This window comes from Pangasianodon hypophthalmus, chromosome 22, assembly GCF_027358585.1.
Source record: "Pangasianodon hypophthalmus isolate fPanHyp1 chromosome 22, fPanHyp1.pri, whole genome shotgun sequence".
Taxonomy (NCBI): Eukaryota; Metazoa; Chordata; class Actinopteri; order Siluriformes; family Pangasiidae; genus Pangasianodon; species Pangasianodon hypophthalmus.
This window is the reverse complement of record NC_069731.1, coordinates 12,687,311-12,825,827: the sequence shown is the minus strand read 5'-3', so window position 1 is coordinate 12,825,827 and position 138,517 is coordinate 12,687,311. Positions and strand designations below refer to the sequence as shown.

Below are 138,517 nucleotides of genomic sequence, written 5' to 3'. Positions count from 1 at the left end.
AAGCTGAATGTTCTTGTATTCATGCTTTGACAAAATCAATTTTGGGCCATGGAGAAATGTTCATTAACAGGAAGGATTGAAATTAGAGCAGGCGTGCTTCTTAAGCGCGAGGCCCGACACACTGAACCCGGCGATCTATCTTCCTTTAGTGTATATCTGTCGTGCTTGTATGAGGGAGGAAGCAGCAACCTTTAAGAATCAATCTCCATTCCATCTACTGTCACTCTGCCTCAACCTCCCCCCAACCCCCCTCCCGAGATCGACTGCTGGTAAATACAACAATAATTCAATGTCAAAGGCTAAGATTTATCTTCATTTGCATGTTGCTCATTGGAGAATATATTATTCTGCCTAAACGAAAAACAAAGAGGCAGCAACAAATGTCTTTGCAATGCATGGCATATGTGGGAGTGCTTTTTTTATCAAGACACAAGATCAGCTTTTTCTTTTTCTCATTTACAGCTATTTTAAATTGCACTGTTTTTTTTGTCTCTAGCTGTAAATCCTTTTTTGTTCTTCCTTTTTTTTTTAATAAAGACAACAATAAAGTCTATTCCTAACACTGATCTAAGCAGAACACTGTCTGACGACCTAGGCAATAAAAAAATAAAGCTACTTCCTGGGGAGTAAGTGTGCTCATTCTGCCCTTGTTTTCATTCTTAAAAACCCATTTCCTCATCCTCTTGACTTTCTGCATTTTTATGCACAAAGCCTCACTGAACTTAGCCAAGCTGTGATAAACCTCCCATCATCTCGCTGAAAATATTTGTATAATATCAGTGATTGAGGAGACAAGGAAGTCTGGGAAGGAATAAAATGCATTAGGGTAATGTTTTTATGCCTTTACATGACACGTTAATGAAATACAGCAGGGCCTATACCACTCAGGAGCTGCTTTCACATTACAGAGAAATTAATAGCTCAAGTCAGCACTCAACATCACAGCTTACGGGTTGCAGTTCAAATCCCATACCCTTGGACGTCGCTTCCTTTTCTTCCTTCTCTCACCCCCTGTGGCCATACCCTGGGGATTTGTGTCATGGCATTGAGTTTCATTAACATTATTAAATTCAACAGGCTAATGCAAACATGTCAAAGGGTTAGCACACGAGATGAATGCCAGGGATTGTGTTCTTCATGTTTGATAATGAATATAGTGGGAGAAGCTTAGGTGATTGTCCTGAGGGCTGGGATATATAGCAAGGGATATAATGAGATAAGAAAACAAGCTTTCTACAAGGCAGATTGGTTCTTCTATAGAGGGTCGCTGACATTACTGACAAAGAGTGGACAAATGAGCATCAGGTTGTGGGATGACAGCAGCAGGTGACTCATCCTGGTCTTGTTTTTCATAAACAACATTCCCTAGCATTTCTGATGAAGGAAAGAGACTACAGGTGAACATGATAATTAAAAACAAGCACAAAAAAAAACACAACAATGAATACTGATTAATTTTACAATACAATTTACAGGTACATTAATGAACAACAATTAATAAAGTAGTAAACATTGTTAAACTGTTAAGTAATAAGTCTAACCATTAATTAATGATAGTGCACTTAACTGACATTATATTTGTATTATTAATCATGTTTCAGCATTAATAAGAAATGAACTAATATTATGCAGGTGACATGTAGCTGTAGCAGGGAACATTGCTGCCTTATAGCTGTAGGTCACACATTTCTGTCTGTGTGGTGTTTCACATGTTTTCCCATGCATGTTTTCCCATGCATGGGAAAACATGTGAAACACCACACAGGTTCCCCAAATTCCTCCCAAAAACATGCCAGTAGGGGGATTGGCAGCACTAAAAATTACCCCTAGGTGTTAATGAGTGTGTGTGCATGGTGCACTGTGATCAACTGCATTACTTAATAGTTAAAAAATAAGTCAGTTAACAATTAACTAATGATAGTAAAGATTTTCATCACAACAAACAATGTGATGCATTAATTAATATGACTGGAGCAAAATTGAAATAGTAAGAACTAAGCCCTACCTAACAATGTATTGTTATCTAAGATACTTATATTATATATAACTGTATTTGGTAATGAAATTCTTGATTTATTATTATTCCTATCAAATACTTCTTAATATGTAATTAACTTAATTAACTAATGTTTATTATTATAATAGGTAATAATTATTCATGTACTCTTATTGTAAAGTTTCAGTTAATTGCTGATATTCTTACCCAATTTTTTGTTTTTAAACTATTGTGTATTTTTTATTTGGATTATGTTACAATTAAAATGTTTATTCGAGTGTGAAAATACTCTTCAGAGAAGAGATTCACAGTTAACATTTACTGCTTAATCCTGAAAACACCATGATTTTTTTCCAGTATAAAATGTTTCAGTATAAAATATGTTATAATGACATATGTTATAATGATACATAAATTATAAATCATGTATCAGGAAACAGGATTTTCAGGATTTTCTGCCAAGTGGGCAGCCATCTTTAAATTTGTGTGTACAAAAAGAGTGAAATAATCATATTCCTGAGTTTTGAGTTTTGAATTTTTTAGTACTATCTAAAAAGTACAAAAAAGTTTTAGTACAATGTAAGATATGCACAAGTCCAAATTTTGAAAATACAAATAAATGCAACAAAAAAGTTGGAAAAGCCAGAAATGTGAAAAATATATAAATACAGTTATGCTTGGCTGGGGTGGAAAGGTTGGTCTACTGATAAAGACAAAATGTAAAAGTGTTTTTTGAATAAATAATGATATAGGGAATATAAGTCACATGTGTCAGTTGTATATCTAGACATATACCTAACACCTAAACGTAAACATGGCTGCAGAGGACGCTCATGTGCTGTTTGGTGGATGATGAAACAAAAGTTTTTCTTAATTAAATTAATGAAAATACCCTGGCCAGGATAAAGTGATAACTGAAGATTGATGAATGAATATTAAACATCAAACATCAGTGGCATTCTTTTCTTTCGATACATAGGTGAAAACAGCTATGCACTTTGGGTATTGTAGTCTTTTCTGCCTAATCATTTTATGTCACCTTTTTGCATGAGCATATTTCATGGAACCACTGATTCATTTGCATTTCCTTCTGCCAACTTTTTGGGAATTTGTTTAAAACTGCAAAATATTTGAAAGGAAACCCAGCTCATGACTCCTTTGAGATTCCACATGCTCCCACTCCGTTCTGCTCTAAATTGCATGTGTTTCCAGCTACTCTGCCATAAAGCAGTGGGAACCTTATCTTTAAAAATAGAAAGCCTATTCACAAGCTCCACAAGGGCACAGACCTGTGCCGCCCCACGACGCCACACGCAGTCAATCACTAGCAGCCTGCTGAAGGCTCTCTTTATTATGTGCATATCTTTCATATCCCAGGGAGCTTGTTATAGGCCAGGCCCAAGCCCATGTAATGGCATGCGTGACAGGCACCTCGACAGCTTAAAGAGCCTTTACGAAGCGTCCCCGTTTTTATGCACTCCTCCTCGCGCCACTGGAAGACTGACAGTTGACCTTATCAGAACTCTGCAGAGGAAATTTACAGCGCCGACCTTCTGAAGTGTACATTTAAACACCCCCTTTTACTCTGCTGAGTTGGGTATGAGATTGGACTCTCTGCTTTGGAGATACTGCAGAATGGAGCATGGCATCCATCTCACTGGTATATTGATAGTATGTTATCTTTATGAAATATGACACTGGAGCCAAGAGTAAATATCAAACCTGTTCATATCTCATCTTGCCGAGTATTCTACAAGATGTAAGACACACGCACAGTAGAAGATGACATATATGCAACAAGCATGCGTGTGTGGCTTACACAGTGGTATCAGCCATACAGCTGCATGAATGATGATTAAAGAGTATGCTACATCAGAGGCAAAAGGAAATTACTAAATGCCCATGTGCAGGTCTTGCACAATGCCAAGTCGAATAGTTTGCTACTGTAGAGGCTACATTGTGTAATTTACCTTGACACCAGCCTCAGAAAACTCCTCTCATGTGATGTCAGTGGTGAGCAATGTCTCTAAAAATAAGCACACTTCTTTAATAACAGTCCGTGAACCTAGGAAAGATGATCCTGACTAAATAAACATGTGGTAATTCTGTATTCTGTGCTTCCAGTCTCCATCTTGTGTGGAAAAAGCCCAGATTTATTTTCACAGCTGTCTTTTATTTAGTTAGCTGGAGGAGACTTAGCTGCAGGATTAGATATTAGCTTTTGCATTAAGTTGTCTATGCTCCAGAGAGCAGCAGTGACATCAGACAGGAAGGACAGGAGCAGGTGAACATTCAGTCATTGACTGATTGATTGATTGATTGATTGATTGATTCATTCATTCATTCATCTTCAGTAACCACTTCATGCTAGTCAGAGTCATGGTGGATCCAGAGCCTATCCCATGAACACTGGATGTGAGGTGGGACTACACCCCAGATGGGATGCTTGTCCATCGCAGGTCACCATGCATGCACACACCAACACATTTATTCACACCTAGGGCAATTTGCTAATCCAATTAGCATAGCCAGTGAACCTACTGCCATGTTTTTAGGAGGTGGGAGGACACCGGAGAACATGAACATGAGACTCCTTGCAGACATTAACCTGAGCTCAGGTCTGAGCTGGGGCTCTGAGGTGACAACGCTATCCACTCATCATGACTGCTGGTGCCATGCTGGTGTTGCTTAACAGCTTGTTAAACAAAAAAAAGTCATTATCTATCTCAGTTAGAGGCTGGTGAGATCTCCACAATCATATCTCTCGCTTCTGCTTCCCCTACAATGACAAGCTACTATCAATTTAATTTCTATTTCCAATTTTCCATTTTTCTTTTCAAGAGTAGAGGCTCTCCAATGAAGAAAACCAAGAAGAATCAAAAACCAAGAAGGCCTCAGAGCATGTCAGTGTGTTATAGTCTATCCATACATCCCCTACTCTGATATTCTTTCAGCATATATCATAGCGTTTTATTAATGATAACATTCTTCAGATCTTATCCCCAACAGATAAATTTGCTTTCAGATAAATTTGTATTTCCCTATGCTATAAGTAAAAAGTGTGTCTTTCCTTACGCTATCAGTCAATATTTGCAAAGATCATAAATGGTATTACCTGATTTTAAGATTGGCAAGCAATAACAAAGAGAGCACTATATTAGCTATAACCTCTTCTGACAGCAAGACAGTGATGATATTGATTGAGTGATGATACATAATTTCATCAGATACACAAGGAATGGCTTAGATTATTATAGTTTCAGATTTATATTTGGTCGCATTTATTGTTCCATGTTTACTGCATTGTAAGAGAGCCTAAAAGCACGCTTTCAGTCTTACTCTGACAGTTGTGTTGTTTGGGGAGAAAGTAATAAAATGAGTGTTGTAATACGATTCAGCTGTCTATACTAAAGGGTTAACCAAGGCAGAAAAACCAAAACACTCACAAATCCCTTTATCTGTTTTGATTGGATCATAGGTTTACTGTCCAAATGTAATGAAAATCCACCAATGAGTAAAAGGTTGTGTGGACTGTGGTGTAGAGATGAAACGCCTGTCTTCAGCAGAGTGAAAGAAAACATTAAACAGCTACTATAACAGAACGAAACATGTGCACTAGGGATGTAACTGAATATGAATAAATTATTCTGAATGCACAGATAATTTGTTCTGAACAGATACAAATACAGTTATTAATAGGAGGTTCTCAACTCTTTTTTCCTGCCGGTACAAACAAAAATAATAACTATACTGTATACATCTCTAGTTGAGACCAGTTATGAACTCGAGTGATGTATCTGAGGTTGAGGAACTGTCAGAGTGATGATTCACACACCATGCTGATAGTGCTGGCGTTTCTACTTCTGGATTTCTTTTTAAGTGTTTGCCAGTGTTTCCAGGGAGTGGGAAATGAGTGTGTGTGTGTGTGTGTGTGTGTGTGTGGCCTTGTGATAGGGTTCATATTTACTGAAATAATAATAATAATAATAATAATAATAATAATAATAACCTTCAGTTTTAAACCACACTTTGGGTGAAAATTTGAATACATACAGTAGAGATGTAACCAAATTCATAGATATTGTTTGGATTGAACAGATAACCCATCCTTAACACATATGGATACAGATATGAATAGTAGGTGGAGTATTTGTGGTTTTTTTTCTTTCTTTTTTTAGAAACCTTGCCGAAAAGCTTCAGAATACATGTTTACCCCGCAGGGCGAAACAAAAAAGTTGCATGAGTGCAAGGTTTTTACTTTAATGTTTTACTTTAAAAGATAGCTTGAAGAAGCTCATAGGGAGGGTCGCTAGATTCAATCAAAATTCCCATCCCAACTACATCTCAAAAACCACAACAAAAACACTTGAGACTAGCCAAAAATCTTCAGACATAGGAAAAGGTAGATGCATTTTCCTTCTTTTTCTCAGTCCTTTCGTGGGACACATGTAAACAGTAGTGCATATTTCTGATTTGCAGTATATATAATATATAAGGCCAAAAGTATGTCACCTGACCATAACACCCATATGCGCCCATTCCAAAACCAAGGGCATTAACACATAGTTGGTCCACCCATAAGACATAAGTGAGGTTGAGCACTGAGATCAAGTGAGAAGGCCTGGTGTCCAATCAGTGTTCCAATTCATTCTAAAGGTGTTCAGTGGGGTTGAAGTCAGGTCTCGGGCCACTTGAATTCTTCCACACCAACCTTGGCACACTTTGTCTTTATGAACCTCGTTTTCTGCACAGGGGCATTGTCATGCTGGAACATATTTGGGCCCTTTAGTTCCAGTGAAGGGAAATCTTACTGCTACAGCATTCAAAGACACTCTAGACAATTGTGTGCTTACAACGTTGTAGCAACAGTTTGGGGAAGGCCCACTTATGGGTGTGATGGTCAGGTGACCACATACTTTTGGCCATATAACGTATTATACTCAGAACCTGGCAACCCTGTTTGCAGAACTTATAAAAAGACCAAAAAAACACATTTCTACCATGTTTCTGTACAAAGAAAAGAAACATAATTTCATATTTTGAGCCGCAGCTCCATGTAGCTCACACAGACCACATGCTGTGCAGAGAGCTGCATATCGCTGTGGGGCCCTACACAAAAATTTAATTAATTTTATTTTATTCATTAATTTTTAAAAAATTAACTTGTATGTTTATTGCAAGTGTTTTCAGTCATTCTTAAAAGACCATTTTCCATGATTATTTAAAGAAAATCTTCAAAAATCATACAACCATTATAATGAAAATGCTGCTTAAAGACCCCATTTTGCCTAGAAGAAGCACTGCATCACAGCTTTATAAAAGATTCTGAAAATAAAATAAACTCAAAAGATAAAATACTATTGGTGGCTATTGTTGTCAACTGTAAATAAAAGTTTCTTGATTTGGAAAAGATTTCATTTTTTGAAAGAATTTGTTGTTCCCAGTTACCAGGGCATAATGTCAGGGTAAAAAAAAAAATAAAAAGTCCAGTATAGGCCACACCCACTTCCAGTTCAAAGCCAAATATGAAAACATTTTCAGCATGACACAAATATGGATTATGGAACTGAGTTCCACCACCAATATATGGATATTTGGAACGATAAAAAATATTATTTTCAAATGTGCACTGCTTGTTTTTTCTTCAGCGGCATTCTAGAAAGAATTCATGGGATTGAAAGCATTATTTAAGAATATGGAATTTTTATCACCTTCATACCTATACACACAGGATATGGATTTTTCTTGTTTCACAGCTATGATCATTAGCTCCAAATTCCACATTCAAACTGCACGCCAGATTTAAACACACATCCATCTGGCTAAATGGGAAAAAGATTACATCCTGCACTCTTTTCCTCTCGCTCTGTGAATGGATTCGCTCTACTTGCCAACACAAGGACATTACAAGACATGATAAATCTAGTTCAAAAATATACTGAATCCTCATTCATTAGTGGTTTTCGTCATTATTACAATGAATAACATTTTTAACAGACTTTTTGTCAGATTAATGATTCAAATTATTCATTGTGAACAGGCATGGCAAAAGCATAGGGCAATGCAAGTCATCCTCTCAATTTATTTCAAATTTCCAAAAATATGGAAAATGGCCCTGGCACCGGTGGCTTGTGTGAGGAAATACTGAAAAATGTATTACACATCTGGAAGGCTTGTTCTTCTTTCTAGGACATGTGACCTGGGTTATCAGTCATCATAATGCAATGATCATAACAAAAAGCGTCCCAGAGAAAACATATAGTCCATCCATAGTGGAGTGGACAAAGTGGAGTACACTGTTCATCTTTTCTCCAATAAACCTTGTTCACTTACATACAAGTTCATACTAGCCTACATGCTAGACTTTGCTAGATTCAAGGTGACCTGTTTGTAGGGCAAGCCAAATACAAGCTAAACTTAATTTCTGTAATAACATCACTCCATTCAGACGTCAGCGACCTTCAATTGGTGAGGGTAAAAAAAATCAGGGATTTGTATGATATGCCCTTGACTCTTCTCATGGATGCACATATAAAGAAAAGCTCAGCTTGCAGGTTACTTCAAAATAACTATAAGTTTCTGAGACATTGGATGTTTAAACAAATTCAAATTTTATTGGTCACATACACAACCACGCACAGTACGACATGCTTTTTTTTAACTGTCTGTGACATAAAAATAGAATGTACATAAACCAGAATTTACTTCTATACAGATAGGAAAGGAAAACAGTGGCCTAACATATAGAACTTTATTATTCTGTAACTTCGAATACTGTTTGGCTTTATCTGGTTTCACATTAATCAAAAATCTCATAATAAATGAACAGTAAACAAGATTCTTTTTAGTATAATTATGTAAATAAAGAGACCACATAATGTGAGAAGACCACATTATGTTCATATAAACATTTCAATATTTCAGTATTTTATTTTTATGTATTCTAATTAAGAACATTAAGAACTCATTTACAGTGAGTGAGCAAGAGAAACTGTTCATAACTGTTCAGGATATTTTACCTTTAATTTCAAATTTTAAACAACTGACAATGCAACTCTATTGGGTCCCTGGAGGACTAGTGGTTAGGCCACAGTGCTCTCCCCGCTGTAGCCCGTGTTCGATTCCCGGCCAAGGAGCCAACCCCAGCCACTAGGGTTGATTGAAAATTGAGGAGGGTTGCGTCAGGAAGGGCATCTGGCAGGAAAAAAGTGTACCAAATCAAATACGTGGACCAATGATCTGCTGTGGCATTCCCTAACAGGAACAGCAGAAAAGGAACAACAACAATTAAACTATATTAAATATATTAAAAATGCATTTCTGTGCAACCACACACACCCCTAGATACAAGCAGATATTTCAACTTAACGCACATGAAAACATCTGGATATACCAGAACTAACATGCATATGAGGTAGCTCTGTAATAAAAATTACAATATCAAAAGCCATTATGGCCTTGCAATTTTGAAATGCATGAATTATCAGTCCGGGTAACTATTTCTTTCACTTATAAGTGGTCTTGGACCACTCTTACGAGGATTTTAATTAATGCACTCACAATTGCTTTACACCACTCTCTGTCATGAATTCTGTCCAAATAGCACAATATTCTTTCTATGAGCTGTAAGGTTATACACGTTCAGATTTCTTTCTTTTCTGTACATGGAAAAGATCTTAATTTTTTCTAGATCAAAGCAGACTGTAAACTGCTCTTCCATTCACTCTTCCTTTCTACACAGAATGTGTGACCGATGAGATGCATGAAACTCCTTGCCTTGCTTTAATGCAGTTTCATAAACCTCACTACTATCTGACTTTCTGACCCAGAAGCTAATGTTCCATTTTGTAGTGAATATGTGGCAGTATTGTGACTTTTTTTTTCCACAGGAATTACATGCTTCTCTCTCCCCCATCTTTCTCAGGCATGCCAGTAGTGGCATAATTTTTCATGTGCACATAAAATTAGGGGTATGCATTCTCAGTGGTCGCTGTGATATGATCATATTACTGTTCTAGTCTAGACAATAGTAGTCCATAAAACATTTCTCCCTCAGTTTCTTGTAGAACGACTGAATTTACATGATGTGTGGCAGTTTTTGGCACTACTGACAGATTTGGGTGTCATATTCGCTTTGGATGCTCTGACATGTGCTTTCAATTCCTAATGCAGTTTTGCAAATTCCCATGAAAACTGATTGAATGGTGTGTGCTTTTTTCAGCTGAGATGTTCTCCATTGTTCATGTGCATTTTATTAGCATTTCAAAATGGGCTTTCCTCCTACATTATTTAGCGTGACATAAGTGGTGGTAATTTTATGATCAAGTTTATTTTTTTCTGTTGCATATTAGATGTTTTTTGTTCCAAACACATCTGTAATTGTTTTTTGTCTGTCATTCTACCATTATAATACAAAAAAAAATAAAGAACGGGGTCAGTGAGTCAGATATGATTGTAAACAGGTATGAGTGGTTAGTCATGTGGTTGGTCATGTGGTTCATTTTGTGCACATGCCGGTTGACAGTAAATCATTGGAAATGTTGTTTGCCTTCAGTCAACAGGGAGCTTTTCTTGGGTCATCACCTGGTTTGTAGAGCAGAGCAATTAAGTCAACATGTGTCAAATTTCAAGATGAGTGATGGATTTAATACATCATGTGTTGGGACCCAGTATCACTTCTCATGCGATAGAGTCCAAGATAGTTCTGAGGTCCTTCATTTTTACTCTTTTTACTTGGCCATTGGCTTGGGGATGATATCCTGAGGTAAGGCTTATTGAAACTCGTAATTTATTCATAAATGATATGGCATGAGCTAAGGGTCTCTGTTTCATACAATGTCTGAAGGCAAGTTGACATGCATGGGAAATGAATAGTATGGATGACTTGAGTCGTGACACTGTGGAGACAAGCATGAATAATTGTCTGATTTATCAGACATCTCAGTACATTTTTGATCATAAAGGTTTTACTTAAATGTTTGATAAGTTATTCAATACATGCTTACTATTTAAAAATAAGTACTTACTGTATTCACACTGAATGAATGAATGAATCAAATATAATCAAATAAATTTGTTCCAATATTTTACTGTTGACCTTTTGAGGAATAATGAAGCAAATGTTTGTAGATAGAGCCTTTACACATTTAGCCATATCACAAATCAAGCTTTCTATGTGTCAAATTATACAATACAATTCTGTACTGATCTCAGTACAAACTATTTTTTGTCTGTAAACTATAAAGTTTCCCTTCTGACATCCCCTTAATAAATTTGTAATAAGTAACTACAGTGATGTAGTAATTATGAAATCTTTACACCAGTGAAGAACTCTTTTTTTTGAAGAACTCAGAAAGTGGGGGCTAGTTGGCTTGCTAGGCTTTAATAAAGTTCCATTAAGTCTTAAATGCAGTCTTATGGAAGTGAGCCAAGCTGTGAGAGAGGGTGTAGCTATCCTTGCTGCTTCAGATTTAACGAGAGGATGGAGCTTCAGTAGGGGTCAGCTCATTAACTCCTTTTCTAGCCCATTAAGCCTGATTGGAAAAAAAACTGACAGCAATTAGAGGGTTGAGCAAGGAGCATTGCTAGCACTGAAACAAGAATTCACACTGTGATTCCATCTTCGCTTGGCTTTAATTAACAACAAGGTAGAGCATGAGGGCTGAAATGGCAATATATCCACAACAATCTGCTGACAGAAAGCGGAAAGAAGATGGGAGTTGGCCTTGAATGGATGAAAGGTGGTGCAACCCAGGACACATAACTATTAAAGCACAAGTTTGCAACCCGGATGTAGAGCTTGAGGCTGTCAGACCACTGATATTTTCACATGCCATCGTTTTGATCTTATATGTCCCACCCTGTGTTGATGTGGCTGCTACAATGGAGCAGATTCATTCTGTGGTTAGCTAACTAACAATGCATTCTGTGTAATTTTTTTTCTGGCAATTTCAATCACGTATCTGTCTCCTCCATACTCACACATTTTTCTTCTTATTTAGATTATAACACCAGAAATGAAATGACACTGGACTTATTATATTCTAATTTTAAAGAGGCATACAAGTCTGCTGCTCTTAGACCATTGGGTAGATCAGTCCACACTGTGGTGCATCTCTTCCAGTATACATCCATAGTTCCCAGCTTGCTGTCAGCACCAGGACTGTGAGGATATAGACAAAGGAGGTTTAGGAGGTTCTTTTGGATGGCCTGTAGGACACAGACTGGAGCACGTTGTGCATTAGATGGGTCAGATAGTGATGCACTTTGTATCAATAAGCCATTGTATCACAGACTACATGAACCTTTGTGTGGGAAACACAACTTCCACAGACGGTTCATTGTTTTCCCAATAACAAACAATGGATCAAATAGGTAAAGTTAGAGCTCAGAAAGCAACTTTGTGAAGGGAAAAACCAATACAGGGACAAGCTAGAGCCAAAGCTTCAACAAAATAATGTGAAAGAGTTGTGAAGTTGAATGAGTTCCATCACTGGGTACAAACATGCTGAAAGCAGATGGTAGAGGGGAACCTGGACAGGGCCAATAAGCCAAATATGTATGTGTCACATGCAGACTATATTTTTTAGCCATCAGGATGTGCAGACAGTAAGGAGGTGGATGTCCATGGGTTATGCTCCATTATAATTTTTAAAAGGGATTTTGTGATTCAGAGAGCTTTAAGGTTTCTTTTGCCTCTAGCATTTTTTCTGACAATGAATGCTCTCAGTCTTTTTTGTGCTTGTGTGGCCATTGTGTTAGGGGCTTATGTGTAGCATGCCTTTCTGATTTTGTGATATTTAGACATCATAGCCCTGGAACAACTGAACTGGCATCTGCAGGGAATCTTCAAAATCTCTCTTTCATCTTAGGGCCCCAAGCCTTATCTGGCTGAACACACACACACTTCCCCATCCCTGGATATTGCAGGATTAGAACTCTTAGGTTTATTGCAACCCTTTGCTGTCCATTAGGAAACTGGAAACAGCTAACATTTTTAGATGGTCAGTGTGGACTGTGGTTAAATAGATTTTCAGTGCTCTGGTTATGACAGGCCTTGTTCTCTATGTTGAGGCTTAGAGCCAGCAGAGATCTTATGTTAACACCTACTGCAGATGGAATGACGTGATTCCACCTGTGCACAACCTAAAAGAATACTGCACACAGAAGCCTTCAACAAACACTGTTGTGCATCTCAAGGCAAGTTGATCTCATACATTTATTTCTAACATGCATCTTTATAGTTTCACGTGAAACATAGTTAACAGGTATCATTGCCATCATCATGCCAGCGATACGTTCATTCACCTTCAGTAACTGTTTTATCCTGGTCATGATGTTTTATCCTGGTCACCGTGGATGCAGAGTCTATCCAGGAACAATGGATACAAGGTGGAAATACCCCCTGGATAGGACACCAGTCCATCACTGGGAACCACGCATACACTCATTTACACGCTCATTCACATATACCCATTCACACCTAGAGGCAATTTATAGTAGCCATTTATAGTAACCTACCAACCTGTTTTTAGAAAGTGTGAGGAAACCAGAGAATATTCATTAATATTCAACTACCCACTTAGATCATACTCTCTCATTGCGTCAATGTTACACTAAGCTAACATTGATGTTAATGCACTGGCCTCAGTGGACAGTGGAACTTGTCAAGAGGCTGGGGAGGCTATTCAAGGATGAAACTGATTTCCTGTTGCTCAGCCATTAGTTGTTGAACGCAGCTGTTGTGATATTTCTGTCATTTAGCACTCCGTTCAATTTCCTGTGCTTTTTGGTCAGCAGGGCACAGTTCATCTCTGTCAGGACAACAAAGCCTACAGTAAAGAGTTATTTGAAGTCAGTCATAGGGCTGGGTGTTCAAGTCTCAGGTTTATGGTGTACCTCTCCATAATTAATCTGGTGTGTTACGGCACAAACGATACTGCCACAGATGAATAAGCACCAAAAACAGCTCCAACCACCACAATGACAACAAATGCATAGGGACTTGCCTGAAGTACATATGATTGGAATCAGCATTAGAGTCCACAGCCAGCAGTCCATCTAGGGATAATGCCACAACTTGCCGTGCCGGAGGGGAGACACTTAAGACACAGGTCAGATCCAATGAGACAAATCTTCTAGCTGGATGGTAAAATGATTACCATCTGAAGCTGCTCTTTATCTGTAAGTCTGCCTTGCTCTCCATGGATCCACGAGCAATTTTGAGCACGCTTACAGCCCTTCACTTTTTCACCTGCAATTAATAATAATTCCTTTATGAAGTGAATTGCCCAGTTAAACTAACCACTTTCTATCCCTCTGAACTACATTCACAGACAATGGATAAACTGACTCAACTCCTGTAGCAACATGTCACATGAGGCGGGATATCTGCCTGAAGTAGGCGCTGACATGTAAAAAATATCTCAGAATGATGGGGTGGCCATCTAGGCTAGCGAATATATCCAGGTAAAGACAATCTTGACAATTTTCACCTCAACCTTGACCAAAATGAACTGTTATATCTACCAGGAAACTTCCCTATGCTGGATCTATCAATAACCATTGGCACCCTTACAATCTATCCAGCTCATCAAGGTAAGAGTCTCAGTGTGATTTCAGATGACAGACCTAACTTCTATTATCCCTTGACTACTGTAACTCTCTTTTTGTTGGTCTCCCTTCATAATGATCCTCAACAGAGCATTAGGAATGCCTGGTTCATACCCTGGCGAAGTTAATTCATGTGATGCCCTACTTAGGTCATTCCACAGCCTTCTGGTTGCAGGAAGAATCAAATTCAAAACCCATGGGTTGGCATTTCTGATACACTATGGCCAAAGGTTTTTGGACACCTGACTATCACGCCCATATGTGCTTTTTGAACACCTCATTCCAGATTTAGTCCTGGGGGTCCTTTGCTGTAAAAATAGCCTCCACTCTTCTGGGAGGGCAGTCTACTAGATTTTGGAACATTTGTGCCCATTCAGCCACATGATCATTAGTAAGGTCAGGCACTGATGTCGGGTGAGGAGGCCTGGCGTGTAGTCAGCATTCCAGTTCATCCCAACGGTGTTCAGTGGAGTTGAGGTCAGGGCTCTGTGCAGGTCATTTGAGCTCTTTCACAGCAGCCTTGTCTTCATGGTCCTCACTTTGTGGACTGGGGCATCGTCATGCTGGAACAAGTTTGGACTTTCCTTAGTTCCAGTGAAGGAAAACTGTAAAGGTACAGCATACAAAGACAATTGTGTGCATCCAACTTTGTGGCAACAGTTGGCCAACATATGGGTGTGATGGTCAAGTATCCACAAACCTTTGGCCATATAGTGTATCAAAGGGCTTGGCATCACATTTTCTATGCAGCAGCAGTCCTTTTCTGCTCATCACTGAAGAAAAGCATCTCAGAACATGTTGAACCTTGTGGTAGAAGGGCTACAAGAGCAGAAGACCATCAAGTTCCACTACTGTCAGCCAAGAACTGGAATCTGAGGCTACAGTGGGCACAGGTTCACTGAAACTGGACAGCTGAAAATTGGAAAAATGTCACTTGGTCATTTTCCATTTTTTTCTTTGTCAAGGCTCTTTTTGACCTTATCAGTGGTGAAAAATGTGAAACATGATGTGAAAATGTTATGTATGAGTTGCATACAAACCTAAACAAACATTTTAAGCACTGTACACACAGCAACACACAAAGTGCATTTCTCCCCCTCATACATATACATTTGAGAGAAGATCACACAAACAATGCATGGAGAAATGGGAAATGTGACTAGATATTTTGGTCAATGTACTACAATTCCCAGGGCCCAGCTTTATGGGAATTACAGGTGTAAATTAACTCCATGTGTGTTCCTCTGGGCTGTGTAGGCATTATTACCAAGTTAGTTGTTTTAACTAAAGAATTAGGCTACTTTTATACTAGTTATGACAAACACCTGGCCATCACACCCATATGTGCTTTTTGAACATCCCATTCTAGATATAGTCCCCTCTTTGCTGTTATAATAACCTCCACTCTTCTGGGAAGATTTTGGAGCATGACTGTAGGATTTGTGTTCATTCAGCCACAAGAGCATCAGTGAGCTCAGGCCCACATACGAGTTTGATGGTCAGGTGTCCACAACCTTTTGGCCATATAATGTATGTAATAGCACAGGACTATTTTAGGACCTTGGTTAAAGAATTATTCATGGAAACTATGTCTTTTGATACTGTTTGTCAAGTGGGCTGATTTTGCCACACATCTGGAAGAATGAAATACAGTTTAATTCTACATTTTATGCATAGTAACTTTTTCTGTACACAGCTGTCTTTTCATTAAAACCAATTATCAATTGGCATATCAGGCATATTTATGCCTCCCACACTTTTTACTTGTTTTGACACTTTATTTAATAAGAATCTAATTTATTACCACTTTATCTTCATTACTGAACATTGCCTCTTCATTCCCAAGATTTCTGACTAATATAGTCTGACTCCAGGGTGCAGCATAGATACAATTTTACAATTTTAGATACAATTTTAACCTAAAAGCATGTAAGAAAAAAGCACCAATGGCTTTATCACATTTCACATTTCTAACCAATTTATTATAGATTGCTAGATTATGACAAATAAGGTTTCTAAGTAATGAAAGAATTTGTATTTATTTTAAGCCACTTCAGGCCAGTGCACATTTCATAGAGGGCTTTCAACAGAATGAAAAAAAAAACTATATGCAGTTTTTTGCTATTTTTTTGTTGTTGGCAACTGAAACTGAGGGTCCTTTTTTCATTTTAGTTCACCCTCTTATCCACTATTCATGCCAAATGAAGCCAGCTGAAATTTACAAATATGCTTGATTTGCTATAATAGGAACCAACATCTAATTTGGGCATAGTTAGTTCAGAATTAGAGCTCCTCCATCACTACACTCTGATTGGGCATATTGTCTCTTTTCATCCTCGAGACAAGGCCGGTGGAATTGGCCACCATTGACTGCGTGGCTGTGTAGATGCCGTGTGCGATTATAGTATATTAGGTACATTTCCATTTGTTTGTTTATGCTGCTTGTGAGTTTAAGGGTAAGAGGCTGTCCTCCTCCCTTCAGAATTATTGTAATCGGAGCATTTCAATGGCTTATGAGAAGACATATTTTTCTTCATCTACACACATATACACAGAAGACACACATACATGTAAACACATGGGTGACAGATAGCTCCTCCACATGATTATATAAACATATAGGCTACAGAACATATGCACAAACACTTCCTGTGAAGTAGCAAAAAAGGCCAGCTCTGTGTACGAGACGAACATATATATAGCTAGCTCACTTACAGTACCTGTAGCACAAAGCCATTTTTTCTGGCAAGCACATTAAGCAGACGTCTTCTTATGCTTCTGCATTTGTAACATGGAAGTGTGAAAAATGTTTTTATGCACAAATATTAATTCAGAGCAATTCAGTGTTTACATTTACAGTAGCAAACACATTGCTTATAAAAGGCCATTCAGAGCAGGTGTGTCAAACGCGCACACACGCACACACACACACACACACACACACACACACACACACATACACACACACAGGGCCACATCAGCATTTGTGAGCCTCTGAAGGGCCATAAACTAGTGTTATTCATTTTTAAAGTTTGATTATTATTATCTAATCTATCAAATACAATTCCATAATTAACTATCCAAACAACAAATAAATAAAATGTCATGTTTTTATATTACCAACATGTTATATTATCTGAAACATTTTCAGTGGAAATGTTATGAACAGTAGCTTGTGTACTGAATGATTAAAATAACAGATCCGTGCCATTACCGCTCATACTGCTGTCTTGCTTCCGCTCAAAATCAAGTGCATCACACTTCTCAGCTGAATTGTACAGATCTTGTGGTGATTTTATTTAGTATATTTGCAGAATGTGAGTGGTCACTGTGCTACAGGACTGCTGAGTAATAGTGTATTATGGGCCATTTCAATATTACTTTTTGAAGGTTGTGTCAGCCAAATTGAAATGAGGCAGTGGCTTTTCTTGGCATGTGGTCCTTGAGTTTGATGCATGTGCTTTAGAGCTTCTTACCATTAGTTGCTCTTCTTCCTGGCCTTACAAAAGCAAATCTTTTATAATGTTGCTGAAATCCATATCTCTAACCATGTCACATTGCAGGTGCACGCACATCAGGTGGCCGAGTCTCTCCTTCCGTTAGTAGAATAGTATGCGATTTGGTAAAATTAAAGGCAGTTTAGAAAAGGAGCGCTCTCCTGACACATCGGGAACAGGTAGGGCTATATCCACTTTTGGAAAAATATTTTGCAGACCACTTGAAATTATTTAAAACTCTTATGTGCAGAAAGAAGATGAGTGTCAGTATGTAGACACTGCATGGTTCTTTGAATCAAACAGCACTAACCGTGTTTGTTCTTGCCAAGTCACACATTCCTACTTCATTACACTATAACTAGACTACTTCTAAGTTGTCAATCATGCAGCTAAAATGAATGCCAGCCACCCAGGGGCCCCATCTGAGCTCAGGCCCTAGATCTTCAGCCCCACCTAGCCTTACTTATAATCAGGGTCTGCTAACATCAGATGTTATATATTGTTTTGGTGAGTGAGCAAAATCAAAGCAGATCAATACACATTCAATATAATCAGCATGTTTATATCCTGAAAATCGACTGGTTAATGGCAACCATCTGGGATGCCTGTTAGTAGCAAAAAAATAAAAAGAAAAAAGAAAAAAAAAAGAACATGCAGAACATGCAGAACAGTAGTTCTAAAGGCTCCGGAAAAGAAAAGACAATGGCTATGTTTACATGCACATCAAATTCCATTTAAGGTCTATATTCGAGTTGCAGCCATATTCCCAATACGATGTTTATATGCATACAGGCATCGGAATATTCCTGTATACATGGTTGTTGTAAGAATGCCTGAGTTGCCATTCCTAAATACCTAGCCTACAGCTAAGCATCTGTTAGTACCCACAATTCCTTGCAGACTGAGCATTCCATACATCTCCTTTCAGTGGATTTTCGGAATAAGGTGTTTACATGCAACAAATTTCAGATTAAAACAGGCATATTCCATTCCAGGTGTTGGAATTGGAATTTGGGGAGTCTGAATATTGTCTTAATCTGAATCAGGCAATCAGATTGCGGCGTTTACATGACTCAATACTAATTCGAATATTGCCAAATTCCGATTAATATCGGAATGTTGATGCGCATGTAAACGTAGCCAATGTCAACAGCAATGAGAAGGCCTCATTAAATTAGCCCCACTATGGATCATATTAAGCCACAAAGACCATGTTCTTGCACTCCCTCTGAGAAAGAGCAAATGACATGAAAAAGACTCTGTGTACCCCTGGTTGTGCCTAGTGAGCTAAATCATATTAATTACAACCAATTGGCAGGCAGACCGACAGCAGGTGCTTCCAGGGTTGTGGGTAATTGCATGACTGCACCAGGAAAGTGCTGGCACCTGGGAAGTCTTGACTACAGAGCCAGCCGTGGATGTGTATTTCCATTCTCCTATCCTCTTCCCACCAGATGTTCCACCCAGTAATGGGTCCATAGTGAGCAATCATAGGTGAGAATCACAGTGCTGTTGTAATTGCTGTCAGCAATTCATCATTTGAAATCTAATGTTTCCTGAATTTCACTTGAGTTGTCTCCCCGGTGCAATTTCAGAACATTTTCAGTAATCCTTTTCTAGGTTGAGCTACGAAGGACGCATACTTCTCTATCATGAAAGCCCATTTATGTACAGTAATGGAGCTAAGATTGGCTCATGACTTTTAAGAACATGTGGCTGTGAATTAACATTCAGATGCTGTGAAGTTGTGCTACTGTTTAACAGCATAATATTTATTCATTCATTTTCTTTAATTTAATTCAATTCAATTTTATTTAACAAATTAATTTTATTTATTTAACAATCTCTCTCTCTGTCTCTCTCTCTCTCTCTCTCTCTCTGTCGAGCTACACATGCTACTCCTGAGATACCAGTGATCCTGACCCCTTCTGCTCTCCAGACCTGCCTGATCCATCCTGATGCCCTGCTTCTGGGGGTGGCCCCATATGGACAGCCTGAAGATCATTGGGATCGCTGGGGATGGTGTCGCTTGGGGGCTGTGGAGATGGCTTGGGGATTTCATTTGGGGAGTTGTACTGTGATGGCTTGGGACTGCGATTGCTGTGGTGGCTTTGGGACTGCGGTTGCAGCGAGCAGTTCTGCACTCAGGTCTGCATCAGTGGACAGTGGATAGGTTCAACAAACCGGACTTCATGTGAAAACTGTATTGAATTTACTGGTTGCACAATTCCACTATTTGTCCATGTAGTACACAGTTATAGAAGTAATTATTTATAATAGCACTATCCGTTATCACCCAGATGAGGATGGGTTCCCTTTTGAGTCTGGTTCCTCTCAGGGTTTCTTCCTCATATCGTCTCAGGGAGTTTTTCCTCGCCACCGTCGCCTCTGGTTTGCTCATTAGGGATAAATTCACACATTTCCAATTTATTAAATTGAATGTATTTATTTCTGTAAAGCTGCTTTGTGACAATGTCCATTGTTAAAAGCGCTATACAGATAAAATTGAATTGAATTTACCATCCCTCTGTTAGTGTTGTAGATCCTGTCACGCATGCTTTAAAGATGTAACTGAATATGAATAGGCCTACATGTCTATCAACAGTGGTTTGCTCACATAGCCTGACCAAAACACTGCCTTACTGATCTCTAAAATAAAAATGGGATCATACCAAAAATCATACCATATTTCCATTACAGACCTGCCACTCCATGCAGCATATGCAGGCCATGTGCTGTATGCAGAGCAGCATATCTCTGCTTCTTGTCGTTCTTCTTTGTTATTAAATGAAAACCATACAACCATTATTATGAAATGTTGCTGAAAGGATCCCATTTTGACTAGCAGCAGCACTGCATCCTAGCTTCGTCGTCAATTCTCATAGCATTTACAGACAACTTTTCTGATCTTTCTGAAATGTAATTTACCCAATAACCCAATTAAATCTGATAAATATCATTAGTTCCCTTATTAATTCCCTGTGGGGATTTAAAGACACTGATTTGAAGACAACATAGATCTGAAAAAAACACACAAACAAAATAAAACCATGGTTCTGAAGGTATGAGATCTCATCCCACAATAAAAAGTGATTTGGTCTGTGAAAGAGTATTGGAGCAAAAAAAAAAGAATGTCTAGTGCCTTAGGTCCAGTTGCAATAGCAATATCTAATCTGTAAACCACTTTGGTTTGGAAAGGTTATGGTCAAAAGGTTATCCTTGTTTGACATGAAACATGAAATTAACGTTTTGGTTTTGTGAGCACAAATTGTAGTTTTTGGATCGTGACAAGACCACATGCTGTACAGACCTGCAGCAAGACCCACATGTTGCCATGACAATGACTTTTGTGTGTGCCAAACATGCAGAGCAACATATGGTTAGCTTGTGATTATGTGTGTGAGTACATGTGTAATGTGTTTTTGAGGTGAGGTGACTTAAGAGGTCAGCAGCAAAATGTTGTGCACCAAACTAAAATGGTGTTGCATTAGCATATCATAGAACAAAGACAATAACATACTGCAATATAATGCAAACGTGTGAATCCATGAAGAATGAAGCTACAGAAAGCAAAGCACAGCATCTTTTATTTGAAATTGCTAAGTGGTTCTGAATTTGGGCAGACATTCTCCTCAAATAAATTATTCAGCATAGAGGAGAGGTGGTGGTCAAAATATTCACACAGGACCCAAAGTGAAAGGAGTGTCAAAACCTTGTGAAAACACCATGAGAAAGATGCCCTGCCTGATAGCCACTCAACCGAATACTTCCTTATTTTATTATTTTATTGTTGTCAAAAGATCAATCATTTTAATGTCTATTTAAGTGATTGATGACTACTTCCACACTGGGATTACTGCATGGACTGGATGCACAGGAATAGCTGTATAACTGTCATGGATCATGTCTGGATCATGATCATATAGGCATTTCATGAAGAATTCATTTTGTAAAAAAAAAAATTTATTCATATAAGAAAACATAAACCACCCTGAGGTCAGTGGTTTAGCCCGAGCACTCATGTCAAATATTTTCAGTGTTTGGAGAACAGGACATTCCCTGTCACTATGAATAAGTTATATAACTCATACAGAGACTGGTAACAGCCTCCTTTCAGACCCCCGGGCGGAAGCTGCAGCCAGTGACAGTGAACTAACCCTGAACTCAGCATGAACCCTAACACCCACACACTTTCCAAAAGCTTGCCTGTCAGCATCATTAGCATTAGTGCAAGGTGAACTCGAGGAAATTTTTACCTTACCTGCTCACTTTTCTTTAGCACTGTCTGCATTTCTCTCATTCATTTACACTCATTTTCATTAAAACTCTCACTCACTCTCTTACTCACAAGCTTTACCAATCACTTACCTTTTAAATTGCCATTTGTGTTTCAGCCTGGGAAAACCATTCACACAGTCAAATTTGCACATTTTCTACTATATACAGCACTACAGGAAAAAAAAAATACAGACTTCTGTTTCCTATTTCTCTATTTCATGTGTTTCAACCAGAGGTAAAGTTATAGCATTTAAAAATCAGTAAAAAGGGAGAAAATTGCATTTCAAGGTTCCATTCCAATTCTGATGAAAGATGACCCATCTACCTCTACGTTTTCAACCTAACTGACTTATGAAAAAGCATTATTGTGATTTTTTAAAAAGAATTATAACTTTATAATCACTTTGCTTATCGGCTTCCTTCACATCACACTCTGTCTCATCACCTGAGGTAAAACTCACTCATGGCATTTAAGCATGAGCCTCATCATCATCTCTTCATTCAACTGAGCATGCTATCATCTGTGCTGAAATAATCAGTGATTCATTTAATGAGTTCTATTCTGTTCACTACATTTCTTATTAATCTCTTTTTAATGTCTTATTATTACACATTTTAAAACTGTATCTGTATCAGAGAACTAAGTGCTGTTCTCTTTTTTGATGATTTTTTGATGGTGCAGGAGAATCGCAGACATTTTGACAGCCAGTATCTGAATGCAAAGTGAATCAATTAGGCTTATGTCCATTTTGCTCCGTCTCTTAGCTATCCAACAATATTTGCTTTCTTAAAATGGAGATATCAAAGTATATTATTGGCATAAAAACTCTTTTTTTCCCCCAAAAGCTGTCATTTTTGGCACTTTTCCAGAATGTAGTTTGAGCAACATCTGACACATTTTTTCCAGACCGCCTCACATATTTACACATTGTTTCTCAATGTCTCATCTACTCAACTTACTCACTACCCTACCTACCCACACACTGCCCACCACTTTATCTCACTTGCCCACACGCTCATATTCATCTGCTCACATGATCACCCTCGTCCACACACCTACGCTTTCGTTATTCTGTCTTTAAATTTCCATGTCTGCCTTTTTACTGCCTTAGTACTGATTTCTACTTAGTCATATTCTCTACATTAGTGGTTTTCAAACGTTTTAGACCATGCACCTCCCCTGATCAGAGCAAAACCTCCTAATGCCACCTATAATTAATCTCACGGGAATACACACACAAAACACTTGTACACAGTAGGCGCATGTGTGTGGAGAGGAGTGAGAGGGGTGAGCATGTTTAGCTGAATAAAACCATGCAATGCGAGGGATGAGGGCAGTGATCTTCAAATGAAACTCTGGCTCAGCATCCAAGAAGTCTTTCTAACAAAGAGTAAGTCAGTATGTAGTAGCAAAGGGCAATAAATGCTGCACAACCTTTAATTAGAGGCCTGGGTATTCACTCTGTCTTGGGATCCAGAAGTTCAACAATGACGTTCATTTAAATTGACATCAACGTCTCATCAGATGCTAACTCGAACAACTTCTCCTGTTCAGCACACATCCTCAGGCATTCCTATGATTTCAAGAAGAAATAGGTTCCTGGTCCACTTTACTGTAGTCTCAACTAGAAAATACTCTGAGAACTGTTCTTCCAATGACAAAAGGTATACAACAGTCATGACAAACAGGAGCATCATGTTTCAAACCATAAGTTTTAATGGTTTTCCAATGTTAGAATACCACAGATATCATTGATTATCCTGGATTTTATTAACAAAAACGTGAACAAAATTGTAAAATGTGTTCCTTCAGTTAAGGCCATGCAGTATACTCTTTGATCAGTATTATTTTTCTAATTTACTGCATAGTGTTTAAGGTTAAATATTTAAACTCGGTGGAGATACAAGATATAAGACATACTGATGATGTTTTGATAATGGTTAATCCACTAGCATTTATGCATCAAGCCTTATATAACATGCAGTCCACAGCTTTTGCCTGAGCGGGCATGTCTAAGAGTGCTGCTTTAATAATCCCACTGAATTAGCATGAATCATCATCTCTTAGCAGTGTATGGTGAAGTGTTTGAGAGGGTGAGGAATAATTCCTGCAAAAGCATAACACTCTCTCACTTTCTTTCTGAAAATCTGATTCAGAATAGCTATCTAAATGCTAAACACAGAGTCCTCTGGAGGAAAGAACAAAGTCCTGCTCACATCGATGTAAGGGAAGAAAAATGCTAATTGTTTTATAAATGAATACTCTGGTGTGGCAAAGTGCACACTGAATTGTAATTGCATTGTCAGTAACATACTGTACATTAACTTCAGTCTTCATGTGGTCAGGACTTCATGCCTCAGCAGGTTAGTATTAATCTTTTGTATAGCACAAAGGACACTTTCCTCAAAACATTTTTTACTACATACAAATGTGTCAAAATCAGACAGATGTTTTTTTTACATCTTTTTGGAATTTACATAATTTGGGAACCTCTACATAATTCATTGTTGTATTATTTATTACTTAGCTCATGCTACAGACTTATTGAATCTACATCCAGTCTGTCTTCATATTCTATTTAATCCTCATCCTGTGGGTTTACTTTATTGATCTGCACTTGCCTGTTGCTCTGTAAAAAAACAGGTTGTATGACATCAACAACAATAAGACTGCTGGAGAGATAGGAAAGCTAATGGTCTGTTGTTGAAAGTGATGTGTTTTGCATTCATTTGTCATGTCTACGCCGGAATCGGCATCGAACTACAGTTCCCAGAACACAGCACGGCCTACAAACATGTTCAGATGTTCACCGGATTACTGATTGTGCACTCCTGGTTACAATCACAACCATTCTCACAGTATATAAGTACTAATAGTTCACACTCACCTTGTGACATCATTCTGGTGCTAAAGCATTTGAACATACATGATGAAGGACTGGATTGCTCAGAGGCAATATGATGTCTTTACAATAAACCTAAAAATTTTTTAGACATAACTGCCATCTATGGTCCTGTGCATCATCAGTTTCAGTTATTTTTGTCTTGCCATCTGGATTCCCCAGTACAGTTATAAGACAATTTCCTGAAAATTTTTGGTGCCTTTTCTAGGCATTCTCTTCCAAGCCCTTATTTGCCAATAATAATATCAAAAAAAAGAAAGAAAGACAGAAAAAAATACAGAAAAAAACCTCAGGAGCTTCCTCATGAAATTCTGAAGTTACTTTCATGATCTGCAATTCCTATGTTCTCTCAGACTAAGACAAATGTTGCTAAGGAAATATGAAATCTTTATTTAGTTAAATGTTAGCTGTATTTAAACAATGTCTACAGCAGCTGCTACACCAGATTATTACCATATTTTTGTTGTTAAAGGGATCAGATCAAAAATCAGATAATTATGGGTGGTCCTGGTGTGATGTGACTTTGAATAGAGAATTCAGTGCTTTAGTGAAAAACAAAAGCTACATTGCGATACTGGCTTGCAAAAGTATTCAACCCCACCCCAGAATTAATCAGATCTGTCTGAATAACATGATAAATACATTTATTCTTCCTGTCAGTGTTTGTACTGCAAACTCATGTTCTCCTGCAGTGACTTTTCAAAGTCAAAGTTAATTATTGGTCAGCAAGTATTTAAAAGAAAATCAAAAAAGTGAAAAATGCTATTTGCATAAGTATTCAACCCCCTCCCCCCCAGGTTGTAGAAGCTCCAAATGAAAGACATTGTCTTAACAAGGACACAACTGACTTATAAATGGCCTTCACCTGTGAAATATTAAAAGAGCTCTCATTTTCTGAACAAAACCAATTCAATTAAACTATCACTGAGCCTGAAGGAAAAGAGTAAAATAAAAGACTAAGGAGCATTCAAAGGGAGTTATAATTAAGGTAATAGAATTTCAATTTCAACATAGGAATATTTCATTTTCAACTTAGGAATAGGGTGTAACATTATATCTAAGAGGTTGAACATCACAGTAAGCACTGTTAGATCAATAGAGAGGAAGTGGAAGTTGCATCACTGCACTGGCCAAGCACTACTTAGATAAGGCATGAGAGGAGGGAAGGCATGACAAGGCATACCTAGACAATGGTTAAGGAAGCCCCAGTGATGCCAACAGTCACTCTGAAGGAGATACAGAGTACAGTGGCTAAGACTGAAGTGAAGGTGCACAAGACATTTCAAGAGCTCTGCATAATTGAGGACTGTATGCGAGGGTAACTAGAATGCAACCATTGTTCAAGAAGAGCCATATGAAAACATGAGAGTGACTCAGTGAAGATTTTTTTCCGGTGTGATGAAGATTGAGATACTGTATTTGGGCTCAATGTCTGGTGCAAACCTGACGCAGGCCGTAACGTGAATATCATCATCCCTCCAGTGAAATATGGTGATGGCAGAATCATGAGCTGAGGATGCTTTTCATCCTTAGAATCTGGGCCTCTTTTCAAAATTGAAGGGAGAATCAATGGAGCAAAATATAGAGGGGTATTACAAGAGAACCTGCTTCAGTCTGCTAAATAAATAAAAACTTAAAGCTTGGGAGAAATTTCTCCTTTCAGTAGGACAATGGTCCCAAACACAAGGCCAAAGCAATGCAGGAGTGATTGCAAATCCAAAAAGGTGAATGTTCTATAGTGGCCAAGTTAAAGTCCAGATCTAAATCCCACTGAGAATCTGGGGCACTGTTTGAAAATTGCAGTCAACAAACAACTTCCGAATCAACGTAAGAAACAGGAGCAAATATGCCAGGAAGAATGGGCAAAAATTGCTCCCAAACAGTGTGCAAAGCTGGTAGGAACTTACCCCAGTAGATTTAAAACTCTTATGTTCACTTAGATAAAATTGCAAAATTAAAAAAGGTTTTAGGAAGCAAAGTTCTTGTGTTTTTTTCTATTTATTGCACACACTAACTGTTACTTAGCATATTAACTAGCAAGCAGTTAGCTAGCTACTACTAGGTAGGCTACAGCAGTGCACTCTTATGGCATCTTTTCAAGAAACGCTTGTTTATAGTGCAATATCTGTCACTTTCCAAAAATATATCTTTTTGTTAGAATGAAAGAGAAATAGTCTTTTACCAAATATTACCTAATGTTATAACCATTAGACAGATGGCAAACGTGGCCAAACAATGCACCTAAGAGTAAGTGAGTATGAGTTATGAGGTGACAATGAGGTAATTTAAGGTCGTTCTTCATCATCACATGTGGAAATTGTTAATGGTTTTAACAGCAGTGTTGTAATGGAAGAAAATGTAAACTATTTCTTGTTGCCTGTCCCACGATACTGAAAGTGAAACCTAATTTTTTTGAGTAATAATTACAAAGTAAAAACAAAGACATGGTGACAGCTAATTAGTAAAGTCCAACCATGTTTATTGAAACCAAACTTCTAAGTCAGCTGAATCACGTTTTTATATAATCATAGAAAATAGAACAGAAACTGAGACACCAGCACACTTTTAAAATTTTATTAAAATTTCATGTTGTTAGTCAGTGTCAGGCAGCAGAAACGGCAGCAATGCTTTAGTGAAAAACTGGCGAATAAATCTTAAACATTAAGCTAGATTATGGTCACAAAACAGGAAAGGGTCAGGTGATATACAAACAGACTAAACCAGGCAAGGCATGAGAAGCAAAAACCAGAAACCAGATCAAAAACTGGAATACCAACACATGGGATATAAGGCATGATAACATCAGGTAAGAATATGCTCCTAAACAAAGAAGATGGCAAAATATGAAGCTTTTAATGCTCTTAACAACAAATCGTTGGTCAGGAAATTAACAAAAATTAAACAAATAGATAAAGTAACTTAGTATGGGATATCTTTTCTCTTTGATTTCTTTAAATGTTTAAGCTTTGTGGGTAAACTTGTGGACAGATTTTTTACAGAAAGAAGAGTCAGCGTTGTTCCATTCAATGATTCAATGTTTCCTGGTTAGTTTGTGTTTAATGTGAAACCAAGTCTTCTCTGTAGGGTTCGAATCTTGACTCTGACCAGGCCAAAATATGAGCCTGATGGATTTGTTCTCAAGACACTTTTTGGTGGTCTTTGCAGTGTGGGCAGGAGCAGTGTCTTGTTGAAAAATAACATCTGAACGTTTCTCTTTAGAAAACAACTTTCCAATTGTGGGAAGCAAGCCTTTCTGCAGTATTGTCCTGTACGCCAAAGCATTCATTGACTTTTCACAGTGAAGCAGCTCACCAGTAGCAGCAGCTGAAAAGGCTGCCCACACCATGACACCTCTTCCTCCATGCTTAATTGTGATAGACATACATTCACCATTGTATTTCTCACCAGATCTTTGAAGACACCTCTCTGGTGCATCACCAACTCAAATCACGCAACTCAAATTGTGATTCATCACTCCACACAACTCTGCTGAACCACTCTGAATCAAACTTTCCATATTCTGTCATATTCTGTTAAAAACTTCACGCTGTCTCTTTGATGTTTTTCTAAGACCGCAATGGCTTTTTAACACATCTTCTAGACACAAAACCTGAATTAGATAACCATTAGATAGACATTTTGGGCTTGTAGGCCGCGAAGCAGGATCGGAGTTGTGGTTCTTTGCTGATAGGCTGCACTTTGCTCTTAAATGATTAACATGGTTGGAAGTAACAGGGTTGAGTTTTTTTTTTATTTTTTTTTTTTTATCATAGGCTTATTAAATACACAAAATGTATTTAAATAGCATCAGTGCTAATGGCAAGAAGACATTAAGGACACTAAGGACTTCTAATTACTTAAAATTATTTTTTCCATTAATAATTTACTTTCAATCTATAATTAGATAACAGGTTTTTTAATTAGGTAACTTTGTAATCTCAAAGTGACTTCATAAGTCAATATAGCAAAATCTTAACAAAAAAAAAAAACAACGGAATGAGCGAACTTACTTTTCTTCTTCCTGTGATCTTTAGGAAATTCAGATGATAAAGCTTTGTGTTGAACATGTGCCTTGTGGAATATCCCAAATATTTCATAGGGCTGAATGTTTTCAAGTAACAGCGTTGAGTGAATGTTGTAAGATTTTGATGTATTTTAATGATTATGTTTCAAGGTAAAGTTAACTATAGCATTCTGGGACAGACAAAAATGCTGCTTTGTAAGTGCTGTAGATTGGTTTGTTAATGTTTAAAGTTTATCTAAAACAAGTAAATAGTTTGTGAAGGACATTTTAACTATGTTTAAAATGCCTTTTACTTTCACTTTACATACATATTTATAAATGTAATATAAGGTTGATAGAAATGGTACCCCAATCATTGAGTCTCCGTACATTTGTAGGGAAGCCTAGAAGGGAAAGGCAGTGGTAGCACAGTGGTTAAGATGTTGGACTACTGTTTGTAAGGTTGTGAGTTTAAATCCCAGCACTTCCATACAGCTACTGCTGGGCCCTTGAGCAAGACCCTTAACTACTCAGTTGTATAAATGAGATAAATTGAAGTCGCCCTGGGTAAGGGCATTTACCAAATGCCTGAAATGTATAATGTAATGAAAAAAGTTCAAATGTGTTCCTGAGTTAAATGTCCACGTCAATCACTTTTTTTCTGCTTTATGTAGCAAACATGGAAAAGCCCTCAAAATTCTCCCTCCCCACTTTTTTTCCACTACAGAATGCTAACATTGGAAAAAAAATGTAATTGTCTAATGAGCTAATTGTCAAGCTGATCTGTACCAACAATTGTGTTCCATTTTTGGCTCATTTAGCTTGTGCTAAGTTTAAACTGAACAGGTACAGAAACTATGTTCATACTGCTGGAAAGTCACCCATTTCCTGTAGAAGGCCACCCACCTCAGTTGTCAGTGTGGTTTTGCACTTCAGCTCTGAGACACTTCAATAAGACGAAGGCAGCTTTGTGTGTGTGGAAAAAATGACTTAACATTCACAGACTGAACTGCATTGATGGGGTCTGTGTCTGTCTGTTCGACGTTTACATCCATTAATTTGTTGGTTGCTGTGTTCTGGAAAGCATTAAGTGCTTCTTTTAACAAAGTCTAGCTTGGTCTATGTGACATGCAGGATGAAGACTTTTATTAAGTGCTTTTTGCATAACAATCAACCATCAACATGTTATAATATTTCTTTGCATAAACAGTTTGTGACAAAAACAAATTAAAGACATTTTAGGCCAAAATGGAAATTCACATTTGATCATTAAGAATTCATCTCAGAATTGGATTATGCAGGTAGATAATAACTGTATGTGTGTGTGTGTGTGTGTGTGTGTGTGTGCAGCAAAAAGACGTAAAATGCTTTTTGCTATATTACAACCCAATTAAAACATTTCTTTTATACTTCAGAGCACTCTTGTCATCTAATATACAGAAGTAAAAGATGTTTGTTTGTCGAGTTGTTTTCTCTTCCCTTTTAGTAACATAATGTTTATGTGATCATATAAGCAGGTGCGAAAATGACATTAAATTAGCCTTAGAGCTTCTCACGGCTAACGAGTCTGACGAATACAGCATAAACTCAGCTGTTCCTGCAGATGGTTTCTGTGCCTACAGCTCTGGACAAATAATTAATATTACATATTCAATGTACGCACAGTGTTTCATTCACGTTTATTCATTTGGCAGACACTTCTACACTGAAGCAGTATCTAATCCAAGCATGTACTGTAGGTGACTATCCATCCATCCATCCATCCATCCATTCTCTATACCACTTCTCCTACACAGGGTCATGGAGGAGCCTGGACACTATCCCAGGGGACTTGGGGCACAAGGTGGGGGACACCCTGGACAGGGTGCCAACCTATTGCAGGGCACAATTTCACACACACACACACGGACAATTTGGAAATGCCAATCAGCCAACAACACGTCTTTGGACTGAGGGAGAAAACCGGAGTACCCGGAGGAAACCCCCAAAGCATGGAGAGAACATGCAAACTCTGCACACACAGGGCAGAGGCAGGATTTGGACCCCCAGACCCAGAGGTGCAGGCAACAGTGCTAACCACTAAGCCACCATGGCCCCCTGAAGATAATTGAAGATAATTTTTGGTCAGGTGTTCAGCTTTGGTCAAGTGTTCATCTTTGGATTGAAAAATACACAACCTTTAGGTCACTAACACAACTGGTGTTAAGCTGAGCTACCCTTACACACTGTGGGCCATAAGTCCAGGTTGGTGACTTAAAGGTAAGAATAGGTCATTTTTTTTGTCAAGATTTTTTTTTACAGTTTAGTGGGTAGGTTCAACATTTGAATGATTTATTTTTTACTCCTTGAGCCCAATTCCCATCTGTGTTCACAAAACTCAGCCCCCAGGACCTACGGTGGCCAGTAGAGTCAAGTGCAGCTACAGTTACCAAGTTCAACTGGAACTGTGGAGCTCTCTCTAAACAACAAACTACTTTAAATAATTATGCTGTACATTTTACCCAGCATGCAGTTCTTATAAAGAATTTGTTGATAAAGCCAGAAGTTTCTTCCAACTAACTAGCTCATTTTATATTGATTTGTCTCTTCTTTAGCCTTAACTTAGCTCTTAGATTAGCATCTCCCCTCTGCAGGTGCTGATTTATTGCATTTGGCTTTTAATGACAATTATTTTTCATTTATCCTAAGTGACTTTACAGAAGCTACAGAGCGCTGCATAAAGACTGACTGATGTTAGCATTTTATCATTTAGCTTCTGCCCACTCGGCTCTTCAAGCATTGAAACTCAAGTTATAGCGCTATAACACACGAAATTCAACTCATAATGACGATTAGATTTCACTTATCCTGAGTGACACAATGTTACCCAGAGGCACTCTGCTTGTTACAGCAGCTAGCATTGGAGCTTCCTGTCTCTGTGGCTAATGTTAGCATCTTAGCGTTTAGCTTTTGCCCACTCAGGCATTCCAGTGATTGAAAGCCATATAGCATTAAAACACGCTAAATTCAGATCATAATGATTTACGACAACTTTATTTTACTTATTTTGGGTGACTTATCACAAGTGCTCGGCTTGTTGCAGTGCGTGTTGCAGCTTTGGCGCACTCGGACCTTCAAGTGCTTGAAAGCCATGCTATAGCACTAAAACATGCACAATTTGGCTCATTATGATTAATGACAGTTAAATTTCTATATACTGGGTGACATAATATTACACAGGTACTCTGCTTGTTACAGAAGCTAGAATCTGTAGGTTATTAGCTCCATTACTGCTGTCCATATACTGAAATAAACTCACAGCCATTACCCAATTATGGTCAAATTGAAAATTAGTGTATTTTTATGAATAATTGCAAAACGTAGTCTGTTAGTCACCATTAATTGCCATTAAGACATGATGTTATTCATGATAGAGCGGTCGGTAATGTTAGACTAGCTACACTCTGTGGACATAAACAGCATCTATTACCTCTACTTACATTTATAGCTAAATTTGATGGTTTGTAAACACACTGCTGCAGTCATGAATGCTGCTCGATGCAGTCTTTGTGCAGTCTAGTATAGAATTACACACACGTACAAATTACAGCAAGCATTTAGTATTTGAAAACAAAGTATCTTTTACAAAGATATTTCTATGACTAATAATAATAATAATAATAATAATAATAATAATAATACACAAGCTTACTCAACAGTTGGGTCGTTTTTCACCCAATAGGATAGGTAGAGAAATATACCCAATGCACTGAGTTAAAAATAACCCAAGTTTGGGAAGGTGCTATATCAACTTTAGCTGGGTTGATAGTTGGACTGTTTTTAACCTAACATTTTAAGAGCGTATCATGTTGTATCATATCAGATTAATTGACATCAAATATTTAATCGTTGCTATATGAATCAGAATCATATCATATATATCATATCATATCAGACTCAGTAGTATCATCAAATAACAAATTATTTCTTAAGAATTAAAATGGTATTGTATCATTTGGAAACTTGAGGTTACCCCACTAGTATCACTAAAGCACAATTGCATTTGAAAAGAATGTACCTAAGCAGGAATAAGCCAGTATTATAAAACCAGGTCTAGTTTTTGCTGGTCCATGGTCCACTGAATACAACTAGAGTGTTATCTGTCATTTTATATCATCCTTCTTGAAAATGAGAAACTGTAGGCAAAGCCTGTGAGGTACTGAACCATGATATTGTGTTGTGCAATTATCACATCCTGAATTGTTCATACTGCTTGATATCTAAGCTCAGCAGATCTCATCCTCATTACAGTTTCTGTATGAAACGAATAAATCATCACCATTCACAGCTTTACTGTGTCTCATTGTCATTGTCATTAGCTTGACCACATGTGATGGCGCAGTATACGTAAGAGTGTAAGACAGACACACACATACACACACACACACACACACACACACACAGTCTCCACTAACATGTATTTATAGCATATATTCATAGCAGCAGTGTTTTAGTCATATAAAGAGAGATTGTGAGTTAACCGTGACTTGTTAGAATAAACAATAATAAAAAAAACAATATATGTCTATGTTTGCAGTGTATAACCCACAAGACCATTTTAAATTTGAGAAATAACACTAGCAACCGTATAAACACAATTTTTCAATTTCAAAGCTGAAATGTGTCATTGGATTTTTGGAGATTGACGTTTTTCATCGGACAACATTTTGCTTTCACTCTACCATGAGTGTCAGCAATTCAGCCTCCAGTTGATCGTGACTCTGAATCACAATAAACCTGCTTCCCCTTAATCAAATCAGCATCTTCAACTTGGAGCTCAATATCTGTGGAGTAAATATAATGAAATACGCTGAGCACGATCTCTCTCCTGATTACTCGCAGCATGTAGTCAGTGCTATAATGAGCACTTTTTGGTGCATATTGCAGAGTGGGAGATATAGAGTGCAGAGCTAAAGTCAAATTTAAAAGAAAGTATGACTTTCAAATAGTAATGTAGTAGCACAGTAACAATGGCCTTTTGTGAATATAGGCATTTGCTTTATTGACAGAACTGAAGTAATGGGCATACGTCATGGTTTTGCATTCTAGCATTGGTTAAAATGTAACGTAAAGTGGATCGTTTTGTTGCAGATGGAACATTAGGCTTAAATTGCATAAAGCACCAAAGTCCCACTGGGCGGCATTCAGAATCTTTTTCAGAACAACATGCCAAGCTGAGAGGGCAGGTAATAGTGCATGTGGGGGCAGATGGGAAGTGTGTGTGTGTGCGTGTGTGTGTGTGTGTTTGTAATTGTGTGTCCAGAAGACAGAAAGGAGTGAGGGAGATTAGCGAGAGCTCGGCTGACAGGCGCGTTCACCTCTGTCACTCATTTCTCCCACTCTCTAATGGATTACGAGGCCTCCTGGGATGAGAACATGCAATAAATGAGAAAGAAATACAGATAGGAAAGGCAGACAGCTACAGAGATGGACAGGAAGTAAAAAAAAAAGAAATGGATGAACAAGATGAAAGGTGGAAATAATAAGGAGGTTTTTTTTTTTGCTTGTTTGTTTTCCCCCTTTTGGTATTTTCATAATGGTGTGCACACATGTATTGTAGGATCCAAAAGTTTGAGCTCACTGAACTGTTTCATGTTGACATTTAAAAATCTAAAATCAAAAACTAATATAAACATCTTCAGAAATCCTCTTCATCTTAATATCATGTTTGAACAGCATTTACTCCATTTTTCAAGTTGTTGTGAAGCCATACAGGTATAATACTTTATATGATGAAAGCAGTCTTTGACAGCTGATGCCCATTGAATTAAACCCAGTGTGGGATTTTATCAGTTCTCATAAAGGGTTTATGTAGGTTTCATGTACACTCCTGGCAAAATATTAATGGTCTTAACAACAAATAATTGGTCAGGAAATTAGGAATCTAGTATGGGATAATTTTTCCTTTGATTTCTTTAAATGTTTAAGCCTTGTGGCCCTTGATGGGCTGCATCAGGTGTGGCAGGTAACCAAATAATGATTAATCTTTTAAAAAAAAATAAAAAGTAAAAATAAAAATAAAATAAAATATTTTTTTTCTGGGATAAGAAATATCCCAAAGATATTTTTGGAAAAATTTTGTTCACCCAGACATGTGTTAGTTTGAATTTTACACAAAAAATTTTAATCATTATCATGATTTTATCTTTGTGTCCAAGAAGACTATATAAGACAATTTCCCTGTTTCAAAATGGTGAGCAAATGGTGGCACAGAAGTGTTTAAATCTTGCTAATTTTCTGACTCGTTATTTGTTGTTAAAAGTTTAAAAAAGGGGCTTGGCCCCTTTTTTCTTTTTCTTTTTTTTTTTTTGCCCAGGAGTGTAGTCCTATGAATACTGTACTTAAGTAAAGCATTCCAGAATAATTCTGTGTTATTTTTGTGGAAAGATTTTTTTTTAAAACTGTTGGTTGTAGCCTCAGACTGTTTTTTGTGGACCTCTTACAGGATGTTCCACAGGCATTTGGAGCTGGTTGAATATCATCCCTGAACCCCTGATTTTGATCAAAATCCTGCTAGAGCAGCTGAACTAGGCAATGGTCTCATAATTTGGTAGGCCATTTCAAACAAACAGCACTGCCTGGTTTCAATTTCCTTTCCAAATATCTGTTATCCAGCTTTGAGGTGTATTTGGGGTTGTTAAAAATCAAGTCTACTTGAAATATTTTCTGAAAAGGCAAGGTTTGATGGGCAGTGCAGTGTAACCACAATGCACAGTGAAAAGCTATTCAAACCCACAGTATTACTTAACGTTTTATTATAGAGGACTGTTGCTAAACCTTCTCATATGGCAAATTACACCTGCTGCAAATGTCTTACCCTCTCATTCAGAAATCATTATCTGCTGTACAGTAACGTGACCAATTTATCAAAACAGTTAGTAACACATGCCACGTGCATGTGGTGTCCAAGAGTACCATTGAACATGGCTTTTTCTTGTTTATGTTTCTCTAACTGCAAGCAATCACTCATTCATTCATCTTCTTTTTACTTTAATGGTTTCTTGCATTGAATAGAGGGTAAGGGAACCATATGACGTTTTGCTTTCCAAGGCCACATTAGTGGTTTTCTTGCTAAGGCTTTAGTCTTCTCTGTGCAGTGTTATGATTATTGAGACCACTTTAAAGTCTGTCTGTCTTTCACATTAGGATGAAGGATCTCAGCAAATGGCACTAGGGAGTGGGGACTTCACTTACTCTAAAGATCAAGAACCATACTGATATGTGGGGAGGGTTTTAAAATCATCTAGAGCATGCAGTCATTCCGCTAAACCACATACAGCCTGTACTTGTGTTTACGTGAGCAGAATTGAGTTAGACAAAAGGCTAAAATAGTTATAGTTTAGTGATGTTTATTAATTGGACACAGAGATACGATGATTATGTTCAGGCCATTTTATTCTGAGACTGAAATATAATGACTGGTCTACAGGGCTAGATGAAATAAAAAGTAATTTTTGTATTTTTTTACATTTAAATCTTTCGTTTATACTCAGACCTTTGCACACAGGCCCCATCAGAGAAATCCCCAAACAAGTGAAGGGGATTTGTATGTCTTGCACCATAAATATGCTTTATATAGCTAACATTTAAGATAAAAAAAAAAATGGGTGTTGTAAAATTAAACTTACCATTATGCTTCTATCAAATTAAAAGAAGGGCCTTGGTCAGTAGAAATATTACTATTAACTGTTATGAATACAACAGGAAAGGAATTCTAAATTCTTTTATTTTCAAGAAATTATCTGAGAAAGAAAACACAGACCCTTTGTAACACCTTGTGTAGTTATAAGGCAAAACTGTGCAGACTGTCTTCACACCAGGCTGCCAGTTAAAAAAAGCTCCAGCAGGCAGACCTGGCTCATTAAAGCATGCAGGCTGGCACCCTGTGTCATAACTCAATGCTCTTACTGGAAATGGGCTTGTAAGTAAGCAAGGCTGAGAAGTGCAAGAAGAGGGACAGGCTGTCCTCATTTAAAAGTGTCTGGATAAGCACAATCAGGCGTGATTAAGCTCCTGAGTCTCTGCTAGCTCTCCATTAGCTCATGCTGGAGCTATTTGCCTGAGTGACACCCCACTGTTTTAGTAACATGAGAACACACACTTGCAATCTATCCATCAATCTTTCTCTGCCTCTCTCTCTCACTCTGTGTCATTGTCTCTCACTCACCTCTTTAACCACTCCAGCGCCACCGCTTAGCATCCTGCTGCTAATTCATCTGTATGTACAGCACTATGTTCAGACCCTGCAGGTGTGAGAGTGAGGTATGAGCAGCTCAGATTCAGATCTAAGTACTGTACAGCCCAGTCTTTTTGTCCAGGCTTTTCTGCTGTAATGCAATCATAAGGACTGGACTAACTTCATCTTTGAAATGAATGTCTCATCAAGGTCTCAAAAGGCTTCATAGAATTACATCAAGAAAGCCTTTGGACAAGTCTACACAAAGCTTTTTTCCAAGTGATAATGACATCTCATATTCAAGTCATACACTTTTTGTTTGAATATGGAGAGCAGTTTAAATTAGCTTTGAGACCAAATTACTTTTCCATGTTTTTTAATGAATTCTCTTTTGATATTTCTAAAAAGCTAAAAGAAAATATAGTAAAATGGCTTTGAATTCCCCATGCCCTAAAAATGTACACATGGAAGCACATTTACCCACAAAATAAAGTCCTTTTTCCTGTATGATAAGGCATCATTTTTTTCTAAGGATTTCCAGAGGAACAGAAATGGGACTATCTTCATGATTGTAAGCACATAACAGAAATATGAAAGACTTGGCTCACTCCACCTGGCCATTAGCTTGGGGTTCGTGTCCAGATGTTAAGCTTACCAAAAATCCCAATTTCTCCATGAAGGATCTCCAAACTTGGTATTCCAGAAACACTATCCTTTGGAATTCTGAAATACCTAAGTGAGCAGGGCTGGCAAGTGAATCAGTTGGAGGGACTGCTCAGTGATGACTAGGATGATAGTGTGGTTCTGAGAAGGAGGGAGGTCAGTTAGAAGGTCTACTGCTAGGTGGGACCATGGATATTGGGAACAGGCAAGGGAATGAGCTTTCCGTCTGGCAAGCTTCTTGTACTCTGGCTTTCGTGCAGACTGAACATGACTGAATGAACCTGTGTATGTTTATGAACAAGGTGATACATTTTGTGTACCCATGGGTGGCTGGTTGCTGGGAAGGAGTGCACCCAATTGATTAATTTGCCATGTAGCTGAAGGAGTACCTATATTTTTAATTAATTAATTACATTTTGGGTTATTTTTTGGGCTATTTCTCGGTAGATCACACCAATCACAACACAATCATAACACAAAAATAATAATAAGCATAGAGAGTAGATTTGGGTTCAACATGACTAGAGCGAGAAAAGATCATACCACTTATCGAAATGGCAGATACAGATCACAGCATTTAAAAAAAAATCACAAGAAGATATAAGCAATAGAAATAGCATTCTTTTTCTATAACTCATTATATTACATCCCAAATATAATGTTTATATCAATATTCCTGTTACCTGAAATTTAATTTTTTCATTTTGAGATTGGTCACTTCAGCGGAGGTAGTGAAGGGCCAGGCTCCTGCACTCCTGATACAGTGGTCAGATGTGAGTAAACATGGGGTAATGGGAACAGAAGCACTTTGTAAGTGAAATGTGCATTTATTTATATTTATAATCAATATGGGCTATTGCATCAAGCCATTTTACTCTTGAGATCAAATGAAAAGAGCGATCAGATGCTGCACATCCAAAATGTTCGTGCTTCAATCAGCTGGAATAGCACTGTATTTGATTGCTAATTAAATCAGCGATTTGGGTCGTGGCCTGGGAAAACCCTTCACATGGTACAATTTTAACATTCTCTATTGTTCTGAGAAATACATGTTTTCCAAAATGTAAATATGCTTCTTTTTTGCACACATCCAAACCAGAAATAAAGTTATAGAAGATCCAACCACATTGATTGCTTTAATTTGCATTTAATTTATTATGTAATATATATATATATATATACATAGTGTACTATTTTGGATTTTTGCCAGTTTGTATCCAGGCAGAAAAATATAAGGGAGAAGATCCTGTGCCCTCATAAAATTACACAGTGCAGTGCAATCGGCTAGTGTCCAAATGATCTACCCTGGAGGGTATCGAATACACAAACTGCACTTAACTATTTGCAGAAAATGGGGAGCAGAGTGTTATTTTGGACACATGGTGAGATACTAAATCACTAAATGATTTAGTTTAGATATACCAGGGTCCTCCTTTGTCATAGTGTGAGCCTTTGACCTCTGTCTGACCCCATGCTAACCCCTATCACCTTCATGGTGTCATAACATTTTTTACTATATTTATTAGCAGGTATGTAATGAGGCATACAAAGGAAATCACTCTGTGAGGTGACAACATTCACCAAAGCCTGGTTAAGCACAAAATACTGTCAAAGACAAGTGCACTTTCTGAATTTATTCACTAGTCACCATACAGTGTGTAACTGTTTGGGTGCCATTCTGAAACAATGTCCAAATTCCCAGTGGGAAAATTATGTTCTCTGGTAAGTATATTACCCATAGTGCATCATAAATCCATAAATTGCTGTTTACAATGTTCACACTGTTGACAATGTTTGCACTGCACTGCCACTTTAATTTCACTCAAGTCTGCTGCTTATATCTATCTTTATCTACACTGTTTACACCCCACTGCACTACCACATGACACTGTTAGACTGTATTCTTTTATACATTTATTCTTATTTTAGTTTCATTTATAAGGTTAAATTACATTTAGTATACTTCTAACTCTCTGTGCTGCTGTAATATGTGAATATTATTCCTACCTTCTGGTATAAATAAAGTGATCTATCTATCTATCTATCTATCTATCTATCTATCTATCTATCTATCTATCTATCACCTGATGTACACTCTTACACACTAAGTACCACAATGCATTGCCAGATTTCAGATCAAAATATAGTTGTCTATAGGTAGTTGTCAGTGCTATAGATAAAACAGTCTATATATGCAGTCTATATATTGGACAGTTAACAAGTGAGTGAGTGGAGAGATTACAGATACAACATAGATTCTTCTCTCTTCTTATTATGACCCTGTGACCCCTGCCTGACCCCAGACTGACCCTAGCACCCTCCAAGTGTCATTACAACATAATTTACCAGCATGAGCCGTCAGAGAACCAGGAAATAAAGAGAGATAAATCTGAGATCACACACTTCCGTTAACAGCATTGTGACAGACTTACTTTAGGGTATAATGAGCATGGCACTGATGCAAACACACACATACGCACACGCACACAAATTCCAGTTAAAGTGACATCAATTTGATTAGAATATTTTGAAAATCAGTGTAATGTCTGATATGGAAACCAAGCTAATATTCTTATAACAATCCAATTACACAAGAAAATTGGTTCAATCTGATATAATTAACATTGTTTGATTCAATTTTACCACATCTCCCAGCTTGTCCAAACATGATGGTGTGCATAAATCATTTCTGTTTAAACAGACAATAGACCTCATAGCAAAAACAATAGACACGGCAACGCAAGTAAAGTTAGGCTGAAAGTTAACATGGCACATCAGGAATAAATGAATGGTCTGTGTCACACCAATGACTATTCAACTATTGTATGAATAATTCATTCAGTGCATTCAATCTAACTTAATTTCCATGATTACTTGTGAACATTCATTATGAAGATGCATTCACTGACATGCGTCATCCATGGATTCAGCTGTGCGGCAGTGAAGGAAAAGAGAATCTGACTGAACCAAATAGACAATAAGATCTGATTATACACAAATAAACTTTTATATTTAGCTGATTCAATTAACAAAGGAGGGACAGAGCTGTTATCTCGAGAATAAGATGGATGTACATTTACTAGTCAAATAAACTGATGTAAGAGAAATGAGGGAACTGAGGGAAATGAGATGGAAAAATGAGACTGATGAATGCTGTATTTTTCTTAGCAACACTCACAAAGCTCTGACCTTTAATAGCTGGGTGTTGAGCCTGCACTGGCATTGATTTAATTCAGACACTTGTGTCAATTAAGTTAATGTGTCTGGCCATAGCTCACTTTGGTTTGCAGTAATATGCAGATAAGGCTATGGATCGTGTTCTCTGAGCTGAAGGGATTAACATACTCAGTCTAGATGTTAACCTTTAGTGTGTGTGATGGGATGGTTTCTACTGAATAGCCCTCAAAATTTGTCAAATTTTGTTGTAATTGACTAGGGCTGTGATGATATAAATAAAAAGCATATGCATTGTCTTCTAAAGCAATTGCCTATTTTTAACCCTATTTTTTATAGCATTTTTTTTCCAAATTAATTTATTGCCAGTTCCTAGCCACTTTCTAGTTTTCCCCTATTACACGGCAGATACCAATTTTGGATAGTAAAGGATAACACATACTTCCGTGCAGGGGGATGCTTTAAGTACGTAAGCACCTCCCCCTTTCTGCCTTGATAGCCATGGTGCCCTTCTGGTAGGGAGGATTTTTGGTAAAGGCCTGCCATCCAAGGGTGAAGTTGCTCATAGCCGTTTTTTTTTTTTCCTTTTCTTTTCTTTATCTGTTTGGTCATCCCCCTCCATTTTTAAATGAAGGACCCATTAGCTAATAGAAATTAACACACAACCTCTAGCTAGTGCATACCTGTGAATCTGAAGAAGCAACAGTGAGTGATAGTGGCTAATAGAAAGGTAAGGAATTTCTTCCTTTCCAGTTTAAATTGAGATTTGAACCATTATAATATCTGATGTTTTAAGTTTCAAGTTTCAGATTTTATTGTCATGTGCGTAAAAAGCTCTGTAAGTGTCTACATATATACAATGAAAATCTTGTACTACAGTTGCACACTTGTACAAAGACATTGTTATAAATAAAATCTTAACTAGTACCAAAAAAAACCCCCACAGACAAAAGACTTCATACACAGATGGCTACTCCATGATGTTGAGAAAGGGCGAGTTTAATTTGTGTTTTTCAAAACCTTCGGGTTGTCCCTCACTCTTTGCTTGTTGTCACGTTAAATTTAGGCCTATAGTATTACAATTCATCAGGAAATCATGCGGTAATATAGTAGCCAGTCAGCAATATAGTGGATTTGGAATATAGTCTGATTCTAATGGTCACATTTTAGGCTAGTTCTCTGACCACTATGAGAACATGTTAAATGAGAAGCAAAAAGTAATCATTATTTTTTTAATATCACATATTATTTTTTTTGTATTTGCTTCATTATATGTACATATACAGTATAGCGTTATACATTCCCAGTTGTACCTAACTTATCTGGGACTTCTGTTCATAGCAGTGCTGTCTGGTATGCATTTATTATAAGTTTCCATTTTACATTCTCTTTGAATAATGGTTGCAATAGTTTGACAGTTTAAGGGATAAAGTTCAGGTTAGCGAGAGCTTCTTTTCGCATTAACCATTTTTCAGTGACATTCAGTATTACAGTAAAGAGTAATCTAATTCAGAATTAGTGGAAACATTAAATGTTGGACTCAAAGTTCCAGAAAACAAAGCAGTGTTCCATAGTTACAGCAGAGACTCAGCTCTGCTAAGTAGCAATCTCTGACATGACAAGCCTGATGGCATTGACAGTGGTATTAGCATGAAGCTTAGGAACCTTATCTATCTGAACAGAGTGTACAGGTGAGGAGTTGAGCTGAGCTGGACAGACTACAGGACTAAAGCACTGCTGCATCGCTCTCTTTAGGTAGAGATGAAGCAAGGGCTAATTCTACTGGCACCACTATCAGGGGTAGTTAAACAACATTGTGGGTAATGTAGGAAACTGTTAGTCAAAGTGAATATTTTGCTTTTAAGGGTCAGAAAAATATACAGAACTCTATTGTTACGATGTTAAAACATTTACTGTAAAAATGTACAGCAGATTTTCATGTTGTTACTATAAAATACCAAGTCCAGGAGACCTGCTACATCTTTGTTCTCACCTTATTCCCTCACTTGGCAAATTATATCGCTTTGTACACGATTATGTGACTCTGACATATCAGAAGTACTCTCAAGTCAGCTGTCATCAAAGGTGAAGAAAGCAGATTTTTTCAGCTGATGTTTATTGGAATTAGCTTTTCTAGAATGTTTCTATAGGTTTATGTCAGTTGTCATGAAGGATTTACATAGGTGTCACATTGTCTTATAAACAAAGTAAACAATTAAAGTATTAACAAATACTCTATCAGATTCCTCTAATTAATACACTGTGGTGTTTACATCATTTTGTCAAATTCTATTTGAAAAATATTAGAAAGTTGGAAGGTGTAAGCATGAGAGGTCTGTACTAATAACCATGCTATTGGCTTGTAAGGTTTTCATGCCCCTATCATAACTTATCAAAGTTATGATACATAAAGACTTACAGATACAAAGCAAAACAAACTAGCAACACAGGTAGCACAAACACCATGCTATCTATTCCTTATACATTTCAGTAACCTTGATACCACAAGCACAGCTGACTGGTTGTGTGTTCAGAGCTTATATACATGTTAATCCATTGCAGTTATTTAGAGGTTTTTAAGCACTTTCCCAGCTAGTGACATATAAAGCATTTGAGAACATTTTACTGGGTAAACCCAGAGCCAAAACAACCCTTTATCTATGTTTGAATGTCTCATAGCTTCACTTAAAAATGAACAGTGGGTTTTAAAAGCAAGTCTTGCTGTAAATGTAATGGTAGGGAGCCCTCCAGATCTATAAATTATATTTATTCTGCTGAGTAATGTCCTACACAGCATCACTTATAGAACCACTAATAAGAACTATAGTCTTTACTGTCGATGCAGTGGAAAAAAGGCAAGTGTGACAGACAAGACCGAGGCTGGAGGCTTGGGAAAAGGGGGTGGAAGAGTGAAATTAGAGCTCACAAGTTATTCCACAGGAAGAACTAGCACTCATTGTTTAAGCAGTCTCAGCTTGAGGTCAGCTGGTTATGTCCATGTTTTTATTAAACACACTGTTGTTTTCCTAGTGCCAATGTCCCAGCTGACAGACTTGCCACCAGTACACTTATCTGTGCCAGGCTGTGGTGAAACTACCAACATACCATGATGAGGAGCTCTGAATGGAGAATAAAAGAGTAGGATCACTCACAATTCCCAAAGTTACGTGCTGGTTTGTTGAAGGTAATAGTCTGGACTTCATATTTTACAGAATGAGAAATCCTTTTTCATCAGAGGGTCCTGTTATGTTTTAGATCTATACTATTACCTACTATCACCTGTCTATTATCCGAAGCATAGATTTTGTACACCATTTGATTAATTTGTGATTCTGGTTGGTTTGTGGAGCATTCCTTTTGTTTTAAGGTGTCTTTCTTCCTTTTTTCCTGGCTTAAAGCATACTGTAGTGTATTTAGGTCCATGGTTCTCAAAGTAGGATCCAAGGATCCATGTCTCTAAGAAATAGCCAAAATAGTCAAAATATTTAAAGAATGAGTCTCATTATTTCATTTCGTTATTTCATTTCACTGTGTTCTAGTGAGTACTTATGTTTTCCATCTGATTTCTTTATACTGTGTGTTGGTGCTAATGTGTTAATTTATTTCATCAGTTTAACTTTTGGTACCATTTTAATGACTGCATTCTCAAATTCCTTACCAGATGGAATTTAAAGGTCATCGCAATGAGCATCTGTAATCAGAGATTTGTTTTTTTTTAATGTATTATTCTTGTTATTTTTTAATTGTCAACTTGGCTGAGTATTGTGGTAATAAAGACTATAGTTAGACCTGTCACATTGCATTACTAGTAGACTGTTTCTCCTCCAAATAGACTGTTTAATTTAATCTTAAATAACAACAAAAAACTACTTGTCTATCTATTTTTTAAAATTACATTTGATTCATTTGACTGCCTTCACTATATACATTTTTCTTGGAGGTTCATTTTAACCATAGGCCTTTATCAAAATGTCTAAGATGATGAAAAATATACATTCAGTCACATGTGTCCAAAGTGTTGACTAGTAGTGCTAGAGAAATTTCAGGTGAAGCTGCATATCAATGCTTGTAATGAAAATGACTTAAAGCCTTGTTTAAAGGATTGTTTTTTTGAAAAGGTACAGTTTTGGCAACAAATGAGATTACATCAATGAATTATAAATGAGAAATTCTAAATAAACAACACAAATTATGTACAGTTAATAGCAATATAAGCTCTATCAACATACAAAAAGAAAAGCAGGAAACTGCATACACATTAGGGTTTGAACCATATATTGTTTAAAAGTTCATGTCTGGGATACATTAAAAACATAAAACTTTCAAAAATTTCTTTATCTTTTCATTAGCTGTTTATTTCTGATCACTCTTTCCTGGTCCAGATGTAGTCTGGACAGCAGTGCTGGCATCCAAGAGTTTTAATGCTGTACAGGTCTATATTCTTTTGACCAATGGAGGCCTCTAGTGGCCTCTAACCATTTTCATTTCATTTTCATTTTCAACTAGTATATTTTTCAACTTTCATATCCTACTGAAATACAATTTTTTGCTATGAGACTCTGACTTTGTGATTTTATTTTTATTTGAACTTATGTGATTTTCAATTACGTCCATCATTTTGGTTTGTGGGATTTTGCTGGTACTTTTCTGCAGGTTAAAAAAAAAAAAAGTTTTTCACTTTTTTCACCTTTTGTTCTTCACCATGAAAGACACTTCACACCTACACTAACTGTTTTTTTTTCCACACACACAAAGAGAGATTTGCCACAAATAAGTGATATAAATGCAGGTAAAGAAGTCACAGTTGCAGGCATCCATTTAGAGAAAATTCCCCTTCTGCTCTACTCTGAAAGTGTTAAACAAATGCAAAATAATAGAAAACCAAAGTCCTGAAGATCAATTTTAAATCACAAAGCAAAACTCACTGTCAGAACATGGAGTCAGCTCTGAATTAATAATGCTATACAGCCCTCTAGTGTTGTACATGCAGTAACACCAGTGCAGTCTTTCCCTGGAGAAGTCCAGTGACTTGTCCTCTAATGCTAATTTGTTTTTTTAATCATGCTTAAGACTCTGAGAGCTTTGCTCTTACTGACTAAAAGCAGTAGGACAATAATGCACAATTCACAGAGAACTGTATTAATCGAGAGGCAACAATGAACACGCTTAAGAGCAGGTAAAAAATTTTATGAAATATATGGTATTAAGTTGAAATATGCAAATAGATAATTCTGCATGAATCTCATACAACAATGTCATCAAAAATAAATAAATAAATAATGTATCTTACCAGCCAAAAGTTTGGCTTACTTCAATTTTTACTGTTTTCTTTGATTGCATAATAAAAAGAACAAAGAATACTATGAATAAAATTATTGTTCTGCCTTGTTTTACACAGTGACTAATTATAAAATATATATCTTGATTCAGAAATAAATATATACATGGGAAACACCTTTACATTTGTGTCAAAAACGAAAAGAAATGCCTCTATCAAAATGCATTTAAGACAGTGAAAACGTATATAGTCTAGTGTGTCCAAACCTTTGGCTGTTTTTTTTTTTTTTAAATACTGTGTAGTTGCACTTAAAACATATACTGTGTAGTTAAACTTAAAATTAAAGTAGTTTTCAATAAGAGAAGCAGGCAACAAGAGCTCAGGCTATGTGGGTGAAGCCTCCTCGAAGCTTCATCAGGAATACTATTAAAATTGAAACTTGAAAATAGTTTTGATTTATTTAACACTTTTCTTGATCACTGAATAATTCTGTATGTTTTATTTCTACTTAATGTTGAATGTATTTTAAAACAGTAGAAAATAGTAGAGGAAAAACATTCAATGAGTAGGTGTGTTCACACTTTTGACTGGTAGTTCTTTCTCTTTGTCTCACTTTCAGGATCTGATTTCTTCTGGTTCAGGTTATATATAAATGACTCATAAAAACTGTTCTTGGTAGTGCATGCGGACTTTTGACCCTGCGGTATGTATAGAGGGAATATCGTGACAGATAAGGTTGAATACAGATTAGATTAGCTTGTCTATATAGAATATTTCCAGTTACTTTTAGTCATTAAGCAGATGCCCTAATCTAAAGCGACTTCCAAAACTGCAAACATCTGCATCTGGAAGGATTCATAACCTGAAAGACAAGAGACAAATACTAGTTTGTACACATGCTAGAGCGGTCTTGATGGTAACAGAATGCCAGTTTTAATCTTAGAGCATAAATAATAAATAATACAAGTAAATTAAAAAAAATACAAGAAGTGAAGTAAGTAAAGAAAAAGTTAAGATGTTGTCCTAGATAGTTTTTTTTAAGAGGAAGGTCTGTAGAATTCTTAGAAAGGAATAGTAGAGGTGAAATATCTAAGTGGAGGTGAAAGGTCATTCCAGCACTCTCAGAAGCGAGGACACTGAAGCAGTGAGTCTTCATGCAGAAAGAGATGTGTGTAAGGAAGTCTGATATCTTCTCAGAAACTTGGGAGGGAGGAGAAGGGAAGTTATGTGTCATCAGCATAGCAATAAGAGAAGTCACAAGACCTATGATTGAGTTTAGGAGAACAAGAATGGACTGAAGGGTGAAAAAGCATTGCTGTGTTATGAAATATAATTTCTCTCTCTACCACCTAAAACAGAGGAACAGCAGCAGTAGGAGCAGGCAAAAGTTAAATGCATGTATATTATTTAATAAAATAATCTGACTCCAATTTATAAATTTAATGTAAATTATTCTAAAACAGGAACTATAGTAAAAATATTTTACACACACTCAGCACACTCAGGAAAAGCACACTCAGAATTTAGAGTTAGAAAATCTCTTGTTCTGTAAAATTAGCTTTTTCACTTGAATATGTTTTTTTTTTAAACATTTAGCATAGCGGTTGTTCTGCTGCTTTTAAATATGCAAGGAGTAACTAATCGCTTGTCTGAGGTTTAGTAAAAACATGTCTATCAATAAATACTCAACAATGCCTGGATATTGATTTAACTTTCTGTTTCCTAAAGAAGAAGAAAAACTGGGTACTTAAGAAATCAATCAGTGAAATCCATCCATCTATTTTCTGTACCGCTTATCCTACACAGGGTTGTGGAGGAGCCTGGAGCCTATACCAGAGGACTTGGTGCCAACCCATAGACAGGGTGCCAACCCATTGCAGGGCACAATCGCACACACACACACAAACACACACTGGGGAATTTGGAAATGCCAATCAGGCTACAGTGCATGTCTTTGGACTAGGGGAGGAAACCGGAGTACCTGGAGGAAACCCCCAAAGCACAGGGAGAACAAGCACTGCCCATCAGTGAAGTTTATTTATTATACCATACTGTACACTTACAGAACTGATGGAGAAACAGGCCCATGTTATAAATAAAGCAGATGAAATCTTAACTGCTACTGCATGACACAAGAAGTGTCTCACTAGAAGCTACACAATAGTACAGGAGTTAGATGGAAATCTCTCCACTACACATGGAGAAATGTCTCTCCCCTAGAACACAGAGCTTGCATCCCTTTCCCTTTTATATCCATGAGCTTTCTTTGTTGATACTGTGCAGAGAGATCAAAGAAGTGTCATCCTCGGGGAAGAGCACGCCACAGAGATCACGCCGCTATATGTGCAAGTCTCCATGTCTCACCTTCTGCAGCTGAAGCCACATACAGTATCATAGAATGTTCAGTAATTTATTGAGTATTTCCTGAATATATGTGTTACTTGAAATCACCACAATGTTCGCCATGAAATATTTGACACATAATGGGAACATAATGGGAAAATATACTGATATGATATAAATGTCAATGACTGATTAGATTTCACTCACTGATGTGGGCTTTTTTTTTTTTTTTTTTTCTTCTGGCTCACATTCATACTCATAACCACTAAAAGACCAAGGGAATCCAGTAGTGAGGCTGTGAGGTGATGAAACTGAACCTCTTCAAGCTACGAGGTTGTATCGATCCTGTAAGTATGATGAGAACAAGGTCAGAGCGTAGCTTCCAATCCCCAAATCAGCAAGAGTGGAAATGATGATCTTGTGATTCACATTGAAAGACGCAGCAGACAGGTCAAGGAGAATGAGGACAGACGTAGATATTAGACTCAAACAATGTAGTAGGCATCACAGCGTCTGTGTTCCACACATCACAAAAACTCCCATTAAAGCAATAAGTACTATCAAGTTTCAGATGCACTTTATTCTGGCAATTTAACTGACAAGGAGCTAATATTTCCTGATGTACGAGCAGTGTTAGTCAAGAATAGTCATAGCTACTGTAATCAGGTCATGTCAGGTGAAGGTTTATTGTTATCTCAGCCATGAAGTCTTAAGCCTTCATCACCCTGGTGCAACAGACAGGATAATATAGGGACTATAGACTCTATACAACTCACTTCAAATCAAATGAAGATGTAGTTGGATGAAGGTTAGTTAATAATAGAGGAACAATTATTTAAATACTTCATTTACATGTCATTCATAAAACATCCAGTAAAAAGTCATACAGGACTTTTTTTTACTTGGTTTTAAAGCTTTAAATGACTTGGCACATTGTTCCTGAATTAATGTATTTCTATCTCTTCTCTAACATGTTTTTTGAGATTTGCTAAGTGGAGAATCCCCGTTTTGTTACTACACTTCAAAATGGTGAAATATCACTATGCATTAAGTATAGTATTTAGTATTTATCAATATCACTATGCATTAAGTATAGTATCTAGTTTTTATCAATATCACTATGCATTAAGTATAGTATTTAGTATTTATCAATATCACTATGCATTAAGTATAGTATTTAGTATTTATCAATATCACTATGCATTAAGTATAGTATTTAGTATTTATCAATATCACTATGCATTAAGTATAGTATCTAGTTTTTATCAATATCACTATGCATTAAGTATAGTATTTAGTATTTATCAATATCACTATGCATTAAGTATAGTATCTAGTTTTTATCAATATCACTATGCATTAAGTATAGTATTTAGTATTTATCAATATCACTATGCATTAAGTATAGTATCTAGTTTTTATCAATATCACTATGCATTAAGTATAGTATTTAGTTTTTATCAATATCACTATGCATTAAGTATAGTATCTAGTTTTTATCAATATCACTATGCATTAAGTATAGTATTTAGTATTTATCAATATCACTATGCATTAAGTATAGTATTTAGTATTTATCAATATCACTATGCATTAAGTATAGTATTTAGTTTTTATCAATATCACTATGCATTAAGTATAGTATTTAGTATTTATCAATATCACTATGCATTAAGTATAGTATTTAGTTTTTATCAATACCACTTTGCATTAAGCAGTCAGGCTCCATACACTATTTAAAAAAAAGCAATTGAAAACTTATTTTTAATTTTGTATTTAATTAAAAGTACTTCTTCTTCTTCTGTTTTAGTATTTATAGTTACATTTTATTATTATTATTTTTTATATTTTCACATTATTAAAATATTTTTTAAAAATGTATTTAAATTTTTTTTAGGTATTTTTCATTTTATTGTATATATTTGTACTTTTTCTCTCTTTATTTTACCTTATGCTTATTCACTTTCACTTTTTTTTAAATTTGTGGATTTATTTTTTTCCTCTGCATTCAGTCATATTTCTTTTTTTTATTATCTTTTTTTATTTATTTTTTAAATTTAGTACTTTATTATTATCATCTTCATCTTGCTGTATCCTGTTGAGGGTGGCGTGGATGTGGAAGCTATCCCGGCTGCACTGGGTGCAAGGCAGGAGAATTCACCCCAGATAGGATGCCAGTCCATCACAGGTCACCATTCACACATACTCACACACTCGTTCTCACCTTGGGGCAATTTTAGTATAGCCAATCTGCCTATCAGCATGTTTTTGGGAAGTGGGAGGAAACCGGAGAACCTGGAGGAAACCCACACCAGCACAGGGAGAACATGCAAATCTCTGCATAGGCAGTAATCCGAGCTCAGGATTGAACCCAGGACCCTGGAGCTATGAGCTGCCAATGCTATCCACTGTTCCAGAAAAATGGGAACATACCAGTTCAAATTACTCATTCAAATATATGTGTATATGTGTGTAAGGTTAATGTCCAGACATTCCTATGCTGAATGTTTAGTGCTGGAACAGGCATTGATGCACTATATCTTAGCAAATGGGTCCAGTAGTGTGTTGGGGCAGAGTTCTTGAACACTCAGAAATGCATCAGCATGGTATCATGTTCAGTGAAATGCAGTTAAGCTAATGACTGGAAACCAGAGGAATCACTGAAAATCACTGGGGATGGTTATGAGAGGTGAAATAGCTTATGTTTCTCAGAAGTCTGGGAAACGAAGTCAGGATCTGATTATCAGTGTGTATGTGACACACCATTCCCTGTAGTAACTCAATTTAATCTGCACCGGCGCCACTGGAATCAGGACATAGAGCTGATATGATTTTTTTTTGTCCTTTGTAATGGACACACTTGGAATGTGACAAGCTAAATAAGATCACTGTGATTTAAAAGAAACTAAATATACGCTATTCTCTGCACACTGTGTTGCTGTCCTTGTGCTATTAAAAACTTTGAACTTAACCCTTTAAACTCTGGTCTTGTCTATTCACTAGTATCTGAAATGGCTGATTTTAGACAATCAGTCACAATCAGTGACAATCAGCGACACCTAGTTTTCTGCTACTGCTGCTAATTCGGAAATTGTTTATGGACAAAGAAAGTAAGACAGCTTTGAGAAGGACACATATGCTGTCTTTATATATATTCACAAAAATACATGAAAACATTTACATTAACAAACAATTACTTAACAGTCCTGATACACTGCATTAAATAAGTTCATGTCTCCAGTATACTACCCCTCTTCCTTAGCCCATACCTTAATAAAGGCTTAATAAGGGCTTTACTGGCTTTCTTTGAGAAAAAGAAATAGGCCTAACAGCAACCTCTTGCAAGCTATAACAAAGTAAAAATATATTTACAGAAAAAAAAATGTTAAACCTGTAGAAGTACACTAGTACAAGAAGTACTGTTCACTGAATGATGACTTATTGACTAACTAAAGCTATAATTCAGCTGCATAAATAAGTCTGTATTAAATTTATTTAAGTAATTTTGAGTTCTGACAATCTACAAACACAGAAATGGTTAAGCAAAATCAATTAAATCACATACACTTGTAAATGTCCTCCTCTATTGTAGAAAAATTATAGTCTGCCATATTTGTCTAATCCTTCATAGAACTCTGATAGAGTGAATTATGGGATTGCCTACATTGAGAATTATGGGATTGCCTACATTGAGAAGTATATACAGTATTAAAGGTGATTTTTGTAATCTCATTTATATGATAGAGATTTTGTTCACGTCATTTGACCTCAGAGTAACATGGTGAAATAATAGTGTATTGAGTTTGGCACAAGCTAGCTGATCCTAGCTGTTTTGAAATATATTCAGTGTTCCCTTATTGTATATAACTGTTACTCAGATTTTTTTCTCTATCTTGTTATATTCAAAGTAGTATCTTGTAATATTCAAAGTTCAAAGTATTCAATTCAAAGTTCAAAGTATCTTGTTATATTCAAAGTTCAAAGTGGCTATGAAAAAACAAAACCCAGCGATAAATAACATTTAAAAAACACATTTTGCATTGTTTTATTTTATTTCATTTTTGATTACACAAAAATGAATCACATCCTTCTGAAATAAAATGTATAAAACAGAACACTGTGTGTGCATAAGCATTCATGTCTACAGTAGATCAACTACAAAAATGAACTTGAGAACTGCAAAAAAAAAAAAAAAATGCCATTTGAATGCACGTATATGCATACATTCTGTAGCACATGATGAACAAAATCTTACAGTGTGTGCATTATACACTAAATACCCATAACAAAAAGATACTCACACTTACTTTATACAATGAGACGTGCAGTTGGTGTAACAGGAGTCTCCTGCCAAATATTCTGGGGAGGATGTTGGTAGAAGAATGCTTGGGAGATTTTTCATTTATCATAATTGTCTTTGACATGAACTCATGTTAAATTTCATATTTACCATGACCTGTCTGTTTTCAAGTACACTTTTCAACCATTTGTTATGCTTGGGTCAAATTGGCCTGAGAACCTTATAAGGAGTATACATATGTAGGGGAGATGTATGATGTGTGTTAAAAAAAAAAAATGTTCATGTTCCTTACAGAAAATAAGCCAAAGTCACCAAGGTTCAGATGGAAAAAAATTATTTGTTCTATATTTTTCCAAAACAGGCCAATTTGACCCGAAGGCCAAACAAAGTATAAAAAGTGCAGAGAAAAGAATATAATCATATAATTCACTATATATCTATAATATACATTTATAATGCTTTACATATATACAAAATGCATGTTATTGTTTATTTAGTGCTGACCTGAATAAGATATTTCACATAAAAGATGTTTACATATAGTCCACAAGAGAAAATAATAGTTGAATTTATAAAAATGTTCTAAAGTTTACATCCCCTTGATTCTTAATACTGTGTTGTTACCTGAATGATCCACAGCTGTGTTTTTTTGTTTAGTGATAGTTGTTCATGAGTCCCTTGTTTGTCTTGAACAGTTAAACTGCCTGCTGTTCTTCAGAAAAATCCTTCAGGTCCCACAAAGTGAAAACTTTTGAACAGAATGGAGACATGTACATTTTTCTTATTTTGCCTAAATATCAGATTTTTTCATTTAGTACTGCCCTTCAGAGGCTACAGAAGATAGTTACATGTTTCCCAGAAGACAAAATAAGTTAAATTTACCCTGATCTTCAAATTCAAAAAGTTTTTACCCCCCAGCTCTTAATGCATGTTTTTTCCTTCTGGAGCATCAGTGAGCGTTTGAACCTTCTGTAATAGTTGCATATGAGTCCCTCAGTTGTCCTCAGTGTGAAAAGATGGATCTCAAAATCATACAAATGCTGGAAATCAAAAAAATGCTGGAAAACCAAAGAATTTGTGGGACCTGAAGGATTTTTCTGAAGAACAGCAGGCAGTTTAACTGTTCAGGACAAACAAGGGACTCTTGAACAACTATCAGTAAACAAAAAAACACAGCTGTGGATCATTCAGGTAACAACACAGTATTAAGAATCAAGTGGATGTAAACTTTAGAACGGGGTCATTTTTATAAATTCAACTATTATTTTCTCTTGTGGACTATATGTAAACATCTTTTATGTGAAATATCTTATTCAGTTCAGCACTAAATAAACAATAACATGCATTTTGTATGATCCCTCTTATTTTGGTAAAAAAATGAACATTTTGCTGATTCTGAAAGGGGGAACTTTTGACCTCAACTGTATATATATATATACAGTGCTCATTGTATGTTCATTTAACCATCCAGTTGTGAGAGACTTATTACAGATGCCACCCTGACAAACTAACACCATGGACACAATAAAACAGATTTTTAGAAATGTTTGGATCTATTATAGATCTAGAGCTATTATCTAAAAGATTTCTTAACAGGTTACGAAAGTAGTAGTAGTAGTCAAAAAGTAGTGGGGACAAAAGTGGGGACATGGTGGAATAAAATGTGGTTCATGTTCCCAGTGTCCCCAGTGAAAGTAACAAAAAAAGGTGCTCATAGAATCAAAGAAGATGGAATTAATATGCATCATAGTTAGCAGGGGGTGGTGCAATGGTGTAGTGCACAACTTTGCCTTCTTACAGCTCCAGGGTCCCTGGTTCAATCTTGAGGTCAGGTTACTTTCTGTGCACAGATTTAAATGTTGAATGCATTGGTTTTATCTGGGTTTAATGGTTTCCTCCCACCTCTCAAAAACATACCAGTAGGCAAAATAGCTAAGCTAAATTGCCCTATGTATGATGGACTGGTGTCCCATTCAGGGTGTGTCCCTACCTGCCCAGTGTTCCCAGGATCTGGGAATCCAAGCTCTGGATCCACTGCAACCGTGACCAAAATAAAGCAGTTGTTGTTAGTGCTTAGGTTAAATTAAGGAAAAAGTACATGAAACCTCCTGAGTAACATATCCATCCTTTTCCATAAGGCCTGTCTCCAGGCAGCTGTCGATCTGCATCATTATGGTTATGCAGAGGAGCTGCTAACGGATAAAAAAGACCTGCCTTTCCATCTGTATTCTGAGGAGAGACAGATGGAGACCTGAGACAAAGGAGCCCCGTTCAGAGTCCCTGAGAGATTTCCACGGTGGAGCTCTGGTGTTCCTCGTCTCATAGCACTAATGCCCCATCAATGCGTATGTGCACTTATTAAACTCAACAAGGTCTCAAGGTGGACAGTCTTGTTAGATGGTGTTGATGTAGTAGTTTTTGTGTTCAATCACATTCTGTACTTTTTATATGCCAAATGTTTGGTTTAGCAAAGAGTGAGGAGCATGTTGCACAGGAAATGTTTAAAACTTCATACAGACAAAGACACAACACATTCACAGAGATAATTAACACTCAGGAGACAAGAGGTGATTAAAAGCAATGGAAATGCCCTGTGCTAGGACACACACACACACACATACACACACGTGTCGCTTTCTTTTTCACCACAGACTCTCAGCTCTTTCTAACACATGGAACTGGAATTATCACTTACATACGTTTTCACCGTTGACTGCAATTTATGAAAATACTTTTAAAATTAAAATTAAATTAATAAAATTATACTTTATACGTACTAGTTCTGAATTTACTTCTTTATTAAGACATTGATTTAGCTATTGCTCTTAAGAATATCTGTTTTCAACAACGAGGTTTTTGTTGGAACAGCACCGTCATTAAGATTCATTACTACAATTCCTATTTCATACAGTTTCTGGACATGCAGCTGATCCAGAATAATTCAGTCAAAGATTTGCTATTCATTCAAACCTGTAGTCTGTTGTAAACAGTCTGAGGCGGCTAAAATGGAACTGAAATTGTCACCGCATATCACTGGCAACAAGAATTTGACATTGATTTGAATTGAGTATATTTAGCACTCCCATTCTGCTACTTGTAAATGTGCTGTCTGACTCCATTAAAGTGGATAATTATGAGTAGTTGAATAAAAGCAGGATGCACCATGTGCTCAGAAAAACTGGCAATGGAAAAATAGTTGCCAACTATTTCCTTTAACATATCATTAAGTCCATGTTATTGTATTATTGGCAGAATTACTGTATTTGAGGGGACTGTCATTTTTGTTTTTCATGGTTGGTCAGAGTCTTGAGCTCCACTATAGCGTCAAAGACCACAGTATGTATGTATGTATGTATGTATGTACACTATATGGCCAAAAGTTTGTGGACACCTGACCATCACACCCATATGTGGGTCTTCCCCAAACTGTTGCCACACAGTTATATAGGATGTCTCTGTATGCTGTAGATTACAATTTTACCTTCACTGGAACTAAGAGGCCCAAACATTTTCCAGCATGACAATGCCCCTGTGCACAAACCGAGCTCCATGAAGACATGGTTTGCCAAGGTTGGTTTGGTGGAACTCGAGTGGCCTGCACAGAGCCCTGACCTCAACCCCACTGAACACCTTTGTGATGAATTGGAATGCTGACTTTTCCTCACCTCACTAATGCTCTTGTGGCTGGATGGACAAATCCCCACAGCCATGCTCCAAAATCTAGCGGAAAGCCTTCCCAGAAGAGTGGATGTTATTACAACAGCAATGGGGGACTAAATCTGTATGTTCAAAAAGCAAATATGAACCTGATGATCAGGTGTCCGCAAACTTTTGGCCATATAGTGTATGTATTTATTTATTTATTTATTACAGTTGGAAGTTAAGAGCTAGCAACCAGCCACATAATAATGGGAAATGTTTTACAAGGAAATATTTTACAAGCTCAGTCCGGTTCTTCTCTCTCATTAGTTTTTGGTGTTGCCACTCTGCCCCTACCCCCTATATATGAAAATAATTGGTATTGCTTTCTTGTTAATAAATGTTTTTTTTTTTTTTTACTGGAAGGAAGAAAAAACTGGGATCCTCGTCAATATACCTGGAGGTTATTTTGGCATCTGCTCTGAGGTCCAAAATATTTCATTAGTGAAACATACCAGGCAAACAGTTGATACAGATGATAAATGCTAGTAAAAATTCTTTCTGTTTCGTAAGGATAACTAAGTTTGCATTGATGAGAATATGTAGTATATGGCATGGGTATGTGGCAACAAAGAAAGAAAAAAAATATTCTAATCAACTAGTTGAATAGATTACTGCTAACATAAGACTCAGGAATTCAGGGTACTGAACTGTACTGTACTGAAACTCCTTCTCCAGAACTCCTTCTGACTGTACAGTAAGTGTGTGTATTTGTCTCTCTTTCACAATGCGTGCAATTATGTATTAATTAGCGCTCTACTGCAAGCTAGCTGTCTTTGACTTGTAAGCCGTGGTGGAAAAAGACAACACACTAACATGAGTAAAAGTACTGCTACTGTAGTAATAATTCACTTGAGTAAAAGTAAAAGTAGTGATCAAGAAAATTACCGTTACAGTAAATAAGTCTTGGGAAGAACTACGTGAGTAATTACTTTACAATTTTTTCCCATATGTTCTATATCTGAGGAATGTATTTTTGAACAATTGTTAATCAGCCAAGTGAGCTATGCAGAAGTGAACAGCACCTCAATTATCAACATTATATAAAGAAAGGTAATGTTAGCTGGCTAGCTAACCTAGCCAAATGCTGTTATGGTTTCAGTAGCTAGTTACAATAGATATAAAAAAGTCTACACACCCCTGATAAAATGGCAGGTTTTTGTGAAGTAAAAAAAGGAAACTAAGATAAGTCATGTCAGATCTTGTCCCACCTTTAATGTAAAACTGCAAAGTATACAAATAAAGTGAAACAATCAGAAACTTTTATAGGGAAAAAGGGAAAAATAAAACACTTACAATAACCTAGCTGAATAATTGTGTGGGCACCCGTAAACTAATACTTTCTTGAAGCATCTTTTGATTTTATTACATCACTCAGTGTTTTTGCTAAGAGTCTATCAGCATGGCACATCTTGACTTGCAATATTTTCCCATGCTTCCGTACAAAAACATTCTATGCTTTGAGTCATTGTCATGCTGAAAGGTACAATTCCTTTTCATCTTCAGCTTACTAGCAGACACCTGAATGTTTTTGCACTAAAATCTGCTGGTATTTGTAGCTATTCATGATTCCCTCCTGATAAAACCTGCAGTTCTGGCTGAAGAAAAGCAGCAGTAAAGCATGATGCTGCCACCACCATACTTCACCTTGAGTATGGTGTTCTTTTGGTGATGTGCCTTTTTTGTGCCAAACATACCTTTTGGAATTATGGAATTATTATTCTTTTTGGAATTGGTATCATCAGACCATAACACATTTTGCCACATGGTTTGGGGTGATTTTGTTGAGCTTGGATGTTTTTTGTGAGAAAGGGCTTCCGTCTAGCCACCCTACCCCATAGCCCAGACATGTGAAGAATACAAGAGATTGTTGTCACATGCAGAGAGTAATCAGTACTTGTCAGATATTCCTGCTCCTTTAATGTTGCCGTAGGTCTCTTGGCAGCCTCACTGGTAAGTTTTGTCTTGTCCTGTTGTAAATTTTGGAGAGATCTCCTTTCTTTGTGATGTCACCATTTTCTCCACTTGTTGATGGCCTTCACGGTGTTTCATGGTACAGCTAATATTTTGGAAATTCTTTTATACACCTCTCGTGATCGATATCGTATCTCCATGGGTTTTGATTTGCAGAATTTGCAGATGATTATCATCACATATACCTTCTTTTAATTGGCTTACGGTCTTCCAGGGCTGACTGCATTTTTTTTTTACTCTTTAACAGAGCTGATTGCTTTAAGACTACATGGGAAGCCCATCCTCCCCTTAAATTCCATTAAAAAGTGGTAATGAAATGTGTCTGTATTATCACTCTTGGATGAATTTCAATATTTGGGCGAATCTATTTTACAAAACAACCATCTTACACTGCTTTGTATGGTGAGCAAAAATATTTTCTTTGTAAAAACTGATGTAAAATTATTATGATATGATTATCAAAAAAGTATCACTACAGTGAACCATGTACTCAAGCATAGTAATGAGAGTACATGTCATTTGTTACTTTCCGCCACTGCTTGAAAGATTAGATCCTTCACAGTCTGGTGATTCCTGAGTACTAAACCAATACTCCTTGGTTAACATTCTCTGTTCTTCCTTCAGTTGTCTTGCATTTGTTTCTGATGAACGTGGAGAGACTTGTGATTTTTTTTTTCTTCATTTTATTCAGACCCAATGCCATTTGGCCTGAATTGAGAACAGCAGTCTGGGGTTCAGTTCAAGTGAACTTGATTGTGGACCACACCATATGTGAAAGTTTTTCCCAGGGCCAATGTCAAACTTCCTGTTTTAAATTTCACAATGGCAGAAGAAGGAAAGTTGTAGTCTGTGGCCTGTGCACAAAGCAAGGTCATATGTGTTTCCAAGGTTGGTGTGTGGCCTGCACAGAGCCCTGACCTCGACCCTACTGAATACCTTTGGGTTGAATTGGAACGCTGACTGTGTTGACTGTATCTATCATATTGTACAGTGATTTTGTGCAGAAAAGAAGTGACAAAGTTACACAGTCTGCAGTTTGGAAGGAATTTGTTTGCGTGAAAACAATCCTGTTGTCAAGACACCCTCCTCAATCATGGGTGTGGACTTGAGTGAAACTGCCTTCTTCTGTGCCTTTTAGCACTCTATTAGCTCATATTGTTCCTTGGACTGGATTGTGGACTGGGGAAAGTGAATAAACGTACATGTACATACAGCAAAACGCCGAATTGAAAATACAAAATAAAGAGTCTAACTATAACTGCAGAGGGGAAAAGTGGTGCAGTAGTATATTTTTTTTGTACAAAGCAGACAATAAAAGTACGACAGTATTGAAAATATGCTACCCAAACATCAACTAAAGTGTTTGTGCCTAAGTGAGGTTTAGGTTCAGTTCTCCAGAAGCCACTCAATATAGGCACCTAGGGAGACACAAAATGAAAAGGAACCAGTTATACAACTTTTTTCCTTTATTTCCCACAATACCTCTGCAGTATAGTCTGAGTGTTTGTGTTTGTGTGTGTGTGTGTGTGTGTGTGTGTGTGGGTATAATGAGACTCCAGGCTGTTGGAGTGCTCACCTGAGGCTTCACTGCAGTCATTGCCATCTGCGTGTCTCCATCGTTTTCCTCTCATCATCCTGACATCTCTACCCACTCTCTTTCATCTTCCATGGCTTTTTTCCTTCTTTTTTCCAACACAGGAACACTTAGATAACTCCCAGTGCTCCCAAGTCTTTAGTTATCAAGTAAACACATCTGTGGCTTAATGAACAGTGAGAGCTGTGGAGGAGTTTCCATGATGACTGTGATCTAGCATGATGCACTAAAAACAAGCAGCCATTAAACTGTCTAGAGGTGTCAAATGGATGGATAATTGAAAAATAAATAATGATTATAATAAGAATAATCAAGAAAATAACATCAATATTAATTCTATCATTAATTCTTTATTTTTTTCCTGTACTGAAAATCTCTCCTTCACTCCCAGAGGATGTAATGTGCATTCTCATATTTGCTCTGTTTAATTTAATGCAAGTCAAAGGAAATTATGCATTTACATTCAATTATTTAAAAATTCACTTAATACAGGTTACCAGAAAAAAACAATATTGTCTATAAGAACACGACATAAATACAAAAATGTTATCATGATGTCCGTTGACAAGAAAATGATTATAGACAAAGATCATAAAATCAGCTGAAAGAAATGATGGAGGCTTTTTTTTTTTTTAAAAAGAAAATTTCTTTATTGGTAACTTTAAGATCAATTTAGCATAACAGAAGTACTAATACAGTACAACAATATAGAATATGAATGGAAAACAAAGGGGAGACATATTTAAAATGCCTCATATTAAAATGCTCTCTCACACAAATATAGAACTGTACACACATACACACACGCTACATATTTCCACACTCGCTTATTACTTAGGGTAAGAACGCTTTCATGGAGGATTGACAAGGACGTTTATGAAGTGCCATCTCTGGCTTTGTCACGTTTCTTCACAGGATCCAACCACCTCAGTAATTGCTTCAGTGTTATTCAGTTTGAATGCATGGAATGTGAGAGGGACTGTAGTGCGGAGTCTTTATGATAAAGCCAAAGTGCAGGTACTGAGAGATTGGTTTGTTCATGTTGAATGCACTTTCGTTTAACAGAAAGAAACAAAGCCATCAGCCTTCACACATACATGCACGCATGGACACAATTATATGTCAATCACACTTTCAGTAACACATTTGTGCAGATTTAAAGCAGAACTTCATGCTTTTCCAAAAAAAAAAAAGTATTTTGTGTCCTATTTTCTGGTACTATTCTTACAAGCAGTTGAGATTGTAGAATTGGAACCATGGCATTACTTTATTTCTTCACGGTGATGAATAAAATGCCTTACCCGAGAGCCTGAGCACTCACACAGTCAGCACATACAATGGTAGAAACATATGCTGGAAAAACAAGGCCATGTCTGCATTATATATTAACATATATCTCTCTTAAAACAAACTGAATCACAGCGTCTGTTAGTAATAATCTCATGTGGAAATTTCCAGTCTCTGCACTTCACATCAGTTTACCATAAAAAAAAAGGAGAAACTTAAGATTTATACACAGAATATAAAACATTCTGAATATTCCCAATATTTGGATGACTTTTCTAAGACAAGTGATTTTATTCACATTTTTTTTTTCGTTCGTATACAAAACTAAGCTTTGTAGAATTTTGTTGCAGCTAATTGAAACAACGCTTTACTGGTTGAATTGTATTAAGCATTTACAATTTGTCATTTAGGCCTGGGCTTTATGGAGGGGATGGGGATATGTGCTCACCCATCCGGAAAGGTGCACTCTAAATCCCTAGTCACCTCAATAACTACTATCTCTTGTAGGTCTGGCCCAAACTACACCTTATTTGTGGAGAAATGACCGAGGGCTTGCAATGATCGCTCTCTGTCTATGATGACTCCTCTACCCATGATCTTTGCCATTTCTCTGCCCCTGCATGTCTTTTCAAAGATTTCTGGGAGAAACGAGAGAAAGGGTCCATAATGATCCCTATCTTTCTACATGAGCTGAAATAGAAATGGTTCTTTCACCCACCATTTCTCAGTTCTCTCATTATGCACCTCTCTCTTTAAAGATTCCTGGGGAAAAGAGAGAGAGAATGCCCATAATGATCCCTTCTCTCGGAAAAGGCCACGTCCGCCACTCACTATCTTTGCCTGTTTTCCTGTGCATCTTACTCTTTAAAGATTCCTGGGGAAAAGAGTCCATGATAACCACTTTATTTCTCCATAAGTTAGAGAAAAGATGGATTCTCCACCCATTATTTGTCTTTGTGTCTCTCTTTCTTTTTAAAGAGAGATCTCCTGGGCTACCATCCACTAACAATCTGGTTCATGTAGTCCTCAGTGGGCAGCCGAGCAGTGCCCTCTCCCCCTGCACCCTCCTCCCGTGCCAGGCTGTGGAAAGAGACTCTATTTCGGAGCATCATTCTTTGCTCACGCCTCTCCAGCATGTGAGTGTACTGGTACCTCTGAAGGAACAGGTCTTTTGCGTAGTCATAGAGTTGCATGTCAAGCTCATTGAGCTCCTCAATGCGTTGCACGGTGCTCTCGTCCAGGTCAACACCGGCAGCACGCGTACTATTGTACTGTACAAACGGCCGGATGAAGCGGAGACGGAAGGTGCGCTCAAATAGGTACTGTGTTTTGCGCTGGAACTCCGTGAGTCCGAAGAAGGCCATGTCACGCAGGTTCTTCTTAGCTGACTCGAGAAGGAGACGGGCTCGCTGCTTCTCAGGCAGCGTGGATGCATTGTAGCAACCTACCAGACTCAGATCAGCCAACATGCGCACCTGCCGGTTGTTGGCCAGGTTGTATGGGCACTCCATGAACTGCTGGAGGGTGCAGCCTGACCAGTCCGCGCCATCGTAACAGGTGGGTAGCTCCTCGGGTGTGGGCGTGCGGCCGTCACACATGTGCAGTGACGTCTTCCATGTGGCACCTCGTTGCACATGGCGCCATTCACTTAGATATCTTGACACTGGGTCCCGAAGAAGAGTGATATAGTAGAACTTCCTGGAAAAAGGAACGAAAGAAATACTTTGCGTCAGTTACAAAGCAAAAGCAAATATAGCAAAAATAGAATAAATACATCTGAAAGAGTCTTCAGTCATCCGGGGTTTTTAAAATGCTGCAGCAGCAACACCACATCCCCCTTGACTAGAAAATAGGGAAAATATAAAAATAAAAAAAAAAAACAGCATTAATAGAATTTCATATCATTATCACTATCTGCTAACGCCATGCTAACATGTGACAGAAAATAAAAAAGAAGGAGGGGAGACAGATGAAAGAAGTGAAGCAACACCTTTCTCCAGAAGCTTAGTGCTCCAGGCTATGACTGCACATAATCTATCAAACCAAAATCCCTAGTTACTAGCACTCTTTGGTCAAATATGGCAGGGATCTATGATGCTTGAAGCAATCATTTGACAGCTTACCCACTTACTCTCTTTATCTCTCATATAAATCTACATTGATACCCATTGTAAGTACTAGACTGTAAAAGTACAGTAGAAGGGTCCATAAGCCAACTGGCCACTCTAATGGAAAAAAAAATGAGTGCCTTAGTGACTGACACGGCATAATACCTGACAGTATCTGTGGAAGTTCCAGATTCTCCTGAGTATTTACTACATAGTCATTTCAAATGCTTAATAAGAATGGTGTAATAACAAAGAAAAAGTTAGCACAGTCCATTGGACTAAAACAGCTTGCTGATCAGAAGAGATTTCTAAAAATCATGCAAGCAAATAGCCTGGCCACAACCCTTCAAACTAAATGAATTTGGCATTGGAGTACAGAATGTCTTCACAGAGAACACCACTTATTGGACGCCACTTATTAGGCTTTGCCTTGAGTAGCCTACAATGGAGCAAAAACATCTTCATTGGGCAGAGGAGCTGGATGCCAGGATGCCAGGAAGTTAGAACAGGATTGATGAGAATGTCAGATGCCAGTGTTGAACAGGAATGACATCTTCATTGGACACAGGAACCAGATGTCAGGAAGACAGGAAGTCACAGGATTGTTGAGAAATATGCCTGGTTGAGCAAAGCCAGGTTTTATTGCATCATGCAAACCAAAGGAGCAGAATTTGATGCAAGAAACAAGAGCCATCTTATTAGGTGTGAATCGTTCAGGCTGGAGGTGGCAGTGTGATGGTGTGGACTGCATTCGTGATGCACATTATCACCCTTGATAACCCACTGAAGAATCTTTGAACAGCAAGGTGTATCTGGAGATCATTGATCATCTATCCCTTCATGGCTACAGTTTATCCAGCATGATAAGTTATAGGAATGATATTGTGATTTTTGCTGAGAAGACTACCCAAATTATACTCCAATTATAGACTGAAAGTAAATTATTAATTTAAAAATAATCATTTTAAGTAAATCATCAGAATGTCATCATGCCATTAGCCATGGTAAATGAAGAAACTTTTTTTTTTTTTAATTGTTAAATGTGGACTTTCTTAGATTCAATGTTGAAAATTGTTTGGAAAAAAGTTACTGTGTTATAATTACTAGTCTAAATGGCACTGCAATCATGGAATCACCCATAAATCAGAACCATGTGCAGTCATGGCCTCTACATGAGCCCCAGAGACCCTGGCAGCTTCATTTTATCCATCTCTTCTCTTCCTGTCTGTCCCGACTGCATTCTCAGAGATCCACATCTTGAAACATCATCACAGGAAAGAAAAAATGCTGGAACATTCCTGAGTCTAAGCGTAATCAGAGTTACCTGTAGTGCAGTGAAGGTGCATTTGAGAAGGGTGAATTTTGACCTTGCTGACACACTCAAACACACACGTACACCCTTTCACGCATAAAACACACTTGCCAGGGGGACATGACTACTCCCAAGGTACAGAATAAACAAATAGTTAGTTTGTTCAAAAAACAAACTGACATGCCCAATGGGGCAGACCAAATTAAAAGGCAATCATACACTTAGCTTTAGCTCTTACAGAACAATGCTTTCCCTGTTCTAATACACGTGTTGATTTTAGAAGACGCTGATAATTAGCTTTTTTAGTTGGAAGAGGTGTGTTAGAGCATGGAAAACGATGAAATGTGCAGGGCAGAGGTATTCCAGGATGAAGGCTGGAAAAGATGACCATCATTTCACCATCCTGATGACAAAGATGGAAAGCTTGTTGATATCTATCTATCTATATTTATATATAGATAGATAGATAGATACATATAGATACACATAGATACATATCGATACATTAGATACATAACTGCACGACTTATGGAGGTAGGCGTGATAAAAAGAGTGTGTATGTTAGAAGATCTCCAAGCCTTTTCCAACCCCCACCATAGTAGACAGAATGAGTTATTAGCTAGTGTTTGCAAGGTGACATCTCTCCATCCCTGCCTTTTATCAACTCGACAAGATAGAGGCAGGGGGAATGCACCATCTACTGCACAGCAACCCTTCATTTAATAAGGTATCTCAGGAAGTGTGTAAAAACCAAGAAATGACAAAAAGCTATGGGTATCCTTGCTATACAGCAATACAGTATACTAGGTATCAAATGCTGTTCTGGGAATTTACTGCAGCAGGAGCAAAAGGACTATATGATCAAAACAGTGTCAGGTAAACACCAACAGCCATGAAGTGACTAAAATTTTATTTAAAAAGCAACTTACAAATAAAAATCCAAGCTCCTAGCCTTTGCAAAAATCACTGATTAGGCTTAGAACGTCATCACATGGCTGCTATTTAATGGTGTAGAAGAATCGCAGGTAGGACTGGCACACACAGCAGGTAGCGTCTCAGGCTGAGATACTCATACCTTCCTCTGACAAGGTGTCTGTGCTAGTTAGTGAGTTTGTGCCTAGAATGTTCTTCACTTTTCCACCATGAGAATAGTTCAGTTCCAGCACATAAATATGTGGTCTTGAACCAAGAACTGGGGACATCACGGGTTTGGGGAGCCATCATAACATCACAACAACAGCAACTTGAGCAACTCAAATTCATGACCATTAAAAAGTGAACAATGCAAGAATTGTTGAAGATCTTTCAGGATCAATCATTGGATACGTAATTACTGTTTATGACACAGCTGTCAAACTCAATGTCAGAAGGCCAAACGCGGCCCACTGCCTTTCATTTAGCGTATACAAACTTCCAAAACATAATACTCAAACTGCCCATAGTACCTAACACTCACATTTTTGCACTATCTAGAATTCACACTAGACCTAACTGCCTTGTACAACATGTGCAGGCTGACATCTTACAATGCTGAAGCAGAGGTTAAAATCAATGCCTATCTGCTGTGTTTCATGCAAGTCAGACCTGCGATTTAAAAGATTTAGAAACACGTCGGATGTTGGCATTAAGTGTGATTCTCAGATTCTCTCCAAATCCAAAAAATTATCGGCCAGTGTAGAGACCTAAAATATGTTGAAAAGAGGAAAGCTGATAGAGTGCAAAGACAAGTGAGATGGGAAACCATGGACATGCATGTTTTTGGCAGAGATCATCTTGTGCGAGTTCTTCTTAAATGTCTTTCTGAACATTATATGTTTTCGATATTTGAAAAATAGATATGTAAAAACCTTTAAGCCGAGGTGATAACATTTTAATAAATGTTATCACCTAGGCCTAACAGTACATATAGCTGAATAGTTTCTGTTAGCCCTTTTTCTGGCCTATTCTACATGGTATTGGTGTTAATCAATAGAATACATATGTTACATTATGGCTTATACTATTAATACTGTTATAATATATACAGTTAGGACTTTGGATGGTAAAATTAATTCCCAAACTTGTGACAAAGCTTCCAGTTTGGTAAACGCCCACATCTGATGATTAAACTGGTGAAAATGTGGCAATTTTATTTTATTTTATTAAGGTTTGTTTGGTTTATTATAGTGGGAACAGTAACGGCACCTTGTCAATGGAAAATTCCTGGCATGGCACATGAAGTTCTCTGAGCAGGCACATGGGGGCAGAGTACACATATCAACTGCTTTGTACAGAAGAGTGAAGATAAGTGGCATCTGAGCCACAGACGTAACAGCTGACTGTGTTTAGCATGATAATCGCATATTTGTTAACCATACCCTGACAATTTACATAATCTGGGAGCGAACGAGAAGAGATGTTTGGACAAAGAGAGTAGAGGATAAGAAAAGGGAAATTCTAGGTGCATAGGAGGAAGAAGATAGAGGAGGTGAGAGGATCTAGAGCTCTAAATAACAACTCTGACAATAGGTGTAGTGGGAAAAAAAAAAAATAAGAGGAGGAAGTGAGGAAACCAAGAGCAACAATCCACAGCTGTCATAACAGACACGAGTTGCAGAAAAGTAACCTGACACAGAGAATGCCACCTCATTATATTACAGCCTCTCCCTGTACACACGTATACCACATACTAAAAGAGAATCACATGCAAGCAATGAGAAACCTGTTTTGCCTTCCTCGTACAGTTTCGTACCTTTCCAAGTCTAATCTATCACTTCTCAATAGCCCTTTTCCTTTCATGCCTCTCCTCCTCTAAAACCCATCCATCTCTTTATCAGCTTGAGTCATCTTTACCATGCTCAGGGACAGCACCCTGAGCCCATTATGATTAGCAATCCGGAGCGGTTGCAGTCAGAAGTCGGAAGTCTGAGCTGGCTTTTTAATAACGCTGCTCACCGTTTCCACGGTGATTAAACTCATGCACACGCCCCAACAGATTAGAAGATCCTGTTCTATCCAATAAAAAGGTAATGGCTGGCCGGCCCACTCTCTAAAGCGCCAGTCAATACTAATCACACATGGCTGTTGGGCTAATTAATGAAGCAAACCTAGAACTTGGCTCTGAAGATATCCGCATAGACGCAGACACCAGACTCAGGTAGTGACTCACTACTCAGGTAGTGAGTATGGAGTGCTGTCTCAATGCAGCAGAAAAAAAAACACAAAACGCAGTGACCTCAGCTATCATTTCAGATAATATGTTTCAGTCACAATAACAAACATACAGCCTGTGTATAAAAATTTGGCTCAAGGCAATATGTGGCTACATTATCCTACTTGCTTCAATGCCTTGAGTCTTGAGTGCATTTGTGTGTGTGTCTGTGTGTATGTGTGTGTGTGTGTGCTTGTGCATATGTGTGTGCGGAAAGTTAACAACTGGAAATCTTGGAAATCCTACAGGCCTGAGTCCACCAATTAATGAATGCTACTTAATGGTAAATGGAACAATTTGAACACATTCTACACACAACACCACACACACACACCACTATTTTTAGTCTCTTCACTACAGCAAAATTAAAGGAGCATTGTCAGGATATTCACACACACTGTGCGTATAATAGGTGTTTATTGACATGTCTATTGATAGTGCTGTACTATAGGTAATTTAACTGATATAAATTGGAGTGATGGTGGTTGGGGCTTAAAGCAGAATGTGAGCTTGAGAGACACCAAGAAAGGGTCACCATGAAGCACAATCTGCTATCAGCTCTAAATACAAATCGAGTCGCTTCAAGATATCGACAGAACACACAGGCCTTTCTGAGGAAGAGAACTGCTTGGATTTGGACAAGTCACCCATTTTGACAGAGCCAGAGAGAAGCAGCTGTAGAAAATGCAGATTTTGCTTCTCAGCTTGGTCACATATATCCTCAAAATGGTGAAAAATGGGACAAAAGTTCAACAAATGAAAGAGAAAAAAAAGATATGCACCCACACGCACTCACATATACAGATTATGCATCTTTATTTGTTTGCACATTTATGCGTCCCAATTTCAGCATAATTTCCTTATGCTGAGTTTAAATTGAAGAAATAGAGCATTGGTACATTATTCATGTGGGGAAAAAAGAAACCGAGCCAGCTGCCACAGGGTTCCCTCAGCCTTCTACCGCATCCTGGCCTCGCATTCCCGCTGCCAAACAGCCTTTGAACATCCCGAATCACATTTGCGAGCGCACAAAGAATAAGGTGCCGCTTGCTCCTCTGCACAGCACTGAACACAAAGACACCATCTTTCAGGCTGGCTCTCTCCTGCTCAGAGCTGCCGAATGTGTGTGATGCTGAGAAAACCTTCCTGAATGTCTTCAACAATTCCACTCCTAGTCTCAAGTAGAGAGGAGGCCGAGAGCCTTTTTGTCTGCACAACCAAGAAAGGCCATGTGAAAAGAATGCAACTCTCTAATTTAAAAAACCCATTAGCACCAAAATTTATTTTTATGAGGAAGTTCTGAATGCAGTTGCCGGTAGGGCTGCAAAGAACGATTAGTTTGATTGATTGGGTAGTTTGATTATTTTAAAATATACCAAAACATTATTTTAAAAATACCAAAAATATTCAGTTAAACATATTAAATCCCAGCATTTCAATTAACTAATACTACTACAGAACTTGTAATTAGGCTTAATTAAATAACTGACCACTGACTGCAATACAACGTTGCTGACATTTATCAGACAATCTGTAATGGTATACAGTGGGGTCAAAAAGCCTGAGACCACACTGAAATTCTGGGATTTTTTTAAAATTTTAATTAAAACTGGAAATAAACAGAATGTTTTAGAATTTTGAAAATTCTAAAACAAAAAATTGAATCTGCAAAATCTCTACTATTCAAGCTGCTGCGCAATTTCTAGGACACCCTTTAAATGTAAGCAAATTTGTGATATTGACCATAGGGCATTTCGCACCGCGGGAACCTTTTCATAGTACCTGAACTAACTGTGGAACTACCCACTTTTTGGCGTTTTCGCACCTCCGGAACTGGGTGTGATTGTAGTACCGGACTGCCTTTTTCGAGAACCAAATTAGCTCCTACTCTGGAGCAGGGTCTAACCAGCACAACTGGTACTATCCGTGACGTAAGTAGACGTCGATTGGCCAAACTCCTATGAAAATGCCCTCACCCGCCATGATTTAAAACGCCGTGTAAACATACTGTAGTGTCAACTTATTTCGCAAGTACCTTGTTCTTCTTTGTTTCCGTTGTTGAACGCCGCGCACAAATGACGACGCTGTCAACCAGCTCACGTCACTTCCTAGTGCCCACTGTCGGTCCGAATGCAACCCTTTAAACGGTACTGGGAAATAGTTCGCACAAAATCGCCCAGTACTTTAGTACTGTAAATTTAGTTCTGGCACTGAAGTGGTACGAAAGGCCCTCATGTTAACTCCTTTGTACAAAAGCTCAGATTTATCGTGAGTCTTATCCCTTCCATTGAAGCAGGTGTTCAGACGACATGTCAATGGATATGATCTAACACGGATCATCAGGTTTTACACAAACCTGTGGCGTCTGGGTCAGCTCGAGCGCACGCTGTCACTAAAGCAAAAAGGGGACATACCAAATATTACGAAATTCTGAAATTCATGTAAATGTTTCTAAGATTCTGCTTTTCACTCAAGTTGTAGCTGATAATATCATTTACAATGAAACACTGTGTGTTAAATTTGGACCCCACTGTAGGTTGACTGTAGGTTGACCACTTTTTTTCATAAATCAGACACCCAATCTAACTTTTTACTAATTCTGTACACATTTTTTGGTACTATATTTCAAGTCTTACCTGCATTTCAATCCCTGATTTGTTTAATTTTGACCTGACAAGTTTTAAGTAATGGACTGTCTTGCTAACAGAAACAATCAGCTTTTGCTTGCTGTGTTTGCACAAGGCAGATTATTTTTGGTGTGTGGAATTAACATTAGATAATGTAGCATTTATCAATGCTACTTAGTCAAACAAATGTTTTACCTACTTAGAAGGTAATACAACATATAGCTTTGCTACTTGTGGTGGAGACGCTATTGCCCAACTCTGCATAATGCACATAAATGCTTTATCAATGCAGTACATTAGTTAAGAACAAAATATACAAATAAAATATCAAATAAAAGAAACATGATTTAAACAAGTATGGCTTCATTTCAGACAATCATTTGAGACTTTGTCCAGTCATTTTCAACCCATTAACTTGTCATACAAACTGACTTTTTGGCCAATGTAGTACAAGATAGTATTTTCTCGTAAGGTAAGAAAGATTGATAAATATGACCATAAACTTACATTACAGTTGGACAAACTCATCAGGACATCTGGCTATTAACAAGCATCATGTTTGTACTGTTTCTCACATTAGCAACAAATTAATGATTCTATTGATTTTGTTAATTAGTTGTGCAGTCCTATTCTCAAGCTATCAGCTCAATGAGATAAGCTAAATGAAATGAGCTACAATGAGATGGCTTTATGAATATGGGCATTTGTTTAAATTCGTTTGAGTGGAAAAGCATGCTAAACCAACACACATCTCATCTGACTAGCCCTTGACAGCTAATACTGTGACCCAGGCAATGGCCCTAGTATTATAATTATCATAATTACCAGCATTTAAACCATTACTAAACATGTAAATGGATGTCTGTTAGATCTGCGCTTGGCATTGTGGGTCAAAGTGGCAAAAGTAATGTTCATAAATGTGCATGGAGGCTGTTTGCTATATTGTTCAAGCCATTTTTGTTATGATGTACATACAAGAACATCACTTAGTAGGATGGCACACTGAGCTGAGCCAGTGAGATTTAGCCCTTGTGACATTAATCACATTAAGAAACAAAACTAAAAAAAAAAAAAAATAAGAATCATTCACATAACATTTGAGGTTACCTCCTCAATATATTCACATTCAGAAATGGGTGTATGTGTGCAGTGCATCCTCTAATGAAAGTAAAAGTTAATGATACTGGGAATGGCTGCCAAGTGTTCAAATTATCCTCAAAAGTAAGTCATGCCACCGAGGTCAGAGGTAATTAACACTCTAATGACACGACAGTCGATCCTTGTGCTCCCTGGCTCTGCTGGCTGGATTCCTTTACAGCACTAGACATGCCTTTTACAGAGGAGTGGAGCTGATTTCCAAGGAGCACCATGGAAAGTGAACAAAAAGCAAGGGACGGGAGTTCAGTTACGCCAACTACACCAACAAAGATGCCAGGAATGTTTCATCTATAGGGAAAGATTAAAGCTGTGCCTCTTCCTGACACCAGAAGGGCCTGACTAAGAGCGATGGATACTCTTTTGTCTTAGAAGGTGAAGAGGAGATGGAACAAAGAAAATGATGTGTGTTCAGAATGAGAGACAGCCACAGAAAGATAAAGAGCGAGAGAAAAAGAAAGAGAGAAAGGCATGAAATGGGATGAGGTGCTTGCTGAAGGAAACCCATGGTGAGATAAAGGCAGGCTGGATCCTTTCTGCTGTTTGACTTTGGCTCGGCGATTCGTTCCAATAAATCACAGCTCCTTAGAAGTGTTTTCAGGATAAGGGGCTTCCAACTCTCTGGACCAGATGGAGCACACACTGCACAGGTGAGAACACAAGGCCACACAGAGAGAGACCAAAAGAGGACAGCTCATTATCCCAGGATCGCCCTCTTCTCCTTTGTCCTTTCCTGTTTCTCACCATGTCTTTGCCTTCCTTCTTTGTATCTCCCTTGTTCTGCTAAATATAAACCCACTTTATACACTTCATAAATAAAGGCAAATAATCCCCAAAACACCAACCATTTTTGTTTCATTTGGGTCAAAAATTAACCATTTTAAATGATTAACAAAAGTGGTATAATTCCCAGTGGCTTGATTTCTCTAATAAAAATGAACGGCTGTTTTTTAAAAAAAAAAAACAAAAACAGGGTGGCACTGCTCACTCATAGTTCCAGGGTCCCTGGATTGATCCTGAGCTCGGGTAAGTGTCTGTGCAGAGTTTCACATGTTAATAATAAAACAAAAAACGTAAAGACATGAGATTATCTGAGAGTAACAAAACAAAATCAATGTATCATAAAAGGCTGGTCTCTGTAGATATGAAACAAAAGGAGATTGTGTTCACTGTCATATACATCCATCTCTTATCTTAACGTTCTTTATACCTCTCGAATTGGATTTGTCAGAAGGTGTTGATTCATTATCATCAAGGCAAATCACATATTTATATTAACGTGTTCATTCTAATGTGTTATTGTTTCTATAGTAACATAGTAAGTTTATGCAGGGATTTGTATCGCAGACACTCTATATAAACGGATTAATTAAAAAAAAACTGTAATTGTTGATATGGTGAATTTTTGTGTGAGGAGTCATTCCTGTGGATGTTACTTTGACATTTACCACCTACCTAAACATTGTAGCAGACCAAGTACACCCCTTCATAGCAACGGTATTCTCTAATGGCAGTGGCCTCTTTCGGCAGGATAATGCTCCCTGCCACAGTGTAAAAATTGTTCAGGAATGGTTTGAGGAACATGACAAAGAGTTCAAGGTGTTGACTTGGCCTCCAAATTCCCCAGATGTCAATCCAGTTGAGGATCTGTGGGATGTGCTGGACAAACAATTCCAATCCATGAAGGCCCCACCTTGCAACTTACAGGACTTAAGAGTTCTGCTGCTAACGTCTTGGTGCCAGATACTCAGAGGTCATGTGGAGTCCAGGCCTCGATGGGTCTGAGCTGTTTTGGCTGCACAAGAGGAACCTACACAATATTAGGCAGGTAGTTTTAATGATATGACTGATGGAGGACCTCTCCTGGACTCTTAACACCACCTGCCTAGCCGAGAAGGCCCAGCAATACCTCCACTTCCTGTGGAATCTGAAGAGAGTCAAACTCCCCTTCTACACAGGGACGATAGAGTGCGTCTTGACCAGCTGTCTCACCGTGTGGTATGGGAACTGCACAGTATCCGACCACAAGACCCTACAGCGGATTGTGAGAACAGCTGAAAAGATCATCGGAGTCTCTCTACCCACCATCGACACCTCCTTCAACAACTGCTGCATCCGCAAAGCCGCCAGTATTGTGGAGGACCCCTCTCACCCCTCTCATGGACTCTTCACCCTCCTGCATCCGTTCCACCGCCAGCAGACTCCGCAACAGTTTCTTCCCTGAGGCAGTCAGATTACTCAACACCCTGCTGTCTCCCAATGCTCACCTGGGCTAGTCAAACACCTCACCCAGTATGACTCAGTACCACTGCACACCGCACTTTACAAAGCTGCATCAGACACTTTTATATTATGGAACTCGTTTATGCTGCCAATATTGCTGCTACACTTGTGCTGCTACATCACACAATAGTTTACAGTTTATAGCCCATGTTCTGTGTATTTATTGTCCTGTTCTATGTATTTATTGTCTTGCACTCGTCTGACACTGTTGTGTATCTGCACTTTATGTAGTCTTGCGTAATGTTCTGGGTTGCACCATGGTCCCGAAGAAACGACATTTCGTTCCAATGTATACAAGCTACATAGAGGAATGTCAATAAAAACTCACTTGACTTGAACTTGTTTGCAGATGTTCAACATCATTAAAGGTAACTAAAATTGGATAAAAGGTATGACATGACATTCAATTAATAAATTTTAAAAATGTAATCGTTGGCAAATTGCTGTGAGGCTTACAATACTTCAGGATGTGATGTTATTGGAAAATAATAAACTTTGGTGTGGTAACCACATCACACCACCCTGTCATTGATTATTTTCCAGTCTCAGCATGCTCTGTCATGTTTTGTTCCTTACATATCACATGCCAAATAAATGAATGCATAAGAAAATAATTGAAGCAGAAGGGTACCATCCTTAATTCACCCAGGTGTTCTGCAGTGGTGTCAGTGCTAATAATTGAGCAGGAGACCTCCAGGCGGAGTGTACCATTTTTGTGGTGGCAGGTGTACCACTACAGAGGAGGTGCTCGACTAGAAACTCTGCTGGAATTCTGCACACTCCCTGGAGCTGTGCAAAATGGAGAAATCTCATCTAATCAAAGCAGGAGAATGAAATCATACACACATGCTGCTTACTGCCTTCTGTGCTGCATATTCTGGGTGTGAAAAGGACCAGTGAATTGTGGCATTCAGGGCTGTTAGCATCAGCTACAACCCATTTGCTGAAGCCTCCTTATCCCCTTACTTTTTACTTCTTTATCTACTAGTTTGTTCCCGAACTACTTGAAGCGTCTCGGCAGGCCACGGGCATGAGAAGCAAAGGATTGTATTAAAAAGCACCAGCATTATCTGGAGCTTTTACTTAATATGATTGATGTTTAATGTCTGCTGCTCACAGGCAGGCGTGAACAGGTCAGCTGGAGATCAGAAGCCATATTCACAAAAACAAAACCGAAGACCAAAAACAACTTACTGGCTATTTTAGGAGAAACTATTTTAACTCTAATTGTGACCCAGGCAAAGTATTTCACAAGACTTGAAAAAAATACTCCATCAGAGCAGATAAAAACATGAATAATAGGCTCCAGCGTGGTGCAACAGAAACGGGTTCACCCTATCATCTGGAGATCGCAAGTTCCAATTCTGATGAGACCACAGCCATCCGTGGCCAGGAGTCCAAGAGAGCAAAGTTGAATAATAATTTAAAAAAAAACTGCCCATTGCTCAGCAACTCGGGTATTCTAAAAACCAGTTGTGGCTTATTACATTATATACTACAGGGCTAAAGATGTTAGGTCAGAAAAGGGACAATTTTTGTACAGACTGAATTCGACAAAAACAAGATGTTTAAAAATAAATGGAAGAAGAAGTATGCTTTTATTCTCCCAGAGTCAAATTCAAAACAGACATCCCATTTGTTCAGACTCTGTGGCTCAAGTCAAAAGTGGCACTGTGAAGCGCTAGAGCGAAACAAAACATAACCACTACAAGTTGTCTTATTTACAGCCATCAACTAATCAACTACACGTTGTCACCATCAAGCCATGTTAGTTGCTTTTCCGGACCTTTGTAAGAGTTTCGTGTAGCTGGACAGTCACAATTTTTAGTTGAATACCCCTGGATTAGAGTTTTGAAAATGTTATACGTTCACCGTTGGAAAATCGTACATTTTGCTTGGGCTGGATCCTATGTTGTTAGACCCAAAGAACAAACAGAAGCAAAGTTCTATGTGGGTGGTGAGGGGAGGCAATGTAAACCTCGTAAACACTGAAAAAAACATTGTTTCTTCAGATCCAGCTGTAATGGTAAGATAAACTTCTGTAAATACAGCAATCTTCTGATAATCCATAATGCTGTGAAGCTTCTTAAAGTAAATTTGATTTTTTTTTTCCAGAGAGCAAAGAAAGAAGATCATTCAACCACAAGGATCAGGCAGATCAGACCACAGGAGGAGGTTGGAGCCTGTTTTAATAAAGATAGCACATGTTGTGTCCTCACAGAGACAGGCATGACTCTTTCATGCTTATTAATGAGCGACTGCTCCCAGGTGAGCGGGGCGCAGAGAGAAGCCTGCAGAAACGCTCAGGCAGGAATAATAACACCCTTCATAAATCCAGAAGATAATAAGATCCTCTCCCCTGAGACAAGCACTTGTGACCTCCGACCTCGGCAGATTTCTTCATCATGGACGGGCCATGGGGGCATAGAGCAGAGACCTAGACAATTCCGTCTCTCCTCCAATTACTTCACAGACTTTCTGAAGGAGAGGGCATGCACACTGGACATTCAGTGACGGTTTATTATTTTATCTTAATTTCTTATACATCACAAGCCAGTAAAATTTCATGTTGATACTTTCAGCTCCTAAGCATTCTGTATGCAGAATATAATACAGAGAAAAATAGAAAGAAAGAGACAAGAACAAGGTCAGGTCCCTCCCCACAGCCCCAAGTAACCCTGAGAAAGAAGAAAGCGCAAAACAATTATAGTATCTCAGAAGGTGCATCCAATAATGGAGGAACGAAGAAAAAAACATTAATCATATAGTGTAGTCTTCACTGTGGTGGTCAAGTGAGGTCAATAGAAAGAAATTGTGCTGTGAAGTCTCTTAGTGTGAATTTGATTGTTCTAGGAAAGAAAATAAAAGGAAAGAAGGACCTTCAGCAATAGTGAAGGTCGACCAGGGCATTTCCAATAATCACAGGAATGCCAGTTAGAAACACAGCGGCCTTGACAAATTCACCACAGATTCATATTTCTGGTTCACTCCACTCTAACAACTGGGAAACCAACGAAAGAATTCCTCAATTATTGCCACTAATGACTTACTTTGATTTAGAATTGCACACGTGAATTAAAATGATAGAAAGATCAAGTGAATATATAGCAAAATAAATTATGATCAGTTATCCATTAATCAGTACAGGCTGGAAGCTTTTGCCACCTATAAAACAGTGATAGAACTGTGTGTGTGTGTGTGTGTGTGTGTGTGTGTGCGCGTGTGTGTGCTTGCTTGCTTAGTAGTAGTAGCACAAACACCCCTCTTACTGCCTGAGGGCTACAACCCCATTCCTTCATGCTCCTGCTTTCATTTCTAACTGTACCTGAGCTGCATTCAGTTAAATCCTTATATCGCTCTTCAAAGCGATGAGAAAGAATGGCCAGAAAAACAGAGTCATAGAAGAGCTCATATATAAGTAATTTCTAGGTTCTAAGCTAAAATAATGATGGCACATTTTCAGCTGCAGGTTATTATCAGACCTCGCAATAACAGAAGCAGAAAGAATGACTTTAGTTAGCAGTGTTGATGAAGCTGGAGGACAAATCGCTCCAGACCGACCCATTTTTGATGAACTCACATAATAGTAATGATTTCAGAAATCAAGATCATATAAAAATAAATAGAAAAATAAATATCATGATATCTTCCAGTAGATATTCTAATAGACTCGCATGCATCTACGATGCTGTGCACAGTTTAATGCTGATTGCCTGAACAGGACAGTATAGACCCTTGTTTTCAAGGATATTTCCTGAATTTTCGTTTTCTGTTCCTGAATGTAATTTGTTTCAAATTGCACTGACATCTCTTGATGTTTTTTTTTTTAAACTCACCTCACTGACCTTGTGTATGATTATATACACATAATTAAACTAAAGCATCCTATTTTAGTGATACGATAGCAGGGTTGTTGCTCCTTAAAGCAAGGATTCCCGAACTTTTGAGAACCCATTTAACTGTGTAAAAAAAAAAAAAAAAAAAAAGAAAAGCATGAACCCCCTCAGCACAAATTTATTTTAGGAACATAATCCAATTATTTAAATATTAGACTCATTATTTAAATGTATACTGTAAGATTCTGGTTATTTATTGGTGCTCTAGATCTTGTTTTAATTCCTGAACTTTTTTTTTTTTTTGAGTTATTAAGGCTTGGATTAAACCCATTCAATTCAACCCTACTGAACAATCTAGCTTGGTCTGAGCAGCTACCAAAAACTTTCATATTTCACAGTTGGTAACTTTTTTATTATGTGACTAACTTGATCTATAAATGTTTGAGATTTGTTTTATAATGATGCATGAGTAGCTGTAATTAGAAACTGCTCATATCTACCAGTCTAATGAGCTCAACCTGTTTTAGCCTGCGGTTGGTCAGACCAAGCTGGATTTGTCATCAGTCAAATCAGCTAATAACAATAAGAACTTAAATATAATAATTTGATAATGGTGGATTGTAATTTAAAAAAAAACAAACAAAAAAACACTCTGGCTATACTTGCCAGGCCCCACTTTGAGAACCCGCTGTCGTAAGGAATTCAAAACCAGTCGTCTTTCACATCTCTCACAGTTCCACAAAGCAATAATGCATAAATAATAGATAATAAACATTTCTTTTTATATTCAAGAGAATGCTTTTATTGACTGTAAAACCAGCATTTCTCCAAATGCACCACTAAAACAGGCACGAAGCATTCAGAAAGCACTGTAAAATAACTTAAAGCTTGTGCAGCGAGATAAGGGAGCAGTGAAGGATTGAGGTGCAGCTCCACGCTGATTATGCATCAGCTAAAATTATAGCAAGAGATTGCGTGTGAAATGGATGTCGAGATAAAATTCTGCAATCAGCAAGAAAAATGCAAAACAGCTACTGCTACAGCTAATGTTTTTTAAACATTATTTTTTGGTCATTGTAGATCATGCACTAATGTTATTCAGAGTGTGGTTTGGCAGACGACCGATAAAACAGCAAGAGGTTTGCTGCTTTCGCTTCAGCTGGGGGGAGGCTCTGACAACCGGCGAAGGAGGCACGGAGGGGAAAATATTTTTGCTAACAGCAGAAAGCAGCAGCTATAAACAAAAACTTTTGATCTGTCAGAGCATGTACGAAATTAATGTGTTATTGATCCTTGAGAATGAGCTGTCGATAGAAAGAAATAGCAACAATATCAGTAATCATCTGCGGCCTGCGCTGCTGGACGTGAAGTATGTTTTATTTGTAATTGCTCATTTAACTGTGATAGCTTCGTTAAATGTATTGATATTAAATTTGATAGAAATATTAGGAGAATATATGTCCTCAATCCAAGTCATGCATACACCTATTCACTCTTGTGCTCATACCTTCGTATATATGAATGAGGTTTCAACGAGAGCTGCACATTTTTCCATATCCACAGCAGCTACCCCAATTTAATGGGAACACTTTACAATAACAGTACATGAATAATCATGCACTAATCCCTGAATTAATTCTTACTTAAATATGAACTAATGATGAGTTAAGGCATGTACTAATCACAAACTAATGAAGAGCTAACCTTAACTACGACGTGAGTCTTATGAATTCATGTGTGAATAACGAACACCTTAAGTACATGTTTGTTAGTTAATGCATTAATTAACACGTAGAGATAAACTAAATCAAACATGCTCTAATCGAACGAATCAAACATGGACAGAATATGAATTAAACGTGCAGAATTTCAAATTGTTTATATAACTTGCCATATGCAGCTGCGTAGAAAGACGCACTAATACTAAACACCAATAATTTCATCTCAACCCGTTTTGTGTCACCAATTTGTCACCAAATTGTGACCAGTTAATTTATCATTTAAGCCTGATAGGCTTCTGTACTTACTCTGGGTGTGTATTTTAATTTGCCAAGTGTGGACTGTTTATACCTTTGGGACTAAATCTAAGATCCAGTGTAGGATCCGGTTAATGGCGTTTGCTCTGTCTAACTGGCACATGACAAATGTACACCAGCACAGTAATGGTGGATGGTTACTGCCTCATTTTGTGGAGCTCTTACAGGGGAATCTTATGACATCCATTGAGGTGTGAGCTCTGCATGGTTACAGAAATAAGTCCTGTGTAAACAGCAACAGCGATTCACGTCCTTGAGTATTTAAAAATGCTTAATTCGCTATGCTGGGGGGGCATGATGGCTTAGTCATTAGCACTGTTGCCTCGCACTTCCAGGGTTGGGGGCTCGAACCCCACCTCTGCCCCATGTGCTCAGAGCTTGCAGGTTCCATTTACACTTATGGCATTTGGCAGACGCCCTTATCCAGAGCGACTTACAATTATCTCATTTATACAACTGAGCAGTTTAGGGGTTAAGGACCTTGCTCAAGGGCTCAGCAGTGGCAGCTTGGTGGTGCTGGGATTTGAACTCTCGACCTTCCAATCAGAGGTCCAACGTCTTAACCACTGAGCTACTACTTCCCCTTCAGGTACTCCGGTTTCCTCCCAAAGTCCAAAGACGTGCTGGAGGCTGACTGGCATTTCCAAATTGTTCATAGTGGGTGAATGGCTGTGTGAGTGTGTGTGCAATTGTGCCCCGCAATGAGCTGACACTCCGTCCAGGATATCCCCCGCTTTGTGCCCCGAGTCCCCTGGGATAGGCTCCAGGCTCCCCCGCAACCCTGTGTAGGATAAGCAGTACAGAGAATGGATGGATGGAAGAATGGATGGATTTGCTATGCTGTCATTTACTGTATGCACTGATTATATTCAGCTTATTTGTGTGCACACACCACACACAAGCCACAATCCCTCATCCCGGGCCCTGCAAGAAAAATACCGCCCTGGGCTCTGCACATCACCTGAGACGGCCCTGATTAAAAATGCGTTTCAGTTCATGTTGGCTAGATAAAGTGTTGGAGTGGTCAATATGAACTTTGGTGAAAGTCTGCTAGTGAAAATAAGGTGTGCATTTCAGAGATGCTATGCAGTAGGGGTTTATTCGAGTCCGGCACTGCAGAGCCGCAGCAATCATATACTAGCTCAATAGGCTGAGATGAAGTTTTGGTGTGTGGCAGATCCACTGCAGCTGGATATTACTGCATTCAATAACAATAAAAAGACATGTGGATGCTCTGCATAATCCAAGCCTCATAATAAACACATTAAGAAAATGTGCTGTTCTTTAACAAAGGGAAACTGCTAGTCATTGATATGGTGAAGATTTCTGTAAGCACAGGTTGATTTAACATTTATGGACGGAGTCTCAGGTGTACACACTTATTTTTTTTTTCAGTCAGACATAAAGCAGAGGAAACTGAGAGTGGTTAGAACTTCAAGAGGGAAAAAAAGAGAGGCTGGTGAGGAAACAACTGTTTATAGCTGTTTATATATGTCAGTAAAACAGGAACTAACTTGTCTTGCGGATGCTCCATAACATTACATGTAACACGTGTCATTCAGTAATAAATTAAAAAGTGTAATCGCTGTGTTATGACAGGAATAAACCATTTTAAGACATGCTCCTACTGGAAGATAATCTGGGTAATAACACCGCCGTCATGTATTATTTTCCTATATCACATTGCACCCCATCATGCTTTATTCCTTACTTAATATCCATGCTTATCTTTGACTTATTTATTTCTGTGGAGAAAATTTGAAAAAAATAGTTAATACTACGTTGTGAATAATTCATATGCATGAATAGCTGTACAAACTTCAACAGAATGGAATCTAAATTTAAAGAGAAGGCACACGCACAGTTTACAGCGTGGATCATGAAGAGTAATTGGAAATGTTACATAACCATTTCATACTACTACAGTGAAAGTAGACATTTTAGTATTTAGCCTCTACTTCCTCTAGACTGGTCTGAAAGCTATTTATTTTACAGTCAATTATCCGTGTGCATAAACATGACATCATCACACTTTTACGTTTCTTACTTTTTCTACCTTATAAAGGTGTTTACATCAAAACAAATTACACAGGGACAAAAGGGATAACAGTCCAGATTATACGTCCAGCAAATGTTTTAAAAAAAAAACTAAAAGTATAAAATGAATCTCTATAGCTTACTATTTAGAATGTTCAGAGTTTTATACTAACTTATCATTCAGGCCTTTTCATTTACTCTCTCTCTCTCTCTCTCTCTCTCTCTCTCTCTCTCTCTCTCAGAAGTCTTCATCTCTCTCTTGCATGATTTCTTCTTTCTTTCTCTCTCAGAAATCATGCTCTTTTATTTCTCTGTCTCTGAATTGTCGGTCCCCTTTGCTTTAGCATCTCTAACCTCTGCCTTGATCCAATTGGCTCACTAATGAGGTTGCTATGGCGACGTGCCGACAGGTGTACTCACAGTCAGTTGCACCCAGCACCCCTGAAAGCCTCCCTCTCATTTTTAAAGCTACTGAAGTGAAAAGCACATGCTGCTCTCCCCTTGCTCTTTCTGCACACAGCATTCTGGTTTATATTTTACATGTAGCTATGCACGTGTGCCGACGCAGCATTGTTCATGTACTCGCCCGTGTATCTTACATACAACTAGGAGATTAAAGGAGACATTTATTAGATGGCATGTCAGAGCCAAAACATGCCTGTCTATCAGATTTTTACTGCTGCAAGAGAACCATAATTTCTTCTGGCAACACGCGCTTAGAACTTCAGCTCCGGTACAAACGCAGCTCCGTCTCTGCAGTCAGTGCTAGAATAACCTTAATAAGTACAGTCAGATGGATCTTTATTTATTAGACAGGAATTGTAAGAAATTGGAATTGTAAGGAATTCTAAGAAATAAGGACTTCTATGTATAAAAAATTTTTATACAAGAAATCTAACCAACAGAACTGATCATTGCAACAATGCTATATCTGTCATAATGCACATAATCTGATTATTCAAATGGCGTTCATTAATTTTTTATAACAGCAGCATTTACAGTAGTGTCTTGTATAGCAGATCGTCCACATAATTTAAACTAATATTAAATGAATAAAAAAAATGTGTTGTTATTTAACAAAGAAAATCATTAGCAAACATTGATATGGTGAAGCTTTCTGTAACAAGACGTTCATTTAACTTTACAGAGTCTCCAGCGTCAGCGCTGTGTAACAGCATGTTTTTCGCCATGGGTGAGTCATCAGGACAGAGGACTTTCCAGTTTCTCGGTTGCTGTGTTTTTTTTGTCTTATTCAAGACTCAAGAGAGAACAAAAAGAGAGACTGGTAAAGAAATAACTATTGATAGTTGCTATAATGTAAGTGATAACAGCAACCAACTTTCCACAGATATTCCACAACATTAAATGTAATTACAAATGGATAGAATGTGTGGCATATCCTTCTTTAATAAAATAAATAATTGGAATTTAATATTTATTTACACATTTTCTTTTCTAATATGCTGGTGTTGAGGCTTTATTCTTAATATTTTGCTGTCTAGGCTGAACATGCTGAGATCCGGCTACATCTGTGCACCACACGTAGACAATGAACAATCTGACTATGGAGGATAAAGTAAATGCTCAGATTAAAAAAATATATAACTTCTATATATAAAAATCCTTTACATTCACAGATCTCCCAGATCTGACTCTCGTTTCACTTTTAAACCGGTTTGTTGGCTCACTAAACAGCACCAGCACCTTTTCAGTAGAAAAGACTTGATGTGTTCGTTCATTCATTCATTCATTTATTCATTCATTCATTCACTGCAGCGTGAAAGCTATCAGCTATCTTCACCACTGCTCACCAGTACACTTCCATTCTCTCTCTACATCTCTTCTACTCAATCTCTCTGTCTCTGTTTGTCTCTCTTACATTTGCTCACTGTTGCTTTTAAGTTCAGTCTGGCCTGCTCTTGTGTTCTCTTTCCTTCTCTCTCACCTCCCATGTCTCTCTCTCTCTCTCTCTCTCTCTCTCTCTCTCTCTCCCCCTTTCATTGCCAGTATTAGTATAATTTCCTCACCTCATGACAGAGCTGTTGTGACTGTCCACCTATAGAACTCAAACACCCATTAACAGTCTGTCTCCCTCCCTTTCAGTGTGTGTGTGTGTGTGTGTGTGTGTGTGTGTGTGTGTAGTCTACCGTCACATTTTATATGTACTTTATGAAGAATACTTGTTCATAATTTGAAGATTTGAAGTAAAAAAGCACGGATGTGTGTAGAAGTAAAGCACTGAAAAGTGCCAATGCAGAAGAAAATCAGTGTGTGTATACTATATTAGCTGCTTTTGAACATTTTGCTTTCTTAAAATATTTAGCTTTCTAGTGCATTTAGAATATTATTTCATGTGTTAGGAAACCCCAGAAACCACATAAAAACCCACCATCCACCACCTTCCACTCATTTCCCTGTAGGAATGTGTTTGAATATATAAATATTAAGAAAAAAAATGAATATTATTTGAACAGTGGAATAGTCCCGACAGCCCTAGTCTCATTATTTAAAATATGCTGCTCAGACACTGCTAAAACACAGATCAAAAATATAACTTCAGTCCAATTGCTTTTGGAAATTGTGTGTAATGGAGACAGAGAGAGCTGATTGTACGTATACAGCAGTGGAGAGCGTGTAGAACAAAACACATTGTTTTGAATATGCTTTGCAAATCAAATTCACTTGCTTGCATAAAACTAGGCTGGCATGTTGGTCTTCTAAATCCTGTTCTGGTCCCTGACTAGCTCTGCTCTCTCCAAGAGAGCTACTAACTAGGGATGGTGAGATTAGGGTCGTTTGTATTAATTAATTAATTCATTCATTCATTCGTTATTTTATTTATATCACCTGTATGAGCACTCAGCTCTCTCTCTTTCTCTCTGTTTGTCTGTCCATCTCTCTCTTTCTATCTCCCTCCCTATTATTATTATTATTATTATTATTATTGTTGTTGTTGTTGTTGTTGTTGGCTCTTTATTTGACTTGTTTACTGAAGGTGTAATGTCAGCTAAAATGAATAAACATAATTATCTTACCAGTTATAGTTACTATATCCACATTTACAGTATACATTTACAGTACACGCAGTACACATATACAGTATGTACAGTATATTTGCTATATAGTTCTGTTTCTAGTGTTCCAGCATCATTAAAAATCATTAAACACACATTTAATGAATTTAATGAAAGGCGTTCCATACAATTCCTCGTTAAACATTAAACAAAGTTTCTTACTGCATGCCATAAAACTAGCTATAGTGATGGATTTTACAAGTTGTACTTCTGGCTTTAAATACATATTTTTCACTTTAAGTTGAAACAGCTTCAGTTGCTCGAGCTGTCACGGTGATGAAACAAACAGGTAGCATTTTGATGTTGATTTTGCTGGCCGCAAACCGACTCTTTAGTGGAAAATGGAAAGTGTGGAACGTGTCCAGAACCTGCACCAGCACTTTACTGGTTGAAAGCATCCAAACGAATCTCCAACCAGCCTTCCTCCCTCGCTTTATTTGGCTTTCTTGCCCTCTCTTATAGGTTCTCTTTCCCCAAAGCAGTCTGTTATAGCAAGACGCAAAATCTACAGGAAGCCTGAATATTTAAAGTGACCTTGATACTTTATGTTAATGAACTACTCATTAACTACACTGTACTTCTGTCCTCCTCGCCTGTCTCCTGTGCACAGGTAGGTAGGTGTGTAACAGAGACCTGAAGACGAAAGAAAGAAAGAGCAGTCATTTCCCCCCACTGTCGGGTTCCTTGGCTCTCAGATCGTTATCTGCTAATCAGTAAATGAACGCGCGTTTGGCCTCAAGCAGCCTCCCACAATGCAGCTGAATGCAGCTCATTAGTGCGCCTCGTGTTCAGGTCTGGATCACCCACGCTGGCCTTGGATCACATCACTGTGGGGGACAGACGCTGGTCTGGACTAAAGATCAATGTGGAACGCACCTCAGGGTATGCACATGTCCACATGTGTGTGTGTGTGTGTGTTCATGCGTCTTTGTCACTGTGTGTTTCTTTGTCCCTATCTGAAGCCATTAATGCCAAATTTTTTCTCCAGTGTCTCAGGGATGATTAATGAATTTATGAATTAATGAATGAGTTTCCTCAGTCGACCCGTGCCTTTGTGTGTGTGTGTGTGTGTGTGTGTGTGCACTTGGATTGTAAAATTCCTTGTCAAACGTTCAAATATTAATTAGCCTTTAATACTGCCTCATACAAAACAAACAAATAAACTAGGAGTTTGTATCGCTGAAACCAGGGAAAGTGAAACAACTGTATTATATAGATCTCTATGTTTCACCTTCATTTTTATTTCAGGATCTTGGAATTATAAAGTACTATCTGACCCCATGAAATAGCCTGTTAGCTGCAATTTCATTCCGTATGTTGATGCATTTCCTTCTGAAACAGGAAGTCAGAGTGACATCGTGTTGAAGTACTTGACTGACACAACAGCCAGTAGCATTCGAGATACATCACACCACAAAATCTAAACAAACCTGACAGAAGCTTAGCAAGCTAGAGAACAGAAAAGAGATTGAGAGACTTTTACTTACTCCTGCTGATGGAGAAGCCCCAACGGTATATAAAGACAGAATCACATTCTCGCTAAGTCTGAGATAGTGACATATTCCAGCATTGAAGGGCCCCAAGTTGGTAAAACACTCCTCTGAAACGCGCCTGCTACACAACTGCAACCTCATACACATTCCTCCCTCTTCAATATGAATAAACTCCAACTATTTTTAATCAACCAAGCAACTGTTAGCAAAGTGAATAGTGTGCGTAGCCAAAAACATACAACCATGCAACCATGTTTGCTGCTAATGAGTTAACACGCAATTACTGTAGCATTACTATAAAATAAAATAATAAAAAATAATACCAGAAGCTGATTACAAGTTGGCTGTAGCTGTGCGTTGTTAGCATTGGGCTTTAGTCAGGAATGCTTGCAAAACTGAAGTCGGGACTGTAAAGAAACCTAACGAGTTATTAGCTGTAACTAGGCTCATTATAAAATTGAAATAAAATTATAAACTATGCATGCATGTGCTCTGTGGTGAACAGCAGGGGAGATACTTTCTGAATTCTTGTATAGCAAATCACCCTGATAAACGACATGTTTCATTGTCTTAATTTATTCATGATTTGCTTGTGAAGACATTCACAGCTTTATCTATTTGGTGAGTACGGACAGTGGAAGCTCATATGCATCAGAGAAAGAGGTTTCATTGCTCTGCTCTGAAGTCAGGCACTATAGGCTATTAAGGCATAATGAGATAGAACACAGTTTATTTTTGTCACTCTTAAGACTGCAGACACCATGGTTTTTGACGGACATTTATATAGACGTTTATACAGATGTTTATTAGACGTTTGGACAGACGTCCAAGTTAAGAGCCATTGCGATAGTTAAATAAATAGATAAATCTATTGGCAATTCCCAACGCTGTCATCAATCATCCCTGTTGGAAATTGTGCTACATACATGTAATAGCGCTTTTGGGACATACTTTGTTCATCTTTTATAGGTAATTAGGAAAATGATTATACTAAATTAAAAATAAATAAAAGAAAAAACATTTATGAGATGAAAATGATGACACGGTGATTGACATTTACGGAATTTATTTTTTATTTCTGAATTGTATTTACTGAAACGCTTTCCTTCATCAATCGAGCATCATTTTGCAAAAAAAAAAAAAAAAAAAAAAGCTGATAAGAAGATTTCAAGATTTCAAGATTTGTTTTTCAAACCATCAAATACATATTATGTTGGTGTAGGAGGCAACGAGGTTCTAGTCTCTCTGTCTCTCTGTCTCTCTCTCTCTCTCTCTCTCTCTCTCATTTTCCTGCCCAGAGCACAATGCACTGATATTCTCTTAAAGAGCTTTATGATGTAAACACATGTAGGGTGTGAAGAGCTGCACAGACTAATTAGCCCATGTAGAGACAAAGGTATACACTGACAGACTGTCACAGATATGTACAAAGAAAAAAAACACACAAACACACACATATGGCAAATGCCTCCCACATATTGGAGCCTGCTGTATTAAGCTGGTTACTTCTTTGGCTGGAGCAATAAGCTGAGTCTGAAAACATATACAAAGCTATGATAAGGGCAAAGCGAGTTATCGGGACATGCTGAGCCAGGAGACAGGAATGTGTGGTTGAGAGAGAGAGAGAGAGAGAGAGAGAGAGAGAGATGTGGTGGTTCATTTACCAGTATCTCATCATTGTGTATAGATCTAAAAGCACCCTTCACAAACCCACTGAGGCTATTATTTATTAAAGGTTTGTATGAATAAAAACATGCAGAATGCAGAGTATGTTAAAAAAGGTCTTTTTTTACTCTGATGGATTGCATCTAGATTATCCATTTTTGCGTGTTTACCTTAAATATGTAATTTGGGGTATTTCTACCTAAAGGTGCAACATACAGGTTGGTATCTATGCAGGTATCTATGCAAATAGATTTTGAACCCTCAGTGCAATTTACTAATCCTGAACAGAAGAAATTAATATTATCAAAGGGCAGGTATTAAATTAAAAAGCCAGCTGAAAACAAACCATTTAATGAGTATTAATAATGAGAGAGTTCACTGAATTTATTTCTTCATTATTCATTCATCTTTAGTAACTCCTTTATCCTGGTCAGGGTCGCGGTGAATCCGGAGCCTGTCATCATCATCGTCATCATCATCATCATCGTCGTCATCATCATCGTCATCATCATCATCCTCATCATCATCCTCATCATCATCCTCATCATCATCAGGACATTTAGTTGTCCCCTCATAGTGCCCAGGCACACACACACACACACACACACACACACACACACACACACACACACACACACGTCAGTCATGCTTCAACTGCTTCAACTGCCTCAACAGCCTCCCTGAGTGTGTGTTATAGGCGACTGCCTCTAAATACACAGCAAGGAAAGAATTCAGACCCCCTGATTTTATAGAAAGGGTCTCGCTTTATCACTCACTTAGAGAACCTTCTCACTTTGTAGTCCATTTCCTGACTCCGAATCATAGCAAAACCGATAATTTTGGTTTGTTTTCTATTTCAATTTCAAAGCAGTCCAGAAAAGCAGAACATTTGCTCAAAAGAGAGTCGGGGAAAGGCTAGAAATAAATGTCTTTCATTCATTGGACAGAAAAATAGTGACAGAAAAGGTTCAACTGTTTGCAAGTACACACAGAAATCACAAAATACACAATCAAATAGAGTCAGTGCTAAATAATAAATTAACACTTAAATAATAATATAAGCAAACCAATTAAAAGCATCAGCATCTGTATAGCTGTTAAACGGGATCATACTTCTTAAGCACTCCAGCTCTTAGACGTTGCTGATTAATTTTCTATAACAGCAGCTGCGACAATAGCGCAGCTTCAAGGTTTGTATTATTTCTCTTGTTCTAATACATTATAACTTCTATAGAAACAACGTACACAGCAATGTGTATACTCTACATGAACAGATAAAAAATGTGTATAAACATTTATATAGTGAAGTTTTCAGCTACATAGGAAGTATTCTGCTACATTAAACATAACTATAAATGGATAGAAAATATGCCATATCATTCTTTAATTAATAAAAAGGTGTAAATCTTGGCAGTTGTTGTAGTTTTAGAGGAATCAAACAATTAGGCACATGCTGTTATTGAAAAATAATCAACTGCGGGGTGGAAATGCATCACATCAGGTTACATCACATCACCCCATCGTTGATTCTTTTTCCGTAACAGCATGTCCTGAAGGGTTTTATTCCTTTCTTCATAGGAATTTGCTAGACTTCATGAAGTAGGGAGCTTCCCCTTTAAGGAAATTTTTATTGGTCATTAGATTGGCCCATAAAAATAACATAACATCACTTATGCGGTCTGTTAAAGGAGGGTTTTTTTTTTTAAATCATTTTTCGTCATCTGCTGTCTACAAAAGAGAATTATTAAGACAACTGCCTTTTAAGGGGGGAAAAAAACCAGCAAATTTTAATGAACAAAATTAACCAGAATTATTCCGTTGCAATATTTCAAAGCAGTTTCCTATGGCTTTTCTGAAATTAATTTATTATCACAGGTCTACAAACAATCATAAACAGCAAATTGTACCTTTCTGACAATTAATGAACTTGTAAACCTGAACTGTTGATAAGCAGCACTCTCATGAAGCACTCTCAGTATCTCAAAACAAATGTTAAACGTTATGTTCTGCAATATTTCTTGAACATGAACATAAGAGGCATAAAAGCTTTAATGGTGCTTATAAAAGGAGCATCAGCATTCAGCATCTGAGAAAAAAAAAAACTCCTCTCTTTTCTCCAATTAAACCCGTCTCCCAGACACTCATTCAAACTAGTAAGCCTCACTCATCCGCAATAAATGATCAGTGTTTGTTAGTGATTAATGCAGTAAGTGGTGGAGAACTGGAATGAGCTGTTATCTATTTATTTACCTGCAGCCATCACTACCATGCCATCTGTCACTGTTTTTATTCCCAACAGGGAAATGCCGATTAGAAGGAGTGGGAGATGCTTCTAGAAACCTTTGGACTGTGTCATATCCAATATAATCTAATTTATAAATCCCAAAGGAAATATATAGATGCATAAATGTGACTTGTATCAAACAAACACACATACACACACACACAAAGACAAACACCAATCATAATTATTCAGAAAGCCTATACTGCAACCATCCATCATTCTAAAGTCACAGTCAAATCCCAGAAAAACAAGATAAAATCACAGACAGGTGACACATTGTGATGTTAATTTGATGTATGTTATGTCTTTTGTACGTGATGTTAAAATGATGCATGTTATGCCTTTTCTACCCTTTTGCCAATAATTGACAGCAACAAACTCACCCCATTAGAGCTACAAATCAAGTTATTCAGTTTGATCCAATTCGATTCAACACACGCACTCTTTCGTTTTTCTGTCTTACTCTCACACATTTTCCCTTCGTCTACCATGCGCGCTCCCTTCGACCCCGACTGTCCTTCACATAGTAAAGCTGAGCTCTGTCATCACCCTATCAGCCCAAATGCACTATAAGCAACAGAAGCTTGCGTGTCCTAAGAAAGTACACTGATGTGGTATTATATTAAAATGTACTTTTGCAGCATAAAATTAATCAACATGGAATATCAATTTTAACTTTACTTAAAATTTACATTATAGAGAGTCTATATTCAGATCAGTTTGGCCATAAGAATAGCAAGATAAAATTGGGACAAATATTACATGCTTTCACAACAAATGTGAACAAAAAATGTGGTTTTGTCTCTCTCTCTCTCTATGTGTAAATATATATATATATATATATATATATATATATATATATATATATATATATATGTATTTTTAAGAAGAAATAACTGAGATGAACATAAGATATATTGGGAGTTGGGGTGGATGATAAGATAATATGATGGATGACAATCCATGTTGTAATTAATCCACCTTGGTTGGCACTTTGCTAACAAAATTAACTATTGAGATATATATCTAGACAATCATGACAATTTAGAGGTTGGCCAAAATATTATCACGGACAGATAAAATCACTAGGTCAGACACCTGGGAAAAGCAGATTACATATTCCAGTTATCGGTTTTCATTCATTTCAGTTTCTCAGTGGACAAGCAGGTTCAGTAAGCTATTGATACAACAGCCAACGGATTTTTTTTTACTTCCGCATTTCCAACAACCAGCGAAAGAAAAAATCTACTTCCTATACAAAAGAAAACTTTTGAGATGTCTGTTTAACCAACATGTTTAAACAAACAAAACTCTCAAAGCTAGACATATTAATTAGATAATCTTTCCAGAATCAGGAATATGAAAAGATGTGGAAATAGTCGCCAAGTTGAACAAAAACCATTATAGTGCGGCATAAAACCTGTTACATAACACTAATGCTAGCTCAACATACAATCATCTCACATGTAAGCACTTAATCGAGTGAAAATGAAGACATTAGCAAGACTCGGATAACTTTAATCTTAACACATAATGCTTCATCAGCAGAGACATTACCAGGAGAGGATAGAGATTACGGCTACACAAAGTCGTCCCCTCTCAGCGTTTCAAGTAATCGCTTATTTTCTATATTAATGCAGATAATTAGCTTGTCATACTTTGGAGTAAAATTACATTAGTTGTAGCTTTTCAGCCTAGTTAATTGGGGCTACGAGCAAGAATAACATGGGACTGGGGAGCACACTGTAGCTTTCATGGTTGCCTGGTTGGCTAGATAAGGAATTTATGTTTTGTCCAAGTCGATCATATCATGATACTTGAAGATATTTTCACAGTATTTCTTCTAAGAAATTGCTAGAAAGAAAGGTAAAATAGGAGATGGGGGGCGGTGTTTGGTGGCGGTGGTGGTTTGGGGGCGGGGATGGAGGGGTTGGGTAGTGGTGGGGGGTTGGTGTTGTGAGAAGCGATATGAAGCGTGCGGTGGAATATTCACTCAACCCAAGCTGACATGCCGTCTCTGCTAAACTGAGTTAATGAGACTGAGGGAGCCTGCGCTTTATACTGACTAGAACTCCACACTCTCTTTCTTCTCCCTTTCCTTCATTCCCCCCTCCATCTAGTATGCTAATGTTCCCATTTTTCAGCTTTACCTCATTGTGACGCTTTGACACAATTACCTACCACAGCTAATGTTTAATTCAGTGCAGTGTATGCATGCAAGTGTTTATGTGAACAGAAAATCCACGCTTGTGTGACCTTGTGTGTGTGTGTGTGTGTGTGTGTGTGTGTGTGTGCATGGGGGGGTTGTGTTGGTTGTTTGGCGCACAATTTAATGAGGCACAATTGGGAGCTATAAGGGAGCTCATCACTGATATGCCACTTTAACAAAGATTTAAGACAAGCAGCCCATCAACAGCACCACACTCACTCTCTCTCTCACACACACACACACACAGATAAGAGAGAGAGTAGCAGCAGTTAGTGCATGTGTGATCATGGAGGAGACCAGTCTCCCACTGGTGTATGTAAAGCTTACCATACACTCGATATGTGTGCAATCGTTTATACTCCTACATTCTCAAATCAATTCAACAAAAAAAAACAAACCTCGAAACACTCAATGGCCTTGAACCAACTAATTATGTTCTGACTGTGTGCGCACTGATTTCTGAGAGAAAACAGAGACCAGGAAGAGGACTCCATGAATCACAGCAGCCTCATGTACTGTAAAATAGAGTACAGAAAAGAGGCAGAGGTGAGAGAAGCAGATAGAAGTACGCAAGCGTTCAAAAGAAGGAAGAAAAAAGTGAGACAGACTGAGTGGGAAGGACGGAGAAAGGGAAAGACAAGAAGCAAAAAGGAAAGAGAGCAACAGATGGTGGAAAGTGGACCAAAAACAGAAAAATAACCGAGGAAATATATGGGCAGGAAGAAAGATAGATACGGGTAATGGACGGAGAGTATATACACTATAACCTAAGCTAATCAGTGAGACACGTCCACACAGTCTGGATCAGATTTAAAATAGTAGTTGTTCTAGCATTCGATTATAATTAAATCACTGTTAAGCATATATATTTCTTAAATCTACCCATAGCACATTGGACAGATCTAGTATTATAGTACTTGATAGATTTTTGAAACATTTGAAACTATGTTGACAGAGGCTCGAACGTGAAGCTGTGTTCATGTGTTTGGCAGCCCATTATTTGCTAAAGCAGCAAAAATCCATAAATCATTTGGAGCATGGATTATCCAGACCCACGAAGCTGTGCACATTGTTTTATTTTCTACCCTTTACTTATTTGATTATTTATTCAAGATAGTCACGTGAGCTTTCTAATCTGCTCCAATAAGACAGGACTGAGCATCATTAATATGTCAAAAATACTAAGATTGAACAAAAGGTCATAATGATGCAGTTGGAGTAGGCCTTCTTAAGGAATGTAATGTAATGTAATGCAATGCAATGCAATGTAATAAAATAATAAGCCCAGATGCAGACAGGATGTCAGATGTTATTTATGAAACCCCCTCAGGGCTTAGTAGTCACTGTAGTAATTTTGTCTATCAGACTGCAATTTTGGGATTAATGCACATTGTTTGGAGAAAGAAGATTCCTGTATACCAGGCTTTTCCTGAGAAAAGGATGGCAGCTGAGACCTGAGAGTACGTGCTAAGGGCCACAACAACTTGAGGGTGGGCATGTGCCACAGTCGATACAGCCCCACTGGCGTCACCCATTTAGTTCCAGTAACCCAACAGGGCAGTGCCAACCTACAGCTTCACGGCTCAGTACACATCCAACTCAGATAATCCTACTTGGCAGTCCTGTCTGCTGGTGTACCATACGGGCCTGCTGCAAACAGCAGGAGACCAAATACTACATGGAACACACACATGCAGATTTTCTCTGCTCTGGTAAATCTACTCTGTACCTAGACTCACTTCATAGGTATACAATTCCTGATTGAAAAAACCACTGCACAATGGGTTTTAAAACACTGTGGTTACTTACTAGATAATTAGACATACCCACTTTGCAAAATTAACATTTTTCTACCCCTTAATCAGTGTCAATTTCTGACCCCAGGACCATTGTTGGCTGGGTATTTTAGTATTGTTGACTTTTCTTAACACAGCGGTGACACTGCGGTGTTTAAAAACCCTAACAACACTGTTGCACCTGATACACTCATGCCAGCACGACACACACTACCCACACTACCATGTCAGTGTCACTGCTGTGCTGAGAATGATCCATCACCCCAATATCATCTGGTCAGCTATGATCCTATTGATGGATGGGGTAAAAGGAGGCTGACTGTGCCTAGTAAGCGATCCAGTCAGTAACTGACACCTAGAAAATGCACCTATATGACAGGTGGACCAGATTAAATGGCGTATAAAAGAGAGAAAACTGAGATGAATGGAAGATGGAGAGGAGACTCAAACACATTAAAATCATCACTGGTAATTAAAATGTGTTTTTTATCACTCTCTCACCTGCTCCTAAAGGAATTCTGATCACTCCCGCCCACTCCCGCAGGAAAGTTTGACCAATTCCACCCACACCCACAGAAAGTTTAATCAGTCCCATCCCCTACAGAAAATCTGCCCAATCTCGGCCACTTCCACTTCCCAACACTTGCTCCTACAGAAAGTTTCACCAATTCTACCCACTCCTGCAGAAAGTTTGACCAATCACACCCACTCTTCCTGAAGGTTTGACCAATCCTACCCACTCCTGCAAAAGATCTGACAAATTCCACCCACTCCTGCAGAAAGTTTGACCAATGCAACCCACTCCCACAGAAAGTTTAATCAATCCCACCCCCTACAGAAAATCTGCCCAATCCCGGCCACTTCCACTTCCCAACACTTGCTCCTCCAAACATTTTCACCAATCCTACCCACTCCTGCAGACATTTTCACCAATCCCACCCACTCCTGCAGAAAGTTTGACCAATCCAACCCACTCCCATAAAAAGAATGACCAACGCTACCCACTCTCACAGTTACTAGTTTCGGTTGTATCCAATTAGTTGGTTCTATTTCCCAAAATATAAATAAAATTAGTGACAACAATTAGTGACAGTGACAACGACCAAGATAAACCATTTAGTGTAGATGAATGAATAAAGTGTTATACATGTCCAGCAGCATCACCAAGCTTCATATGTTAAACAAAATGGCCTTTATTTGTCTAGCAAGCGTTATGTTGGTAAATCGACTTTTTCTTGGGTCTCACAGAATCCCATGTCCCAATGCACAGCTCTAAAGTGCAGTATTAGAGCTATTTTAACAAACCACATTTTTTATTTATTATTTTCTATGAGCAGTCCGACCAATCGTAGAACAAACATTTCCTGTAGGCGTTTCAATAAATTTTAACACTGACATCAGTCAAGATCTGTGAAGAACCACACCTGAAAAAGATGCAGGTAAGCATTTATCTATTACTTGTCACTGATTAATCAGCTTTTCTTTATGCATATTGCAGTGTGCAGCAGTACAATCACAATATACTGTTTATGCTATTTATGTCCTCATCATACAGCCTAATGCTTGGCTTAGTAACATTCAACATTCAGTAAAGAGCAAGATCTCTAAAAAAAAACATTGTGACACAAAGTTAACAAACTATTCAACTAATGTCACACAGGTCCCATATGGCTAACTCGAGTGTGGCAGTTAATTAATAATAAAAAAAAAAGTATCTACTGTACAAACAAATCAGCCGATCAAAATCATGAGATCAGATATGTTCTTCTATTTCCACAGTCGTTCATTCAATCTCGTTAGCAAAATGTGGTTCTGTCAGTATATCTTTTCACATCATTATTGTTCCGAGATCTTTGATTGAGTTAATATAAATTTAACATCAGAAACTCAATAATGAATATTATCCGAGAGGAAAATACTATAACTAATGATAAACTAGCATATTTACAGTGTACCAAGTTCATATTTTTATATTCAAACAGTGCACTTGATTAAAAAAAACACAAATCTTTCAGTTATTAATAACAAGACTATTCGATTCTATTATATTATGGAATTGCACTAAGCTTTTGACAAATGTTTCAAGCTAAGACTACATACACAACGGGGTTTTCGCACTTGGCTTACTTGTTAGTTAAATAGACCTTGTTCTTTGGAGAATATATCAATAAGACAATGCTCAGTTAAGACACACTGATGCTCTGGGAAACACACTTACACTGTCATTTCAGTTCAGCCAACATTTGGCACTTCACGCACTCAGAGTTAAACATGGCAGAGTTGAAAATCTTCAGGATTCGGTTTTAACAATGATGATTTAAGTAAGTATGTCTACTTGTGTGGCTGTTTATCAAACATCAACACCCATGCACACACATTCCATACAATCTGCCAGGCAGACAGCAGTGTGTGTGGCTACGTGATGAAGACATATGGCACTTGAAAGATTTATGAACGGTGGATACACTCGGGCGGGTTGCCAGACATTCAGAGTGATGATTGCAGGAGCGTTTCTTCTCACAAGAAGGTCAATGAGTTAGACGGAGTTCAACTGTGACTTCAAAGCACCATGCCACTGTTGTCTTGCTGAAGGAATGGAGTGCTACATTCCAACAAGTTAGTGGTCCCATGATGTGAACATACAATATGTGCACACACAGGAAAAACTAACACTAGTTAAGATTAAAGCACAAAAGAGTGGATACATGAAATGATTGATTTTAAGGTCTTGCTGAAGAATAATATTCACTGAAGTTTACTCGCATGTATAATGCTGATGAAATAGCATTTTTTTAGACTATCATATCCACCTACCAAAGTGCTGATCTGATCCAAGCTAATCTCACCTTTCTATCCTTTTCTGCTAAATCAGGAGTCATCAACTTTCTTGTAAGCAAGGAATTTTTTTGTAGGTGAACCTACGCAAATTTTTAATCAATCAGCTGTCACAAGTCATTAAAGTGACTGTCTCATTACAAACACCGCATGCTTGAAGAGGTCAGACCAGGACAGTGGACGCATTTGCTGTGAAGCTAGGCAAGTTTGTAGGGTAAAGGTGTTATTCTGCCACCAACATGACCGTGTGTCAAGCAAACACAAGCTGGCAAACATTGGAAAACACAGAAAACAGCAGTCCAACTGATCAAAATCTCAAGGGCAAAGTCTAAAATCTAGAAGTTCCCAAAACAAAATTACATGAAAAATGCAGTGCAGTGAAATTGCCCTAATGTATTAATCTGCTACAGGCTACATTTCCATGTGTGAGGAAAAAAAAAACAGTTTACATAAATAAAAATGAAAGCATTTAACCAGTCATGGGAAAGTACTTGGGACTTTTACCCTGAGCAAAAACGTGGGCAAACAGGTCATAACCACAAATTCCAAATCTCTATTTAAAGGCTGTTTCTGCCTTCTGTTTTGGAAGAACTGCATTTCTTCTGCAGATAAGTTTATGTGACTAAATGCATTAAAGGTTAGTTTTAGGATCTAGTTGTTCAAATGTTTATTCTAGTGCTGTAGCCAAAATTGTATTTTTCAAGCTCGGATTTCTCTCTACCTGGCATTTTGAACCAAGACCCTGAGCCCAGCTTTCATTCGAGCCAGGGCCTGCAATTGTTTATGCTTTTTATAGCTAGTTCAATTAATCTCTACAATCTCTAAATAAAAATCTTCACTGCAGATTAAAACTTTATTGGATTAACTCCAATTATCTACCAAACAAGTAAACAGCAACAAAGTTACTGTTAACAATTTTTCTTTCTTTATGAATAAAAAAAACTTAAATATCTAATAAAATCTAACATATGCTAGAGTTTTGGAAATTTAAACCAACTAAACTGCAAGATTAAAATAATGGTGCAACAGGATTAAATTTAATCTAGGTTTACTGTAAAACTACCAGGATTATATAATGGGTTGAATACATTGCCTGATTAATTGAATGCATTGCCTGATTATTTTTTATCTTTTTTGCTGTAGTCCAGTCAATAAATTAGTACATCTTTAATTTAACACGATCAAATAACGTAATCCTAAATCATGGTGTATGGCTCAGTCTTAAATAAAATAAGCTATATAGAGTGATGAATGTTAAATGAAGGCCGCAGTGTCCTGGCTGCAGTGCTATAATCTCCATTACTGAAATAAGAACAGTCATACAGAGTGAAGAGCACTCCTGTGAGATTAGCCAGGGCCCAAACCCTGCAGTATAATGGCTGCTCTTTTACGGCTCCTTCCCTGCTTCTCTCACCGTGGGTCAGCGTACGAGTTCAGTAATCTACTATTAAAGCCCGTCTTATGAGTGCATTGCCACTCCTATACTCCCTCGGCCCCTGTCCTTCCTGTCCCCTCCCTCCACCTCTCTACATGCTTTAACAGACACGCTTTAATGCCAAACATACTTCGACTAATCCCCATCACTCTCATTATTCTACATGCTGCATAACTGGTCCAAAGTGCTTTACTGGGAGGAGAATGGAATACATTGCAGTGATGTAGATCACTGGCTCATGATCCAGGTCCTGATTCCTATGCATTGCTTGTTTTTGTATTTTGCTTCCAGTAACTTGCCTCATTCCCATTACATGATTATAAAGACCATTAATGAGTCGAGTAAGAAGTAAATTGTGGACTAAAATTAAAGGACCACCATACACACAAAGGATGGCTCGGCTTCCGACAAATTTATGTTACACAATGAAGGAAAGTGCTATATACTAAAACTTCTTAATTAAGCAAACTGTTTCACCAAAATAATATTTTGGAGCCAAACTTTAGCACTATGAACGTAACATGAGGTAAACTTTATTTCATACTGCTTTGCATGACATAGTTTTGTAATTAAGAACACATGGAGCCTTGTTCCGGTCAGCCCCCAAGCACATTTTAATCAGAACCATACACAGACACACAGACACACACACAGACACACACACAGACACACACACAGACACACAGACACACACACAGACACACACACAGACACACACACAGACACACACACAGACACACACACAGACACACACAGACACACACAGACACACACAGACACACACACAGAATGAAACCACTTCATTAGAGTAAAACGAACGGGGGTTGGCTGTTAAGTGCGTAATGCTGCGTATACAACAAACAATTATCAGTACACAAAAGACGCTATATGTACCAATCATGCCATGGATAGAGGTACAACACTGACAGCAAAGTGAAAGAAAATAGACTGCCTTCTTCACTGATGGCCAGCAGCAGAGAAGACAAAGGGTCTGAAGAAATGGAAAAACGGAACTCAAATTTAGAGACAGGAGTCAAAGAGAAAGACAGACGATCAAAATTAGTCAGCACCTGTGCACCAGGGCACTCATTTCATTCTCAAAGGGATGAATATTTCATTTGCACTAGATATACCACACTGCCTTTGCCATTCACACCCAGCAGCCACTCAAAGACTTCCCCAAGGAGCCCACAGCTGCCACTCAAAGAACTTCCCCAAGGAACATACATCTCAGAGAACAGGGGCACTCAGAAGACCAAAATCACCCCAGCAGCTTCAAAATGCTGCCTTAGAGGTCTGGAATAAAGGGAACGCACAGACTTATGGTTTGGACTGTTAAGAGCAGATGAACTCCTAGCATCCCCCATATCCATTTTGATTCATTCTCTTGTGGCTTAGCCATCTGATCTCAAGTTTCAAGGTTTAAAGGGAGAAAGCTACCTCATGGGGTAGCTCAACCAGCACCCCTGACGATGAGCAAATATTAGTATGAAGATTTAAAGACCAAGTTACACTCGTCAATTTAGTGCAAATGTCTAGCTTGTCAGGAGAGGAACCTCAACATCTACCGTCTCCAGTTAGGGTTCCATGGACCAGAGCATCATGGTAGCTTTTTCATGTCAGTCAGTTTAAGCAGCTAAAAGGACCAATCTCCCAGAGTTCACCTGGCCAGGAGAGGTTATCCTAATCTATACTTCTTGAGAATTCAGAACTAAGAAAGAACTAAACTAGAGCTGAAAAAATTTTTCAATTGCATACATAGTTTACAAAAAAACAAAAAAAACAAAAAGACACACAACCAACATCACTATTGTCTAGGAGAGGTTTGGAGTTGATGTGAGGAAGATTCCCGGTGGAAAACACAACAAGGAAGCGTAATTTTCAGACAAAATGGTGATTGATTGAGTATGCAATAGTTTAATATGCTATTATTTTTAAACATATTTTCGGCATTTAATGCAAGTCCACCTAACTTTGTATGTTTTGTTCTGATAATCAGTATTTTTATGGATAATACCTATACACGATAAGCTTACACTGGTGTGTTGCCTCACACATCCTGTCATGACAGTCCTCATCCAGACAGTACTGAGGAACAAGTAAAAGGGTCTTGTACACTCTGAATGCAGAAGGATATCCAGGTTCTGATAGAGGCAGCCCTAATATCCTCATGAGGTCAATAAAAGGGTATGTACTACAGCCGCATAACACAATAAACACTAACAACAGAGTACGGCCTTGTTACCACTGCATTGTTTGTCTTCCTTCAACCACGTGTGGCATGTTTGTTATCCCTTGTCTGCTCCCCGAATCAAAATAGCCCTAGTTCAAATTGGGCCTTAATCAGATGGGGACAATAGGATCCCATGGCTGAGCCACTCAAACAGAAGAGCCCTAGCTTCCTGAGGGCATGCTTCAATTACACTGTGATTCAAGAGAAGCTGAATGTCCATGTGGCCAAAGCAATGCAAAGTGCTGCCTGCTCCTATAGAAGGGCACATGAGGGGAAAGATGGAGAAACAGGAATGGTCACTTACCTTGGGTTGAACGTGGAGAGACAGAGGAAACATAGAAAACAAAAAGAAAAAAAGAAAAAAAAAAGTTAATACATTTGAAATAGTTTATTTTATAAACAGAATTTTGAGATTTTTGTAAAATGGCATGGGCATCACAACAATTTCCATCCATTAAGCTTAGCTGAATATTCACCATTACAGTTTCTGTTGGGCTTCACTCACTTCAAGGCCGTGTGAAAATAAACCTAACTGCATTTACTTGCACGTCTTAGAGGGATCAGCCAGAGGGTACCATGAATTTATAATGAAAGCGGTTTGCACTCATTCCAAAAACCTTAGGTCAACTCTCTCGTTTTATGTTTAATCATATTCATCAAAGTTATGATGAAAATTTGACAGAGTATGAACGAACCTGCTTCTGATTTATTAACCTATCATACACCAAAACAAACAGTGATTTGAGCGCAACTGTTGAGTCAACTTCAGGTGTGTGTGAATGATCTCCTTCTAATCACTTATGTACATGTTATTTGCATAACTCACAGTCAGATTTAACCGTTCAGCTTTGATGAATGAGATCCATTATTTGCATTTGGATGTCTTTCTGAATGATCTAACTCTCCCTTGCCCAGACATCCAGAGAAAATGCCTGCCTCTTAAATGTAATTAATTCAGCATGAGACAGGATGTGGACCTACACAGTGTTCTTTCAGGGCATCTACGTTACCTGAAATGTACTAATAATTCCTACGGCCTGTGTAACCATAATGATCTGCAAGTACCTTCACTGAAACTGGTCTCAAGTGAACGTATTTTTAGATCATTACTGCTACATTCTGTACGCCCCAATAGCCTTAGGTCAAATATCACTGTTACAACATATTGCTAATGCGCTACTCGTTGTCTCCATATCATCTTCCTTCCCTTCTTTCAGAACATTGACTCTTTCTACAGTGCTATGTTTCACCCTTGAGAACCTCTGATGTATTGAAACACTTTAGTACACTATGATAATCCAACGTTATTCAATACATTAGGTTTAAAGCTATTTATGAAAACATCCTCTTTTTATGAACATTCAGCTACGAGAAACCAGGGAGCATAGCAAAATAATTTGAACCTAATAATTTGAAAAGGAATATTTCTGATTTAAGAGAACAACCAGTAAAACAGCTACCGTGTTATAACACAAGACTTGATTAGACTAAGCCTGAATTCACGCATGCTGTGTACGCATGACGGCGAGATCTCAGTCAGTCTACATCAGATGTCTCTGATGCATTTCTGTATGTGCTACTGGCAAGAGAAAGAACAGCGCTCTTCAAATTGAATCGTTAAAAATCATCAAAATGAATTGTTTTTGCAATTCCAGCATTCGATTATCAATTATGAGAAGGTGAACTTACATTTCTGGCAATTTAGTTGTTTTTTTTTTTTTTTTTTTGAGAGAGAGAGAGAGAGAGAGAGATATTAACTTTTTAATGTGTAATAATGAATGGAATAAGTTTCTTCTCTTTTCATTTAGCTTGACAAATAATAGACTTTAAGTATTTTATTTGAACCTGTTAATGAACATTAATTATTTTGAGAGAGTTTTACTAGTTATTGAACATATTGTGTATGTTTGAGCAGAGGTTGTTAATAGCACAAAGGCATGTGGTCTCCTTTTATTGCCTTCACCGGCCAGTGAAAATATGGGAGAACAATGTTAATACTGATATAGAATGATTAGGTCAACTGTACAGTCATGGGCAAAAAAATGGGCCAAGCCCAAAATAGCAAAATATTAAGCTTTTGATGGTTTTAACAACAGATCATTGATCAGGAAATTAGCAAGAATTAAACAACTAGATAAAGGAACTTAGTGTGGGATATCCTTTCTTTTTGATTTCTTTAAATGGTTAAGCCTCGTGGCCCGTGATGGGCTGCATCAGGTGCGGCAGATAAGCAAATAATGACTAATCTTTTAAGAAAAAAACACCCCAGAAGATATTTTTGAAAAAAATTTGTACACCCAGATACATGTTAGTTTGAATTTTACATCAAACATTTTAATCATTACCATGATTTTACCTTTGTGTCCAAGAAGACTATATAAGTGGTATATTTGTGTATATTTTGTTTCTCCATGTTTGTCTAAGATGAGAATCATAGTGTACAAACACTGTACTATGCAGTTACAGGTTGCATAATCATGACTTCTCTGCAGATTATGATTATAATCTGTGTGTATAAAAAATATACATTGTATAAACAGTGTATAAAAAGTGTGGTTTTGAGATTTCAAAGGATCTCTATTGAGTTTATGATTCACTCAGGAATGCATATGAGAAAAATAGAGATGAAGAATAAAACAAGCACAGTACAATGCACAGGCTTGAGTTTGATGCACTAATGCACTTCACAGCTGATATGGATTGAAACTCTTGCTGAAATGGAATTGGACGTGATCCTAAAGTGACTCTTGATGCAACGCCTCCAGTGTGAATTGGCCTTAACATACTGAAACTGGAAAAGACTGGATGCGTCAGTGTGATGTATCTCTGAGGCAATGCTAAGATGTGTGTACCATATTCCTTTCCCCTGTTATTAATGCATGCCATTGTGTAGCTCACATCAAACATCACTATATTGTATTGTTCTCTAGACACACAAACATACACACACACACACAATCCAAGCCAGAAACTAGAACAGCTCGATTCAACATTTAGACCATCAAGTGTTTGTCTCAGGGCTATTCATATTTGAAAGCTTCCATGTTAATGCCCCTTTGCATCTGGGAAAATTTTTTTATTAGAATGAGAAAGCACAGAAAAAAGAGGCGAACAACTTGGAAAAGGTGCCTAGTTTTGCCTTTGCCTAGAAGAAAAGGGTTAATTTGATACTGGCTGGAAGATGGTTGTTTCCCATGATTCCCAGAGTTATAGGACCAGATAATGATATGTGAGGCAAAGCAATCAAAGGGACAGGGGGAGATAAAATGAAAGAGAGGCAGAAAAAATGGAAGAGAAAGAAATAGAAGAGCTAACAGTAGAGAAGAAGTGGAAATAGTAACAGATGATAAGGTCACACTAAATCGTTTGCCAGCTTTTTTCCCTCTCTGTATCTGCACTCCAATCAGGATGGAGTTATGAGCAGGTGGCTGTGTAGAGTGGTGATCGCTGTGCTCTTTCGACCGTACTCTCCACAGTCAAATTATCTTTCTGAACCTCATGCCAAGGGATTCTGCAGAGGATAATCTGAACACCACAGGCCATCAGATGCACATTTACTTGAAAGATGGATCAGAGAAATCACCAGCATTGTAATTCCTACAATCAGCAATAGGTGCTTGGAATGGCAGATCTTAGAGATGAATGTAAATATTCACTTTAAAGGGACTAAAGAGACATTTGGAGCACCTGTTGGATTCCATCAACACATTTTTCCTCTCTATTGACTCCAACCGAAGACTTTTAACAGGTGGAGAACCAGTGGCTCTTGGATCATCGAACCATATGGTCCCCCAGTGAAGCACACACCCACTCCAAATGTGACTTCCAGCCACGAGGCAGGATGAGGAATAGCCAACCGCATGAACCTTTCTGTTAGATTAAAAATATGAGTCCGTGAAAGAGGGCACCAACCCAACAATGCCAATGAACAAAGCACATCAATCAACCTAATAGTCTTTAAATAGCAAAGCTCATCAGAGAGCACTGAATGCTGGGGGAAAACAGCTCAAAGATGACTAGTATCCAATGAATGCGACTAAAACTACAAAACTTCTACAACGGCAAAACCCCCAAGTGTCATGTCCACCAGTAACCCTCATTAACAAGATGAAATCAGACCCAGGATGATACATCAGAGGTTTAAGAGTTGACCTGCTCTTGCCCTAATGAACCCTCCTGCCACGCTCTGCAGGATGCTCCCTCTTAGAACCAGGCCAACAAACATGCTGTCTTCCTGGAATGGTAATTTAATCAGCCTAAAAGGGTCTGCTGCTCCATCAAGAATTTACACCCCTTTAGGAACAGCAGACTACTCCTGACCTTTGACTTCAAGACCCACTCCAACCATTCAGGCCCACGTGCAGCCTTTTACTGACCTCTGGGGTGATCGGTCTGGGAATATTCATGGGTAAAGGGAGAAGTGGAGACGAATAAATGGAGGCCAGATGGTATTCTGGGAGAAGGGGCAAGCAAAATAATACAATAAAGCAGAATCTTTCTTTGGTCAGCCATTCTGTCTGCCAATGTCCCTCACCTATTTTTAGCTAGTTAACCTTACCTTGTAAATTAATTGCTGCCTCGCAGTCAAGCTGCACTTTCTTTTCAAATTCAGGTTCATCGCTGAAATTGCGGTTAAATTGTTAAATTGCTTAAGGGTAAAAATTACAGAATCAAGTTTTAGGCATGCCAACAGGGATGTCATATTGCTTGTCACACCGCAATAAGACACAAAACATTACTTTCCAGAGCAGCTCAAAATCTATGAGTGTACTCCTGAAATTTTCATTCTGGGGAGTTGGGAATTTACTCCTTGCAGGGTAGCTAGTTGAACAAAGAATGTATGTTATGATAGCCAGCTTATTAGACTTTGCTTCCTCTTCTCCATCTCTTTTACTTTCTAGTGTTGACATAATTGCTAACTGCATAGTTAATTATACCCTGAAATTATAATTATAACCCTGAAAAGTGAATGCTTAACAGCTAAGCCAAGATCACAGCTAGGAACAAAGTTTGCAGACTTGTCTTTAAGATGCTAATCGAAATGAGGGTTAAGATGATTCAGGCTTAGCAGAGCGGAGATTTGAATGTCTGCCCTATAAACTCCAAAGCTTTTTTTCACTGTCTATAAATAGGAAAAGTTAACTTGCAAGCTAAATGTACATTGCATAACTAATTTATTTTTGTTGGTATGAATACTCTGGCCCAGTTGACCAGTGTGTCTTACACATGAACATTGAGTGATTTTAAAAATCCAACACTCAGGTCATAAAGTAGACAATTAAAAAAAAGACAGATGGTGCTTCTGGAACAGTAAACCTGCAGAAGAATCCAACAACACAATGTGGTGTTACACCAAATCCCCAGCCCTATATCATATTTGTGCATTGCAGTTTAAGCCAGCCTGATGGTAACACATCTAATCTGGGCAAGCCATGCCACAAAACCACAAACAGCTGCTGAGCAAAACTGGTTGAGCGTAATTACACCCTCTCTGGTAGGTGAGGATGACCAACTATATAATTAGAAAAGTCCGCCATGAGACAGAGCCAAAAAGAATACCGAATAAAGAGAGAAGATAGATAAGCCGATAATACAACCTGGACTGAGGTTGTAAACATGTGTATGGCCTGGGGTTGGGAACCCACATATATATTCACACACACACACAAACACACACACACACACACACTTGCACAGACGAGCAGCATGACCATTCCGAAGCAGCTTTGCTGTTCGCAAACACCAAATTAGCACAGCAGCTCTGCTCCTGCCTCTGACGCTGTAACATTCTTTTTTTAAACTCAGTTCAACGGACAAACAGTCTATACCAAGTTCATGGCAATAGTTTAATTTCTTTTGACGTCTTGCCATAAATACCCCCAAAGACTCTAAATTGACACCAATGAGATAAAATCCTGCCAACCTGTCCCCTTTACATTTCTTTATACCGCACATCGGCCATTAGCAATCGATACGCTATCCTCTTTGGATGATACGAGGAGGAGTAGCAAATTAGCATGTGCTCCCAGGCTGCGTTTAACCACATTAGCATGTGAATGGTGGCAGTAGGGTCGTGAGCTCTGGGGCAGTCCATTGTGAATTCAACTGTGCAGAATGGGAAGGCAAAACTCAGTTAGCAAAGCTCAGTCTATTTAACCTGAAGTGCACAATGACTTGGAGTGTCAGCCTGAATAAAGGAGGTGAATGTGTTTAGTATAACACGATAACACACTGTTGAAACAGCAGGGGTATTCAGCATTCAACACTTCTGACTTAAAACAGCTGAGATAAGAGTGAGAGATGTATGTCTTCCTTATAGTTTTGATTCTTATCAGAAAGGTAAAGAAAAACTGTTCACAGCAGGGATCTGTGGACTGTGATCTGGACTCTAGCAAAGTATTTCATTAATCCGAGCCAAGTGCTTCAATACTGTAGCAGAGAAGATCAAATACTAGAAAAAATACTAGTTTTTTTTAAACAGGAACCAGCTCAGCTTCTGTGGTAGATCATCTGTTGTGGTTTTACCAAACGTATACCGATCAGTCAAAACCACTGACAGGTGACGTGAATAAAATTGATCATCTCATTACAGTGACACCTGTCAAGAGTTGGGATATATTTGGCAGCAAGTGAGCAGCCAGTTCTCAAAGTTGCTGTGCTGGAAGCCGGAAAAATGGGCAAGCGCAAGGATATGAGCAACTTTGTGATGCTCACCAAATTGTGATGGCTAGACGACTGGGTCAGAGCATCTCCAAAATGGCAGGTCTTGCGGGGTGTTCCCAGTATGCAGTGGTTAGTACCTAGCAAAAGTGATCCAAGGAAGGACAACCAGTGGACCAGCGACAGGGTTATGGGCGCATCACATCTTGCTGCATATGGGGCTGCGTAGCTGCGGACCAGTCGGAGTGCCCATGCTTATCCCTGTCCACCACCGACAGTGCCTACAATGGGCACGTGAGCATCAGAACTGGACTATAGAACAGACTACAGAACCGGTTGCCCGGTCTGATCAATCACGTTTTCTTTTACATCATGTGGACGCCTTGGTGCATGTGCGTCACTTACAAAACTGGCACCAGGAGATGGCACCAGGATGCACTATGGGAGGAAGGCAAGTCGACAGAGGCAATGTTCTGCTGAGAAACCTTAGGTCCTGGCATTCATGTGGATGTCATTTTGACATGTAACACCTACCTAAACATTGTTGCAGACCAAGTACACCCCTTCATGGCAACGGTATTTCCTAATGGCAGTGGCCTTGGCAGGATAATGCTCCCTGCTACACTGCAAAAATTGTTCAGGAGTGGTTTGAGGAACATCACAAAGAGTTCAAGATATTGACTTGGCCTCCATATTCCCAAGATCTCAATCTGATCGAGCATCTGTAGGATGTGCTGGACAAACAAGTCTGATCCATGGAGGCCCCACCTCGCAACTTACAGGATCTGCTCCTAACATCTTGGTGCCAGATACCACAACACACCATCAGAGGTCTTGTGGAGTCCATGGCTTGATGGGTCAGAGCTGTTTTAGGTAGCACAAGGGGGACCTAAACAATATTAGGCAGGTGGTTATGGTTTAAATTTATGGCTGATCGGTGTAGGTATTTATGTAAATTATTTAGCTGAAAGCAGCTCACTAGACCAGACACTAGCTACAGGGCTAGTTGTGGCATTATTTTCCATGACATGGCTTTTTTTAAAGTCAAAGATGAAAATAGAAGGCTTAAAGACAAATGGACACTATGTGTTTCTTCTCCGAGCATCAAATTCATCTGTTCAGAGTTCAAGGCATTAGTCAAGTGGTCACATGAAATGCCAGTGCAAAATAAAATATAACCACTTCGATTTTGTATTCTTATTTATAGCCATGAACTTATCACTAATGGTGAAGCATTAAAAGGTAACTTCTCATCATTCATGTTAGATGTTTATACGGACCTTTGCAAGCAAGGAATTTTAGGTACCTGACTATCTCTAGTCTACAGGTATGGAAAGCTTGGCCCCTTGAAAATCAAAATAAAACTACAAAAGCTTTAAAGGAAACTCCACTTTTTTGCCTTTCAAAGGCCTTGCCTTCAATGTCCACTAACTACGACGACAACACACTACACTCTACAGTGATTTTCTCCTGGTTCAAACCACTGTTACACTCTTATAACTTTTTTGGAAGCTGAAGGTTTTAGAGCTTCTGTGGCTTTCCATTCGCCACCCGCCTGAGCAAGGTTAAAGCCATCACTCAAAGACTAGTGGGGTATGATAACCCCAACAACGATGAGGTACAGCTGCCTCCTTTTGGAACACATACACAGAGCTATGGCTTAAACATATACACATATGGCCAAACAACATGAAAATACATACATGGACATAAATATGAACATACATAGAGAGTGGTACAGAGAACAGAGATTTTGGCTCTGATGTGTAATTTGTGCCTCTTAACAGCAGGACCATCTGGGCAGCAGCATTCTGACACATAAGGTGATTACTGCCTCAATAAATCATTAATCGCTTCCGCTGTTTTACTAGCATAAAGCCCTGACCTCTACAGCCTCTACTGAAGTATGCAGCTTTTTACACACACACGCACACGCACACGCATACACACAAACATTCATACAGAGTGGAAACTCTGGACAAGGCCCACCTGTTTCACAGAGAACAGCTCTGGATAGATGGCTCTGAGGAAGCGTGAAAAGCAAACTTTAAACCATGAGGAACAGCAGCTGCAAGACCTGCTTCAAACCCACATACCAAACCAAAACACCATATGTCTCCATTAGTGGCTGAGTTGTTTTTTTTTTTTTTTTTTAAATACATTATCCGCCAAGACAAGAGACATTGCAGGTTATAAGACCTTTCTTAAGGTCTATATTTACGATTATAACAGGCGAGCTCCACTTCAGTCAGAGCAAAGATTTTTTAAAGCAGTTTAGGAGCTTTAGAGAGGGGAAGCTGTAATGTTCACCCTGTGATTGTTCAAATTCTATAGCAGAGATGGACTCTCTCTGTTTCTCTCTCAGGCCAAAAAGGTGTGACAGCTTTACATGTCTCAAAGAAAGGAACATTCCTACATATGGCAAGCATGGACAAATCATAAATTTATTACCTATCCCTTTGGGCGAGTAAAAGCTCCAGTGTGTTGTTCAGTCCCATGTTTGAGTTCCCTGGAAACTAACTAGCCTAAAAAGTGCGAGCTAATGTAATATAATAACATATGGTGAGTTACTGTGTTAGTTAACTGCAATAATACAGGGAAACAGAAGTATAGGATTATTATGCTCTTCTAACACACCTTAATAAAAGGTCTGCAAGTCAGATCTTTTGTCAGACCACAAAGCTGTCCCATGTAAAAGACATCATTCGAGTCTGGTTAGAGTCTTCATTTTCTCTCAATATGGTTAATTACAAGGTGACTGCGTGTTGTGCTAATAGGAGAGTTATATGACAGCTTCGCCGTGTGTGTATAGTGCGGCAGGTGATGGGAAATGGCAGTATGCGTTATAGTCGCAGTACACGTATAACAGCATTATGTATATATTTAAACATACATACCAAATGTTTTAAATAACTCATTTGGAAAAATCTAGGTATGCATCCACTGTTTATTTTCTCTCTTTGTTCCGTGGAATTAATACGCAGAACACATGGTATTCTTGCAGCTCTTCAGTTCTGTCCTTTGGCTCATCTCCAGAAATGCTATCTTCAACCCAAATTACACAATACACACTTCGTGTCAGTGCGGGGGCAAATCACTTTCCCACTGCACTTGAACCATGCTAGAGTTTGGCTGGAACTGGTCCGAGACCACCTTGCTCAGATGCTCTCAGGCATTTTGTTTTGGCCCACACTCGATCACAATTATTTATGTTCACATCTGCCGAAACTAACAGCACAAGGGGGAAAAGACACCAGGGTTTGAGTCATACAAACTAAATGCTGCACAAGTGAGAGTATCAAAACCTTAAATAAATGCAAAAAAGTTACATCATCGTCTTGATGATTTAAATTCTGGGATGCCATCAGTGCTTTCAGTAATAAATTCTGATCTAATAATAATTAATAATAATTAATTGTAGTAATAATTCTCTGATCTCGTCTTCAGTTACTGCACGCAACCTTGGGGTAACCATGGACAATCAACTGTCCTTCTCCTCTCACATTGCTAATCTCATACGCTCATGTCGATTTCTCCTTTATAACATCAGAAAAATTCGTCCATTTCTTTCTTCACAGGCCACACAGGTGCTTGTTCAGTCCCTTTTCATTTCAAGACTGGACTACTGCAACTCACTCCTGGCAGGTCTGCCTCTGAGCGCCATTCGTCCTCTGCAACTGATCCAGAATGCAGCTGCACGACTGGTTTTCAACCTTCCTAAATTTTCCCACACCACCCCATTGCTGCGCTCCCTCCACTGGCTTCCTGTAGCTGCCCGCATCAGATTTAAAACACTGATGCTTGCCTACAAAACCAAAAACGGACCAGCACCCACTTATCTCAAAGCACTTATCACACCTCGAGCGCCACCACGCTCCCTCCGATCCTCTAGCACTGCTCAACTGATCCCACCATCTCTCAGGGTACAAGGAAGGCATGCATCGAGACTCTTCTCTGTTCTGGCACCAAGGTGGTGGAATGAACTTCCCCTAGATGTCCGAACAGCTGAGTCACTGGCGGTCTTCATACGACGTCTAAAGACTTACCTCTTCATAAAGAACTTAAGTTAGCACTTACCAAAAAAAAAAAGTATTGTCTGAGCGCTTGTCTATTACCTCCCCAATAGAGATTTGGACTGATGGTATTCCTAGTTTGTGACCTAGCGAGCCAATATTAGAATGTATTTTTGATAGACTTCAAAGCACTACTGTAAGTCGCTCTGGATAAGGGCGTCTGCCAAATGCCATAAATGTAAATGTAAAATCGTATGTAGGCTGTCATAAGTCTCCTTCAAAAACAACCTCATCAAACATTTGGGTTAGTACAAAACAATTTAACAGGTACAGAAATGCAAATAAATGAATGCAGAAGTAGTTTATTTAGCAGAAGTAACAGTAGTTTTTTACATTACTGATTTTTAGAAAGAATTTCCTGTTTCATCAGAATCAGTAATACATTTTATTTTATTATAATAAAATTTTATAAAATAAAATGTCCATGCTTATCATAAAAACCCCTGCACAAATAAAATGTCCATGCTTATAAAAACCCCTGCACAAATAAAAAGGCACTGACTTTGTTACGTAGGATATCTCTATGAAATAGACTAACAGAATTTCACAATACAAATTGAAGACACCAGCCAGAATGATGATCCCCAAATAAGCATGGAAATCAGTGACATCAATGTGTCTCCACTGCTACCAATAAATATCACTTCCCTCAAGAGTGGTCATTTCCAAAACAAAATTTTAAATCGAGGCATAAATCATTAGCTCAAATGGCATTCATTCTGTCACTCCAGTGGCACTCATGTGCCTCCACCCCATGTGTGGGCCGTAGTACTTTTCAAATTATATTTGTAGCTGAATATCTGTGGCTCTGGAATTGGGGTAGAAGACGGTTCAATTCGGCCATTCTTGAACATAAAAGTCCCTTGTCTGGTTTGGAAGAACACTGCTGTGAGCTGGGGTTCAAGGTCCACTTCCTCAAATTCCTGTTCTTGATCAGAAATCGAGTTCAAAACTGCACAGGAGGTGTTTACCTATTTATTACAGATTATTTAGATATAATCTGTAATATGGCCTGAATATTTGGAAAATGTGATGGCATGTGATGGTGGTGACTAACGTTGCATTCTAAGGAAAAGCTTTTCATTGAAACATTTAATGCTCAGATTCATCACTGGTCTCAAAATATCAATATTAGTATTGGCACTGACCCTTAAAAAGCCCACATGGATCAAGTAATAGTCTCCACACACACACTCTCTATTCTGCTGATGAAAAATTCACTCCGTTCATACACTCCACTGTGGGACAATCTCTGTCCCTGTTGAATAATTGGATTCGGTGCCCCATTGGCATTCAACCCGACACTCCAACATCAATCCGAAATGACAGAGAGCTTGAACATGACACTCAATTATGGAGTTATGCTTCACAACCTACCACAAGAGCTCATATCTTCTATTCGAAGCTCAACAGATTGAGGGATTACATCTGACACCAGCAAACAGAGAAAAGAGGAAAAAAGAGAACGCATGTTAAAAAAATGATGACAAAGGGGAAAAAGAAAAGAGATTAATAGAAATATGAGGAGGCCAGGACCCAGTACGATTCCCGAGCGAGAGATGACCTTTGATTAAGAGGAACGAGGTGAATCATATGCGGGGGTGTTTCCCAGCAGGCTGAGTCTTGCTCCTTTGTATCATAGGTCCTCATCGACACACACACACACCGGCTGCCAAATAAGGAACAAGCTGACAGGCGATTGAAGTACATGGCCTGCATCATGCAATAGTTCAGAAGAGGGAAGGGTGAAGATGACTGTCTCTCACAGCAGAGATTTAGGGAGGAAAAATGCAATGACACAAGAGAATGACTAAGATGATCTAAGATGATCTGTGTATCTGATATCCAGAATAGTCTTAACTCTAAAACTTGTACTGTGTGAGCATCATCTGCTATCTCTTTGTGGTCCCAGATCCTTCCCTGAGAAAGGATGATTAAAAGAGAACCACGGCTTGGTAAATAAGTCATCTGAAGAATAACATGCCCCCCAAACCACTCCCTATACGCCCTCGTAATTAGAAAGGCAGAGCTAACCGGCAGGGTTTTCTTCTTTGAGGGACATACTTCACACCCCTGCGCCTGGGGTCCTCCGTTTAGCTTCCTGTCAGCCTAAGCGGATTCGCATTCAGTGGGGGACGAACCATATCAGCAGGAGGTAGTGTTTGCTTTTCGTCTGTTACTTAAAGCCCATCCCCCATATATTATGATGCAAAACATACAGTACATGCATTCCCATTGCATCTGCTTGGTTTAGTGTATTAAATACTACAGTGGATTGTTTAGGCAGTTCTACAATGAAAATATAGACATAGAGGCAGAATTGGGATCTTCTTTATTTATACCGAGGAGACCAAAAATAAAAAAAGGGAATCATCTTCCAAAATCTACTCTTCTCATACTTCATTTGCTTGTATCTGTTGTGGACTGAAAGATATAAAAATGTATATTTAATTAATCAACATCCCTGTGCTGAGCCCCACTGTGAAGTGGCCCGAATACATCCCTTGGCAGGCATAGTAACCGTCCGGCATTTGCATTTTCCACAATTCAATTATCACGCTTGTCGACTGTTTGGCACGGATCATAGCCCAACCACCCCACCCCACCCCATCCCAACTGTGACTCTGGCTCGAGTAACTGAGCATTGACATACACAGCAATCCTCTCTTTTTCCCCCCACTCGACCCTGACCCACTTACGCTTTGAGCCACCACCCTGATCTCCCTCCAATTACGTAGCAATTCTAACCAGCTACAGTGATTTAATTGGATTGTAAAAGTGTGACAGGTACTGTTGATAACTATTCAAACACAATTCTATGAACTTGCAACTGTCTGCATTATCTTAAAGGAAAAATCCGCCCTGAATGACCTGCATATTACTCTTTTATAATTAACATGTGATCTTCGATGGCGAAGAAGATTTAATTTTAATGTAATTCTGACTTTTTTAGGTTAACCTTTATCAACATGTTGGTCTATATTCACGTTGGTTAGCGTTTTTCTTTAATATGACATTGAACATTGCTGGAAAATGGTAAGTGAGAAAAGAGCTTGCTCTTTTTTTTTAAAACAGGGAAACCTTACCTTTTATTCCTTTTTGCTATTGAATGTCATGTCTCGCTGTAGGATGGTAGTATACACATATCCTATGGCTCTATTATCATTGAATAAATTCCGAATAAGAGTAAATCCCCTGTCTCAGTCATGGTACTGGTTCAACCCTTCCTATTTGGGCTTTTACTAAAACAGGAAGGCCACTGTATTTCTTTCCTGCTCCTGATCCAGGTCCCCCTCATCCCAGTCCTTGTTTATTTCCAGCAACATCCTGGCCTTGTCTAAAGAGCAGCAGTTTATGTCATCTCTGCTCTTTGACGTGTTGTTTTGGAAGAAAGCACTTTTTCTTCGCAGTACATGCTGGGTCTGAAGAAAACCCATACAAAGTATGGAAAAAAGGGGAGGACTCAGCTAGGCTATGGAATAAAAAAAAAAATTACAATTTCATAATCCACCGCATTTAGTCAGTTCAATCTATTTTTCTTTTCATTCAATTACCAACTTAGCGTCTTTGCATGTTTTCACGGGAATTATCAATACTAAGGATAACCAGTTTCTAACAGCAATCAAGTAACAATATATTGTGCCGTACTAAACACATCACGGCTTTTAAAAATCCCATCTGTGAAGTTAATAGTGTTATTCCAACCTCATGTTTACAGTCTGCTGATAAGATTTTATAAACAGGCCTCAAAATCTCCTCAAAGCTTCAATTCTGCCCTGCTATTAAATGACCTGGTTTAATGAATCGCACTCTTTACACCCTTGGTATAGACAGCTTCATTAAAGTAAAACATCAATCTCTTTAGAAGTTGGGTAGAGAAGGGAATTGTACCATATGGCACCCTATTTAAAAAGTTTCATTAAGAAAAGCACTACATCAAATCACAGCTCTAGAGGCCATTGGCCATGCACCACAGTCTGCTGTTTAAAGCTATTTAAATCAAAATGACTGAATAATGCCACATGCAGAGGGAAGCTTCAGTCTAGACTAGAGTTAACATACTGGACCTTGTCACAGTTTCAGACATGGGGATAACAGATAGCAGATAACTATTTGCATTGCTCAGAATATTTACTGTCACTTTTGTATCTTATGTCTAATGAAAAACAGGCATCTTAACAACGTAAGCGCCGTGGAAAAAGTAGCGGACTCTACACAACTTTCCAGACCTCTGAATTACAGAAGTGCTCACACTACACGACTTTTATCACTTGTGATCTGTTGGATCTAGCGGTGTGCACACTACATAAGGGACGGCAGACAAGGCTCACACAGTACACAATCCTTCACCTGGAGATCCCAGACTAAGCACCCTTGGTCCCCACATCCCACTTTCTCATGAAAACAAATATAAAGGCTGTCTATCATGTGACAATCTCAAGAGAAAATGGATATGGTCGTTGTTTCTACACTATTTGGTACAGACGGAAGAAATGTGAGAAAAATGTGAGGGAAGGATTTGTTGGGGAGATGCAAAAAGAAATGGAGGTTTAGAGCAAAGAAACCAAACTATTTTTTTCTGTGATTCGAAAAGAATCATGTGTTTTTTGTGATCATGACCACAGCATGACATGAATGTAGGCTTTACCTGTGCTAGGAACTGAATAGCTTACCTAAATCCCCCGGAAGTGTCACTTCTCTAACAAGCTATTATAAATGTTATCCATATTTCATTGTTCTGCTTTTTAAACTCAGTACTTCATTTTGAAGATGACAGAAAAGAGCGTTTCCTACAGTGTTTTCATACTGAAGAAAAAGTACATAACCTTTATAATACAATACAGCAAAATCTTTACCAACGTGTTAATTCAGATGAGATATATATTACTGGGGTTATTTCTTCTGGTTATTTTACAGAAGGTAAAATACGGCGCACATTTCAGATGCATACATGCTCGTATATGCGCAGTCTGATAAAACGGATAAGACGGGACCTCCCAATGTAAAACGAGTCCAATCTGAATAGGATTCAAGTGAGAGGAATGTAAAGGGGAAAAAAAAAGCACAATTTGAGCAGGTAATCAATCACTGATATGAGAATGTATGGCCAGTTCATGCACAGATGCTGGAATTGAAAGTGCCCTGATAAGAAAGTAACTGCGTCTGGCTGAAATGGCCAAGTCTTATGAAAATTCCACCACCCTGTCCCTGGCTTAGCCTGGATCTAAATTAAATTAACCCTTGAAAACTTTTTTTCTTGCATTACTGATCAAATCTCAGGTTAAATATAACCAGAATGAGATTACTGAATCCATCAACATCCCCCAAGCAGCTCTAGCTATACTGCCCCTCAGTGTATTTCTACAGAACTCCATGCACTCTCATGATAGGCATTAATAAACTGCACTCGCTGGAGTGTAAACTAGCCTCTGGCAAGCTCGACATATGTACTTCTTTGTGCACAACAGCAGCAGTGGTGATATAAATAGTACCATACATGGATAATAATTTCACCAGTGGAATGTACATCAATCTTGTGTCTGTCTACTCCTACTCATGTCTTGTATCCATCTCTGGAAGAATGGAGACATCTAGAATACTGCATGCCTGTCAGATGTCCTAACCTTCAACTCAGCTTGGGTGTTTAGGGAAGGTTTTTTCCCCTTCCATCCCTTCCTGCCTCCATTCGGATCTTCTCCTCTCATACTATCTGGCTGTTTCTGGCTCCCTCGATTATATACCAGGCCAGTTGGCAGGTTGAAATCATTGAGCTGCCACCAAGAAGGTCCCATGCAACTAAGTGGCAGCAGAGTAAATTGTAGAAAAAGCAAATTCCTGCTGGTTTGGGCAACTGCTCAACAGCCATGTCTGAACGGTACATTTAAAAACAGCACCAGGTCAGTGGTGGGCATGAAATTTCTAAACTCCACCAAGTATCTCCGTCTTGACATCCAAAGAAGTGGCATCACACCTACTTTCAAATAAGACATGTTTCAGAAGTGAGTAATCATCAAATACGGCATTAAATATCCACAGAGACGGAACAAGCCAAGATCCACTACCTGTTTTATACATTCACAAAGACCTGTCAGACCCATTAGGGCTGATTAATACTTCTGTGAGCACTTCTCTGCAAGCACGTCAGGACGTTGTGCATGGACCCTCACACAGGCTGAAGTACTCATACTTGCACATAACGTGAGTGTGTTCTCAAGGAGGCGCTGTAACATGAACTAGACCAAAATTTACTCAATTACACAGTGAATAAAAGCCAAAAAAAAAAAAACAATGCGAGTTCTGTGTTTCACTGCAGCAAAAAGACAAGGCGGGCGTAATTCTGTATTTAAAAGTGCTGGGGAAAAAAAAAAAACATTGCGTGATTAATAATAAACCAAGCGCATTCTCACTGAAAGTGTTTCAGCAAGTGCTTTAATTCAGCAGTATGAGCAGCTTTTCTATCTATCTATCTATCTATCTATCTATCTATCTATCTATCTGTCTATAGCAATTCAATGTAACTAGGGTTTAAATCCACAATTCTATCAATTACTGATTGAAAGATGCTTTAGTTTTTATTTTTATTAAGTTGCTGTGGTTCACATCTCATACACTGTGTCTATATTGGGAGTCCGTTAGAAGCAAGAGAAAGTAAAGTGCCCAATCCTGCAGAATTAAACTGGACATTATAATGAATTACAGCTGTTATATAGTCACAGTTTATATATTTTTTATTGACACAATAATATCATGATTGTGGTTCTCCATAAATAAATCCATTATGCAATAATGTGATCATGTCGCCGGGCGTAAGGCAAACATGAACACGGAAAAAACTCGCTTATGTTCATTTATACTCAGAGTTTTCGTGCAAGAGTTTTATCATAGAGAAGAAATTAAAGACACCAGTCTAAGAAACTAACAGAATGTTTGAAGTGAGGTTATTGCAAAGCATTTATCATCTGTTCCTATCGCAAGTGTGTTTTAAGGTTTTTAAATGAACTACACTTTCAGAAAGCAGTCTCAGAGTTTCATCTATAGAAGACGGAAAGTTCTGGATGCGACGAGGGAAAGTTGTAATGTTTACACTTTATTGTTTAGCATTTTATTGTTTGCACTTCCGATGTACTTTGAACAGCATTACTTTAATTTAAACAATATTAATCCGAATTTGATTAAACCTGTGGAAGAAATATCACAACGTCTCATCAAACCGTTTCTGTGTACACAACCGAAACGCCTCTCCGCCTCTCCAACCAATCAGCATTCACCTGACGCGCACCACTGAAGATAAGCATGATGCTTAGATAGCTCGTGGGAATCTTGCACGCTAGCACGTCTCAGTGTGCCATGTTACATCACAAAGCAAAGATGAAAATACATGTTAATGCAGAAGTACAAATTTAGAAGACCTCCTTTTTTTTGCTTCCGCAACGAATCTGTACTTGGTCTAGACATCGTGCTTGATGAAAGGGATTCTTTGAGAGTAGGGTAAAAATTGTGCCTATAGCTCGGAATAAAGAGCAGAAGTCAATTCAATGCAATTGTTGGCTGCATTCAACAAATTCAGCCATGAACTGGCTGTACAGCAAGTAGAAGCACTCTTTGTCTAAGGAAAACAGTGTATGCTTGTCCTCTAAGGTTTTAATAGCGGTACTGGAGAAAATGAAGGCCAGCTTAACAAATCTGCACTGACAAGGTTAGTTAAACGCTATGATTGGATGGTTACCTCACCTTTGACTTTTTCAAACTATAGCATGAAATGCATTTCTGTATATTACCTTTAACCCATTTTTTTTTTTCCCCGATCAGGTTCCTTACTCTGCTGGTTCTTATACCTCGTGTCTGGCGTTGACTCCCCAAACATTTCGCAACCCACTTCCTCTGGACTTCCCCTAAATCATACTACAGCAACTTCAGCAAACACAGCAAAAGGCCATACAACAAACACCAAATTGTAAGTACAGGCACTTTATCACTGATTTGAGAAAGTGTGTCATTGCATGAACTGATGATGCTTTTAGGTGATACAGAGTTACAAAATGAGTTAAAGAGACAAAAATTTTACCCATAAACTCAAACCCTTGTACAGTGAGTGAAACCTTTTGCAATGCGAAATCAGTCTCTCCACTGGACAATTAAACCAGTCATAATTGAATCTAAATCTTTAAAAAAAATGCACATTTTTGCCACTGATTTCCACTTTGAACAAGCACAAGACAGATGTACACGCAAATTGACATTTTACTGCTGTACAATCCATGTTTCCAAAATCAAAATTAAGGTCTTAATGAGTCAAACATGGTCGTAACTCTGTAAAGGCACTGAGCTTGCCTCAGTATAGTGATGAACAACACGGCCGCAAAACAGAAACAGCTCAAATTTCACATGCAAATGCATTTTACTCTACCAAACTTGGATATGCACCAATATGGTTGTTCTTAGGCTTGGGATAATTGACGATAGTATCAGGAATCGCCAGTTGTTTCCAACTAGCGTGATAGCTATCAAGTTGGACAATTTAAATATGGTTCAGAAAAACTTGGTGCCTGCAGCTTTAATTTCAATGAGAATAAAGTGTGTTGTATTTTTTAATATGTTATCTTTTTGCCTATTTTATATCCTATACGAACCTTAATAACCTGCTGTTATTTCAGAACCTGATTTCAGAACAGAGCAACAAAACGTCTTTCTTTGACGCATCTCAGCTTCCCTTGTCCACACTGCTGAACAGATAAAGCCGTGAATGTCTTCAGATTGAAATTAAGAAAATAAAAAGGGTGATGTTTATCAGGGAGACTCACTACACAATAATGCGATAAGTATCTCCACTGCTCTTCCAAACAGAGCACAGGCATATGTAGTTTAAATAATTCTATTTAAATTTTATAATGAACATACAGCCAGTAACTGATGTTTATTTACAGTCCTGATTTCAGTTTGCAGCATTCCTGACCTCATTAACGAGTAATTAAGTAAAAAAAAAAAGACTAAACAATAATGTTAGCGATTGCAGCTACAGTCGACTCATCACCAGATTCAGTTGTTTTTTTTTTTCCAACCGTAATGACGTAACGTGTACACAACATGCATGCCATATGTCTAGCCACGCCCCCTTCTTTTTCCCCATCAGAGCCACAGGCTACACTATTGTCAATCAGCAGTAGGCACAGTAGGACGTTGGCATATTACACACGATATCACAAGCTTAGTTGCTCTGCCCATTATTTAAGATGTTGTCCTCTCACATAATGGAGTCTTTCTGTGGTGTTGTGCTGTTGCATTTGAACAAGTCATCAATAACCAGAGCACAACAGCCAGAACAGAGAGACAATATCTGGCATCATGACTCATTCGGCCAATTACCAGTCCTGTTTGTTTTTTGTTAGAATGGACTAATATATCTGATGGCCAAACGTTCGGTGTAACCTTAATTGTAATCTAGTCACGTATTTGTAAAGTGTACCTGACCATGTTTCTCTCCACTCACATTTTATTTAGAGGCCTGCCACTGATAGCCTAGTGTTAATTTGTGCAGCAAGCTTGCTGGTTCCTACCAGTGGAGGAGGAGTTGACAGATTGCCTGAGATCACCATGATAGGCTTCTAATCTATTATTAGTCCGCTTCGTTGAGATGGGCATCTTTGTGTTTAAGTGTGAGACAAAAGCAGGCAATCATGCACTCTTTCTCCCTCTCTCTCTCTCTCTCTCTCACTCACACACACACACACACACACAAAAATGTTTAATCCCTAACCGTCCATCAGATGCAAACATACACACACATACATGTATTATCATCCTTGTGAGGACCTTCCACTTCCATAATTAGTCATGAAAAAAAATTAACACCTTGTCTACAACTAAATCTAACCCTAAACCTAACCTCACTAACCAAAACCAATTTTTTTTAATAAAAATGGAAATTTTTGGATTTAAAAGAAAAGTTCCTCTTGGAGAAGCTGGGGAAAACTTGGGGAAATTCCCTATCCTTTGGGGACATTTAGTTCCCATCTAGATATGAAAACATGCAGGTGTGCACACTCACTCACCTACTCTCACACACACACACACACCAAGCTCCAATAGAAGCCTGTCTTCTGGTTAATCAGTCATCACTCTGTAATTTGTCCTTTCCAGAAATCAATCTGATCTCTGGATAGCCCATTTTTCCCATGACCAGCCAGAGAGCAGGAAGAGTGGGTTAAGTTTCAAGTCGGTATGCGCAGCTGTGGGCTCCTTATTACAGACAATGATGAGTCCAAGCTGTCAATTATATCCTTATTTGTTCAAAGTCAGACTTTTTTAAATTTCCCACTTAACATTCCTTAAAAAAACATTTGAACAGAGCAAAGCTAGTGAATTGGTGCTTTTAGCTAAAGTATATATCAGGAGTATGTGTACTCAAAAACTGCATCTTTTTAGGATATTATGCGCCGCTGAATAGTTTTGATATTTTTTCTTGGTGTTCCATTACACAGTCTGCTCACAGCTATACTTTATTTTTTTAAGTAATTTGTAATTATGACATTTCAGGACTGTAGTGAAAAAATATATTTTTCATACCCATGTTGTTTCTGGCCTGGCTTTGAACAACCATTGGACTGATTCTGTCAATGAGTCCTAGGGTGCTTCTCATTTTTTTTTAAATTGTGCCTCCTCATTCTCTTTCCTTGCTTCCTTTACTCACTTCCAAGCTCTTCCTTCTGAGGAAGTGTAGAAAGGATGCAAGAAAGGGGAAAAAAACGAGGAGAGGAAGAATAAAGAAAAATTTGATTTACCAAATCTGTACTCACTGAAATGGCTTAAATAAATTTACTTATTGATATGACTGATTGATTAAATCATTATCACATATGTACATCACACACTTAAATGATGATATTTGAGCCTAAACAACAATCTATTTATCACCTGACTTCATTTCAAAGCACGTGACATCTTTTTTTATTATTATTATTATTATTATAATATTTTATTTGCTCCCATTGTTTACTGAATTAAGATTATTATTTTGTATTAGTTTGTTCATATTATTGCATTATTTATTATAATTTGTGTTTTGGGAGTTGAAGCACTTATTTATACAACATAGTTATATATCACACACACTTAAAAAAATAAAAAAATAGGAAGCAGCTGTATATCCAAAATCCTCCCCTCTCATTGTTTCTTGATTCTTTCGAGCACGTTTTAAAAATACCTTCCTTAAAGATGGCAGACTTTGGATGAATTTCCAGATCACAGGCCAAAGGAGGTAGGATGGAGGAATCAAGGAGGCATCGATTATTAGGATGTATTGGGATGGACACCTGAACACAAATTAAACGAAGAACAGCAGTGGTGGCAGTAAACGAGGCACAAACGTGACAGAGAAAAGAGTTGAGTGTCGTGCTGGGGTATTTTGCAAAGAAATAAAGAATACACTGGTAAATTCGAGTTTTCCCTCAGATGTGTTTTGTCGGCTGCTTTCATGATTGCTACCAAACAAGGAAACAAAGAAACTGAAAATCAAACTGACACTCCTCATGGGGACACAAATGACCATGGACCAATCACAGACAGTGGGAGGTCTCAGAAATGAAAATGCTGTGCTCAGCAGATTTGTTTGGTAAAGTAGTCTGTATCTTTCTTGCCCAAAAGACATCTTTGTTCTCTGATTTTTTTTTAAATACTACCAGCTTTACCAATACAAATTAACAATTTAAAAGGAATGGATTATCTGGTCTTGTGTAATATTCTGAAATGCATATGTTGTGGAAGTTGTTGAAGTTATTGATGCTGTTTGCACTTTGTACAGCAGATTTTATTAAGCAAGACAGCGAGGGGCCAGTCAGTATAGCAATATTATCTGTGTGATCCCATCCTCCCACTGCATTGCTCTCTCTCCTGCTTCCATATACGCGTACAGTACAGCAGCGGCACCAAGCACTAAATGGATTTGCATAAACTCCATAGTCTGCTTTGGTGTCGAGAGGTTTTAATCCCCACTGATCTGATTGGATTAGCACACAAAGAGCTGTCCATAGCCAACCAGAGTGATACACACATACACACACAGCCACTATTCTCCAGGTACCACACCTTTCGCTGTTTGGTCCCAACACCATGACAGAGTTGAAAGTCTACCCCATTATCTGAGCACTCCGGGCTATGAACGTGGTCTGTGAGAGGGAATTGGGAAGAGTGATATGCACCTGCTTTGTAGCTGCCAACACGCACACACACAGAGAAACTGCTGTGGTTAGTGTACCAAGCACGAAGCACACAAGGATGGACAAATTAGTAGCCCCAGTGTCTGGGACAAGCAGATTTTATACCTGCAATTCTGCAATATTACTTTTTTTTTTTTTAAATTATATAGTTGTTTGGTATGTTTAACAACCAGAAAAAGAAAAAAAAATCCAAATCTCATCACCTGCTGCACTACACACACCACCATTTGGATTCATGGCTTTTACTATATTGGTTAATTAGTATGTACCAGTGACAACGTTTACATAAACACTGATAAAACATTGATAAACTGAGCAAAGTAAAGCTGTCATATAAAGCTAGGAAATTAATTAATTAATTAAATAAATTTCACCTTGCTGTTAAACATAATAAGAGAAAATAAAGATGCTAGCTAGACTCAAAAAACTGTCTTTTACATGTGAAGTCAGAACACTACCTCCCATAGTTGATAAACGGTGGCCAACAACTTGTTGACTTTATTGAGGGCACAAACAATAATGCTATATTTGAAACTTTGTTAGAAGAGCATAATAATCATATACTTGTTTATTTCTCTTCATCTGTATTAATGCACTAGCATTAAATGCCTCGCTGTGTTATGTTAGCTAACACCGTTTTTAACCTAGTCACCCCTGTGGGCTGGCTAATAAATTTATGATTTTTCCACTCCTGTGAAGTCAGGCAAAATTTTCAATTTTCACAAATTAGGCCAGTGCTCAGAGTCTTGTTCCTAATAAATGAGTCTTTTTCTGGGACACACTAATGATGTGATACAAGTAAGTCACTTGTGGAGTTCCAGTTCATGCTCAGCTGTCAAACAGGATCAGGAGGAGAATGGTGAAAATGGCCAATTACTGTCATACAATGAGCAAAGGAGTCTAAATGAATTAAGCATAGTATATTAAAAATCGTACATATTCTGAGCCATTAAAAGTGCAAACTACTTCTCAAAATGATAGTCATTTCTTCCGCCTCACTCCTTCCCCTCCCCGGTTACATTCTGTGATGAGCAGAACATATAAAAAGAGTTAATGCAGAAAATACAGCAGTAGCGGTGATTTCATTCCAATAAAACATTTGAATGATTTTTAAAGCCTGAATGGAGGTGAGTGTTCATGTAATGGTCCTTGGAGGTGTTGAGGTGATGGGAAGAGAGAGAGAGGAAGTAAAAGTGAGGTATAGCTAAAGAGAACTTGCTCCTCATTTGTCTCAGTAGACAGGCAGTTAAGGGCTTAGCAAGCTCTGTGCCAGCTCAGGCTGGCCTGTCCTCAGGCTTCATACTAAATCACATCCTGGAGCCAGCTCTGCTATTATTACCACCAGGACGCACCTTTCTCCAGAATTACACCAGTGGGCCAAAGAGCATTCAAACCCATCGAGAGGCTATCTATAACCCCTGATCCCAGTGCTCTCCTAACCTTCCTTTCATAATCAGCCTCCGAGCTTTTATACTGCCCCGTTTTAATAAAGTACATGCCCCATTTGCCAGCCTCATCTCTACTGAAGGTGAACTGAAAGTTCCAGTGTCCTTCATGCTTGATTGAACTTTAGTTAGTACTTATACCACATCGCTGTTGAACTCTTGATTCTGATTGGTCGGAAAGCATTGATTAACTTCCTTTTTGCAACAGCAGAGTTGAATTCTCAAATCACAAAGTGTTGATTAACGTTATTAACAGCATGGCTCTGACAGTAGGTCTAGATGTAACATTAATGACAGATTTATATTAATGAGTTCCACATTAAACTAAGACTAATAATAAACAGATTTGAAAAACATCTTATCCTTGATATGATGAAGTTATCTGTAAGCAGACATTTATCATGATTTATGGAAGGAGTCTTTGGAAGATGTCAGTGCTTTGTAATGTCAGTAGGTTTTCAGACTTGGGAAAGTCCTTAGGACAGAGGAAACTACTGTTTCTCAGTAACAAGACAAGCTGCGTTTATGTGTCTCATTAACTTTAAGAGAGAGGAAAAGGAAAAGGTGAAGGAACAACTGTTTATAACTTCGATAAAGTAAGTAATAACAGGAACTAACTTGTGTCCTGTGGACACTCCATAACTTTAAATGTAACTATAAACAGTTAAAACATGTGATGTATCGTTCATTATAGAACAGTTAGTACCGGTCCACTAATTCGATTGGTTCAAGTGGAGTTGCAAGAGTGCTAATGTTTAGTATAACCACACAGGGACGTTTCACTGTGTACATCACTCCTTTCACTGTGTGTATCCACTTCCTAGGTCGAAACGGTTACTACGGGAGTGTTAGCAACATCATTAGCGGACAGGGCAAACAATACATTTTTCATGAATATAATGTTTGACTTCAACTAAGAAAGCTCAACAAATAAAGACAAAAAGGAAGAAGAGAAGCGAATTTCACCGAAAGCACCTTTAATGGGAAATGTACATATCAATGTGAGCTAGCAAGTTAGCCGACATGCTATAAAGTGAGTGCAGCTTCTTCGGGATTTGCTCCCACTCATGGAGCGAAAGTAAACAAAACATATTGTGTCTAAAATGTCAGTTACTCGATATTAATTTCTTGTTTATTGAACTGTTGTATAAAAGCGGCTTCGTACCTACACTGACTCAGAGCTGTGTCGATATTCAGTATAACCGCACTCTCGCTAATGCGATACTGCTTAATTAATAAATTAAATTTGTAATTGTTGGCAATGGTATAAGTGGAATTTCAGGCACTGCAGTTATAAGAAAATAATCCACTGTGCATCGGGTTATACCACACCACTCCAGTGTAGATTATTTTTCCTATTACAGCACAGTCCCTTGTGTGTTATTCCTTACATAAGCTCTAACAGTAGCTCCGGCTACTGTGCGTATTCTAATAAATTATCATTCCTATAGTAACACCTTGTATGATGGATGCTCAACATTGTTGATATGGTGGAGCTTTCTGTAAGGAGATGTTTATTTATCATTGGAAAGAGTTGCCACGGGGCTTTGTAACATTCAGAGGTAAAGCTGTTCCTTCACGTTTTCCAGTATGAGAGTCTTTAAGACAGAGGGCTGTCTGGTTTCTCTGTAACAGCTGTCTTCTTAACTTCAAGAGAGAAAAAAACGAAGCTGATGAAGGAATGACTGTTTATAGCTGTTAAGCTTCGCCTCACCTTAAGTACTCTACATCTTGCCAAGTAAGCATGCCACCACTGTCTTAAGACAGTATCTGTCAGTTTTTAGCCCACGCTACCTCTAACACTCCCTCAGCTCAATTTTGTGAAGGAGTGCCTATTTTAGTGTTTCACATACTGTTCCAAATAATCCCACAAATTTATCAAAATGTTTAGGGACACACTGAACTGCCCATTGTGGCACACTGGCAGATTTGGTGGTGATCGGTATCCTTCTGTTATACCAAATTCATCAACATCCTTTTGCCACTCTGTGATTTTCTGACTCATTTTACACACCACTATCTCTGTCAGTTACCAGCTCAGATTCTGGAGTTCTAGATTAAACCATCTATATAGTCAGCATATTGACGCTGTATATTAATGTGCCATGACTCATTTTTCGTTCAGGGAACTTACAACATCATACCATAACTATGTTGTGAGTGCAAAACTAACTCCTTTTTTGTTGCTGTATGTTTTGTTTTCAATCTTTCCCACATAATATGTGGGAAGATGATCCTAAATCAATATTCCTCATCTGAGATACTTGATAAGCACAGGCCTCTCAAAACAGAGCTGCTAGTGTGGGTTCAGCTTGCAGGAAGATACTCGAGTACTGTATATAGGCTTCCCATCTGAGAGACGAATGAGAGATAAATCCAGTGAACATAACACTTGTGCAGACGATTATGGCTAATAGACTAAATCAGAAATTTACTGAAATAAACTCAAATTAGAAACACCCTGAATTGGAACTGGATACAAACCAACGATTCACCCGTGCTGACGGTACATTTTGTACTTTTTCAGGATCTTCATTAACTATCTGTCTCCATTCTCAGTAATAAGGACTCACATGGGGTTTAGATGTTTTCCTGAAGGCATTCAAAGGCCATATCATCTCATGAGCTCCAATGTCTAAATCAGTTCCACTGTGGAAAAACCCAGATGTTTGACAAACAACCACATCTCTTTTAGAAACCAGATACATGGGAAAAGCCTTGTTGCATTCTATTCACCCAGAACACACTTAAGGCAATAAAGTGGGAGAAGAATAATGCTATTTGCTGTGTAATTATTTAGTCAAGCAGCTGCTTAGCCTAGCACACAGATGTTGCCCACAACCTGCTGCTAGTGGCTATGGGTTAGTGTTAGAGAACTCAACGGCTGTGTGTTTAATGAGGGCAATAAAAGCTGCTTCGAAGTGATAATAAGTGACTCACCTAGTAAAATCACAGCGAGCACTCAGAGGCGAGGCTTAATGGCAGGATTCTTGTGGTTAGGGGCCTTAGGTACCACAATAGGATCATTGTGAGAGAAGGATGCCGAGGTTCTTCCCTGGTTACACGGTTGATGGTTCAAAGAGTGAGAACTTTTGAGAGAAACATTCACTTTCAGATACAGTTCTCTGTCTCACAAATGCTTGGTTTTCATCTAACTAGAGAACGAGAAAAAAACAATATATAGTATTCCAACAGTGGCATTAATTGAAGATGATATAAAACTGCAGCCAGGGTTACTATTAAATTAAATTAAATCAGGAGAAATTGACAAGTCAAAGCAAATGTTGGGGAAATGCCTTTTGAATGAGCGTAATCAGTTTTTCATCTGATACTCTAACATCTACACGGTATATGAATACACACTGCAGCTTAATCACTCAAAATCCAGAGCCGCCACCACCACTGCCACTGCCATTAATCTGCCAACGCGGTCCACCTTATTCTGAGATACTAATCTTCAACAACAGCTCTCAATCTTCTGCTTAAGCCACACTGTGTCTGTGTGCGTGTGTGTGTGAGCGCGTATGTGTGTGTAATGTATATTACTGCGACATTACCCCCGGGACATGCCCGTAATCCTTACTGCACACACCATGATGATCATAATGAGCTTCTGCAGCTCCCATAAAACCCATTAAAGTGCAGGAGATTAATCCAACACTCATTCACGCCAGAACCGAAGGACCATTAATAAGCCAACCACTAAAGCACTTTTATTAAAAATGTGATCTTTAACTAGAAATTTTAGAAAAAGATGTACATTTGCTGCTGTTTGTGCTATGTAAAAAAAAAAAAACTGAATTATTCCCCTTCATAACAAACCCCTGGAAAATGTCATGGTCTAGGACATACACAAACTGTTTAACAGGTAGCTGCAAAATACACAAAACACATCTGGAGGCCATGACAGGTGCACTTGTGACCTTAGTCTCGCTCCAGTTTGTGATGTAGCCCAGATTACTGATGAATTCAACCAGCGTTGTACAGTTTTAAACCACTTGATCTGGTTTTTAGACCCCACTCATCCTTGTGATTGAACATAACCATCCATGAAATGCCCACTATCTGTCAACTTTGTCTTCTACACTGAAAGAGTGCCTTCTATCATTCCTTTTTTTTCCACCAAAATACCACTGAAGACAATTTAATCAGAGGAATACAGGTTTTCTTTGTTATGTGCGAAAGCAAGCCTCATTTCCCTAACCAATCCCTCCAGCTGTTTGAAACATGATGTGCATCATACGCAAGAACAAATACTCAGAGGTGTTAATGAGCAATGAATAACTTTCTTCTGTTGACAAACACCACAGTTTGGCTCATTTCTTGAGGAATAAAGTGACCGTGAACACTTTTTTTTTCACCAGTAACCCAACTGAGGAGCATCTGGAATTTTAACATCATCTTCCTGTTTTTTCGAGGATGCACATGATGCCATTGTACCTCTTGCAAAACTGTAGCCCTGGAGCGTTGCCATATTCCAGAGGCTCATAACAGGAAGTCTCTTTTTTTTGCATTAATTCAGACATTTCACAAAAATGACTCAATACAACATACCATTAAAACATTATAGAAATCAGCGTAAAAATGTTCATTTCCAAAGAGCTGTTTTACTGTATCAGCGTTTCCTGTAACAGGATGTACAGTTATACAGATGTGTGATAACATCTTTAAAAAAAAAAAGAGTTTCTTCTATGTCTTCAGTTTGTTTCTCTGGAGAACCATTATAAAAGTTCTACATTCAGGCCTACAGACAAGGGCTTCCCTTTTAGAAATGGTATGCAGTAGAGCCATTAACCACCCAAAGGTGAACCCTGATAGTGGACAACACATGAAACGACAAGAGGTACGTGTGTAAAATAGGAACCTTAATACACAATTCCGTTCCCTGTATTTGTATTATAAACTCACTAAGCATGTTTACAACAAGCATTTTAGAATTTCATTTTTATTTCCAGGAAAGACAACCAGGCTGGAATTTTACCCTCATCTTCCTGTTGTTTTTTTCAGAATTCATCTGATGACGTCAGACCTCCTGCAAACTTGTAGTCATAGAGCTCTGTCATATTCCAGAGACTCGTTCCACAAAATCTCCCTCTTTTTTTTCTGCATTAATGCAGTCATTTAGGAGAATGAGAAATGACTCAGAACATGACAATAAAACATTACAGTAACCACCATGAGAGTTTTAATCCCTAGTGAGCTCTTTTACTCAAAACAGTAATCGGAGTTCGGATCGGTGGTGCAAGATCTTAAAAACAGGGTGTGTGTGCGGGGTTACGTCTAGCAGACTAGAGGGTTCTTCACTTTGTCACTCTTACAAAGGCATACAAAAGACGGCTTCTCTTACAGAAATGGTTTAAAATATAATCCAGCAAGACAGAACCATTAGCAGACACTTTCAAATAAAAAGGGTACTAAACTGTACCTAGGTTGTCGTTGGGGTGGTACCCTCAAGCATACACCCTTTGTACCTTTAGCAGGTATCTTTTAGATAGAAATTTGTATATAGTGTGTATATCTTTAAATCTTTAAATAACAATTAAGGTCCATTTAATGTATTTTAAATCATTTTAAAGGTATCCACATTTCCAGGTACAGGTACATCCTAGTAAAGCAAAGGTACAGTTTAGTACTATTTGGTGTGTGATAGTGGCTTATACACAGAGAAACAACAGGTTTGGGTGTAAAATAGGAGCTTTAACACATATTTCTCTTCAGCTGTATGAGCATTTTTAATCCAGGACGTTGAAGTGTAGCACTGAAGCAAGCCATTTACTCAGTTTATTATTCTCTGTGAGACTTCCACCCAAAACAAAAGCATAACACACTGTGCTTATGGACTCAGTCAGGATGTCAGATTAAGGCACATGTGGATTGAGATGCACTACGCACAGAAGCTCACCTCAGTTTCTTTGTCTTGCTCTCCTTCCTGTTGAGGACTCCGGGCACGCAGTTGGTCAGCTCGGTCCAGTCCGCGTGCAAGCCGCAGCTCCAGCCGGTAGAGAAGCGCGAGAAGAGCCACGTCTCCTTGCGGTTCGGTCGGTAGCACGTGCACTTTTTCTGGCCCGGCCTGCAGTCGCACGGCACCTCCAGCCGCACGTTTTGGACCAGATGCCGTCCGAATGTAGTGCCGCCTGTCTTCTGGATGTGCAGGAACACGATCACGTCCTCGCCCTTGATCTCGAAGTCCACGCTGCGCTCCAAGTCCCTCACCGGGAAGTAGTACTTTTTCACATAGTGCGGATCCGGCGTGGGGAAGATGGTCATGTCCTCCTCGGTGAGGTAGCCATGCGCCGGAGAGCCGAAGTTGATCGCACCGGGCGCTACGTACTGGTACAGAATGAGCATGAAGAACACGGAGCCAACGACGATCAGCACGAATTTGCTGGCCCGCTCAGCCATGGTCCTTCCCGCGATGTTCATCTGTCACCATGTCTCACACAGCGGGGTCTCGGGTAGCGGATTTGGCTCGGTGCTCGCGCCCTCCATAGATCAACGGGACCGGAGCGGCTCAGCAGACCGCGGCGCGCGCGCGCACATTAAACACTCACACATTCTTTTTTTTTTTTTTTTTTTTTTTTTTTTTTTTTTTTTTTTAAATTATTATTATTCTTACTATTATCCACCGAGAGCTTGTCTGGCACGAGCCTAGTCCAACCGGAAACCCCGAGCGTCTGAGACGAAGCGAGCGCAAACGGGACTTTCACAGACTGACTGTGTTTCCGCTGAACCGCTGCCGTCTGCTACGGCTTCCTTGTCTTGTGTGATCATTGTGTAGCGCTCGAGCGAGCGCACAGCGACACCCACTTACTTCCACACACACACACACACACACACACACACACACACACACACACACAAAACACGGTTCACGGAGAGTAAAAGCAAGCCGACTATTTTAATACTCTGGTTGGTGTCCCACGCCGACAGTGTATTTTGGGGGGAAAAAAAACCCTCACCTCACCTCTGGGGAAAAAAAACCTCCACCTTCCATGGGACGATATTAAGTAAGTAAGTAAGTAAACTGTATCATATCATATCATATCATTTGGTATGTATGCAACTCAAGGCAAAATATCTCAAGGGAGGAAACTCATTGAGCACTGAGTTTCTCAGACTGCAAAGGATTTGCATGCAAGGATTAAAAATCATCCTAATATTTATGATTGTTCATTTGTCCAATGACTTTTGAGCCTGTGAAAATGGTGGGACTCTGTAAAAAAAAAAAAAAAAAAAAAAAAGGCTGTAATTCCTAATCAGTTAATGGAATATTTTTGTTAAAACCCTTGAATTAAAGCTGAAAGTCTACACTTCAGTTACATCTTGATTGCTTCATTTCAGATCCATTGTAGTGGTGTACAGAGGCAAAATTAGTAAGATTCTGTCACTGTCCAAATACTTATGGACCTGACTGTGTGTATGTATATATATATATATATATAGAGAGAGAGAGAGAGAGAGAGAGACTATATATATATATATATATATATATATATATATATATATATATATATATATATATATATATTTGTGTGTCTTACCAAAGTTACACAAAAACATTTAAGGGAGTCTGTATAGTATGCAGATCATGGATATTTACAGGAACTATACACTTTTCATATATTTCAAGTGTATCAGGTAAAAATGTTCATGATCAATAGATAACAAGCCGTAGATCGCAGACAAAATGGCGTGGCACTGGGTAACACCTATTCAGAACCATAAAATTAAACACATGGCAGACTGGGAGGTCTCTGGGAGCTGCTTTAAAAGAGCCTGGTATGCTGCAAAAGCCTGATGGAGGCGCCACACAAAGGTACATGAATTCACAGTTTTTACAATTCCTACCAAGCACTGTACACCAGAATTCACTTTTTAATAATCTCTCTACATGTGTTCATATTACAACTATCAAAACACCACAATCATGTCTCAAAATAAATGCTTTCATCAAAACACTACCACTACATTTCAAAAGCTGCACAGTGACCAAAACACTAACAAACTGGCATTACAGGAAAACTACAGAATCCTTAAGGGTCCTTTGGTTGCCCTTCTTAGTGGTTTAGTGGTTAGCACGTTTGCTTCACACCTCCAGGGTTGCGGGTTCTCCCCGTGCTTCAGGGGGTTTCCTCCAGGTATACCGGTTTCCCGCCCGTAGTCCAAAGACATGCGTTGTAGGCTGATTGGCATTTCCAAATTGTCCGGGGTATATGAATGTGTGTGCGATTGTGCCCTGTTGTGGGGTTGACACCCCGCCAGGGTGGACCCCACCCCCCTGTTCCCTGAGTTCCCTGGGATAGGCTCCAGGCTTCCCCATAAACCTCTGTAGGATAAGTGGTATGGAAAATGGATGGATGGATGGATGGTTGCCCTTCTATATAGAACCCTACAGTTTCCCTATCTGTTCCTAGTAGAACATGTTTAGAAATTAATTATGCAATGAACCCTTGAAGAAACTTTTCCCTAACAATGTAGGTGCATTACAAGATATACACTGAAGACAGAGTAAATTGTGTTGTTGTTTTGTTTTGCATTTTAATTGTTGTAATCGTTGATTTTCTCTTGGCTCATAGTGTAAGTAATTATTTAAAACTTTCAGTCACAAACAGAATTGCATGCCTTGATCATCTAGGATATACAATATACAACAAGAAAAAAAAAAACAATTACAAATCGAATGTGCTAGAAAGTAAAACAAATATTCGAACCATATCTTGCTCATAATCTTTCCACCTCTTTTATGTGGTTAATAAAAAATAATAGGAGATGAAGTGGCTCCATCTTTTAAATGGGCCGTAAATCAGTGCATGATTAAATAATGACGGTGAAATGCATTCTTGTCACATGCAAATGATCTACAAGTTTTGTTTTTTTTTTCTTTTTGGCCATTTCCTTACAGACACAAGCCCAAATACTACACTCTGTACTGTATGGGCTGATTCAGGATTTGTGCTATAGCAACTATTGCATTCTGTACATACGGTGCTATTTGTATCTCTGATCCATAACATTTACAGTGGCCCTTTTCTCTTCCTTTCAGTTCTTTTTCAGTAACTGCTGTATCCTGGTCAGGATTGTGGTGGACACGGAGTCTATCTTGGGACATTGGAACTGAGACAACACCCTGGATAGGACGCCAGTCCATCGCCCACTTGTCACCTAGGGGAAATTTTAGCATAGCCAGTCCACCTACAGGCAGTAACCTACAGGCAGTAATCTACAGGCAGTAAGAGTAACCCAAGCTCAGGATCAAAGACCAAGCTGAAGATAGCTTAAGACTCCTGTTTTAGGTCATCTGCTGTTGCAGCCCATCTGTCTGAAGGTTAAGTGTGTTGTGCATTCTGTATACTTTCACAGATTTAAAGAGTGGTTTTGACTTACATAAGACTTCCTTTCAGCTTGAGCCAATCTGATCATTCTCCTCTGACTTCTCTCATCAATAAGGCATATCTACCTGCAGAATTGACGCTCAGTGGAGACTGTTGTGTATTAACCTCCCAGGAGATCAGCAAAAGTATTTGAAAAAAAAATAATATTCAAAATTGAATGGCACAAACAACCACGGTCAAAGTCGCTGCGATCACATTTTTTCACCATACTGACTGTTCACGTGAATGTTAACTGAAACTCTTGACCTGTATCTGTATGACTTTTATGCAGCTGCAGTGTTTTGATTGTATGTGCAGGTGTATTGGCGTTCCTAATAAAGTGGAGTGTATATAATATGCTTTAAGATGAATAACAAAATAACTACCAGGGGCTAAAAAGGTTAAAGTAGCAGTGTGTAATTTTTTTAGCGCCCTCTGGTGCCAGTGAAGTGAATTGCAATTGTAAAGAACACTTCACATACCTCTCCCTTCTCCCTAACCAACTCCACCCCTTTATTAAGTGTTTCTTAATATAACCTTAATATAAACTTCAAAGTGTTTTAATATATAATCTTCCAAAACAATAGATAATTTAACTGTAGTGTATAAACATAAACTACTTGATAAAATTCAGATGTCAAATATTTATTTACAATATCAATGTAAAAAAAATGTATGTGTGTAATTGACATATGAAGCACTGTAACTGAGATACATACAGTTCACTTTTGATAAATCATATCTGTGATTGAGAGCTGTTACATTAAAATGTGCTTTACTTTTGATCCTTCCCGTCATCTGAGTGCTGGTGTTGCAACCTATTCCTGTTCAAACTCTATTTGTATATGTGAGTGTGAGCCAGCAGTGGGAGGATCGCTCTTGACCCCTTTCAGGTCACACAGTGATTATTCCTCTCCTCAAAACAAACCATAAGCTAAAACCTTCAACTAATACATGTACGAATATGGAAATGTTTAGTTTAGTTTCAACTGACATTTCATAGTATGTCTATACTTGATGCATTAGTATCAGTTATGAGTTTAATGATGAATAGCTCTATTCCTCCACTGTATGGACTTGAGGATTTAGGGTATACAAGACCAAGTATGTCCACACTTGTCTACCAAAGTTGTCAGTGTGAAATGATAAAAATAGGAAAAACCAAACAACAGCAACCAATATTGACTATGTACACCACACTCAGGTTTAATCTTCAGAGAGGAAATAACTGTTAATTGAACTGCCATGGCTTAAGCGGAGATACAGATTGTCCAATATCCTCAAATCATCCGGTTGTCCAGAAAGTGAAAATTGCATTTCTTAAGTTTTATTTTTAAGTAAGTTTATGAGCAACCTCTTTTCAAGGTCAAGGCAGAGTAATCGTTCCAATTTCTGTTCATTTTCAAATTCATTTCTAATGTAAGATTAGTTTTAAGTAACTGGCCAAAAATGGGCCAAAATATGCAACAGTATTAATATGCAACTTTATTATCCAAAAAATGCATACTTCTTCCCCAAGGCTTTTTCTGTCATGTACAGGGGAGGTTGGTCTAAATGCTCTGGCAGGGATAAGGCCCTTTGTTTTTCAAATATAAAAAGACATCAACATAAGGTTTCATTTTTGCATCAACTTGCATCAGTTTGCTTTTATCATATAACTAAAAATAAATTATTTTAGAATTTTGTGGAAATAATCAATAGCTCCAATTGCTCAACTGTAATGTAAGAAAGTACACAGAATTGAATGAAGAAGAGACACTGGGGTTGATTTCACCCCTAAATTTTGTGTGAATTTGTGTCGCTCTTTTTCAGCCTGCTTTGCTGATATATCTGTAACAAATCATCAGCAGTGATTGAGAAGGGGCAAGGTGGATTTATTTACCCCAAAGAACTTTGGAAGAGAAACTAAAAGTAGATAGACACACACAGAGCACACATTGTCCAATCATAGTACAAATTACACAAAAGGACAACAAAACAACAAAAAGACAAAAAAAAGGGCATTGCAGATGTGAAACAGACTTGAAATAAAAAACGAACTCAAAAATGCAGCTCCCTATCTACCTTTAAGTGTGTGCAATAGTTTGCCCCACATCATTCTTACTTGCCATCTATGAGACCCTACTCAGTCCTAATAGTTTCATTTGCTGAGCTAGTGATAGTGATAGCTAGTGAAATATTCATATTATGCCTATGTTATGTATCATATAAAAAAGCAAATTCCATAATGATATTGATTGCACTATAATATTGAGCGACGCAAAATCAACACACTATAAAATTGATCAACACAAAGACTCATGGTTAATGAAGGACACTTGATGCAGATCACACGAAATCTGGCCTTGGTTAGCACATTGGAAAAGCTTTTCTGACATTAACCATAGCTATTTGCCTTTAGGGGCTCAGAGCAGTGAAGCGTGGAGGCGGCTCAACTCACCATAAAGTGCAAGGACACAGTACCCCAAACCCCCCTTTAATTGCACTTAATTAGGCCGCTTTGTGACCAACGGGCTTAGATTCTGACCCCTCCTGGGAAGATGACCACTGAGAGCCAGACAAACAATCAATCAAGTGAGAAGGAAACATGAGACAATACGTTTGCCATTGCAGATCATTGCTTTTTGGTGTTTGAATGATAACCAAGCACCTTGAGATGTGCAGATGGTTTGTATTTGTTGAAGGCATGGAAAATATTTCTGAGCACGTGTGGCATCACACTACATGCTTTACATAGCCTGTCTACAAAAATATTCCACAGAGCAAAGCTTTTTCATATTCAGCTGGTAATGTTACTGGATTCTTTAGGTCCATGAATGCACAAACTGTACAGTTATTCTGTTGACCATTCACTCTGTTACAGTTTACTCATAACATATTGGATATATGATGGTTTATCATTATGTCTGTGAATGTATTCAGTGTTTTAAAACACATTCAAACCATATGTGAACCTTCTAGATTTTCTGAGAAATAAAAACTTTAAAAGTACCAAATGCCAAATGCCTTGAGAGCTGTGGTGCAGTGGGTAGCGTCGATGCCTCAGAGCTCCAAAGTTCCTGGTTCTACTCTGAATTTGGTTACTGTCTGTGTGGTGTTTCACATGTTCGCATTGTGTATGTCTGGGTTTCCTTCAGGTTCTTTGGTTACCTCCGATCTCCCAAAAACATGCCACTCTGTGGATTACCAATTACGATGCACTGGTGTCCCGTCCAGGGTGTATTTCTGCCTCATGCCCAGTGTTTCAGACATAGGCTCCAGATCCACTGGGACCCTGACCATGATTACTGAAGCTGAGTGAAAGAAAGTATTGTGGTAATACTCTTAGTCCT

General features: G+C 38.3%; 1 protein-coding gene across 1 annotated transcript; it reads right to left on the bottom strand.

The window, feature by feature from the left end:
* Positions 1–61,888: 61,888 nt before the first annotated feature.
* Positions 61,889–132,558, bottom strand: hs6st1b (heparan sulfate 6-O-sulfotransferase 1b). The gene is made up of 2 exons (XM_026938086.3): positions 131,717–132,558; positions 61,889–63,514 (listed from the first exon to the last, which is right to left on the bottom strand). Exons 1-2 carry the CDS (start codon positions 132,235–132,237, stop codon positions 62,809–62,811), a joined length of 1,227 nt encoding a protein of 408 aa, XP_026793887.1. The 5' UTR covers positions 132,238–132,558; the 3' UTR covers positions 61,889–62,808.
* Positions 132,559–138,517: the final 5,959 nt, after the last annotated feature.

Coding starts and splice junctions, on each gene's coding strand:
- hs6st1b (XM_026938086.3), bottom strand. CDS start 132,237: ATGAACATCGCGGGAAGGACCATGGCTGAGCGGGCCAGCAAATTCGTG. Junction 63,515..131,716: donor AGCAAGACAAAGAAACTGAG/GTGAGCTTCTGT, acceptor TCCTTTTTCCAG/GAAGTTCTACTATATCACTC.